Source organism: Physcomitrium patens, chromosome 23 (assembly GCF_059467195.1).
Source record: "Physcomitrium patens ecotype Gransden chromosome 23, ASM5946719v1, whole genome shotgun sequence".
NCBI classification, from domain to species: Eukaryota; Viridiplantae; Streptophyta; class Bryopsida; order Funariales; family Funariaceae; genus Physcomitrium; species Physcomitrium patens.
In genome coordinates, this window is record NC_143432.1 from 12153625 (window position 1) to 12296059 (window position 142435).

Sequence of the window (142435 nt, forward strand, 5' to 3'; positions counted from 1 at the left end):
TATACGAGGAATGCAAGATCTTCAAATTAAATTGGCAAGACTTGAAGAGAATACTTCTATGAACAATTCGAAGAATGTTTCAAAACAAGAATATGTACAAAGATGCATTTGGTGTGATGATGCTTCACACACTAGAAAAGATTGCAATGAATTTAATAATATGATACGGTAGGAAATTATTTGCTAGAAAGATGGGAAGATAGCATTGAAAGATAGGGATGGTCTTCTTCAAACCAATTTTGGCAAGGGAAGAATGAGAGCATTGGTTTAAGATTACTTAAAAGAGCATGAAACAGCAGCACGAGAAAGTGCAAGTTATGGTGCTAGAGTAGATGATGAAATTGGTGGAAGTATGGAAACTAGTGAGTTTTGGGCTTCTGCCGTTTCTACAATGCAAGAAGGGAAATTACCTCGAGAAGCGTTATTGTGAACTGCAGCTACAATATGAGGTAGAACAGATTGGGAGGATCTTGTTGAGTCTCTTTCAGTTCATGCATATATTGCTAAGAGCCAACATAAAGCTTTGATGGAAGAAAAGAGACGAAGAAATTTTGATGATACTAGAGAAGGAAATTCTTCTAAGAGGCAAACTCGAGGAGACAAGGCTCGGGAGGCAGCTTCACAAGAATTGCCTGTAAAGGATACCTCAGCATCATTTGAAGAAAAAACAAAGGAGACAAAAGATAAAGCAAATCAATTGCTTATAAGCTACTTTCTGATATTGAAGCAGCAACAAATTTGAAAGGGGTGTTGGAAGAACGTATATTAAATGCTAAGGTGGAATTTACATTAAAAGAAGTTCTGGAAATTGCAAAGAAGGAGTTTCATGATGTTATCATTGACAGCATTAAGCGAAAGAGGCAATTAATGGATGAAACTGGAATGAATCATACTATTGATGCAAGAATATATAGAGATGAAGAAGAAGTTGATATTGGTTACAAGCAACCAACAAATGAAAAGAATGGGTATAATCAACGAGTATGTTTCGAAGATTATAGTGATAAAGAAATGGAAACTTTGAGCCATTATACTCAAAAGCATTGGACAAAGGCAACTACTGAGGTATTGGTGAAAGTAGGAGATATAGAAGAACCAATTGTTGCTTTAGTCGACCATGGTTCTGAAATAAATCTCATGTCTAAAGATCTTTATAAGAAGCAAAAATGGCCAATTGATATGGAATATGGATGGACAATACGAGCAGCTAATAACACAAGGGGCGAATTATATGGAGCTTGTCCAGATGTCAAAATTCGGATTGGGGATGTTGAGACGGAGCAACATTTCTTTGTTCAAGATACAATGTCTTATCCGTTGATTTTAGGACAACCTTATATTACGGCAACACGGATGGAAACAAAAGTACTTGATGATGGTTCTGCTTATGCAAGGGTACGTAGCGAGGATGGGAGGAAAGTTGTATAATTTCCAACAGTACCTCCTAACCATGAACGGAATCGAGATAGGTTGAGGGAGAAACCATTGCCAAAGATTGTTGAAGGATTTAAGGATTTTGGAGAGGTACCACTGTAAAGCGAGATTATGGAGGTGCAAAAGAGGAAGTACTCTCGCGAGATGAAGGTGCCTTTGATGTGAGTTTTATTGATATTTTGGAGAATGGAAATATTATGTATAAGAAAGTTGATGATTTTAAAAGAACAAAAAGAAAAATATTATATAATATTGAAAGAGAATTACGCAAGTTAGGTACATTGCAAGATGATGAGAGGATTTTAGGTGTTTATGAAGAAAATGGACTGGAAGATTCATTGGAATTGATTACATCTATTGGGTTAGGGGATAATGGTAAGATTGTTGAGATTCATTCAAGAGAGATTTATACCATACTTGAATCTTTTCAAGCACCAGAAGTCACTGTAGAGACGAGATATAAAACGGCAGATAAGAAGGTAAAGCCTGTTGCCGAACCATTACCAGAGGATTCTAAAGAACAAATGGGAGAAGCATCAAAAAAAACAAGTTTAAGAGATCCAATGAGTATTGGACATCAGTTTACTAAAGAGACTTTTGAAGAATTGAAGATTGGTTCTGATGGTTTTTTATTATCGGAGGAAATTACTTGCTTCAAAAAGGTGTTGGCTAAATAAGGTAGATCGTTTGCCTTCGAATCTCATGAAATTGGGTGTGTGGATCCGAATATTATAACACCTATGGTTATCTTCACTGTACCGCATGCACCTTGGAATCTAAGACCGATTCCAGTATCGAGGACATATTTACGTAAATTGATAGAACTATTAAAAGAAAAGATAAAGATGAAAATATTGGAACCCTCATTTGCGCCGTATTCTAGTCGATGGTTTACGGTACCTAAGAAGAATGGGTCACTATGGTTTATTCAAGATATGCAACCGGTGGATGTAGTAACTGTCAGGAACGCAGGAATTGGACCTATTGTGGATGAATTTGCTGAGGGGTTTGCAGGAAGGGCGATCTATTCAATGGGTGACTTGTATTCAGGTTATGATCAATTTCAACTTGCCAAAGGAAGTAGAGATATGACAACAATGAGGACACCGCTTGGATTGGTTAGAATGTGCACTCTTCCTCAAGGCGCGACCAACTCAGTTGTGCATATGATGAATGGGATGAATAAGGTATTGAGAGATTTTATTCCGAAAAAGACTATGCCTTTTCTGGATGATGTTCCTATAAAAGGGTGCAGAGAAGGAGACAAGGATGAAACTTTAGATAAGAGGGGATGTTGCAAATATGTTGTTGATCATATATAAGATTGTGAAAAGATTTTAACTCGGCTTGGAGAAGTTCATCTTACATTATCGGGTATGAAGTCCGTATTTGGAGTACGAGAGGTTGTGATTGTTGGACATTTATGTGGATCTTACGGAAGAAAACCAAATCCGACTAAAGTTGATGCAATTGGAAGGATGAAAGAGGATTGTGATTCTTTAACAGAGGTTCGCAGGTTTTTAGGTGCATGTGTATTTTATCGAATTTGGATCCCTCATTTTGCTCACATAGCGGATCCATTATATGAACTGTTATGCAAGGGTTACCTATTTAAATGGGAAGAAAGGCATATTCAGGCAATGCAAAGATTGAAGAAATTATTGATGTCACTTCCAATATTGAGGAAGGTTGATTATAAGTGCAATAGACCAGTGATTCTTACTAAGGATGCTAGTCCAATTGCCATTGGATGGGCTGTGGGTCAAGATAATTTAAATAGGAATAGATTTGCAGTTCGATTTGGGGCTAAGGTTTTAAGTATTCGTCAGCGTGCATATTTGCAAGTCAAAAGAGAACTTTGGAGAGTCGTTTCGGCTATGAAAGCTGAAAAGAACTATTTCATTGGGGCAGTAGTAGTAATTGAAACAGATTGCTTGCCATTGCTTGGAATGATTATTAACTGTTCAACGCCAGATATTACAATGTTGAGATGGATTGCTTACATTAAGTTACTAAATCCGGAATTTAAGCATGTTATTGGGAAGGACAATTTAGTAGCAGACATGCTATCTCGAGCAAGATACGAGAGGGAGGACGAAATGGTTGAAGACATTGATGACGTCGGATTGAAATTCTATTCAATATCAAATCTCAACAGGGAAGATAAGCTATTCTTTGAAGCATCTTATGAAGGTGAATTATTGGATATTGGTCATTACTTGAATACCTTTACTAAGCAGGGGAATTGGTCTACAGAAAAATTCAAACAAATAAGAAAAAAAACATATGGATTTTTACTTTGAGATGGATTCTTATGGAAGAGACCGAAAAAAGGAATTGTGGTGCCACAACGAGTGATAGGCAAAAAAGAAGAAAAACTAAAATTATTAAAGGAGTTTGATGATAATTTATGGGCAGGGCATAGAAGAATCTGGGCTACTTTTGCTAAACTCAAGGAACAATATTGGTGGAAAAATATGTATCGAGATGTGCTATCATTTGTAGAGTCATGTGAAATCTGTCAATCGTATTCTAATATCCGACATCGAGATGGTCTTCATCCTACGTATCCTCTGGCTATTCATTTTAAATGGGTTGTTGATTTGGTTATTATGCCAGTTGGGTTATGGCAGATGAGATATTTGGTTTTAGCTCGTGAAGATTTATCAAATCAAGTAGAAGGAAGAGCATTGAGGACAAAATTTACAGAGGGGATTTATAGGTTTTTGCTTGAAGATGTCATTTGCCGCTACGGATGCGTAGGAAAAATCACTGCAGATCGTGGAGAATTAAATGTACAAGAAGCTCGTAAGTTCTTTGAAAGATGTGGAGTTAAACTATCACTGACTATTGCTTATAATCCGGAAGGGAATGCAAAAAGCGAACGTGGTCACCCACCAATTGTGAAAGCATTAGTTAAAGCTTGTAATGGAAAAGTTAAAGAGTGGCCACGGCTTTTGTCATTTGCATTATGGGCTGATCGAACAACACATAGTTCGGTGACAGGATATATGCTAGTAGAACTTATGACAGGTCGAAAATCAATTATGCCGATTGAAGAAAAGGTACTTACTTGGAGTATGCTACCATGGGAGGATGGATTGACAAGAGAAGAACTTCTGGCTATTAGGATTCGAAAATTGGAGCAAAGAACGGAAGATGTCCAGATAGCATTGGGAAGGTTAAAAAGAGCAAGGTTACAAAACAAGGCGCGATTCGATAAGCATCATCGATTGAGACCAAAAGCAATCGAGGAAGGTGACTGGGTACTTGTTTATGACAATAGTCTGAATAATCAACATAGTACTTTGCGGAAATTTTCAAAACGTTGGTTTGGACCATATGTAGTAACAACTGTTCATGATAATGCGACTTACTCGTTACGGGAGTTAGATGGTACAAAATTGAAAATACCAATTATAGGGAAGCGAGTAAAAATATTTAAACGAAGACACGCGGAGATGAATATGGAAGACCTTAATGAAGGTATAGAGATTCCGTAGCAAGAGATTGAAAGTGGTTTGGATAATGAAGGTGACGAAGACAAACTGGACAAAGACGTAGGGGATATTTTCTAAATCAAACAGTAATTGGGTAAATTGGTGCATACCGGAGGATGCACAGGTTCAGAGGGGGTGGATGTCGTATTGTAAGATGAGTATACCGTGAAAATATAAAGAAAAGAGACTTTTATTAATGTTCAGTTACCTCGAATATTGGGAGCAACGACCAACTCCAGTGCAAATACTGAGTGGCCAGGTTCAGTCACCCCGTTACAGTTAGCCGGGGCATACTGGAATGCTCCATTCGATTCCAATAACGGGAGTCAGCAGGAAGAAAAAGGGCCAATTCACACGACGAGTGAGCCTGGTTCGAAGAGCCAATTGGATCCAATTTCAAGAATCCAATCCGGGACCCTAAATCCAATATGAGACCTGAATTGGCCGAGCAACCCAATGCAATCTAATTACGGGAAAATCCAGGTCTTACTACGGGCCTCAGCCAATCTGACGTAAAGGACCAATTTGATCCAATTTTGGGAACATCCGGGTCTTACTATTGGACTCTTAGCCAATATGAGACCTGAATTGGTCGGGCGACTCAATGTAGTCTTGATTATGGGGTTTCGATTCTGTTTCAGGCTGTCCTATTCTCTGTGCCATTTCAGTGAACGTTATTTTCGATAAAAAGATCTCTTTAAGGTAAAAATGGAGGAGAAAGCTCTGACAGCGAGAGCCAATTTCGGATCCAAGCTCTGACGGTGGGAGCCAATTCTGGATCCAAGACGGAAGTTTGAAGAAATTCAGAGGATAAGATTAGAGGGGAGAATAAATTTTGGGGGGGTTTTTTATGAAGGATTGAGAGAGCTAGCTTCATGCTTCGGGCGGGGAAAGAAGACAGAGAATTGGATTTTTTTTCTTCATAGGGTTTTGGGAAGATTGAGGCAATCGTTGCTGAAGTCAATGTTGTAATGGTGAATCGGGATTTTTAATGAAGTGGGTTTGATTACTCTTGACTGTTTTGTGAAATCAAGTTACGTCTGTGATGAAGAATTAAAAGGGTGTCTATAGGATTGAGTATGCGGAGTGAATGAAATTTATTGGATTAATCTAACGAGACAGTCAGTGGATACAAGATCGTGAGTATAACGCAATGTCGAAGATTAGCAGTTTGGGTTGTTCGGGGTTCTTTGTAACGTCTAGAGACCTACCGGTCGGGACAAAAAAGACTTCGGCGAGCAGTCGAAGGGTATTTGTATAGATTTACGTTGTATTCTTACAGTCGTTTATATTTCAACAGTCAAAAATTGATAGACTGCTTGACTATTGGTGAATCTCCATACTACCTTCTACAGCCAGACGTCCCACGTGTTCTCGAGCAGAAAAGCATGTAATACGACAACGCTGCTTGTCCAGCCTTTGGTACAAGATACGATCTCCTCGATAAGGCATCAGATAGTCCTTGCTACTTTTCAGGTCGATAAGTGATAACAAAATTGAACCTAGATAGCAACATACTCCACCAAGCTTAATGTCGATTTAGAACTCGAGCCGACATGAAATATTCTAAATTCTTGTGATCTGTGTATACGGTCACTGGGTGTGCAGTTCTTTCAAGAAAGTGATGCCATTCTTGGAAAGAATCCACTATAGCAAGAAGTTTCTTATGATGGATCTCATAATTGATTTCAGTAGCAGAGAACTTTCGAGAATAGAATGCAACCAGATAGAACTTCTTGTCTTCTGTCATTTGTGAAAGTACAACTCCCAAAGCAAAATCTGAAGCATCAATTTCTAAATAAAAGGTCTTTGTAAAGTCTGGATGTACCAAGATTGGGGCCGTAGTAAATGAGGTCTTCAGGTCTTAAAACGCCTTCTCCACTAGAGGTCCCCATTCCAGCTTATCCTTGCATGTCAACCGAGTGAGAGGAGTAGCAACTTGAGAGTAATTCTTGATGAAGATCTGATAGAAGTTGGCAAAACCAAGAAAATATTGTACGTCTCTAACTGTCTTCGGAACCTCCCAAGACACGATTGCTTCCACCTTCTTGGGATCCATCTTCAAGCCTTCCGTAGTCGCAACAAATCCCAGAAACTCCATCTCTATTTAGTGAAATAAACACTTCTCTAACTTGGCATATAGTCCTCACTCGCATAGTTTCTCCAAGACCAAATGAACGTGCTTTTCATACTCTTCCTCATTTTTGGAGAATATCAAAATATCATCCAAATAGATGACAATAAAATCGTCAAGGTGCTCTCGGAAAATATCATTCATCATATGTTGAAAGACCGCTGGAGCATTGATAAGACTAAAGGGCATGACATTATACTCAAAATGGCCATACCTTGTACGGAACACTATCTTCCACTCATCTCCTTCCTTGATTCATACGAGGTTGTAAGCTTCCCTTAGATCAATTTTTGTAAAGATCCTTGTACGTCCAAGTTATTCTAAAAGACCAAAAATCAAGGATAACAGATAATAATTCTTCTTTGTTACCTTGTTGAGGCCTCGATAGTCCATGCACATCCGCAACGAGCCATCTTTCTTCTTCACAAATAAGATGGGTGCTCCAGTTGACGATTTTGAATGACGGATGAAGTTCTTGGCTAGATTCTCATCGATGTACTTTCGTAATTCCGCCAACTCCGTCTGCGATAGATTGTAGATTGGACCAAAAGGCGGTTGTGCTCCTTCTTGCAAGTCTATGGCACAATCATGTGGTCAATGTTTCGGTAGCATATCGGCATTCTTCTTTTGAAACATGTCTTTAAAATCCTTATATTGCTCAGGTATACTTGTTGTCGAGATCTTCTCTCCAATAATTGGAGTTGCATAAATGATAAACGATGTGTCTTCCTAGGACAATCTTATAAACATTCTTGCTCCAATGAATAAGAATTTCTCTATTCGAGATTTTCTACTAGGCGTGCTCTTGGGTGGTTTCGTGGGAAATGTCATCTTTCGCAACCTCCAATCTATGGATGGGTTATGCTTTTCCAACCACAAAAGACCAAGAATAATAGGATTTGATGGGATTCTAATAATATTGAAAATAATATGACTACTATGGCCTTTAAACTTCACTTCTATAGGTTTTGATTCATGGGTGACACTACCAGACAATAAAGGTCGCCCATCTATGATCTCAACGTGAACAGATTTGGATTTTTGTATTAAAGGGATCTTATGACACTTTGCAAATTCTTTGTCTAAGAAACAAGCAGATGCTCCTGAATCTAATAATGCTAAGGTTCTCAATTTCTGAGGGCCAATAAGCAAAGGGATTGTAAAGCAAAGGGTAGGTTGAGCGGAAAGAAAGGAACCTGGTTGTTGTTGCAATATTTCACTGTCCAGCTGCACGGTTCCTATTGTAGCTGGGCATCTGTCACGGACATACATATAATTACCTATATGAATAGATAAAAGTATGTAAAAGTAGATAAAAGTAGGTTAATTGTGTAATATCTTCTAGAGAAGCTTCTTAGAAGCTTCATAGACGCTGCTTTGACTTTATAGGAGTCTATAGTTGACTTTTAGGTTAGAAACTTGGTCAACAAGTTAGCCATGTGCCACACATGTTGGAAGCTTAAAGAACAAGCTAACTACGTGGTCCATCCATAGAAAACTTGCCTTGCAAGCAAAGGCATGTGGCCTAGAAAGTCAACATATATTGGAGGTCTTATAGAACATCGCCACGTGGCTTCTAGTTAGATAGTATATATAGAGGCAAGAGTGAAGCCCTCTTCACTCTTGTCAACTCCTTTCTTGCTTCTAGTCTAAGTTTCAAGGGTCTCTAGTTTTCTTGTATTTTGGCAATAGCCATTCCAGTTTCTTTCTTAATATACATATTTCTATTTTGTCCTATTTCTTTTTGAGAAAAGTCTCACTTACTCTTTAGCTTTCATCGAGTTCTTGTCCTTGACAGATTGACAAGAGTACACTTACAATATCAGAGCTTTGTCTTTTCTTGATTAAGAGTGGATTACCCCTTTTTCTTGATAAGACATAAGCGCATTAGAAGTTGCGGATTACCCTCTTTTAAACTGATATTGTTCTTAGTATTTTCTTTGTTATCAATTCCTCTCTTCTATTTGTTTTGAGCGTTATTAGACATCTTCTCTTTTCTAAGTGCTACTATGGCAGAGCTTGTTGAAATGAAGAGTGCAATGGCACAGATGCAAGAGCAATTGAGGGAGTTAATGCTTGCGATGCATCAACTCAATTTACCACCACAAGGAGCAACAAGAATGGTAGGAAGTGAAGATATAGAGATGATTGGGGCTGCTTCAACATCTACACCAAACCATGTCCCTTCTCCCAGAATGGAACACCCTTCGAGTGTTAGAGAACCGAGAGTTGCCTTGCCCGAGAAGTTTGATGGTACCAGATCCAAGTTTCGAGGATTCATCAATCAGGTCCAACTAGTAATTGAACTTCAACCCCAGAGCTATCCAACTCCAGGGTCACAAGTTAGATTCATTGGTACACTCCTTTCAGGTTCAGCATTGTCATGGTTTTCATCTTTTCTTGAACGACGAGATCCAATATTGGATAATCTGGAGGCTTTTTTGGCGGAGTTTCGATCCATGTTTGGAGAACATGATGCAATTCGTGTTGCAACCAACAAGATCCGTATTTTGCGACAAGGCAATCGATCAGTAACATTATATGCTTCGCAATTTCGACAACTTGCAACTGATATCAAGTGGGATGATGCCGCACTTGTGAGTCAATTTCTCTACGGATTACAATATGAGGTAAAGAAATTGATGCTTAATTTACCTGATCCTCAAACATTGAGTCAAGCAATTGACTTTGCTGTGAAGTGCGACAATCGACTTTTTGAATTTCGATCCGAGAGTCGTACAAGTGGGCCTCAACGTTACTACAATTCAATGGCAACACCGACGTCTCCTCAACACATACCTTCGGAAGTAGAGGATATGCAAATTGATGCGGTACGTTTCAAACCTCTTACTGAGCAAGAAAAGTCTCGTCGTCGACAAGGAGGATTGTGCTTATATTGTGGAGAACCTAAGCACACTGCTCAACATTGTCCAAAGAAGCGACGTAACTACAAAATGAGGAGTACGACTGTGAAAGAAGACAGTATGTCGGAAAACGAGTACGTCCAGCTACAATAGGGACCGTGCGGCTGGAATCTTGTACAACTTCTAATGAAGGTCCTATCCTCTCCTCAGAACCATCTCCTTGTTTTATAATAGATGTGCGTTTAGGACCTAATAATTACAAAGCCTCTGCCTTGATAGATTCAGGAGCCTCAGCTTGTTTTTTAGATGAAGAATTTGCTAGATGTCATAGAATATCATTAATACAAAAAACTAAACCTGTACACGTAGAAGTTATAGATGGTCGTCCGTTGTCTTCTGGAGATGTAACTCACGAAACACTTCCTGTAGATGTAGTAATAAATGGTCATAGTAGTTGCGTAATTTTTAATATAATTAGATCTCCCTCTAATCCAGTAATTTTAGGCTTATCATGGTTAGAAAAGTATAATCCTCGAATAGATTGGATTTCTCGTAAACTTGATTTTCCTCGGAGCATTAGTAACAGTTCTATTAATCAAGTAAAAAACCATGAGTCTAGTATAGAAAAACCCGCACTTATAGGTGCAAAAGCGTTTATACACGCAGCAAAAGAAGGATCAACTTTTGCTATTTATGCTGCACCTATTTCTGAAAGCGTAAAGACTTCAAGTGGCATTCCAAGTCAATATCAGGATTATCAAGACGTTTTTGAGAAAAAGAATGCAGATATTCTTCCTGAGCATCGCCCATACGATTGTTCAATCGATCTCAAGGAAGGAACTCAGCCACCATTTGGACCAATTTACAGTTTATCGCAAGATGAGTTGGCTGAACTCAAGACATATATTGACGAGAATTTAGCGAAGAATTTCATACGTCATTCAAAATCTCCAGCAGGAGCTCCAATTTTATTCGTAAAGAAAAAAGATGGATCTTTACGAATGTGTGTTGACTATCGAGGACTCAACAAGATCACAATCAAGAACAGGTATCCATTACCTTTGATATCAGGACTCCTTGACCAGTTAAATCAAGCTAAGATCTATACAAAAATAGATCTAAGAGGAGCATATAATCTAGTACGGATCAAAGAAGGAGATGAATGGAAGACTGCGTTTCGAACCAGGTACGGACACTTTGAATACAATGTCATGCCTTTTGGACTCACGAATGCACCAGCTGCTTTTCAACATCTCATGAATGATGTATTTCGTGAATTCTTAGACAATTTTGTCGTCTGCTATCTAGACGATATCCTGATCTATTCCAAGAACGTTGAAGAACATGAAATACATGTTCGTCAAGTATTACAAAAACTTAGAGATGCAGGATTGTACGCCAAGATGGAAAAGTGTGTATTTCACACTACTCAAGTTGACTTTTTAGGATACATCATTTCAAATGATGGTCTCATGATGGATTCTAAGAAAGTCCAAACAATCATGGATTGGAAGATTCCAAAGACTGTAAGAGATGTCCAATGTTTCTTGGGATTTGCCAATTACTATCGGATCTTCATCAAAGACTTCTCACGAGTTGCAGCTCCACTTACACGCTTGACTAGTAAAGATAAATTTCAATGGAATCAAGAAGCGGAAGCAGCATTTGAAGCCTTGAAGACATCGTTTGTCTCTGCACCAGTCTTATATCGTGTTGACTTTTCCAAGGTATTTTTTATGGAAACAGACGCATCGGATTTTGCCTTGGGTGCAGTTTTATCACAAATGGGAACAGATGACAAACTTCATCCGATAGCTTTTCATTCAAGAAAATTCTCAGCAGCCGAGATCAATTATGAGATCCACGATAAAGAACTTCTTGCGATCGTGGATTCCTTTCAAGAATGGCGTCATTATCTAGAAGGCGCTTCTAGTCCAGTCACTGTGTATACAGATCACAAGAACCTCGAGTATTTCATGTCAGCACGCGTGTTGAATCGTCGTCAAGCTCGTTGGAGTATGTCTTTGTCAAGATTCGACTTCATTATCACTTATCGGCCAGGAAAACAACAAGGTTTGTCCGATGCCCTGTCTAGACGTTCTTATTTTGCACCAAAAGAAGGAGATGCAGCTTTTGAGCAACAAAGAACGGTCCTCTTGAAACCGGAGCAATTTCATCTCCGAGCAGTGAAATCAACATTGACTGTTGATTCAACTTTTCTCAAGCAAATCCAGTCCAGTATGTCCTCAGACCCTCTTGTTCATGATATCGAGAATAATTCTTCCAAGTCTCATGATTCTTCTAAGTTCGAGTTCAAGAATAATCTATTATATTTTGAAGGACGCCTATATGTTCCAGAAGGAAAAGCACGTTTGCGTGTTCTTCAAGCACGTCATGACTTTCCAGCAGCAGGGCACTTTGGATATAATAAGACTCTGGAACTCATATCAAGAGATTTTTGGTGGCCACAAATGTGGAAGTCAGTCAAAGACTTTGTACAATCATGTGATATTTGTTCAAGATCAAAAATTCCTCGACATCGACCTTACGGACTTCTTCAGCCATTACCTATACCAGAACAACCATGGTCTTCTGTTTCTATGGATTTCATCACAGATCTTCCAAACTCAAGATCTTATGATTCTATATTTGTGATAGTAGATCGTTTCACCAAGATGGCACATTTTATGCCATGTACAAAATCTATCACAGGTGAAGAAACAGCTAAGCTTTTCATTGATAATATCTATCGCTATCATGGATTACCTAAAGATATCATATCGGATAGGGGAACTCAATTTGTGTCGAGATTCTGGAGGACTCTTTTCAAGATTTTAAAAGTGGACATAAAGCTATCTTCAGCTTTCCATCCTCAAACTGATGGACAAACAGAGCGCGTAAACCAAGTCTTGGAACAGTATTTAAGGTGTACCATCAACTACCAACAAGATGATTGGACAAACCTTCTGCCATTGGCAGAGTTTGCTTATAATAATACGGTACATTCCTCCACGCAACAAACACCTTTCTTTGCCAATTATGGCTATCATCCACGACTTGATACTTTTGATTTTTCAAAAGTTGATAATCCTGCAGCAGAAGATATGGCAAATCGGTTGTCAGAGTTACATGCAATAATGAAGGCGCAGTTGAAGAAAGCTCAAGAACGACAAAAGATAAATGCAGATGTATATCGTAAAGAGCAACCACAACTCAACGTGGGTGATAAGGTATGGCTACTTCGTCGCAATATCAAGACCACTCGACCTTGTGACAAATTGGACTATCGTAGGCTTGGCCCCTTTTCTGTTTCTGAACAGATCAACCCAGTTGCATATCGGTTACATCTACCGGAGTCAATGAAGATCCATCCTGTATTCCACGTGTCTCTTCTTGAACCATATAAGACAGTGGATATACAAGGAAGAAGACAAATGCCACCGCCTCCTATAGAAGTAGATAATAATGAAGAATTTGAGGTGGAAGAGATATTAGACTCAAGGCGGTGCCGAAATAAGCTAGAATATCTTGTTCATTGGCGCGGATATGATATTAGTGAGCGCACATGGGAGCCATCCAGGAATCTAGCAAATGCATCAGCTAAAGTCAAAGTTTTTCATCAACGACATCCATCAAAACCAAGATGAAAACCTCTCTTATAAAAGAGACAAGATTGAGGCAAGATAACATTCAAATTCCTATCCTTGTTTGTAACTTCTTTGCATTTGTGACGCTAATTAGATGGAGAGCCAACAACCAGCGGATTCAACTCAAGAACCTTCGTTTGTTGACTTACCGGATGAGACATTACGATTGTCACAACCTTCAAGACGACGCAACCGAGATGAAGATCCTCAAGAACGACATGTTCTTCCTCGAATAGATGGTGAGATACAACGCGTTTGGTATCACGACCTTGGAAGAGATTCTCGATGTTTGGTGATATTATTGGAGATAGAAACGACTCCTGATGGTGTTTCAAATGTATTATTTGAAGGAAGTTATGAAGGCCTCAACAGTGATCAAATAACAGGGTGGTCTTCTCGCCCTGGAATGGGACACTATCGATGGCTAAGAGGACCCATCAACTATCTTCGAAGAGAACAAAGATCAGAGTATGTAGCAAATACAATTCGCCGCATATTAGATTTTCTCAATATATAATCACCGCTCCTCGTGGAACTCGTCCCTAGAAGGGGGGGTAATGTCACGGACATACATATAATTACCTATATGAATAGATAAAAGTATGTAAAAGTAGATAAAAGTAGGTTAATTGTGTAATATCTTCTAGAGAAGCTTCTTAGAAGCTTCATAGACGCTGCTTTGACTTTATAGGAGTCTATAGTTGACTTTTAGGTTAGAAACTTGGTCAACAAGTTAGCCATGTGCCACACATGTTGGAAGCTTAAAGAACAAGCTAACTACGTGGTCCATCCATAGAAAACTTGCCTTGCAAGCAAAGGCATGTGGCCTAGAAAGTCAACATATATTGGAGGTCTTATAGAACATCGCCACGTGGCTTCTAGTTAGATAGTATATATAGAGGCAAGAGTGAAGCCCTCTTCACTCTTGTCAACTCCTTTCTTGCTTCTAGTCTAAGTTTCAAGGGTCTCTAGTTTTCTTGTATTTTGGCAATAGCCATTCCAGTTTCTTTCTTAATATACATATTTCTATTTTGTCCTATTTCTTTTTGAGAAAAGTCTCACTTACTCTTTAGCTTTCATCGAGTTCTTGTCCTTGACAGCATCCTCATTTTCCTGAACAAACGTGCCCCTAGTCCTGACAATACGTGGATTTTGCTTCTTGGGGCAGTTTCCAACTTTGTGGCCTTCTTTACCGCAATACAAGTATAGACCTTCTTCCATACGCCGCTTTTTTTCTTCTAGGATAAGAGATTTGACACGTACCGCATCAATTTGCATGTCTTCTACCTCTGAATGTGAATTCACATTGCTTGTCGACATAGTTGGGGCATGACGAACTGTATGTTGTCTTGAACATTGATCTTGGCGACATTAGAATAGACAATTATTGCACTTCACAGCTTGGCTAATAGCTTCGTTGAGCGTTTGTGGATCAGGAAGAGTTAACAGTAAATCCTTCACATCATCCCTTAAACTCCAATAGAATTGACTCATCAACGCTTCTTTGTCCCAATTGATGTCGCATGCTAATTGCTTGAAGTCTGATGCATAGACTGATGTAGAGCGCATCCCTTGTCGTAGTGACTAGATCTTTATTGTAGCCCATCGAACCTTGTCATGTTCACCAAATGCTTCCGCAAACGCCTCCAAAAAGGTTTCAAAGTTGTTTAGTATAGACAAACGTTTCTCAAACAAAGGAGCAAACCATGATAGAGCTTGCCCTGTAAGTAAGGTTCCAACAAGCCCAACACGTGACTCCTCCGTTGGATAGCGTTTGGGCTATAAAACTGTTATCAATCTGATTTGATTGACGAATCCTTGAAACTTGGAACGCGTACTATCGAACTTGTCCGGAAGGCTAACTCGGAGCTCCGTATGTTGTAGAATCAGCGGTGCTTATCGAACCTGAGGCAAAGTTGCTTCTCCAAGTGCAGAAGTTTAAGGCTGGTGCAACCTAGATTGTGCCATCCCAGATGCTCCATCATTATGAAGCCTTGCTACGACTCCTTCAATCTCTACAGTTCTTTGCAATAACGTAGCGAGGGCATTCATGATAGCATCCAACTTGGACTCTGAACTTTCTATTATACTAATGTCTTGGCCTCCGACTATTCTAAGAGAAGGACAAAAATGACTCTACAAGAATACAATATTGGTTTAGAGGAGGGTACTCCGCAACCTCTAAAATGCCTTAAGAGCTTCAAGAAAAGGGGTAATCCACTCTCTCCAAGAAGAATAAGACTCCAATATTATAACAAAAGAAGTATCAGTTTAAAAGAAGGTAATCCGCAACCTCTAAAATGCTAGTACACTTCCAAGCAGAGGAGTAGTCCACACTCTAACGAGGAAGAAACTAACTCTGATATCTAAAGTGAGTGAAGTCTTGACAAACTATCATGGACACAGAAATATAAGCTCGAGATCTAATAAGAAGTTCAAGAAGAACTGGCAGGAACTAGATTAATCAGATGAATACAAGAACAATACCAGAGAGGTGAGCTAGAGCTCGAAGAAATGTGTTGTCGAGACTGAAGAACTCTTCAGCCTCGATTTCAATATATACTCCTATTTAGGAAGCTTCTCAAGCAACTTCTACTAACTAGGAAGCTTCTAGAAGGTTCCAAAGACTTGCTTCTAGAAGGTTCTAGAAACTTATCTCTAGAAGGTTCTAAGGACTATGTCCTTAACATCTTCTACTAACTAAGAAACTTCTAGAAGGTTCCAGAGACTTGCTTCTAGAAGGTTCTAGAAACTTGTCTCTAGAAGGTTCTAAGGACTATGTCCCTAACACAAGAGATACATGTTAAAACTATATATAAATCAATAATGAAAAAGGTCAAGTCAGTGGCTTTGCCACTACTATCAGATTGTAAAGAAAGAATAAGTGAAGCATCTATACAACCAAATTTAAGGGATTCAAGGAAGATAGGGTATGAATTTACAAATATTATATTAGATAGATTAAATATTAGATGTGATGGATTTTTAACAAAATGTGAAGAAAAATATTTTAAAAATATGCTTTTACATCATGAAAAGGCTTTTACATTTGAAGAATATAAAATTAGGTGTGTTGATCCAAGTATTATAGTACCTATGATAATTTTAATTATTCCTCATGAACCATGGAATTTGCTACCAATTCCAATACTAAGAATATATTTATCCAAGTTAATAGATTTATTCAATAAAAAGATAAAAATAAAAAAATTTAGAACCATCTATGGCACCTTATTCTAATCAATGGTTTACAGTATCAAAGAAAAATGAAACAATGAGATTTATACAAGACATACAATGTGTGAATAAAATAACTATTAAAAATATGGATTCAAGTTCGATTGTAGATGAATTTGCAGAGGCATTTATTGGAAGAGCAATCTATTCACTTAGTGATTTTTATTCTAGATATGATCAATTTCAATTGAAAATACAAGGTAGAGATTTGACAAATATAAAGATACTATTAGGATTGATCAAAATATGTACATTACCACAAGGGACTACAAATTCTATGGCACATATGATGAATGGAATGCATAAGATATTAAGAGATTTTATTCCAAGAATAACAATGTATTTTTTAAATGATGTATCAATTAAAGGATATAAAGAAGAAAGAAAGGATGAGACTTTGGATTCAAAGGGATGTAGAAAGTTTATGGCAAATCATATTGATAATTGTAAGAAGATTTTGAAAATATTAAAAGAAGTTCATTTAACCTTATTGAGGGCAAAATCAATGTTTGAAGTAAAAGAAGTTTTGGTGGTATAACACATATGTTGGTCATATGGATGCAAGCTAAATATGAAAAAGGTTGATATTATTAATAAGATGAAAGAATGTGCAAATAAAATAGAAGTGAGAAAATTTTTAAGAGCATGTATTTTCTACCATGTATGAATATTTCATTTTGCACATATAGTAGATCTATTGTATGAGTTATTAAGAAAGAATCAAAAATTTCAATAGAAAAAAGAACAAAGATATGTTATGAAAAAATTACAAGAATTTCTTTCTTTACCTCCAACTTTGAAGAAAATCAATTATGAAGGTAGAAGGCTAGTCGTATTAACAGTTGATACAAGTCCAAATAGAATAGGATGGACAGTTGAACAAGATGATGAATAAGGAAATAAATATGTAATAAGGTTTGGAAAAAAGGTTTTGAATGTTAGACAAAGGGCATATAGCAGATCAAAAGAAAATTATTAGATGTAGTAATAGCTATGAAAAATAAAAAAGAATACTTGATTGAAACATTAGTAGTTATAGAAACAAATTGTCTATCTTTATTGGACATGATTATAAGTTTTTCAATTCTTGATATTTCTATATTAAGGTAGATATTATATATTAAATCTATAAATCCAAAATTTAAATACATTACTGAGAAAGAAAATTTAGTCGCAATTATGTTATCAAGAAGAAGGTATTATGATGAAGAAGAGATGATTGATTTGGAAAATGATGTGGATACAAAATTTTATATTAATGCATTATTAAAAGAAGAAGGTATATGTTTGAATACACCATTGAAAATATTTTTAAGAGATTTATGTGAAGATGAATGGAAAGATGTTAGAGAGTATTTAAGCACATTAAAGCAATAATAAGATTAGATGGATCAAGAATTCAAGAAAATTCATAAAAAAACCTATGGATATTTTTTACATGATGGATATTTATAGAAGCATCCTAAAAAGAGAAGAAAATATCAAAAAGGGTGATATGTGGTTTAGAAACTCAACAAAAGATTATTAAAGAATTTCATGAAAGTTTATGGACTGGGCATCAAGGTATTTGGGCAACATTTAATAAGTTGAGAAAAACATATTGGTAGAAAGGTATACACAAAGACGTAGCAAAATATGTAAAATCTTGTGAGACTTGCCAAATATATTCAAATATTCAACATTGAGATGGATTATATCTAACATATCCTTTGACTTTTTATTATAAGTGGATAGTGAATTTAGTGGCAATGTTTGTAGAACTTGGAAAAATAAAGAATTTGGTACTTGCATGACAGGATTTATCAAATATGATTGAAGGACAAGCATTAAGAATAAAGAATAGTAAAGGTGTATGCCAATTTCTATTAAAAGATGTTGTTTATTGCTATGGTTGTATTAAAAAAATTACAATAGATAGGGATGAATTGAATGCAAAGAAAGTACAAAAATTCTTTAATAGAATAGGAATTAAACTTTCTTTAATAACAATATATAATCTAGAAGGTAATAGTAAGAGTGAGTGTAGGTATTTACTTATTGTTAAGGCATTAGTAAAGGCATGCAACATCAAAGCATATAAATGGCCTAGACTACTATCATTTGTACTATGGACGAATTGTACAACTCATAGTTTAGTAACAAGTTATATGCCTTTTAAATTGATATATAGGCAAAAACTAATGATATCAATAAAAGACGTAATATCTACATAGAATATATTGCTTTAGAAGAATAATCTCAATAAAGAAGAATTTTTAGTATTACGGATGCAATAATTACAAAAAAGACTTAATGATATTGAAGTAGCAATAGAAAGATTGAAAGAAGCAAGGAAAAAGAATGTTCTACATCAACTTATTATAAAAACTTGATAGTACAGAATTGAAGATACATACAATAGGCAAATGAATTAAATTCTTCAAACAAAAAAATGAAGACATTTGTTTTGATGAAGAAAAAAATCCAATACAAAGTATTGAGATGGAAGTAGAGGAGTAAATTGAAAATCAAGAATTTAAATAAGATGAAAAATGTTCTACATCAATATATTGAAGAATCATTGGTACATGCTGAAAGATGCTCAAATTTAAGAGGAATGAATGTCATGATGTAATATGGCTAATAGGTGAAAAAGTGTAGAAATTATTATATTATAGAAGATCTTTTTTCAAAATATTATAGCAAATTATCTTAGATATATAGATAATAGTCAAAAGGGTAATAAAACTAAAAAATATTAATATTTATTTTTATAAAATAAGCTTCTATTTTCTTTGTAAGGCCATAAATAAGAAAAAATAAAACAAAAATTAAATAATTAAATAATATAGATATATATAGGAAAAAATTAAGAATAAATTTTTAAAAAAAATTACCTCAAAAAGCCAAAAATTGATATCTAGAGAAGACCAATTGTCAACCTAAGTCGAAATCAAATCTCGAGGCACAAAACTATACATCAATGGTGATTCTAGGATTCTTTTGAAGATCAGAGAGTAGAATTTGATAGCAAATTTGATAGAATTTTTATGAGCATTGATTTTGTGATATTTAGATTAGTAATGATTTAATAAAAGCCTTACAAAGTCAAAATTATTTCAAATGATTCTAGTTTTTGTGAAATAAAAGAGGGTTGATATTTTGAATAATTTCAAGAATTTTGTAGTAGATCTATAAGTAAAATTTTGTAAATCAATGGTTATAGTTGTACTTAATATGAATTGAAAATTTTAGCTTGATCTAGTAATTGAATTGAGGATTATTGATGTTTAAATATATTGAGGTCTTGAAAAGTAGAATTTTTGATCTAATGAATGGTTACTAAAAGATCAGCATTAAGGTTGGAGAAGGAGGCCGGCCAACATCTAAAGAAATTTTAGGATTTTTCTTTCATTTGGTAAGTACGATTTCTTCAAATTTGTTGTACTTATTTGTAACTAAGAGATTGAAAGGTACACAAAATTTTAAATAAGATCAATAGTATAATCATAAAATATCAAGATTCTAACTATCTTAGGATTTGATTTAGGATTTAGGATTGGTTAGAGTTTGGTTTGGGATTTAGGATTTAGTTAAGATTTGGTTTATGATTTAAGATTTGCTTATGATTTGATTTAGGATTTAGAATTAGATTAGGATTTGATTTTAGATTTAGGGTATGGTTAGAATTTGGTTAGGATTTGATTTAAGATTCAGGATTTGATTAAGATTTGGTTTAGAATTTAGGATTTGGTTAGAATTTATTTAGGATTTGATTTAGTGTTTAGGATTTAATTAGGATTTGATTTTGAGTTTAAGATTTGTTTAAGGTTTGATTGAAGTCTATTAGAATTTCAACTAAGATTAAATTAGCACTTAATTGAAATTTATTTAAGATATATTGTGATTATTTTAATTTTTTTTTAGAGATTCTTAAGGATTCTTTTGAGTTTTATTGTAGATTATCTTTCAACTTCTTTAAGATTTCTTATTATTTATTTTTTAAATTCTTTAAGATTTCTTTTTAAATTTAATTAAAGCTTATTTAGCATTGTTAAGATTTAATTAGAATTTATTTAGTATTCTATTAGAATTAGGATTTTATTATTGGAATTTTTATTCTACCTTCTACAATCAAGTTCCTCGTGCACTCTCAAGCAATATTTCATGTAATAAGATAGCGTAACTCCTAGTAAAAGTCATATTCTTTTCTTATATTTTTCATCTCATTTTACAATAAAAATTTATTTAAAATCAAAAAATCACAAAGCCTTAACTTTGTTAGATTCAAGAGCCTCAGCATGTTTTGTACATAAAGAATTTGTTAAAAAACAAGAAATATCATTGGTCAAGAAAACTAAACTTGTACACATAAAAGTCATTGATGGTTGTTTGTTGTTTTTTGGAGATATTACCTATAAAAATGTTCTTTTAGATATAGCAATTAAAGATCATAATAGCATAATAATATTTAATATAATAAGATTTCTATCTAATTTTTTTGTTTTAAAACTATCTTAATTAGAAAAATATAATCTTTACATAGATTAAATTTCTTATCATCTTCATTTTTATTGTAATTTGATTTAAAATTCCATTAGACAAGTACAAATACATAAGCTTAGTACATCCAAATTCTTATAAATATGAGCAAGAGCTTTCATACATGCCACAAAAGAAGAGTCATCTTTTATTATATATGCCACATACATTTTTGATGGTGAGAAGATATTAAGTAATATTCCTAGCTAGTATCAAGATTTTTAAGATGTTTTTGAAAAACAAAAATGCAAATATTCTTTTCAAACATTGACATTATGATTGTTCAATTGATCTGTAAGAATGAACTCAATCACCATTTAGACCAATCTACTGCTTATTATAAAATGAGTTGGTTATACTAAAAGAATTCATTGATGAAAATTTGGCTAAAAACTTCATATGTCATTCAAAATTTCTAATAGGAGCTCCTATCTTATTTGTGAAGAAAATAGATGGATTTCTATAGATGTATGTAGATTATTAAGGATTTAAAAAGATCACTATCAAGAATAAGTATCCTCTACCTTTGATTTCAAGACTTTTTAATCAACTGAATCAAACAAAGATTTATACAAAAATAGATCTATAAAGAGTTTATAATTTGATACACATGAAAAAAAAAGATAAATAGAATATTACATTTGAAATTAGGTATGGACATTTTAAATATAAAGTCATGTCTTTTGAATTACAAATGTACCTGTTGCTTTTCAACATTTAATGAATGATGCCTTTCATGAGTTTCTTTATGATTTTATTGTTTGTTATTTGAATGACATCTTAATTTAGTCTAAGAGCATAAAAAAGCATAAAATTTATGTTCATTGTATACTAAAAAAATTTAAAAATATAGAATAATATGACAAGATAAAAAAAAATATTTATTTTATACTTCTCAAGTTGACTTTCTATGATACATCATTTTTAATGAAGGGCTAATGATAGATTTGAAGAAAGTCTAAACAATCATAGATTGGAAGATTTAAAGAACAATAAGAAATATGCAATGTTTTTTAGATTATCAATTATTATTGGATTTTCATCAAGAATTTTTTTCAAATTTCAACCCCACTTATATGTTTTACTTATAGGGACAAAGTTGAGTAGAATAAAGAAGTCGAAGCATTATTTGGTACTTTAAATAATGAGTTTATTTCTATATCAATTTTATATTATATTGACTTTTCTAAGATATTTTTCATAGAAATAGATATATTAGACTTTGCCTTGGATGCAATATTATTACAAATGGGAGTAGATGACAAATTCTATTCAGTAATTTTTTATTCTAAGAAATTTTTGGCAATAAATTTTATTATTAGATCCACAATAAAGAGCTCTTTATAATCATGGATTCATTTTAAGAATGACATCATTAGCTAGAAGGCACTTCAAATCTAATCACTATATATACAAATCACAAGAACCTCAAGTGCTTTATGTTGATATGTATTTTGAATTGTCGCTAAGCTCGTTGGAACATGTCTTTATCAAGATTTGATTTTAAGATCACTTATTAACTCAAAACACAACAAAATTTGTTAGATATCTGTTCTAAATATTCTTATTTTGCATCTAAAGAAAAAAAATGCATCTTTTGATCAAAAAATATGATTTTCTTAAAGCCAAAGCATTTTCACCTTTGAGCAATAAAATCAACATTAACTATTGATTCAATCTTTGTCAAGCAAATTAAATGAAATACATCTTCTAATCTTCTTGTTCATGATATCAAAAATAATTCTTTCAAGTCTCATGATACTTCTAAGTTTGAATTCAAAAATAACTTACTCTATTTTGAGGAACAATTATACATTCTATAAAGAAATGCATGATTATGTGTTTTTTAAGCTCTTCATGATTTTTCAACAATCAGACATTTTGGATATAACAAGACTTTAGAGCTAATTTTGAGAGATTTTTGGTGGTCTCAAATATGAAAGGTAGTCAAAGACTTTGTATAATCATGTGATGTTTTTTTTAACATCAAAATTCCTTGCCATCGACCTTATGAACTTCTTCAGCCACTACTTATTCTAGAACAACTATGGTCTTTCATTTCTATGGATATTATTACAAATCTTTTAATCTTAAGTTTGTATAATTTTATATTTGTAATAGTAGACCGTTTTACTAAGATGGCACATTTTGTAATATGTACAAACTCTATCAAAAATGAAGAAATAGCAAGGCTTTTCTTTGACAACATCTATTACTATCATAGTTTGTTTAAAAATATTATATCAGATAGGAGGACTTAATTTATATTAATATTTTAAAAAAATCCTTTTTAAGATTCTAAAGGTGGATATAAAGCTTTCTTTTACTTTCCATCCTTAAATTAATAGGCAAATGGAATGGGTGAATCAAGTTCTTGAGCAATATTTGACATGTACCATCAACTATCATCAAGATGATTGGACAATTCTTTTGTCATTGATAGAGTTTGCCTAGAGTAATTTCATATATTTTTCTACTCAAAAAACACCTTTTTTTTGCCAATTATGATTATCATCTATGACCTCATGCTTTTGATTTTTTTAAGGTTAATGATCCTATAATAGAAGATTTGGCAAGTCGTTTATTAGAGCTACATGCAATAATAAGGGCATAATTAAAAGAAACTCATGAACAACAAAAAATCAATGGAGATGCTTATTGCAAAGAACAATCACAATTCAATGTGGGTGACAAGATATGCCTACTTTGTCACTATATCAAGACTATTTATTCTTCTGATAAGTTGGACTATTGTAGGCTTGGACATTTTTTTATTTGTGAACAAGCCAATCATGTTATTTATCAATTACATCTATTAGAATTCATAAAGATCTGTCTTATATTCCATATGTCTCTTTTTAAATCATATAAGATAATGAATATCTTAAGATGAAGACAAATGCTACCTCCTCCAATAGAAGTACATAATAATCAAGAGTTTGAGGTAGAAGAAGTTTTAGATTTAAGGCAATTCCAAAATAGATTAGAATATCTTATTCATTGGCACAGATATAATATTAGTGAATGCACATGGAAGCCAATAAAAAATCTTACAAATGTAGCAAAAAAGATTGAAGCTATTTATTGACAACATCCATTAAAAGCAAGATAAAGAATTCTAAGATCCATAAAAGATGATGATTGCTCCTTATGAAAGTTGTTCTTAGAAGAAGACATAATATTATGGACATACATACTTATTCTAATATTTATCTATATGATTAAATAAAAGTACGTAAAAGTAGATTTATTTCATAATATTTTCTAGAAAAGCTTCTTGAAAGCTTCATATACATTGGTTTGACTTTACATGTATTTTTAGTTTATTAGTAGATTAAAAACTTTATCAAAAAATTAACCACATGTTAATAGCATGTAGAATAAGTTAAATATGTGGCAAACATATAAAAAACTTATCTTGCAAGTTAAGAGACATGTCTGGCAAAGTCAATACATTTTGATGGTCCTATAGGATATGGCTATATAACTTATAGTTAAGAGTATATATGGAAGCAAGAATGAAGCCTTCTTCATTCTTGTTAATGCCTTCCTAATTCTTAGTTTTGTTTCAGGATTTTCTAATCTTTTTGTCTTTGACAATATCTATTTTAGTTTAATACTATATCATCTTTTGAGTGATTTTTTAGTCTTTTCAAGTGATACAAGAGTGTATTGATGTTTTGGTTCTTTGAGGTTCATATCCTTGACAAAAGATGGTTATATAGACTATTCTGTATAGCAATTTGAACTATGTAGTAATGTTTATTGTATGAATGTTATAATGATTTTAAATAGTGTTATACAATGTAAGAAAGAATCATACATCTCATGCCAAATCAACAAATAGGAATGGATAAGATATAGATTCTACAAAAAAAAAACAAAAACAAAAAAAAACAAACAAACAAAAACAAAACAAAAAAAAAACTAAATTTGAAATAGATAAAATATGCATTTATATTTATATAATTTAAATATTTTTTTTGAAATTAGAATCAAGATATGGCTTGACATGCTTTGACTTGTGATAAAAGAATGATTTGATCTATTATATGGTCTTGTGTTAGTTTATACTATATCAAAAGATCAAGATTGTAAAAGCAACGAGCCTTAAAAAGACTTTTATACCATAAACTATCAAAATGAATTTGCATACATAAAGAATTTTAATTTGATTTTTTGAGAAAGAGGAAATTAAAAGCTTAAGCTTAAAAGTTGATGCAATATAGATGATGTTGTAATGTTTTGTAGAAATAGAATAAAATGTGATAATCTTTGACAAATATTTTTTTTCTTTCATAAACATAGTTGTTATTCTACTTATAAACTTGGCATAGCTATAGTAGACATAGTCTAAGTTTAAAACTATTACCATGTGATTTAAATTGAATTTATTATGAAATTATATTCATTAATTTGTAAGCCTATAATACAACTATTGATTTTTTACTACGAAGTTCTTTGCATATTCCAATAATAACTAAAATTATATATAAAAGTATATAAATTATATATAAAAGTATATAAATTATATATAAAAGTATATAAATTATATATAAAAGTATATAAATTATATATAAAAGTATATAAATTGTATATAAATTGTATATAAAAGTATATAAATTGTATATAAATTGTATATAAAAGTATATAAATTGTATATAAAAGTATATAAATTGTATATAAATTGTATATAAAAGTATATAAATTATATATAAAAGTATATAAATTATATATAAAAGTATATAAATTATATATAAAAATATATAAATTGTATATAAATTATATATAAAAGTATATAAATTGTATATAAATTATATATAAATTATATATAAAAAACCAAATTACATATAAAATTAATCTATAAAAAAAATTATATAACTTAAAGATAATTTAGTATATATAATAAGAAAAAAATCATCTTTGGTACATGGTATCATCTTAGTGAAGTCAATGTGAGAATAATATTTAATATATTGATATTACAAAGAAATGATATCTTTGGAATGATTTAAAGAAATATAAAAATTCTTTTAGTATATATAAATTAGAGATAATTTTTAATCAAAATAAAATTTTTAATCTATGCAAGTAAAATAATAATAATATAAAAACCAATTTGAAAGAAAAGAACTAAGAATTTTATTTTTATTTTTATTTTTATTTTTATAAATGGATATATTTTATTAAAGTAGATAGATATTCTACACAATATGACAACTAATCTTAGATGTATTATTGCTTGATGTGTGGTTTTCATCAATTGTTAGACCATAATATTCGACTTCACAAATAAATATTTTTTTCTTTATCTTGCCCCCATTCTAATGCTTGTGATCAAAATTTGACAATAAACTTATAATTCATATTGCCTTAGTAATAACTTAAGCTTCAAATTTTTCTTATTATTTGTAGCAATATTAATATGCATTATATTTCTTTTCGATTTTGATAATTGAAGTCTAGAATCAATCTATCTTGAGGTTCTATGGTGGCATAGTTTTTGTTGAACTAAACAATCAAGGTCCTCAACAACATTGATAGCTACCTTATCAACCAATTGGGATGCAATAATAATCAAATTTGAATGAAAAATTATCAATTCTACTTATGAATAATATAACTTAGCTTCAATCAAATGAGGAGGTATTCTAGGTCTTAACTACGTGTTTAAATGGCAAGAATAATGGATTGTATTATGAGCAAAGAAAGAAGCAATTTTTATTTAGGTGATTTTGTACCAAGGATTTTTTTTTTATATATATATATATATTAAGAGCCAAAGATAATTTTTGTATTTAATCAAATTGTTGCATGTAGAATCATACAACTCCAAAAGTAATTACTCGCAAATTTTGGAAGTATGCACAAGCAAAACATTTATAGAAATGAACACCTTTAATAATGAAAAAAGTTATTACATATTTTATGTTATGTAGATTGTGGTGGATTTTTTCAAAAAATAAATACAAATAAGAATTTAGACGTTGTAAAAGTTGATGGCTTTTGGAAATAAGACATGGACTAACAAGATGACATACCAAAAATAAATATGGCTAGGCCATTTAAAAAGAGATCTAGAAAATATAATACTCTAGTGCCTTAATATTAAACAAATGGGATAGACTATGGATTCTAAAATTAGATTTTTAGATTTGGAGCAGTAAAACCAAAGCTCTCCTTAGCAAATTAGTAATTCATAATTCAAATGGAGATAGTGGAACCATTCAAGCTAAATGTATAACTATCACACTAGAAAAAAAAATTAAATTTCCTCCAAAAATGAAATCTTAAGATGTTAAAGACTAATGTGTTTTGGCAATATTTAACCATTGTAATAATTATATCCTATGTCAATTAAAAAAAAGAAAATAGAAAGAAAAAAAAATTGACAAAATTAATGTATAAAAGCAATGTTAGTTTGAGTTTTAATTATCCAATCACAGATGTAATTAAATGAATATTCTTATCCTTCAAAAAAACATTATAAAGAAATGTCTAAGAATAGGTCTTTTTTTCTTTTTTCTTTAAATGCATAAAATAAATAATATGTGAAAATTTAAGTTTCTTGTATGTTTTTCTTTTTCTTTTTCTTAATAGATAAATAAAATTTTGATGTATTGTAGGAAAAAACTTTGTGATGTTTAAAATAGAAAACTGATAACTTTTTGCAACTGAGAACTGTTGGCATTTAAAAAAAAAAAAAAAACAAAAAAAACAAAAAAAACAAAAAAACAAAACAAAACAGAAATTTTTACCATAAAATTTTCATTAAATTAATACGTATATATTTAAGATTAAGCAATTAGATTACCAAAGTACTTAGATTATCATTTCACTCATTCAGTTTTTCATCCTCTTCACTCTCAGTTTCTCCATATTAACGGGGGTAAACTAATTCGCGAATCACACTATTTTGAATAAATGGACAAATGATACGGTCCACCTTCTCCATGGTGTGAAAAGGGATGGAATAGATCTTTAGTCGGCGAATCCTCCGGTACCGACAGCAATGCTTCAACGACGATGTGTGGAAATTGCTATTCTCAGGCCTCCGATTGCCCCAGTGTCTTGAAGTTTCACACAGCACCAACCAGAATTCGAGGTTTTAACAAGTTTTTTCATGCACAGAGGCGTGCGGAGAGTAGCGATGAGCTGGAATTTATTGTTGCCGTGACGAAATCTCGAAAGATTTAGGGTTGGAATTGAAGATTTTCTCTGCAGAGGGATCTGTTGCGGTGGGATTGCAGTTGGATGGGACGAATTTTGATGTGGTATGATTATTTGATCGTGTTTAGCTCATGCAGAACTGCTTCCGTGCTTGATCACGGACTGTGACAATGCTTGGTTTTGGAATCTTGTACATTTTCGGAAATGAATGTAGAGATCGCCGCTCACTTTGACGATGATTTTTGTAGTATGATTCGTGCTTGTGTGATCGCAGTGAATTCTGCGTACTGGCCTTGACTCTTTTTTTTATTTGCTTGTTTGTGTAGAATTTGAAGCTTAATTCGGTCGAGTCTGAAGGGTGGGTAGTGTTGGTTATGGCACGGACATGGAGCTCCTGGGTTTTGGTCACGACGCTAGTAGTGTTTGTGGGTAGTGTGATTGCGGAAGCGGCACCTTATGTGCGCCCACCCCCTCGGAAGGCACTCTCGTTGTGGGGCGGTTGTGCGAAGGACTCGGAAAATTTACAGGTGAATTTGGGGTCATGATGTAAAGTCTTTTTTCTTTTTTCTTTTTTTCTTTTTTTCTCTAAACCCTCTGTTGCTAAAATACTCATTCTCTTTTCATCAGCTTCCACCTCAAATCTTTCATCGTGATATTGTGCACAATTACGAAGTGTCACCTTCTTGATCTTGTGTTTGTAATGATGATATAAGCTGTTTCTCCTGCTTTTCGAGTAGACAATGATGGTGATAGGCTTATTTAGGAGTGATAAAAGTTTATTAACACCACTTTGTAGATTTCTTTGCAGCTAAATGATAGGGTAATTTGAATCAGTGAATAGAGCATTAAGCAGTTAACATCTACGTGGTCACCTTGCAATATAGGATTGTAGAGAATTGTTTAGAGCAATATCATAGGGGTTTGAGCTTCAGTTGTGTCCAGCATAGGCTATTGAGATAACACTGAGAATGTTCACTAACACACACGTACACACACTTTCGTTTGTTATTTGTTTTTGAATTTCATGTAAAGAGAGAATTTTGAATTTCATGTAAAGAGAGAATTTTGAACATGACTTCATCTGCTATTGAGGTTGTGCATGAGAACCAATCGAATGCAGTTATTAACAACTATTCATTCATTCACGGGACTAAAACTTAGCATGTTGTTTTGGGTGTATGCAAGGTGCATGTGTCATTAGCGGGGGCAAAGCACATGAGAGTATCATGGATGAGTCCTGCAAATGGTAAAAACAAGACACCAGTGGTACAGTATGGGTTAACGTCAGGGAACTATACCTCTACGGCTATTGGAACGTCAGAGAGTTACTCTTTCTTTCTATACACGTCTGGGTTGATGAATCACGTTGTGATTGGTCCTCTAGAAGACAGCACAATCTATTACTATAAATGTGGAGGTGCAGGGAAAGAATACAAGTTCAAGACCCCTCCACCTGTAGGGCGGAATGTTCCCATCAAGTTTGCAGCTGTTGGTAAGTGTTTCATATTTACGCTTCATATATCTTACTCTACATCAATGCATATGATATGCGAGGAGGATAAGTAAACGATCGACAGGAACTTACTGTAGTGGAGTTTGCCTTATCCTTTTCATGCTTGTGTTATTTCGTAGTAACCGCAAGTGTAAGTAAATTGCATTTACACTCTTTTTGTGATCTGATGTTTCAAACACTTTGGAACAAATCATTAGGATATGACTTCTTTCGTTTATTTGTGAATTTATCTATGCAGGGGACTTGGGTCAAACTGAATGGACGAAATCTACACTGAGTCACATAAACAACTCTAATTATGATGTCCTGCTATTTGCTGGAGATTTATCGTACGCGGATTACTACCAGCCATATTGGGACTCATTTGGCGAGCTTGTTGAACCTTATGCTAGTGCTAGACCTTGGATGGTGACAGAAGGGAATCATGACGTTGAGTCTGTTCCGATTCTTGTTGAATCTTTCCGTGCTTACAATACCAGGTGGCAGATGCCTCACAATGAGAGCGGATCAGATTCTAATCTGTTTTACTCCTTTGAAGTTGCTGGGGTTCATGTGATCATGCTGGGCTCATACACAGACTACGATCCAAAATCTGCTCAATTCAAGTGGCTACAAGTATTGGAGTTTATACCTGTCTCTGTGGATGTTTTTTCTTTTAATTATGTTCGATCTTGTTGCGTTCTTTACGTTGCCATCGTCTCCGTGTTTTTCGCTTAGAGCACGATTTTGCAAATTTCAGGCAGATCTTAAGAAGGTGGACAGAAGCAGGACGCCATGGCTTATTGTTGTTCTACATGCTCCGTGGTACAACACAAACCATGCTCATCAGCATAATGGAGATGCCATGAAGAAGGCACTGGAACAAGTGCTTTATGAGGCTCATGTGGACATCCTTGTTGCGGGTCATGTTCATGCCTACGAGCGCACGGTAAGCATGCTTGCATTGGAATTTTTTCTTTCATGTGTCACGTCCATTGTCAATGTCGGATGGCACATGCATAGGTGTCTTTGTTGACTTTAGAGCACGCAGGTATTTTCAAAGTTGAGAAGGTGTCAATTATTCGGACTTAATTGCATGCTCAAATTAAAATATGAAGTGTTAGTGCTGGGTTCTTTTACCTCTATTTTTGTTACTGGCTACCTCTGATGAGCTTTTTTTGCCGGGCTTGGTTTGTTGCTCTATACTGACTACACTACCCGGCTGTAAATTGTGGAAACCAGACACGGGTCTACGCGAACAACGTGGATCCCTGCGGGATTATGCACATTACCGTAGGTGATGGAGGCAATCGAGAAGGTCTAGCTAGAAAGTTCGTCTCTTACCCTCAAAAGCTGAGACTTTTAGCCACTGTTTTATAGATTAGGGTGGTGATTCCTGCTTGTGACTGACCTTTTACCATTGCAACATAGCCAGGATCTGCCTGTTAGTTTGTGCTATTAGATTAATCAAACACTGCTTTTGGGATATGAACATTGAGGTCGTTGTTGTGAAAAACAATTTCTTGAGTAAGAACTTGGTATTGGTTTTGAAGCTTTCTTGCGGATTATGTACAGGTTCTATGCAAACTCACCAGACTGGTCTGTATTCCGAGAGTCAAGTTTTGGACATGCGGAGCTCGACATTGTGAATGCTACTCATGCACATTGGACTTGGCACCGCAATGACGACGATGAAGCTGTACTTGCTGACGAATTTTGGATATCAAGCCTCAGTGCTGGTCATTCAGAATGCTCCTTCCAAGAACCTAGTACCAGGAGGATTTTAAAACCTGGTTCGCCACGTTTAGGGAAAGTTATATATTAGTCTGTTTGACCAACATTAGCTTTGTATATATTTACCACTTCACGGTTATCATTCCTGATTAGATTATCTAAAGGAATGTAGCGTTTGTAGGACTGAGACCATTCCGGATTGAAATTGCAAAGATGAATCGTCAGCCAAGTGAATCATCTTAATTCTGTTATTACAAGACAAGACTAATACTCATGTTCCATTATGTGGAATATATTGTGATCATTATGGTCCTTTTTTGAAGTGCGGTCTTTGGGACTTATAACGTAATATGTTGAATAAGTAGGTGTTTTGATTCTAACCACTCCACAAAGTGGGCTGTCAAGCTTGTCAAGCTATAGAGTCTGTTTTCTTCTTGCATCTTTTGTCCTCTTTCTTCCTCTGCAGGAGTGGTGAAGCAGATTGGCATTTAAATAAAATCATGTGAACCCATTGATTAGCAATGATTTAATTTTAAGGTTTTTCTACTCTCAAGATGCTCACAGGTTTCCGAATCCTACACGGAATCTGTACGCACTAGTCGTCTACATATTATCTTATTTCTTGTATTATGGGATATTTGCACATGATGTTGAGAACACATTGCATGTAAAAACACATGTGCAAGAAATGAAAGATACTGTGTTTCTGCGATCTACGCAGATTTAGGGTTTCGAGTTTAGGATTTACATTGCCCATGAGCGGTATATATAATTGGTTCAGTTCTTGTCAAGAGGCAAGGATGTCAACCTACATGAGTTTATGGCCTAAGAATAATGTCTATTTTAGGAAATACTATTAATTAAACAAAAAATATTAGTTAAGAGGTATAAATTATGTAGGATACTATTGTATATACACACATTAATCTTTATACATTTTTAGAGAATTGTTAAAATGACCCAAGCATTTATTATCCATCCTAACCATCATCAAAAAAAAATCCACTACTAGATTTGTGTTAGTTAAAAATCAATAAAAAAATGATTGGATCCACAACCAATGATGATGGGTGGGTTGATTTAGTAAATTCATTGATCAATTTGACAATTTCTTTTTTTATATATGTGTATGAATATATATATATATATATATATATGTTATCAATATTTTTATAATATAGAAAAAACCATAATGTCTATTCTATAATCATACATAGGGTTTTCAATATAAAAATATCAAACCCCACATTTCATTGTTAAAGCTCTAAATTGAATATTTCATGAAAACAAGTTTGATGAAAGACAAGTTGCAAATAAAATGTAAGATTCAGCGCAGAGTAATAGAAACATCATCCAAATGACCGAAATCATCCATTAGGGTTTCATCAATTAGGATTTCATCCATTCTACAATTGGTAGTTAGAAAAAGAGAAGTGAATATTTGCTCGCGCTCAGGAGATCGTTTGTAAGGGTTTTGTCTTCATTGCGAGTAAAATTCTGGCACTGCGACGCGAGAAGACCCCACCGCAACGGCACACGACGACGACGTCGCCGCAACGCTGCCTTGCTTATCGAACCCTTTTTTCTGCGAGTCAGAATCCATTGCTGCAAGAGAAAGGACATGGCTTGACGATTGCTACCTCTCGCATCGCAGCCAAGCTGTGTTGAAGCTGAGCGTGCGATAGTCAAATGCAGAATCAACGGCAGCTCTTGGGGCCTGATCGAGGGACTGGCGGCCCCGCGAAGCATCAGTGACATCGCGATATCGATCTGTAACGTACACAAGCCACGTTTTCTGTCGCTGTGAGCTGGATAGCGAGATCGAGACATTCTGCAATGAGTTGCTGCAGGTCCAAACCATCGCAAACCCGTGACGAGCATCGCCGCATAGCCGGCGCTGATCAGACATCCCTCCTGATCGCCACGAGACTTCTCAGGTCCAGGTCACTGGATTTCCTTCTCCCTGCAGGTCGGGTTCACGTGCGATTGACTTCGAACAACGCGACTGGAGCATCGCTGCAGCGTCGCGTCGGACAGCACTCCGGTCCGAGTGAGTACATTTTGTATGTTCCCGTCAGGCTGGGCCGATCGGTCGTTCGATCACACGCTTACACGGTGGTGGTCATAACCACGAAGGCTTTCTCAGACGCAAGGCGCTACAGTCAGTCCGACGTCACGAAACACATGTTTCACATACACAAGGCTAGCATCGGCACCCACACAGTCATCATGCTCATGATAATAACAATAACAATGGTTATACACTTGATATACAGGCTTTTCGACCGAGTAGAAGGTCTTTGTAATGGTAGATGTGGAATGTTTATAGTTTATAAACTCGGTTGTATCGAAATGGAAAAGAAACATGCATTGAACATGAGCGATTTTAGATTCTCTGTTAAATTTTCTTACTAATTAAAGTAGGTCGCGTGCAGACCTTCAGATGAACAATGAATATTTGTTTGTGATCCAGATGTATACTGAGTTTTGAAACTCGCGCACTAATTGTTTCAATAGGTTTATGGTATAAGTAAGAATTTACTGGGTACGATTGCCAAATCACTATTATACATTTTGAGTTGTTTCTGTATTTTTGTTTTCCTTACTTCAGAATTTTCACGTAAAAATGATTTACAATTTACTTTGAAAATTAAACTTGATTCTTGAACTTTATGTTATGAAGCTTGAACAATAAATAGCGTAAGAAAATATCTACTAAGAGGTACTCGAAGTTTTGAAAGCAAACTGTTTTCATCTTTTTATCTTGCATTTTTTATAACATGATTAACAGCAAACAATATTTGCCATCAACACAAAATGAATGCAACAAAAAAAATTAGAAAAAATAAATAAATAAATAAATATATTTCAATGGTTATCACAACATTCTATGGTGATTGGACAATTTAACAATAAACTAGTTTTCGTAGAAGAACGACCTCTGAATTTTAAAATATATATATAGAAAAAATCTCACAACATTGAATGGCTTCACATGTATGAATCATATCCATGCTCTCCATATCAGCCACGGAGGTGAAGAATATGTGACAGTTCGTGTTACAAGACTCGTGTAACAGATGCATTGTCTAGCCTTGTCAAGGTCCACGTCTAGGCAATATTCCGCTTAATTCTTTCCTCCAAATCTAGAATCTCACGATGCCGCAATTTGTGAGCATCTATCATTACTCTTACGTTGGGATCAATGATAATATACTTCAGTCACGATGAATTCGGTGTCCAAAGAGTGAGTTACAGCGATCGGATCAGATCAGTGATCTGAGGCGACGATCGCTAGACAGCGGGACTCGGCTGAGATCAGAATGATCGCGGCTCTTCCTGTGCTGTTCACCGAATTGCTGCACGGCGGTGTAAAGGGATCAACGCGAAGGGACCTTCAGGCTAGGGACCATCTCTGCACTTGGACCTTTCCTGATTTTAACTTGCCACTGTGGGTTTCGGGGGAATCAAACATGAGGAATGGCGTGCGTCAACAGTGTGGTTCAATGGGGGAGTAGCTCTGAAGATTGCTCCAGGTTGGGGATTTATACCGTCAGAACTGCAGTCTGGGATCACTGCAGTTCACCAATCTGGGAGCTCAGAATCTGGAACTGAAGTGGTTCTATCCGTAACTTGCGACGTGCCATCTGAATATTTGGTGTTTCTTTTTTCTGAATGATCAGCCGCGCTTAGGGGTGCTGACGAATTGGTAATGTGTCGACTATTATATTCAGCACTGTATTTTCCTTGCTGTTGCCTACTGCGAGTAGTGAAGGATCTTGAAAAGCCTATTCTAGCTTTAAATTCAGGCGGAGAGCGCTCGTGGAAGTCCCATTCAAGACAGAGGTTCGGAAAGCCAAGTGGCTCAGGGCTGAAAATCGACGACGTTGGAGCTGTATTAGAATAGTTGTAGTTTCTTCGAGTCCTCGCAAGGGCTTTGGAGATATGTTGTTCGTGTAAATTTGAGATTATTGGACCTAGTTCACATGATTTCAGCTGAAACTGAAATCCGCAGTTAAATCCTCAGTAGGCATGTCGCTTTCCGGGAAGGATGTATAAGCGGACGGTCGATGATCTTGGATCGTCTGCGATAGTGCGGGATTCTCAGGTTACCTCGGAAGGATCAATAGACTGGAATGAATCAGGTGCCCGCTGACGCTGTGCACTTCGGCGGCAAGTCAAGGTATATAATTAGTTCAACAATATCAGGTTGCAGTAGCTATGGCAGATCCGAAGCCTTGTGGCAAGAAGTGCTTGGAATTCACAGTGTCCAAATGGGTATCAAAAGTCGCGCCGTTGACATCAGGACAACCAGCTGGGTCGATGAATAATACTCTAAGTGTAACAAATCAGAAAACGCTCTCCGCAACAGTTGTGTTCATTGTCTTCGCGTTTGCGAGCCTTTTCATAATTTTTCTCTGTGGATTTTTACTGCAACGGAACCGGCTGCGCAACCAGAGATCGGATACGACAAATGTAGTCGTGGTCCAGCCTAAAAGAGAAGAGCAAGAGCAGGAGGCACTCAACGAGGAAGGAAAATGGGGCGCCGGCTCGGTGGAACTTGTGGTGATGGCTGGCGAGAAAACCCCGACTTTTCTTGCTCACCATAGCCTTTCGCCATCGACCACTGCCATACAACATCCTCCTCGCAATCTTTCCACTCTGTAGTGTCTACGGACTCTCTTTCCTACCAATTCTGTTTTCTACCTCTCGATCACCTTTCTTGTGTGCATACACTCACCCCGTCCACCCCAAGTCACACAAGCTCGCTGGAGCACTTCGAAGTAATTTTTTGGTGTGTTAAGAGAGGGAGAGATCGAGAGAGTTTTAGCTTCTTATCAAACTCAGGCTGTATAAATCAATCCATCCCTAGAGGAACAGAATTCGAGCTCCTTTATAAGGATGCAACTTCAGCATCGAAGCCACTGATGAAGTATTGAAGACATGGAACCCCTCTTGAAGAATGACACTTATGAACAATCCAATGCACGCAGAGCTTGAAAGAAGTGGTTGTCCACACGGATCGTTCCTTGCAGTCGTTGAGGAAAGTTTTGGATCACTCGTAGGCAATTATTTCAATAGAATTCAGCACTAAAGTGGCATCGGGCAGGTCGCACATTTCGACTAGTTTTTACAACCTGATATGTCGATGAATTGATGTGGATTGATCATAGCTTATTGGGCTATAGCGGAGGAGTGACTTTATGAAATCTTATTACATAAATTAATGCACCAAAATGATATATTTATATTTTATCTATGTATATATATATATATATATATATATACATATATACACTCAGCTTGTAGTTGTTAGCATGCTGAAAACAGACAAATTACCAGTTTTTGAAGTGCACAAAAACTCTTACATGCAGTACTTGGTAGTAGCTTTTGAATTGTTTTTTTGGTAAAGACACGCATTTGGTTTGTGCCTTTGGGTACCAGTTTGGTAAGAATATTTGTCCACATTTTTGAGGTTGTTATGTGTTTAAAATGATTTTTTTCTTTTTTTTTCTTTTTGTTGTTGAAACATTGTTGAAAAAATATTGTTATGGTAAAGTGGTCATAAATTTATATAGTTATTTATTTATTTATTTATTTGAAAGAAAAATAATGATAAATAGTTATAGGTTCTAACTATGGCCACAAACATTGTTACTCAAATCACATGTTGAATTTGGCAAAATAATATATAACATTATTATAACAGTTTGTTTATCTATATTAACTTGTTTCTACATTATATTGTGCAATTTTAATTTTGTAACTCTAAATTGAAATTTATTACAAAGCCAAGTCATTTCTATCTAAATGATGGAAGAAGCACCTAAAAATAATTAGCAGTGCAAAGATTATATAATCTCCAATTAACAACATAGGTTGTTAGAATACATGTATGCCTATGGCAATTGTAGAAGAAAAAAACTTTAAAGTCATGGCCCTAATTATTAATGTCTATTAGAGAATTCTTCCTCTTGCTAGTAGACATAGCTTTAAGATTTGACAATATCCAACTTATTTGCAAGCATAGCAAATCCTCCCTTTTTTCTTTTTTATTCTTTTGTAGTAGTTCCATGTACTTAAGTACATACAAATCTCAAAAAATAGAGAATGCCACACATGTAGAGTTCTTTGCTTGTGGTCTTCCTTTCATTCTTCAAAATTAGCACTCTAGCAATACTTGAGATTTTTTCTAAGTCAAATGGTGTAAATTCTTCACTATACTTTGTTGTTGATGATTTGGGAGGTTGGCAAAGTTGTTGCATATGTCCTCTAATATAACCAGTAGTGCTACATTAAGTTTTTTGATTTGCTTAAAAAGTAATGAAACTTATTGAATTAAGTGCCATTAATCCACAAAATTAGTCATTTCTAATCTTTGTTCTTTTTGCAATGAGATGTTATTACTTGTGCTTGTATAGTAGTCTCTATATGGTTATAAAAGTATTACAATAAGGTTTTTTTTTCTAATACAAGTGTCCTTATGGCAACTTCCAAATTCTAATTAATTTAATATTTTATTTGATATTATTGGTCTAATATACATAAAGGTTTTCAAGTAAAAGCTTAAAATTACTTACATACTTAATTTTTCTATTTATTACATATTATTTTAAATGTTAATTTGATTTTTTAAAGTATATAAAATAAATAATTAATTAATTACATATTTCTTTAATTATATATTTTATTTTTTTAGTATTTTTTTAAATTATTATAATAGATTTTTGTAATAGTTGGTCATATTATTTTAGCAAGTAAGTTTTAAAGTTTCAATAATTTATATTTCCTTATATAAGCCATAAAGATACAAGTTTTTATTTCATAATTTATCATAATTATATCTATTCATAATCAATGTGACATACACTTCTAATATTTTGCATTTAATAGAATAAATTGAAACAATATTTTAAAAAAACTTCTTTAATCCCATTTCTTTTGATTGTTGTCTTTTAATTAAAACTTTAGCATGAATAATTGTAATAAGCATTTAGTATAGAAACCACATGACTCTATCATTATAAAAAAACCATTAAAAATTAAAATATTTATGCATGTTAGAAGATTGGCAATGCCATATCCACTCATGTTGTCCCCACACAACTTCATATGAAAATATTCTGATCATATAGCATGTTTAATTCTTGACATTATTTTCTAGAATATCTATAAAAAAAAAAATCTTAACTCCATTTATGTTGTTTACCACTTCTCATTAAGTTGAGTCTAAATCCCTCGCCAACTTTAGCTCTTAAATCACCATTTCTAAAATAATCCAGTTTACACTTTCTCACAACCAATGAATGTTGTAAGGTTTGTAGCAATCTAGAATCATAAGCACTAGGCATGCATATTGGTAGCTGCACCTGAAAACTACCACGAAGGAGGTACTTTCCTGGGACGGTAAGTTTCGGCAAAACGAATGCATTCGAGTAGAGAGAACAACCAAACACATGCACTCAGGCGTGCTGTAGCAATAACAATCCCACAAACAATAGCAGCTTACACCTTCAACGTTATTCAAATTGATTTCTACAATTCCAGTTGTGTGACATGAAACCTCAACTACAATACAATTACTGTCTCCGTATCTCCATTGAAGTCATCTAAATCACATGGAACTTCTAAATACGTTAATACTGCTCAACAATCCTCACTAGCACATTGAAAAAAATAGGTTTCAAAATACCTGCTGAATTATTTCATTAAAAAGACTACAGTGCACAAGAAAATTTGGAACTCTACGTGAAGAGATAAAATTGTTCGCTTTACAAAAAAAAGAAAGCTAAGCCTTACGAACTCCAGTTCTCAGCCAAGAAGATTTGAAAAGAAACTCCTGCAAGCAAGAAGAAAGAACTTCGTCAACAAACTGTCGTATGAAAACTAGAAGAAATATCATCACTTGAAAAAGATGACGCAAGGAAAATACAAGATTGACAATAGTAAAATCCAAATTCTTAAGTTTCCGATGCGAAGGAACATGTACCAGATTCCAGTAGGTGCCGATTGGGCCGTCCTGCAAGCACAACCCATACCCCGGTAGTTGCTCTTAGTGCATATTAAGACAACCTACGGTTATCAGTGCAGAATGCTGGGTTCATCCAGAATATGAAGAACCGCGATTCGCAGCAGGTATAACATCAGTATATTTAGATAATGCATAACATGTTATAATAAAATAGACCATTAAAAAAATAAAGGAAGGAAAAGAAAAAAAAAAAAAAAAAAAAAAAATACCTTACTATCCCATTGTACGCGTCACTGATCTCAGACCGAGTTGGTTCATGGTCAAATGATGCTATGAGTTTGTAAACCTCAACACCACGGTCTAAATCAAACCTCCTGTAAATCTCATATGGTCCTGGATATGCCATCCTGCCAATCCCCCTCAATCCAAGTTATTTCACACGTCCTTGTTGCTGGTACTCACACTTTCATTATTGATTTGAGTGCTTGGTTATTACAAATATTATGAACTTCATATAAAAAATTCGCCAACAATACCTAAATGCACCGACAATTGGGTACTGGGTGCCTGACGTGTACATGAGGCGAAAATTGTAGCAAGTGAAAAAAGATTCGGCAAACTCCATCCTTTCCTGTCGTCCACCCACCTGCTCACTTCGAAGCCAAGACTCCTATTAGCTACTAAATGAATCTATGTAAGCTCTACAACTAGAATTGCTTCATGTTCTAATACACGACCAACCACTCCGCAAATGCATTTGCTGCTATTCCCACAGGTTAGAACACAAAGGAGGAAATTGAGAAATGGTAAGGATTATTTCTCACTTGCATAATTCCACCAGAGGCTGGAATATCCTGATACAAAAATTTGCGAGAGGTTTTAGGAGCAAAATTACAAAAAGGAGTTTAAGCTACACTCAAAAAAATTCAAGTGTTACTGACGCCATACCTCACAACGGTATCTGCTCGCTTTATTACTCCAGAGGTGGGACTAATACCCATGGAAATGATGTTAACTTCTAGAATGAGTAGAGACTCTACATTTGCGGAAATCATGTTGGCAATTGAAAGAAGAAATCTATTCCAAATGACTGCTTGTGAGATGTGAGATAGCACACATAATACCTGATACACCAAACAGTTCAAAAATGCACATACCTTAAGTTTCGGATTGAGTATGATAACGGGTCTGTCACCTGCTGCCTCCACCATTGCTTTCAAATCCTGAATCCAAGCATAACCCACGACTCATGTAAGGTAAACGATCATGCTGAAACCAAATTTCATTAAGATTCAGACAGCATAACTTGTGCTTCTAATTTGAATGGTTGTGATAGCAATATTAGCCTCCAAAGAATCATAAAAAGAACCAAAAATATAATAATGTGGACCACCAGACTCATGATTGTGAGGATTAACTCTCAAGTTATGAAGGATACTAAACGCAAAACCAGAGACATCATGACTTACATCAATAATACAATTTCCAACAGCATTTTGTGGTGCCATCAGGATGAACATGTCGTCATCATCGTAAACCTCTTTAGCACCTGTAAAATAATCAATAATAACAGGAGATAAGAAAAAGAAGACACATAAAAATCAGAACAGAGCAGGGCATGAAAAATTACATGGAAAAGATTGAATGCTTCACATGGGGAGTGGGAAAGGGTAATTCAAACCTACAGCGCCGAATCTAATGAAGGTGTCCTTCTCGATATACTCGCCCCAGTCCATGCGCTCCAGCATTGGACGGGTACCTGAAAGTGCTAATGGCATACCTGAGAATATTCCTTCTCCCATGGGTCCTTGTACACAAACCTACATAAATAAATAAAACCCTATCAAAATGTTTCAAATGAAAATGTCGAATCCACATAAGTTGAAGTTTCTGCAGAAAGGACCAATAGCCCAGAAGAGCTCAAGTTTTAAGTGGACAGTCGGACTTCAATATGTAGAGAAATGGCCTAACAAACTGGTAAGCACTATAAGTCATAGCATCACATACTCTGACGCGTTTTCCATCATTCGCAAAAGTGAACGCAAGTTCTCGTATGAGTTCCAGCAAAGTCCCTATTCTGTACACATCCTGCACCACAGATAACGAACTTCGTCAGTAGGTTACCTTCAACGCATCGAAGAGAGCGCAAAGTTTTTCATCTGAATCAAAAGAATACTCAACAACTTGATTCATCATTCAAGTAAGCCCACTACAGAGTACGTCCAACCCCAGTGAAAACAAATCGCAGTCCATTTAATCAGTACAAAATCCAGGTGGTACTAACAACGCTTTAAATATTGCAATTCGTGAGGACTTACCATTTCAGGATTTAGCTCGGGAATGGTAAGCAGGACCTGTTGACAACCACCAGAATAACCTCATTGTCCAGGAAAGGTTACTGATTACTGATTACTCGCTGGGATACAATACCTTCTTGAGCGTTTGTTGATGCATACTATCTGCTGAAGGCGAAAAAATGGAATCCAGAACCAAGAAGATTCACAGATCTACAACAGCCCTACTTACGTCGCAATTATAGGATGTTAACCCCACATCGTAACTGGAAGTATTGAAAGGATGTACTAAAAGCGGTAAAATAATTGCAGCCTGACCAGAAAGATCCAGACCTTAAGTTTATGCTTTCCATCGTCAATAGCATTCTTAGCTGCCTGGCACGCGTCTTTGTAGAAGTACTGACGAATCTCTCTTGAATGTGGGCATGTGTTTAGTTTTGTCGGCACTCCTCTCCAACCAGAGACCTTCAAGGAAGTCATTGGGTCAAAACCGAAAACTACTGCAAGGCTTACATTAATTGACGACAAAGTAGTCCCAAAAATTCTGAAAACCTTACGCTTCTGCAATTTGATTCCAGTGAGGGTTGCGCTTAATTATTACATGATTTACGCAGAGCATGTTCCAGAACTTGAGTAAGGAATTCGCGACATGACCTTTTCTAGTTATGTTGTTGTCAGATTGTTGTCAAGCCCTAAAAGTGTAACAAATTGCATTCCACCATAGCCAGAAGGCGTGAAGAGAAATCGCACTATGACGAAGTGATTTACCTTGTCACCAGTTTCCAAATTAGGGGCACCTTCAGCCCGAATCTGCCGCACGGAGGCAATCAGTACTGGCATCAGAAACGTAGATAGACCAACCGGCAGAAGAAACTAACCAGGAATGACTAAATATTGAATTAAATCATGAATTGATTTCCCAATTGGTTCGAAATTTCTTCACACATTGGCGTCACAACAACATTTTCACGAGACTGTAAAATCAAAAAATTGGAGACAAGTTGCACTTGACCAGCAAATGATTTCACACTTGTAATCGGCGAACATCCATTTCCAAGACCAAAAGAGGATGGAGCTCAAAAGGAACTTAGTTACGTGCACAAAAGTTTGAGCAGCCAACGGGCGATGGAAGGAAGTACCCGCAAGCACGGCAGGCTTTCTCCACCTCGAGAATTGAACACACTAACAGTGTTATCGGCGATGACGCGGGCTCCACCGAAGCTCGAATTCAGCCGTCCGAGGCTAGAATTTGGAGGAAGAATGGGGAGGGACATTGTGAGACATACCGAAGACGCCATGGCCGAAGCATGCGATACCATGGTATGCTGTTGAAGCCACAGAGTACAGATATGACGCTACACCAATATTTTTTAAGTCTTGGTGAATTAGGAAAGCCATGACGTAGCCATGACAGTTCGTTAGCATTTCCACTGTGTCATCCACTTTCTGCAAAAGCGATCGAAAGATTTCTGGATTCGTAAAGTAGATCACATTCCAATGGTGAAAAGTAAAGTTCACGCTCAGATTTGAAAATTCGCACTGTAATCGCTTTCCCTCAATGACGGCAGTATTGTTTACGTGTCGCAACAGGTTCTTAATAAGCTAGAGTTTTCGATGAATCTCTACTAGAAATGTTCATCGGACAGCTTCCAAGGCCCACCGCTCGGTGTGAAAGTCTTTTTAAGTGTAGACAATCGAGTTGAGTTGACATTATCTAAAGCAGAATTCTCTGCTCTGAATTCCAGTTATCGATGTCCAAACAATAGCTACAGGAGAGTATGGATTGCATTAATGAATCGTAGTCAATGTGTTGAGAATTTGCTAATTTTACAAACAGTGCAAATCAAATTTCATGCAATTATTAAGAGTTATAATTGACTAGGAACAGAGAAAAATATAAGAATTTGGCTATAAGAAAGTGTCACGCACAAAAAGGAACCCTGCAACGCTGATCAGAAGATTATGTGAAGTAGGCTTTATGGAATTTTCCGCCTCGTCATCACAAGGCAACCCAACCATTGTTTACTTTCATATCTCTAGGTTACAAGGGTGGTGACCAATGTCGGAGATTTGCGAAGGCAAAATCAATGTAAGACAAGATGCCACCATCGAGAACCTCCTGGGCATTAAGAATTGATGATTATACCCTTAAAATGAGTGATTCAGAACTTGGCATGAACGAGATCCAACACAACCCATTGGGCAACTCTAATCAAACAAGCTGAAGCCCATGTCGTCATCACTCTCCTCCTTCGGTTCTTCCTGTAAAGTTACAATATAATGTAAGATATACGAATAAAATATAAGATATACGAAAGAAAACGAAACACTCTGCACAAGCATTCACCAATTTACAACACAAATTGCAAGCTACGCCGAGAACAAAAAAACTACCAGAAAGCTATGCCATGGGCAGAGATTGAAACCCGCATAGATGAAAAACGTTGCACAGAATGTAACGTGAGAGGATAAACCACATGACAGGTGCATTTTCCACTGTAACTCATAATTAGAACTTACCTTCTTCTCCTCTTCCTTGGGTGCCTCAACAGCAGCGGAAGCAGCAGGTGCTGCACTCACAGCGACTGCACCACCACCACCTGCAAAGCACCGCGATTCCAAGTAATTCAACGAGAGTTTCCTGGCAATTCATAACCTAAAAAAGATGCCCAGCAGATTTACGTCCCCAGAAAATCACCTACTAGTGATAAAAACGAGTTTTAACCCATCTCTACTTACCACCTCCAACATTGGTGACAAGGTCATCGACGCTCCTCTTCTCGCATAGCTTCGCGAATAGAGAAGGCCAGTATCCCTCTACGGACACGTTAGCAGCCTTCACCAAAGCTGCAATCTTGTCGGCCTAAAATTACCATGTGTTCACATTAGGCAACTCTTCTGAACAGGCCTCACATGTGGTGCACCATAAGTGAAACAGATTCATCCACACCAACCACCCGTTCCGCAATTATCATAAAATCACTTCAACCACTGAAATGAAGCGAATAGGTCAACTCCAAAAGGAGCGAAGACTGTTAACATGTTGAGTTACAGAAAAACAACCGAAGACCCACACCCTTCGAAAACCAGCTCTATGGCATTCCAGCGTAGTCGACATCAACACCTCCGAGACATCTCAAAATACTACACACTAAGATTCAATACACAACATAATACCCAAAACCCTAAAACCTCAGCAGAAGCCTCTTAAGGGTAAAAAAATTCAACAGAGTCCATCGAAGACAATTCTATGTCTCAGCAGCAGAACTAAACCCATCACTAAACCGAGAAACCCCAACGACTGCGGAAAGAATCCTACCCGATGCTCTAATTCAAAGCTTCTGGACCGAAGTCCCAGCCCAAAAACCCTAGAAATAAAAAATAAAAATAAAAACACTTGAAGGAATGCTTACAGTGATGGCAATGCCGTCATCGTGGAGGATGAGACAGGCGTAAGTGCAGGCAAGCTCGCTGATCGACATGGTGGCGATACGGGATCGAGGGAGAGCTCGGATCTGAGGGAATTGGATGAGGAAAAAGACGAAGCCAGGTGGGAGCAGGAAGAAGAAGCTTGAGGTGGGGTGAGGCTGGCACTTCGAGGCACCCTTTTGACCTAATCGAGATATACACCGTCCGATCAGGTTTGGATCGGACGACTCGATGTAACTTCTACAGAATAAGCCAATGCTATGCACAATGCCTTTAAAATCGCAACAATATGAACTGTCGTGGACCTTACTAACTAATCTTTTTAATGCTTGATCAACAATTACTAATTGCGTTACCTTACGTTGTGAAACAGATTTGAATCTTATTGATCATTAAGGCGAAGAGATTTGTAAGATTTAGCGTTGGCATTAAGTGAGCTCTAGAATAAATGCATTTTCCATGGCTAATTGTAAAATGATAATACATTTCTGTGATAATGTACACAGGAATACAAAGATTGCTGAGGGATAAGTCTAACCGTGTAGGTGTTATTATGTACAATTAAGGCATGTGTTGAGTGAATGTAGTTTGTTAAAGTAAAACCGTTTATTATATCATAAAATAAACCAAATAGCTTACTTTTAGTTTTGCTTTTAGTTTTACTTTTAGCATTATAAATGATTCTCAAGCATCGAATGTTTTATATCAATTACTCACCTGAAACTTCCACAAAATTATTTGTGATATTGCCCTATAATAGCTGTGTACATTTTCAAGGTAAATATTTCTTGATATTGATTAGTAAATCAAGTAAATTTTCAAAAAGAACAATTCGAGATAAACTTTCATCATTTTGAAATGAGACAAACTTTCATCATTTTGAAATGAGATAAACTTTCAACATTTTGAAATGCATAATAAGGTTAAATAAATCAATGTTCAGGTTCAATTTGCATTCAAATGGGACATACGTGTTTTAAAAGGTATATATTAAATTTTCCAGAAAATATAAAATCTGGACATCAAAGCTTCGTTTTTTACCAGTTATTTATATAATAATAATACATTCAAATATCCATGAAACATTTGCAATAAAAAAATAGTTGTTTGAATAGATGTTTGACCAGACAACAAAAAGTTAGAAGAACGGGTGGAGAGAGAAGAAAACCAAGTCGAAGACCCACGACGACCAAGAAGACGACAGTGGACCACGAAGAAAAGACGACGACGACGATGACGACGACGAGAGGTTGGGGGGGCTAGTTTTGGCATGAATGGAAGATATCAATGTGGGTAGAACCATTAAACGCTGCAAAACTTATGTTAAAAATTAAAAAATGGGTAACGGAGACATAATAGAAAATTGAGCGAGGGAGGGAGTGAGAGTCCTCCGCAGCCAACTTCTTAATCCTACCAAAGATCTCTCACCGACACCCAGTGCCGCTACAACTGTACCCAAGACTCACACCTCCGGGATCTGCATCTGCCTGCCTGTCCTAAAGCTCGCATCCATGTAACGACAGCTAGGGTTTGAGTGTCGGATGTGAAAATCGCTGCCTTTTGCAATAACACATCCACTTCCAAGTGATCATGCCACAGAAATGGGAGAAGACATCTGATGGGACTTTCTCATGGGGTTGAATGGGCTTCAGCGGCTTGAAGTGGTGGGAAGAAAAAAGGTGAAAAATAAAAGAAAAAAATTAGTGGGTTTGAGCGTCGGACTTGTGAGAAGGAGATGAACTCTCATCGAGTCTCTCCAGCTTAGAATCCAGCAGCCGCAAATTCTCCTCGTCCTCGCTGACCTTCTGTGATTTCTGCTGTTCCTTGGCCTTCATGGTCTGCAGTTTGGCGTAATTGTAGTAACAGACGGCGACGAAAGCGATGCCGTAGCCGAAGAGATTGATGAAAGTCACTCGGTCCAAGATGACGGACCAGGAGAAGGCGATGAGGAGCCAGTCCTTCACCACGCCCGCCACATTCATGGTGAGGGCGGATGTTTTCCCGACCAGAACAAAGACGGCGATGTTGAGCAGGAACGCGACCATAGAGTTGAGGCCGAACGTGAAGAAGTCGAAGTGGAAGGACGACATTACCAGCAGCTTCGGCCATTCGATGAGATACCAAGGGACAGAGAGGAAGACAAAACACGCGGGCGCGACGTAATAGAGTGTTGTAATGGGATTGAGGGAAATTCCCCGGGAGTTGAGAAGAATTTGGATCAAGACAAGACGGAGGGCTTCCACGCATACAGCCGCAAGCTGCAGCGTGACACCCCAGACATTGAACCGCGCCTCCCCGTAGGCCGCAATGGCGACACCAATGGAGATCATGACCATGTTAGCCATGGTCGAAGAGTTGAATACATCCTTCTTGAAAAGTACCCCAAGAGAGTAGACTGCCACCGGCATGAGCGCCTTGAGCATCTGGATGAAGGAGACGCTAAGGTAGATGTAAGCCGAATTCGAGAACCACAGAGAGAGCGAGAAGAGGAGGCCGATGGGGACGATGGACCTGAAGTAGAGGTCCTTCGTCATCGCGGCGCAGGGCTCAACCAACTTCAGCCCGCGCACGAGGAGGAAGGCGAGCCCGGAGGAGAACGCCATGTGAATCATAGTCAGAGAGACTGGGTATGGCCAGTTGTACATTCCGCGGTCAAGAATATATTTGTTAAAGATGATCACGGAGAAGCTGAGAAAGATCCATACTGCGACATACGTGTAGCTCAAGACAATTCTCTGTAACACGCCGCTGTTGGCAGTGGCGCTCGACCCGCCCTTCGCCATTGCGAGACTGTGGGTCAATCCCGACAGTCAGGGCTGGCCGGTTTATTACTCACCAGCTCCGCTACAAGGTCTCAGAAAACCTGAAGCCTGCCACAGCAATTTGGTGGCCCCTAGGTCCACGAGCTCACGAAAATAGATGGTCAGGTGTTCACTCTCTCCACTTCTCTCGCTGTTACCTAATGGAATCCAAGTTACCCACATCAGACGCAATTTGAGCTTCCCCGAACGAAAAGGATGACATACACCCTGACAATCAGTCGATGCTGCAACCAAAGCAATCACATTCCTGAGGACAAAAAGCAATTTCAACCCTTTCGCCCCGAGTAAGGCTCCATATACTCAGACTGAAGCTTAAAGAAACCTAAGAGCCCGCCTCCTAATCCTCCGAATGCACTTCGTGAACAGGAGCTACAACAACAAGCACATAGATCTGGCACAAAAGCCGGCGACAACACGGAGAACCGTAGTATAAACAAAAACAAAAACAAAAAAACGAGAAGAAAAGAACACTGGCTTACCTCGTTCTGACCCGCCTGAGCAGGGCCCGCTGCAGGTAGAACTCACAATAAACGGAACTAAAACAGACGCCCTGCACGCTCTTTATCCAACCTTCAACGGTCCGCACCTGGAATCGATGCACCCCTTCTACATCTACTTCTAATCACCTTCAGAGATCGACCCAAGGAAGGCTAACACAAGCGCGAGCATGACACCCTCATTCTCAAATAAGGCAGGCTATCACCGAAATGACCGCCCACCTGGAAGGAACTACAGTAGCAGAGTTACTAAAAATTCTTTTTCCCCCCGTGCTTTTCCTTGACGACCCCTGCCGCCAATACCGAGCTTTTGGATGCTGATGCTAACACCGTCAGAGCTCTTCCCTTATCGAGACTTTGAGCAAAAGTATGCGGATTTTCGGGGGCAGACATGCACGTTCACTTTGAAAAACAACGAGGACAAGGAACCTGCATTCACCTCCAGTCAAATTTCCTGAGTTCCGAAACTCCACAGGTGCTTTGGGGTCCTCTCAAGGCATATCCACAGCAAGCCCACGACTCCCCCTTTGCCGAAGATGTTCAGAAACTACCAAACCCTAGCTAGGTTCGCATGGACGTGAACGAGCGGAATCCCAAAGACACGTGATCATGTGGCCTCATTCGTTACCGATGGCTGATTTGCCAAAGACTGGGAAACACGTGTGCGATGTGAACAGAAAGATGGGAACGTGATTGACTTTCGTAGAAGCTCTAGTGTTCACGCTTTGGACCATCCCCCACAAATCCTAATTTTGTTGATGGGCTGGGAAGCATTTTCTTTGCAATGGAGAAAGGAAATGGGGTCATGTAGAGCTGGTAGTTGGGTTCATATTAGCCTTCAACCTCATGGGCATCAATGGTGGTACCCTTTATGACTTGCATGGGTAAGTCTTTTGGTTGGTTGGTGATGGGGGGCACATGTCCTTTATGCCACTTGGGCATCCATAGATTCTACTATGTGGCAAGGAATAGTCTCACCTTGTGTTTGTTTTTTCAGATGTTTCCAATTTTCTTTTTTTCAAATCCCATTTTGACACTTCTTAATTTAAGTCATGAAGCCATGCAAAATCCATTAAAATTACAATCTTTGATGTTGTTAACAAGTTTTGGAACCTGAAAGCTCATTGACTAAATAATAGTGCCTTGTATTTAAGACTCTGTGAGGATGAAAATATAAAAAAAAATCCAAAAAAATTGTGAATATATATATATATATATATATACACGATATTGTTTAGCTATTTCACTTGCCAACTCTTTTGTATAAAAAATTTCAACTAACATGTTAGGGTGTTAGATTTTTCACTTTAAATATATTACAATTGTATGATTACAATGGATGTGAGTGCATGAACCAATACCAAGCAATACCTTTCAATTCAAAACTTGACCATGTTGTTTGACCACACAACTGAAAAGTATAAATTATGCTTAACACACATCTCCACTTTGACCACCATGTAGTGATGCTCATCCACACAATCAAACTAGCTTCAACACCACAGTTTTCATTGCATCTTATATAGAAATCTGAGTGTGTTTTGGACAATTTCAACAAAACAAGAAAGAGTGATATCAAGCTGTTGAATGGTAGTTTCAACTCATCTGTCCAAAGCAAGAAGAACAAAACCCACCAATTCTCAAAAGCCACAGGATAAATCAAATCATGGGCTGTCCCAAGGGAAGATGATTCTGCACAAAGAACAAATAAGCCATTGGTGAAATACTGTGAAGGAAAAAGTTTGAGGGCTGTGAGACTACAAATAAAATGTAAGTGTCAATGCTGTTGATAAAAAAAAGCTACTGAATGCATGGAAGAGTTGTGGGCATTCCACCAATTCACAATTCCAATGCAATCTCCACAACAGCTTGTCACTCTTCCAACTAACAGATGGCTGTGTTGAAGTCAAACCACCGGTTAGGGTCAAAAGCACTTGGCCAGCAGACCCGCCACGTAGGCGCCAACTCAGCAACTTAGTTGGTGGGTGGGTAGCCAGTAGGCACCTGGTGGACCTGCAGCCTCTGACCCCCCCCTCCCCTGGATCCAGGGTGTGGAAAGCACCGATTCTACACCCCACCCCACGGAATCTGGGCAGTTCATCGCTCCATTCCACCGCTTGGATGATTATTTGCTCATTATGGGCGGAATTCATCCGATTCATGCCCGACATCCAACGGCTTCTGAATCTGCATCCAGGGTGCAGGCAAATTCCGGCAATCGTTTTCCTGTGGGAACGTGTGGAGAGAACATATATTCTCTACTTCTGACGAAAGGGCACAGTGAGTCTTCAATTATCATGGATTTCAACGCAAAATACTTGAATTTGACTAGCTCTATCATTGTCCAAGGTTTGATCTTGAAAATAAAATAACACAAAAGATAGCATGAGAAAATTTAAAATAAACCTTGATTAGAATGAAAATTGATGATGATTCAATAAGTTTCAATTATAAAATATAGGTGTAGAGAAAAAAATTGAAATAATTAACATACTTGAATATAAATCAAATTATATATATATATATATATATATATATTTAGGGAGTTGTTAAAGCCACACCACCCCTCCCACCTCACGATCCATTTTATACATGTCTCTTGTCCTTGACCCCATTTCCAACCTCTATTCCTATCTCCATCCCTAGCCTCACATTCAACATTATTAATTTCTCTATTACACTCTGGACTTGTTATAAAATATATTTAAGTATCCTCAAATATGAAAAAAATCTATTTTATTTTATTACTATTAAAAAAATCTAGATAAGTAATTTATCATTATTTTAAATATTTTTAGAATTTAAAAAATAAAAAATAAAAGAAAAAAATCTATAATATTGATGCTTGTAATAAATTTGCAAAATATTTAACTAGATGCTTGAATAAAACATGATTTAAAACTAGAATGTTTTTATTTTATTTAGAATTGTCTTTAATTTGTATATTTTTAATTTTTTAATGCTTATAAGTTATTAATTTATTTTGGTTCTAAACATTATTTCTTGAAGAATGATATCAAGTATAGACATCATTTGCAATTGACTAATCCAAATTCATGTTGTTTTTTTTGTAAATTTTTATAAAATTATCTATTTATTTATTTATATTTATATATGTAATAAAAAATATATATTTATATATATAATTTTCTTCTTGAACTTTTGGTTTAATTCATATTTGTTACATCACTTGAATAGGAACAACTCATATTTTTCTCTTCCAAGTATTAATTGCTACAACCTTGTGCTATATAAGCCAAATTAATATAGCTTCCTTACAAGCCCAAGGGTTAGACGAATTCTCTCTTCAATTAAATGAAAAGTCTTGATTAAGAAGATGAGACCATTTTCATGCCATAAGATTAGTAGTATAACTATTACTTTAAAGAACCACTAAAACCCATCTGATCAAGAGTTCTTTGGTGGTTTCTTATGGATGGATGATGCTAAGACTTCTTTCTTTACAAGCTTTACAAATAATATGTTATGCCACTTTAGATTGAGTTGAAGAAATAGTATTTTTCAACAAAAAGTATTAAATCATTGATTTGTTTTTTTGAACAACCTTTAATATAAGCAACCTATATGACTAAAAACAAATATAATAAAAAAAATAAAGTGTTATTTATAATGATGGTTTACTTGCTATATTAATTAAAAATAAAATATTATTTACAATGATGGTTTACTAAATCAATATGACCTTTGATAATAGTATGTTAAAATCAACCTCTAGCTAAAGTATGGTTGATCATGGCAATGTAGTAACTAATAATAATAACCAAAAGGTCTAGAAAAATTCAATACTTACTCCATTTTGACTTGATGGTTTGCTCTTAGCCATCTCTTTTATAAATTTTTTAATTTAATACCTACTAAATAACTTAAATAAATCCTTGTTCATATTCTTTGAAACCTTGAATAAAATAATATTAAGTAAGAAAGTCATGGCTTTTTAAAAAAATTATAATTCTTGATTTATATCAGTTTGAATAAAAATCATAAATTTTTTTCTTCTAAATCTTCAAGATTATCTTATGGCACACCTTGGAAATTTTTGAATTTTATAATAATAGATTCATGATGGAAATTTCTAAATGCAACATAAGATAATTTATTTGTATTATCTCTTATTTGTGTCTATTTAATCCAAGCATGTATTGACCTCCATTATTGTTGCCAATCTCTAAATGGCTTAAAGAAAATATAGACTTATTTAATACAAGCTTAAATGTCTATATCTTGAGGATTTTATTAAAGATTAAATAAGGCTTCTTATAATTAAAATTATAATTTGATGTGTTTTTTTGATTGCAAATATACTTCTTCTTTATAAAAAGACTTTTAAAAACATATAAGAATTTGCATGCAATGAATAAATAATTCTTTGCTATTATGGTGAAATCAAATCTCATTAATGTATTTAAGAATCAAATGATTGTTGAGATAATAAATATTTATTTTAAAAATAGATGATTTAGATTTAATTTTTTTTGAAATGAAAAGTGAATTTAATTGAAAGATGATTAAATAATGTGTAATTTTTTCTAATACAATAGTCTTGAATTTTTTTTTTAGAAAATAAAAACTTAAATAAACTTATCTTGGCTCACATCCTTACTTTCTATTTTTTATTGTTCACAGAATGATATAATGAACTAACTTAGTTGAAGGTATTTACTAATAGAAGACAAGAATTAAAATAAATTTAAGAGTTTTTATCTTTGGATAGTAGTCTATTACAAAAAGTTGATTGATATCTTGCTTTTTCAACCACATTCTAGTCTCTACCAAAGATGAATAGAATATTAGAATATAATTTGTTACATAAGTCTTTCCAAAGTTGGAATTTTTTAAATTTATGGTTGGGTGTATATATGTCAATAATTCCAAGGATATCAATAAATATGATCTAAAATACTCTATTATGCATAAGAGCCCCTACATTATTAACTAAGTATTTAATTTTTGGAGAGATTAGTATATATACATGTACAAATTATGCACCATGTAGATTTTTTATATAACCTAGTGGTTTCTAAAATGTCAAAACCAATATTAAGCCACAAGGAATTGCCCAATTCATGGATCCTTGATTTACATAACTTATTCTTGTGAATAAGTATAATACCGCATTTTGAATAAATGCTTTAGATGTAATTACAAAATATCAATATTTTTAGAAGGTTATTTAGATCCTTTAAATTATAAAATAATATCTTTTAATTTATAAATTATTAGAAGAAAAAAATCTTAGATGCATCTTGTTAATATGAGGTTGCTTTTTTGAAGAGATAAAATATTTTTTTTTTTTAAGATAAGAGCTTGTTTGTGTATGTAAAGTGCACATACTATTATTTTTTTTGATTTTATAGAAAAAAGGGATTTTTTTTTCTTGATTTTTGGTAATCATTAGTTCAATGATTCTATTCATATGCTTACATCATAAATTTCAAGTCTTAAAATATTTTTAGGTTGTTCAAATTCTCTAAATAAAGTTATTTGTAAGTTTATTTTTTAGCCGTGTAGAAATTATTGATTTTTTAGTGGTTTTATTATACAAATCTAGAGTTAATATAATATCATGCAAACCAAAAAGTATACCATATTAAAGAAAATTTGTTAGTATATGTGATTGTGATGGAGGAACAAAAATGTATAATTTCAAACTTAATTCACCTTAAATATTCCATAATTACTTTTTGTCTTCTAGTATTGTTTGAATTCCAAGTCCACTATCTTTATTGAAATGAATATTATAATATTATATTATAACGTAGCTATTTAATAAAAGAAAAAAAAAATATTATAAAAGAGCTTACTTTGAAAAGATAATAAAAATTAATTTAAAAACATAAATAAAATTTAAGAATATAATAAAAATTAATAAGTTTTAGTATTATCTTTTTATAAAAAATGCTTGTATTTACTTTGTAAGGCCATAAATAAGATAATATATATATATATATATATATATATATATATATATATATATATTTTGTTTATAGATGAATTAGTTTTTAATATTTGTACAAATTTTAGAACAAGTAAATGGTGAAAATAAAAGCTATTGTCACAAATTTAGAATACTGACTAGAAATCTAAACAAGAAGCTTAAGAAGAATTGGTAAAAACTAGATTAATCAGATGAGTACAAAAACAATACTAGAGAGGTGAGCTAGAGCTCCAAGAGGTGTAATGTCGAGATTGAGGATTCCCTCAGTCTCGGCTCTTATATATATTACAAGCTAGGTAGCTTCTCAAGTAGCTTCCACAAATTAGGAAGCTTCTCAAGTAGCTTCTATGAGTTAGAAAGCTTCTTAAGCAGCTTCCATGAGCTTGAAAACTTCTCAAGTAGCTTTTACAAACTACAAAGCTATTCTAGAACCTTCTAAAATCTTCTACAACTTATTAGTGTATGTCCTTACCATCACCTCCTCCCTTTAGCTTCAAGGTCTCCAAGAAGCACTCCTATTGCGAGTCAGTATCAACATAAGAAGTTGAAAATTTGTCACATAGTGTCTGCAATATACTCAAGTTGTTGTTTGCACAGCAAGTAGTTCATTGGTCCTTGTAATCAACAATAGTGTCCTACGCCTTCGATTTTCAACTAGGCATGAACTTTTGTGTCTTCATTGTGAAAATGCCTTCTAAACACTCCTTCAAGAAGATCACAACAGACAAGTTCTACTTCAAACACAATCACTAACGACCTGTTACTATGTATCCTTCATCATCTTTGTGGTACAAGCGGTTCTTCATCTCAAGGTCGTCTTCGTGAGATACTTGGTTTAGAGAACATGATTGGTATGGTATCTATCTCTTGGCTATCCATATCAGACCGAAAAAATAAGCACTAAACATGGAAGAATGGGCTCAGGTTACAGATTTATAGTCTCTAATTATGTCTTTTAGAGGTTCCTTCTCCCCCTTCTTTGTAAGGCTGAGGATTAAGAGGCTTCTAGGAGAAGAAACTTCACTATAAAACTTTCATCGAAAGAGCTTAGGTTTATGAGCATAGCGTTGATGAAACTCATGTACCTTTTGCGATGCATTGATAAGATTTTTTGCTGATTCCTATGTGCGCTCATTGATATCATAGCTGCTCCAATGCACTAGATACTCCAATTTCTCTCACTTATGCCACAAATCTACTATCTTTTCCACCTCATATTCCTCGTGATTCTCAATTTTAATACTAAGTGGCGGATATTGCACTCTTCCAAGAAAAAACAACTCTTGATAAGGCTCCAACAAAGAAACATGAAAGACTGGGTGTACGTTCATAGCAGCCGGTAATTCTAGACGGTATGCCAATGGATTGATTTGCTTCTGGATGAGAAATGGTCCCAATCTTCGGTAGTCCAACTTATCACATGGCCGCTTAGTTTTGATATTCCATCAAAGCAGCCATACTTTATTTCCAATTTTGAAAGTAGGTGCTTGATTTCGAAATTTGTCTACGGACGCCTTGTAAGCTTTCTGGGCGGTTTGCAATTGAAGCTTCAACGTAGTTTGAAACTGCGATAGTTGTTTTATAAATCTTTCAGCTGCTGGGTTGTTATTGGTTGACGGATTCAACAAATCAAGCTTCGAATGATACCCATAGTTTGAAAAGAATGGTGTTTGATGGATCGATGCATGAAGGATGTTGTTATATGTAAACTCGGCTAACGATAGATATGCAGTGTAATCATCTTACTGATAGTTGATATTGCATCATAAATATTGCTCCAAAGTTTGATTCACTCGTTTTGTTTGGCCGTCAGTTTGAAGATAGAAAGCTGAAGAAAGCTTGATATCCACCTTCAATATCTCAAAGAGAGATCTCTAGAACTTTGATACGAATTGGTTTCCTCGATCCGACATGATATCATCTTGTAAAATATGATATCAATACACACTATCAAAGAATAGCCTTGCTGTGTCTTTACTTCACGATGTTTTCTTGCAAGGGACAAAGTGTGCTATCTGTGTAAGCCGATCTACCACAACAAAGATGATGTCAAATGAATTTGATGGTGGCAAGTCCATAATGAAGTCCATGGAAACTGAAGACCATGGCCGACGTGGAATAGGTAATGGCTGAAGAAGACTATAAGGACGATGCCGAGGATTTTTGGATCTTGAACAAATGTCACAGGAGAGAAAAAAATCCTTGACATCCTTCTATATTTGATGCCACCAAAAAATCTCAGGAAATAAGTTCCAAGGTCTTATTGAATCCAAAATGTCTTGTAGTTGAAAAGTCGTGTCGAGATTGGAGAACTCGAAGTCGTGCTGGTCCCTTTGAAATATACAACCACTCCTCAAAGTATAAAAGATCTCCTTCCATCTTCAACTAGTTATTATTGACACATTGCGTGATATTGAGGGCTACAGAATCTCCAATAGTCGCAGTACATACTTAGTTGACGAAGTCAACATCAATTGGCTCTATAGTAGAGCAAAGCCTGAATTGTTTCGACTTCAATAACGTTGTACATTATTGATCAAATTTTTCTTCTCCAACCTTTGGCATTAGATACGATCTCCTTCATAATGCATCAAATAGTCCTTGTTGCTTCCAAGGCTGATAGGGAATAACAAAGTCAAACTTAAATAGCAACATATTCCATCGAGCTTGACAATAACTGAGAACCCGAGCTAACATGAAGTACTCCAAATTCTTATGAACCATGTATACAGTCATCAGATGTGCAGCTCCTTTGAGAAAAAGACGCCACTCTTGGAAAGAATCCACTATCGCAAGAAGTTCTTTAATGTGGATATCATAGTTCATCTCAGTAGTAGAAAACTTCCAAGAGTAGAATACAATCGGATGAAGCTTCTCGTCTGTGCTTATCTACGAAAGTACAACTCCCAGAGCAAAATCTGAAGCATTAATCTCCAAATAGAAGGCCTTTGCAAAGTCCGGATGTATCAAGATTGGAGCCATAGTAAATACTGTCTTAAGATCTTGAAATGTTTTTTTTTGTTAGAGGTCCCCATTTAAGCTTGTCATTACATATCAACCGAGGGAGCGGAGCAGCAACTTGAGAATAATTCTTGATGAAGATTCGACAGAAGTTAGCAAAGCCAAGAAAGCATTGTACATCTTTAATTGTCTTTGGAACTTCTCGTGATACGATTGCTTCCACCTTCTTAGGGTCCATCTTTAAATCTTTTGTAGTTACAATGAATCCCAAAAATTTGATCTCAGTTTGGTTAAACAAGCACTTCTCCAACTTGGCATAAAATCCTTGCTTGTAAAATTTTTTAAGGACCAGACGAACATGTTTTTCATGCTCTTCTACGTTCTTGGAAAATATCAAAATATCATCTAGATAGATAACAACAAAATCATCAAGGTTTTCTCGAAAGATGTCATTCATCATGTGTTGAAAGACTGTCGGAGCATTGATAAGATTGAAAGGCATGACATTATATTCAAAATGGCCATACCTTGTACGGAAAGCTGTCTTCTATTCGTCTCCTTCCTTGATATGCATGAGATTGTAAGCTCTCCTTAGATCAATCTTTGTAAAGATCCTTGCATGTCCTAGTTGCTCTAGAAGACTTGATATCAAGCGTAATGGATAACACTTCTTCTTTGTCACCTTGTTGAGACCTCGATAATCAACGCACATCCGCAGCGAGCCATCTTTCTTCTTCACAAATAAGATTGGTACCCTACATGGTGACTTCGAATGAGGACTGAAATTCTTGGCTAGATTTTTGTCAATATACTTTCGCAATTCCGCTAACTCTGTTTGCGACAAATTGTAGATTGAGCCAAAAAGTGGTTATGCTCCTTCTTGCAACTCTATGGCACAATCCTATGGTCGATGCTCCGGTAGCATGTTGGCACTTTTCTTTTGAAACACTTCTTGAAAATCCTTATATTACTCCAATATATTTGCTGTGGAAATCTTCTCTCCGCTAGTTGAAGTTACATAAATGACAAATGATGTACCTTCCTTGGATGATGTTATAAATGCTCTTGCTCCAATAAATAAGGATTTTTTGATTCATGATCTTCTAACAGACTTACTCTCAAAATGTTCTATAAGAAATGTCATCCTTCGTAACCTCCAATCTATCGATGGGTTATGCATTTCTAATTAAGAAAGACTAAGAAAAATAGGATTTGATGGGATTTTAATAATATTAAAAATGATATAACTACTATGGTCTTTAAACATCACCTCTATAGGTTTTGATACATGAGTGATACTACCAGACAATAAAGGTCGTCTATCTATTACTACTAGGTGAATGGGTTTAGATTTTCATACTAAAAGAAACTTGTGACACTTAAGAAATTCTTCATCTAAAAAGCAAGCAGATGCTCTTGAATCTAATAATACTAAGATTTTTAGTTTCTGAGGGCCGAACGATAGAGAAATGGTAGAGCAATAGGCAAGCTGAGCGAAAAGTGAGGAACTTGATTGTTGTTGTAGTATTGAATTGACTTGTCACACGGTCCCTATTGTAGTTGGGCATCTTTGTTTTCCTGAACAAACGTGCCACTGGTCCTGACAATGTGTCGATTTTGCTTCTTGAGGCAGTTTCCAGCTTTGTGGCCTTCTTCACCACAATACAAGCATAGTCCTTCCTCCATATGCCGCTTTTTTTCTTCTAGAGTTAGGAATTTGATATATACCACGTCAATTTGCATGTCTTCCACCTCTAAATGTGAATTCAGACTACTTTCTGACATAGTTGGAGCGTAGTGAGTCGTATGTGGTCTTGAGCATTAGTCTTGATGACGTTGGAATAGGTGGTTATCGCACTTCACAGCTTAGCTAATGGCTTTGTTGAGCTTTCACAGATCGAAAAGAGATAATAAAAAAATCTTTCATATCGTCCCTCAAGCCCCAATAAAATTGACTTATCAATGCTTCCTCGTCCCAGTTGATGTTGCACGCCAATTTTCTGAAATTTGATGCATAGACTGATGCAGAGCATGCCTCTTATCGTAGCGATTGGATATTTCTTGTAGTCCATCATGCCTTGTCATGTTTGCCAAATACTTCCACAAACGCATCCAATAAAGTTTCAAAGTTGTTCAAAATTGACGATCTTTTCTCAAATAAAGGAGCAAACCATCATAGAGCTTGCCTTGTGAGCAAAGTTCCAACCAGTCCAACACGTGACTTCTCCGTCGAATAGCATTCGGGCTGTAAAGCTGTTATCAATCTAATTTAATTGACAAAGCCTTGAAACTTGGAATGCGTACCATCGAACTTATTTGGAAGGCTAATTTGGGGCTCCTTTCATTGTAAGACCAATGGTCTTTGTTGAACTAGAGGCAAAGTTGCTTCTCTTGGTGCTGAAGCTTGAGGCTGGTGAATCCTCGATTGTGCCATCCTAGATACTCCATCATTATGAAGTCTTGAAATGATTTTTTCAATCTCTACAGTTCTTTGTGATAATATAGCAAGAGCATTTATAATGGTGTCCAACTTGGACTCCAAACTTTTAGTCATACTAATATCTTGACCTCCGGCCATTCTAAGACAAGGAAAGAAATGACTCTACAAGAAGGCAGTATTGGTTTAGAGGAGGGTACTCCGCAACCTCTAAAATGCCTTAAAACCTTCAAGAAGAGGGGTAATTCACTCTCTCTAAGAAAGTTAAGACTCCAATATTGTAATAGAAGAAATATCAGTTTAGAGGAGAGTAATCCGCAACCTCTACAATGCGAGCACCTTCAAGTAGAAGGATAATCCACACTCTAACAAGAAAGAACTAGCTCTAATATGAAAGATGAGTGCAATCTCGATAAACAGTCATGAATTTAGAATACTGATTTGAAATTTAAACAAGAAGCTTAAGAAGAATCAGCAAGAACTAGATTAATCAGATGAGTATAAGAACAACACTAGAGAAGTGAGCTAAAGCTCCAAGAGGTGTGTTGTCAAGAGTGAAGATCCCCTCAGTCTCGGCTCCTATATATACTACAAGCTAAGAGGCTTCTCAAGTAGCTTCCACAAACTAAGAAACTTCTCAAGAAGCTTCTACGAGTTAGAAAGCTTCTCAAGTAACTTCAACAAACTAAGAAGCTTCCCAAATAGCTTCTACGAGCTTGAAAACTTCTCAAGTAGCTTCTACAAACTACGAAGCTTCTTTAGAACCTTCTAGAATCTTCTACAACTTCCTAGTATATATCCTTGATAGCTATTGACTTCAAAAGTTTAACATCATTGTTGAAGAAGAAAAGTAATCAATGCTTAAGTAGATCAAGAGCATGCTATCGATTTATAAGTTTGATTCTTTTAAAATTTTCTAAGCTTATTGTTAACAAAAATATTGAAAAGTGAATTTAAAAAAAATTAAGATCAATAGATGAATGAATAATTATTGAAATTTAAAATAAATTAGAAATTATACTTTAGATTTGATTAGATTTTTTAGAATTTTTTAAAGATTTTGTTAGGATTTGATTGGAACTTTATAAAATGTACTTAAAATTTGATTAGATTTAAATTAAGGTTTATTTAGGATTTCTTTGGAATTGGTAAAAATTTATTCTTGATTTATTTATTTTTTTTAAATTTTTATTTTATTTTTATATTTTTATGATTTCTTTATAATATATTTAGAATTAATTAGAGTTTTTTAAGATTTAATTAGGAATATCAAAGTTTAATTAAGCTTTATTTAAAGCTGATTAGAGTGTTATAGATTTTTTTTAGGATTTTTTGAAAGTTGATAAGAGTTACTTAGTATAATTAGAAGCTTATTTAGGTTATTCAAAATTATGAAAAATATATTATTAAATATCTTATACATTATTTTTGGATTATAAATCCATCTTCAAGATAAGATCAAATTCTTTTACAATAATATGCCTAATGCATTTCTAATTGATTTTTACATGGTATGACAAGACTTACTTCCTAAAAAAATTGTGAATTTTTTTGCAAACTTCTTAGTTGTATAAATCACATCTTCAATTTGTATATCTTAAATATCAATCTATGGAGAGAATTGAACGACTTCTTTGACTTTATTTTTTAGAAGATTTGGAATAACTTAAAAAATCAAGTCTATTTTTATTTTAATAATTGCTCAAATAGTCCCATGTTGTGCCTCGTTTTTCTTGATTCAGATCAGAATAAATCTATATGTATCAAATTCTAGCTTCACTCATTATGTATTAGAGAAGTTCACATATATGTCACTTTTGGTAATTGTGTCCTTTGAAACTCATAGAAGGTGCTTCTATTGTCTCAACTTGACTTCTTTGAAGTTGCATAGATTAACATCTATTCTTTGTATTTGATAAAGCTACACAATATTTTACTTTGTGATTGGTTGCTAAGCAAAATTGACATCTCATTGGAAGGTTTAAATAGTTGATATAAATATATTTTTTGATATTCAAAATTATATTATCCACTTGAATTTCTAAATCCCATCTAAAATCTAAAGTTATGTTTTTGTTGTCAGGGCCATGTTTGAGTACATGACCTAATCTCAATGTGATTTAAAGAGCAATAGTGAAAATTCTTCTAGAGCTTCTTTCAATTCAATCTAAGTAAAGGTCTTAAATGTATCAAAGTTCCAAATTGCTATTGGTTAAAATAGTGGATCCCAAATTGAAAGGTACAAAAACCAAACTTGGATCTGCAAGGCAATAAAAGAAGAATCCCACGTTTAATTTCTTATAAAAGATGTTTGGAAATATAAGTAACCCCGTCCAAGGTTTTTTCCAATATCTTTATTCCAGATTTTGAGGCTAGAGTCCTTCAGTTTCCTTCCTACAAAACATACAATGATGGTATTCCGGCATAATTGTAGTAGGATGAGCAGACTGCGAACTATCAGGCCAAGCATCAAGCATTGGTAAGCATTTGTGTAGTTTGGCCAAAACGGTGATGTCCTATCCCCACAATAAGAAGAAGATGCCAACAGCCTGTGTAGTTTTTGGAATCAAAGGATTTATGTACTGGTTTCGTTGTTTAGAGGCATCTTATGATATCGTGTTTTATGTGCCATTTCTTGTGTTGAATGACTTGAACCGATCTATTTTTCGAACTGATAGAAGCAATCATTAGTATGGCTAATTGATAAACTAAATGTGATAGTTTAAGCCACTGAAATATACTACGTGAACTTGCTGTGCACGAGTAGAGCTCAAGGCTGCCGAACAGGAAGAGTTTTCAAAGAAGAAAGTTGTTGCTCTCGAAAAGGAAACTGCGAAGGTACTTTGCGAAGCACCTGCAAGTGAAGGAGAAGATTGGGATCAGGAACATCCTGTGGGGATGATATCTGGGTAAGGCTGGCGAATCGAACAAGCTTGGCCCGTCCATTTCAGTAGTTACCGCCTCCTGCTCGTAATGTGTAACGAGAACAGATGCGGATTCGTTCACAAGTAAATATAATTTATGGTTACACTGGATTATTAGAGTGTATTACAGCTGTGTTCTCTCCGACTGCACGGCAATATTGAACTTGTTCATGCTCCCAAATATGATGGTCTTTTTACGAACAATCCTGAACACAATCTGACATCACCATTGTTCCCATCGTTCAGTGTGAAAGAAATGCTTTTACTTTAAGAAAAGCGACCTTTGTTCCAAGGTCTAGAGATGTCATTTCTTTCCTTAACCAATTTCTAGCATGCAGAGTGAACGTTGCTTTGAAGTGTGCTAACTACCCACGGTTTGCCGCACACAGTAATCACATGGATGGTGCAGCTAGTAATTCATAATGAATGCCGCTCTCCAGAAAACATAAACAATAACTACACCAAAAGCATGCCAACTTAGTCAAATCAATGATGGTCCCTCATCACAAAGAAGAAATGGTTTTATTTCATAAGCTGTGTCGGTTGTAGGTAGGACCTTACTGCGGCACGCTGAAGTTGGCAGGGTGACCAGGAACAATCAGAACAGCAACTAAGAGAGACGATTCATAGAAGGCTTAGGAAATGAAAATGTGGTTTATGGGAAGTTACACGGACACGCAGACCTTCAGCACAATGCAGACAACGCGGATTACTTTGAGTGAAAGAACCAAGTACCAACTGGGTTCGTGTACAATGTGATAACCTGTACAATACTCTGTACAAACTGCACAAAGAAGGTGGTATTCACAACCTCCCCCCAACTCATGCACTAGTGTTCCTAGGCACCTATTGATTTCAATCAAGTCCAAAATCAGATTGTAGCGCATCATTTATACAGTTTAAAACAATTCATTTCACAAATTTGAAAGTTATCGCTGAGCTTCAGGATCCACATATTCAGAGTTTCAGGCGCAGCAGTTTGCAATCCCCTCCGAGGTATATGTACATTAGATAACTTTTGGATGTTGGTGTATCTTTGTGGCGTAAACTTGTTCGCAGCACCATAGCACCAACTAACATATTTACAAGATGACTATTTTAGCAGATTACAGGCAGGTTAGCTACTCCGGCGAGGCCAACTTACTGGCGATAGCAGAATGATACCATTTGTCATGAAAGGTTTGCGTTTCCCAGTTTCCTTTCCGCAGGAGCCGAGCTTTCTCTGCAGTGAAAACCACCTGCCGGCCCGATCGGCGACGCTCTCCCGAGGCTGGGAGATGAGGGCCGACTGCAGAATCCCCATCGCCATGCACGTCGTCTTTCCCAGAAAACGCGGCCATCAATTCATCGCGGGGAAGATTGAGCAGAGGATTTCTAGAGGACTGCAAAATGCTGACAGCCTCCCGGCTACCATCACTCTCACCACTACTTGATTGCCCTTCGCCACCCTCTTTTCGCAAGCACAACACGCGCACCGCCTCCCGGCTCTGTAACCCTCGCACACTAGAAACCGACGCAGACTTGTCGAAGACTTTCGATCCTGCAAACGGCGTCAAAAGCTGTAGAGTCGCCATGTGGTCGATGCAGAGCTCCAAACGATCGGTAATGGTTGCGTAGCGGAAGCAACAGAAGAAGCCAGCGACAAATCGAAGCTCTTCAATATACTGGAGCACAATTGTATCAGAAACAGGCCGCAGATCGGATCAATAATCCCACCACTTGATATCAAAACCTGGCAATCGAGTCAAAGCGTGATGAGAAGGGGATAATACGTCACTTAAGTATGGGCAGTTGCAGGTCGAGGACAATAAGCCAACAGACAGTGGATAAGGACGGATAAACTTAGCAATAAACCCTCACAGGCCGAACCTATCGGACACACGTAGGTCTTGCATGTATTACGGACAACGTCTTTACTGAAATCGACTGCGAGTAACAACCTACAATCACGCTAAACGTTAACATAATTCCATCTTCCACAGTCACGCACTTGCACTGAGGTCTCACACTCCATCTGCATAAAGACCATAATTCACGCATCGACTTGCAGCAGAGCTATTACCCAATAGCGAAGTCCTCGAGCAAAACCGCTCTCTACATAAATTGAAACACGGTTGACACACTGTGTCCAGCTTAGTCGAATAGTGTAACGAAAGAACATGTGCAAATTCTGAAGGCAGCAGAGCACGGCACTTGTGTGTGTTCTGAGTATCGTCGGATGGGGCAGTTTGACGTATTCCTGCACATGGGGAAAATCTTGCAAAAGTACTATACGTAGCTCAAGATGGAAGGTGGAAAAGAAATCACAAAGCCGTATAAACCGAAGCAGCAGGGCATATTCTGAAGACCCAAATGCGGTATCTGAGGATCTTTAGATCGCTGGACGGCGATGAAAATGAGAACGAGGGATACAACAGAGATGAAGTCAACAGTAGTAAAACTGGATTGGAATTAGACAACTGACCTAAGGTTGAGAAACCCATCACCCAGAATCTGGAAGCAAACAAATTATCAGGACTACTCCACATAGTTTTAAAACCTGGGTTCATAATAGCTTAGACCACGTTATACGTCGCTAAAAAGGAATCGGCCGCGAAAATAGATGGCGCATCACCAACCTTCACACACGCCACTAACACAACGGGAGATCGTCTTTGTATCCAATGCTTGTCGCAAGGAGAAAAATCGTGCATGAAAGAAGCTTGATGCGGTGTGCAATAGGCCCTCACGAAATAGGGATGTGTCAGACACACTCAGTTTCCGACCATAATTTGTATCTTCCTCATTTGCGACTGCTGCAACCGTACGCTTGACCGTATCCGCAAACATAGCTTCACCAGATCTGCATCATCACTGCTTTCCGATAGATACACATGATTCGACAGTAACACACCGCCCAAGTGAAAAATTCAAAGTACGCTCGGAACGCCAACACACACTGACGTGATATTCTGACGCTACGAGAACATGACAGACAAGATTACAAACGTGATACAGAAAAAGGTTGCTTCGACTTCGGGCAATATGAGTTAAATGCGTCTGAAGACACAGTTTCATAATATGCGTGGAGACGTTGATCTGTACAATTGCTAGTTCTTTTGTTCCCCACGAAGTCATTGATCATGTACAATTGCTATTTCTTTTGTTCCCCATAGTCGGGATTTAAGTTTCTAATGTATTCTACTTCCAGGGCGACAGGTTTAGGCCTGCGCAAAGAATATTCCTTCAGATTAATACCATACGGAGCGACATATTAATGTCTACTCAAAGAATGTTGAGGGGTGACTGCCGACGGCAACAGTGACATTGGCGTTCTTCTGATCGAAGTATTAGACGTTCTTCTATTAGCTTTGAAACTAAAGCCTGTACCATTTTTACTCGGGAATTGCCAGCCTGCTGGCTATTGCGGAATGATACCATTGGTCGTGGAATGTTTGGGTAGCACGATTTTCCTTCCTCAATCGTTTTGCTTTCTCTGGGGTAAATACGACGTTCCTCTGCGATCGATGAATCTCCACTTGACCCATCTCCCCCGTTGCGTACTCAGAGGATGGAGCAGTCTTCTGAAACCTTGGAGCTGCATCGGTTCGGTGGGCTTCGTCGTGAACCTCACGGAACGTCGCGATCCAGGCTGCGGGGGAGATTTTCAGAAGAGGACTTTTTAAAGCTTGAAAGATGTCATTACCGCCGGAAACGTCACTGCCATCTTCTCTATAACCTCCGACACTTGACGGAACAGAGCCTAGTAGGCATGATACTCTCAGACGCTTCTGTTGCCGTACTTCGCCAGGCAAGGTGCATTTCCTCAGGGAACTGGAGTGCACAAATGGAGTGCTGACCAATAAGGTCGCCATGTCCAAATTTACAAACCAATCCTGCAAAGCTGAAAGGGGTCGCTCCACAAAGTATAATCCTTGAAGTAGTAAAAAATTTGTACTTCAAAACGATGTGCACCGAGGAGCCAAAACCTGTAATCACAAAACCTCACGTAGAATCAGCGTATGCTGAAAAAATATTGCAAGGACAATGCGCAGGTAGAAGGTCGAAACAGCGAAGATCAACCCATGTACACATCACGATGCAACATGAGAATCCGATTAAAGTCGCAAAAACTGGCCAACACAAACAACGGACATCTACACGAGGTGGACAATCTCTGCGCATACTGATCAACAACATAAGGAACACTGCTGCAAACCTCTGCAGTCTCGAACTCAGCTTCAACTGCCCAGTTCCAACACTAGCGCCGCGCTTCTCAAAGAGCAATGCGCGGAATCAGATCGATTATTCAAATCTCACAGGCCAGTTTAGCAGAGCGCATACATATTCCTGTTTCAGATGGACTAGAGGATGGTTATATACTATTTTTCCTGCTCGAAGCAGCACTTTCCGGCAAACCTACTAGATAGATGCAAAAGCAACCCGACGCCGCAAGTATGGGGGGAGCAACCACGACTACGTCCGCATATTCCACCAAGATTGATCGTTTCTCTGTCAGACTGCACAGCGCCTGGCTCATCGAAGTAAGCGCAAGTGGGCGTGGGCGGTAGATCAATCCATCCCTGTCCGATCCATGAAACACGGCGCGTGATCTCTGCCACAACGGCAGCTACGATCAACCGTCGCAGACGCAGGTGTGTCATGGCCACCCTTGTCCTCGTCCTTGTGCTCATCCAGAAGCCGTTGCTCGGCTGGGCCGGGGTAGCTCCACCCGGTGTTCTCTGCTAAAGACTGGGAGAACATCATCTTTATCAACGACTTAGTAAACAATGAATGATGATGAAATACAGAACTCATGAATGTATGAATCCATACCCTGGGTATTGTCCCCCTTGCCTCTTCGACGGGTAAGTAGGGTTCTGATACCCTTACACACCTGCCCTCTGAAAGCCCAACAAATGAATGATTTCCTTATGTGAACAATTGACGAACAAATCCAACTTCTTTCGTGGGTTTAAGGCTGAAAAAACCCACAAGCCCTAATTATGTCGAAAGCCCTTTGAAGGAGGACGACTGAACGATCAAGCATTGGAAGAGGTGGTACTAGATTTGTTGCTGTTTCGATTACTGGGTAATTTGCTAATTGGAAGGTATTGCTTATCAGCAGAGCGAACGTTGTCAGGGGAGAGATTTTTTGTGTCTGGGAATGAACTTTTTTATTTGACAGTGAAGAACAGGGAAGAGTACCTGGAGTGGAAGAATTCGCGCGAAGTTGTAGTTTGAGGATGTCTTTCGGGTGTTCCTTCGAACGATACTTTTCTGTTAGTGCTGTGGCAATCCTAGTCGTGGAGAAAATTGAATGAAGCTGTCTCTTGACCTTCTTTTGTTTCTTGCTGAAGAAGCGGCCAATTAATTATGTTCCATGATTTGAGTCTGGGTGAGGTTGAAATTGGCGGCAACACTCGCCGGGAACTGGTCACGACAGTTCTACAATATGGCTACACATCAGTCGCCACGGATTACGTGCATAGTGGTCCGCTGGCGGAGACTGATCGGTCAAGTATTAAACCCTTAGATGTCTCGGGCCTGCTTTCAGCATCGTCGGGGATTGCTGAGTCGGTGAAATTTCATCAAAAGCTGCTTGGTGTTCCCGCCGACCAGCCCTTCCGGCAGTACAGCCGGATTACGGTGGTTGTAGATGACTCAGCACAAGCTGCTGCATTGAATTCGGGAAACTCGGTCCTGCGGACTTACGACATTGTTGCGGTTCGTCCCACTAACCAGAAAGTGTTCGAACAAGCCTGCAGAAACTCAGAGGTACTACTTGTTGACATGTTTCAGATTTTTTATTCTGTCAAAGTGCATTGAATCTCTAGTTTTACATCGAGAATCAGTTTCCAGGGTTTGTTTTCACTCGATTAATTGTGTCCAAATTCTTTTACAGAATCAGAAACATATTTTGTACAATAGTTTTTCGTTTTCTGTTGGTTAACGCCAAATTTGTGATGGAATGTTGAGTGAAAGGCCGATAATGCTAATGTTCTTGAGTTGCGAACTGTTATGGAAGTTGATGTTTGTTCAGTTACATTTAGAAATAGCTACAAAAGTGGTCAACTCTTAAGATCCCTAGTGATGATGTGTATTAACGAAATTCAGGTATCAGTAGAGGTGAAGAAAGCTGGCCTTTGCAGTGGACTCAGTTTGAGGTGCTGGATGCAGGTGGATCTTATCTCGGTAGATTTGTTTCAGCGAGTCCCCTTCCGTATGAAAGTTCCCATGGTCAAAGCGGCCCTCCAGGTAAGCGGCCATTAAATTCTTCGGCAACAGCCTTGACTGTTGCACGGGTCTCTCTACTCTTATGCATTTTTGTATGAAAAGTTTCTCAATTGAACAGAAGTAGCCGTTTCTTTATATTTATCTTACGCACAGGTTCTTGCAGAGGGGTGTATTTTTTGAGATTTCGTATGGACGTGCTCTGTTTGACGCCAGGGCTCGCAAAGATCTTTTCTCAAACGCTCAGGTAAATCAATTATCGATGGGTTTATCTCCACCTTTTGTGTTTCTTTTAAGGTTGATGACAAAGAAGTTTTTGAATCCATTACCGAAAAGGTAAATGTTTCAGTCATAGTTATTTTTCATCTTCAAAATTATCCTTGGGCCTTCTAATGTGTCCCACTATAAGTTAACTATTCCGGATGAGTTATGGAAATACATACCATATAGTTGGGCTTGGGACGAGAGGTTTGAGTGATTTCTTTTCTCGAAATGATGAGGTGTTTTGTTGATGAGCAGGTGTTGCAAGCAGCTACAAAAGGCAAAGGAATAGTCATAAGCAGCGGAGCCTCTCAAGCCATGGAGCTTCGAGGACCGAATGATGTTGTAAACATGGCTACACTCTTCGGGCTGTCAACGGAGTTTGCTAAAGCTGCCATCTCAAAAAACTGCGAGTAAGATCACTCGCTTTCTTCTGCTTTTTCTCAATCCAATATGTCACCTCACAAATTGCTTGTTTGGTCAATGTCACACTATGCCACGAAGTAAAGTTTTTATATGTTTTGTCATTTTTCTTGACCAACTTTTTCGCCACACGCGTGACAGTGGACTTGAAGAGAGGATCATGTGTTTTTAAGCAAAGTGAATTTGTGGATGATATTTATTTCTAATGGGTGTTCGGTAGTTAACCACTGTACATTGTGTCCATCTTTCAGATCAGTCATTTTGCATGGCGTAGCACGCAAGCAGGCACATAAAGCAGCTATTATTTTGGAGCGTGTCCCTGCGGTGTCGAAGGAATTTCTTTTTGCTGTGCCTAATGTTTGGGACCCTCTCTCTGTTGGCACCGCCAAAGGGTCCTGTTTGAATTTGAGCCCTTTTGTAGATGCTGCTTGCAAAAGGGACAGCGTAGCTGAATCTGCCACCAAACCTGAAAACAATGAAATGAAGCAGAAGCCAGGGTCCTGCACGAAACCTGATGAAGGAAACCAGGTGGAAAACTTGAACCAAAAGGGTTCGATTCTGTCGTCGACCTCTAAAGATACAGAAGCGGCATTCATTCCAATGGTCAAGTTAACCAGTGAATGGACGGAGGTTGGTAAGAAGAAAGGTAAAAAAGCTAAAGATAAGCGTCCGAAGGGATCCCCTCAAGTCAATAAAGATACTAAGAAGCGAAAATTCAACTGATCTCTCTGGTTTAGCTCAGGATAGGAACTTTCATTGAAACGATGTGTATTGTTTCAGGATTGCTTTCTAGTTAGACCGGCTACTACTTTTTCTGTGTTGTGTATACGAGATTGTGCTTCACCTCTGATTCAAATCACGTCCAATTGAGAGATTTCAATTCTAGACCTATTCGTTTTGGGCACGTTTTTGTTTTTTGTTTTTTGTTGTTTTGTTTTTTGACACAAGTGGGGTACACCCAAAGCTTTGGTTAATGTGGAAATGAGCACAAGGCAACCGTAACTCTTACACCCTGATACCAGGGCAGGTAAGGTGCTCCAAGAAACATTTTACATCTGTTTCTAATTTATTTCTACATTTGTAAACCCTTAACACTAAATAAAGGAAAATTATGGGATGAATTGCAACATTAAAGAAGAGATGAGGATGAAGAAGTTGAGCTTCTGGGAATGAACTGAAAACCCTGTTCAAAAGTGGACTCATCAAAATACAAGCTGTACACTCAAACTGATTGCCTTGGGGTAATCTCAATCATAAACAACTTATTCTGCTCAAACTACGTCTATAGAGAGTCGCGAAAACTCTTACCTTCTTGTGGCGTTTCTTCAGTGAAATTTATTCGGATCCATCGTATCATAGGTGGCGACTGAACAATACCGAGCGAGACACAACTTGCTTGCAACACATTTCAGAACTCATGAATCCAAGAGAAGCCGGTGATTCTCGCAGCTACAAAGTATTCAACCTCTATGCTTGCGATAGATCGTGCAGCGGGAAGTGTCAATTGGAGTTGACATCCATATCAGTCAAACACTGGCAGCGTATTTTGGAGACAGATGTCAATTTTCTCAGATGTTTTCAAAAACTGAGGCCAAGTACCTTCACTCTACTGCACCGGAGAAAAAATAAGGTCACGATGGTCAAGTTGAAACTTCTTATGTCAAAACATGTAACAGCTATCGCCTGCCAATGTATCAGGTTGTGAGCCAATCTACTGAAGAATCAGATCCTATACATGGTGAATCTGGACACAACTCAAGGAACAGCTCTAAACTATCCTCTCTTCTGGAGGAGTGTAATGACAGCAAGTCATATAGTGAAGCTCATCATTATTGAAGCCAAAAATCGCCACCTGAAAGTACTAATTGGAATACTTGATCCACATAACCACAATTGCTTAGAATCTTGTCAGAAACAGTCAAGGGAAGAATTAGGAAGACGTTACAAATTAGACATTTCCAAGTAATCAAGTTCATGTTTCATGAGTAACTCGACTTTCAAGGTCCCACTGCGGAGTATTATTTCAAAAGTACAATGGAATCAATGAATAGTTTCAGTTCCTCAACTGGATGGAACGTTCAGTGGAGCCCAGCATCTGCATGGAATAAACATGTAGCAATCATGTTGAAATTGTAGAACAATTATTAAGGCCTAGGCAGTCTTATTGTAACCTTCATCGATTAATTTATGCGAGAGGTATACCCCAGTTGTGTCAAAAAAATAAAGAAATAAAACTAAAATTGAATATAAAAGACGGATGGTATCATACCTGTACCCCAGCTCAATTAGCCGATTATTCCGCAGAACAATATATCATGAGAATTACGATGATGGTTGTCAAAACTTATTAGATGAACTATGAGCAAGTAAGAGACAACTATTGGGAGCACAGCACAGATGCTATTCGTCAATATGCTCTGCATCTAAACCCAGCATTCAAGCTCCAATATCAATGTTCTCATTCTTGTACTCTTTGAGATAGGCAGTGCATGAAAAGCATGACATGTTTCACAAGACAATTCCCACAAATACAAAAGTGGTACAGATGAATCAGTAATTTGACACATTGGTACTAACCTGTTGATCTCGAGAGACCATAAACTTGACAAGCGGCATGCCGAAGGTACCTGATCCATAAGCCATCGCGAGTCGACGTCAGCACAAGTCTACCAAGTTGCTACACTTCGCTTAAGTATTTTAACATAGAAGGTTAGTGATAAATTTAAATGATTGTTAAAGGTCAATGCTTACTCTGACTTCTAGTCTCCAAATTTCCACCAGTAAGGCTCATACCACTACATTTCTGTATCATGGTGACAAAAACAATATCTTTCCTATCCACAAGAAGAGCAAAGGACCAATGAAACAAGATATTATACGAGTGCTACTTGAATACTAGGTCCAGGTATAGAAGTCTGAAGAAGAATGAGGAATAATAAACTTGTGACACCAGTGAGCCATGCATGATGCATAACAGCAACTTTCTCTCGTCATGAGGTTTCAGAACAGCAAGATTATCCTAATTAGAATGAAAGGAGTTAATCACATGAAATCGTTGTAGACTGAAGATCAGTAAGCAAAAATAAAATGAAATGAACAAGCGTAACTCATTGACACAATGAAATTTCAAATAGAAAGTCTTACGAAACTTTCGGATTGTTTACTACTGTCCCACATTTCATGCAACCCACATTTACTCTTGGTTTGTCTCGGTGGCTGGATAGCATGCTTCCCGTAATATCTGTTCGATGACCACATGTACACAGCTTCATAATTATATATTACCATTTAAGTATGGCAATTAGACACTTGGACAACGTTGCATGCAACTATTGCCTCTAAGAAAAATGCCCATCATCATCATCTCCAAAAAGTGCTCCAAGAGTAGATCTAACATTGTTTGCACTCAGACACATGAACATAGCGTCATGACCCAGCACTAATACAATGACCCAACTTTAGTTTAAACTTCTCACGACAGTCTGTTGAATCCACAAAAGGGACGATCATAGAAAAATTATCAAGTATGGTTGGAGAAAGAACCTAGTGCCAGTCATTAGCAGGGTCTCGAAAAGCTTCAATGATGTGAAAAGCTCCAGATCCATTTTCGCTACCAATAGAAATGCATTGAGTGCCAAAAAGGTCGTAATTAAAAGATCTATTATCTCACCTATATTCAGAGCAACATACCATCAATCTTCACATAGAAATCTGCGTTCCAAGAAGCGATCGCTTTACTGAGTAAAAGCCCGTTTTTCTGCATGAAGTTATCATCAATCTCGGCATGATTCTCCTGCAGAGTTACACATCACCATCGATAATGGTCTTGAAAGCAAACTAGCAGATAACATTAGTCCTAAGAAAAAGGATGACTGATCTGAACAGAAAGAGTTAGGAGAACCAGTTCGGTGAGTAGTTACCGCCATTCATTGCGAATTTTATGAGAATTCGATGGCAAGGGTACCGTGTGATGGGGACAACACATGCGAACTGAAGTCCAAGTGAAACGATTAGAGATAAAGTATCAGGATAAGGAAGTCGTTGGTTTTTATGTTTTCTGGATCTCTCTGTCGGTCCAACAAATCTCCTCGACTTGAACTACATTCAGTCCAAGCTCCAATGTTCACAAAAACGAAATCGACATATCAATGAGATATTCAGAGTTGTTGCAAAAAACAACTAATACCCATCAAGGTCGTCATACAACAGAAGTGATAAAACAAAACCCGCGTCCAGGGACGTAGCAAATGATGATACCTTCGTCACTATCAAGTCCCTTTAGTGCTATACCTGCTATCACAAAGTAAAGCTAAGAAGCAATCGAAAAGGGAATAGACATATTGGTTGTAGAATGTCATATTCATACTACATGAGATCATTAGTTTGTCATAAACAGAAAGCGATGAAATTATTACCCAAATAATGGAACACCCTCTTCATTATGAGAATGTATGCATTAAAGCTGATTCATCTCTATGATATCGCAGAAGAATTTGAAATTGAAATTCCTCAAGAAAAAAGTGATCAGACTTACCAGTACCAGTGGGTATCCAACTTTACCGGGAGGACGCGCGACGGGATTGTCCGCTAAAACTAGTGAAGGTGCCAATAGCTAAAGATATGTGGTCTTCAAAGAGTTTTGGAAACGGGCTTATAGCCTTCCCTCTTTGCTGCAGCTAGCTCCAGTTCTGTATTTTCTAGCTTCTTTCGCTGTTCTCTGCAATACAGTTTAATTCGACTACTCTGCTACAACAAAGTCAAGATCTTCAATACCTGCGTGCATGTGCTCAATTCAATTTTGAAACAAAAATCAACATATCATAACTGATAAATTAGATCATGTTTCCGGTTGAGGTTTCGGTTACTGGATTCTAAACATGTGGGGAATGAAGCAGCTTGATATGATTTGGTTTAGGGTAACAATCCTTACTTGCAGTCTATTACTTGCACTCTGAGAGTTTCATCCACTGAGATAGGATTTTTTGTCTGCAATGAAAAAATCTAAATCAGAGAATCAATTACTGCGCAGAAATAATTCCAACACAATTCCTGGAAGAAATCTTGATCGCTGATCTTGATGCCTTCGCAACTGGAATCTAAAATTCAAAGAAAAAGCACTTGAACTGAGAAATTGAAAACCATAACCTAACGATTAATTCACGAATCAATCGCAATCAGATGGGATCTTGTTTGGGCATGCTGTCACTACTTAAAAACTTAATATTGCACACATGCCAAATGATAGTATTTGAGGTTAGAAGCACTCGAGATTGTCCCTGAGTTTGAAACGAATAAGAACGCAAGGTTGATCCTCATAGCCGCAGAGAACATGCAATTTTTTGTGGAGAAGAAAGACCCAATGCCATTTCCATCATCCATATCCTACTCCGTCCTCAATCGATTCGTTAGATGGTTTTCAAATCTAACTAATAGCATGCGGATTGTTCTCAAATTTTATCAACTCTGTGAACGAGCTGGGCACACAACAACCAAAGAGAGTGCACGAAGGGGCAAGAAGAGCCTGAGGAAATTCGGGTATAGATGCCATGAAAACTAGAGTCTGCTATCCCCATCGCCATCGCGTATTTCAATACTCTCGAAATTAATTCTCAAAATACTGTGGCCACCGAAGAGAATCCGAGACCTACTTCCTTTCAAGTCATCAGACGAGAAACCCCTTTCATTTCATCTTCTCAATAGCTACAATATCAGATGAAGTATGAAGTTGCAGTTCCGGCTACGAGCCCTCAAGCGGATCGTCTGTTGTCCGTGAAGAATTGTGCATGTGCTGCCGAATGGAAAATGACACCAGTTCTAATTTTTGTTGTTTTATACTTCCTTCATTGAATGCCTGTTGCTAAACTTTCATTTCCACTTCAAACGAAATTATATGTGCACATCAACATTGCCAACGAATCGTCTTTCAAGTCGAAGGAGCACACAAATTTTGGTAACGAAATGATTTCCAGACACGAGAAGACAGGTAGAAGAGTCCGGCAGTTTTCAATTCAACGGGTGGTTGACACAGATGTCAAAACTCAGCTAAAACCTCCACTGCGGTTCAATTCGGAAGATAATTCGCTGCCTCAAATGAAAGTAGATGCGAAGATACAAAGAAGATGGGGTAGTCAAAAGTTGTAAGCCTGTAAAGGCGCTGCGTATTTACGGACGTAAGACATAAACACTAACTCGAGAATTGTAAATAGCTTTCATGTGAAGAATCCATCTGAGTTTGCTTTCCAGTGATGTGGAAGAGTGAACCTGTAAAAGGGACGTGCTGCTATTCAAGTCGCCTGCATGCCCAGGCATAAATCAAAGTCAGCGTCCATTGTTAGGACTTGAATCAGAACAATCTCAACTGAAGGTTTAGACCATTCTAGCTGTGAAGGACCATCATGACCGTCATCAAATGGTTTACCAGCTATGTGCACAAGATGAAGTTCATGCAGCTCAATATGTCAGCTTGCACTCGGTTAAATGGTTGTAATACTGAGTCACAGCCAATTTGGGTGATCCACTGGGATGCGAACAAGATCTGTATCGAAGAGCTCGATGAACTGCAACCATTCCACAAGAATTAGTTAACTTTTTAATTAGTCGTGCAAAATTCTTCTGGTAAATTCAATAAACAAGAGTGGCGATGACGTGCAGCGAAACACAAGCTCTGCAAATGGAGTAAGATCTTCACTTGTCTGCTGGCAGAATTCCAAGGCAATTATGCCTGAGCTGGTGCATCTGTACTATAATTGCTTCACACGATGCAGATGGATAAGATACGTGGGCCAAACGAGACCTCCAAAGAGGTAGATGAGACTTGTTAGTGCATTCACCTGTTCATTCAGGAAGCGGACCTTGCTGCCAGCGTACCGCCGGTATTCCTCGAAGATGGCCGTCAAATTCCACCCTTGCAGCTTCCTCAAGCACCCTATCACAGTGCCTGCAAGACATTGGCCATACAGAAATTACTTGGAAGGTCTTGAAATAAAAATAAGTACAAACGGCCTGTTCTTATCCACTAAATAGTAATTTGCATCCTACTTCAAAAATTGAATAATATATATTTTCCATGTGCATGCAGTTTGAAGTATACCTGTTCGATGGTGACCAAAATTGCACATTACATGAAGAGGATAGTATTGCGACGACAAAATCACCTGAGCACGCAACAATCATGATAATATTCGTGTTATTGATCCCACTCCCAACGCAGTCGGAAAGTTTTATAACTGCATTGCAGAGTAAATGCTACTAAAGAAAACAATAGAGAACTATGAGCATAAGAACTAACACAACATGGATACAACTGGTAGCAGAGATGCTGACCTGCAATGCAGACAGCACTTCCGCCTCAGACATCGAGGAGTTAGCTTGACTCTGGAGCTCCGCAAGCTCTTGACAGGGCCGGATTAAATCAATCCCTTGGTCCTCCAAAAAACTTAAGCTACACCCAGGTCCAGGTATCAGGCTCATAAAGAATTACACATGCTTACAATATCCCTCTCAAATCAAATCCAAATAGAACAAAAATTAAGAATTTCAAGACTAAATAGTTGAGACTTTGCATCATCGTTAGATGTTGCATCATCGTTAGACGACAACCACCACATGAGTGAACTCCCTCAAAACTGAGATAGTGCTTGTGAAATTGGTTGCAAAATTCTGAGTTTAAGAAAGAAAGGCACTTAAACGTAAGCAAGAGCCATTTAAACCGACAGCTGGATTTCATGAAGTTACAATGGTTGAGATGGTTCGTCGAAGGACAGGTAGATGACTGTCTTGAGATTGTGCCGTTCAAGGAACGGGAAGTTGAGCTGGTGACACTGGCCCGATCGGCTCAAATCGTATTCCACCATTCCATAATTGCACGGCGGCACAAAGTACGACATAATTATCCTGCGTACCTGCATTGTTTAATGTTTTGGAATCAGTCAAAGGGCTTCAATGATTTATGTGCCACATGTGGATCAGCTGCGGCACTTATTTTCATTCTTTATAAACTTCACGTACTGTGGCCACGACACGCTTTGGTTGCCTTAGCTTGATGTCCCACACCATGGCAACGAGAGTGGAGGTTTACACGTGACTGACCCACGTTAACAAATCAGAATTCACTACACGAGAATAAATTAAACAATAAGGTCAGAAAAGATAACCCCGTAGCGCAAGAAAGGCAAAGAATAAAAGGGCTGCCAATTCCGCGAGGTTCGTTGAACACCCAGAGTGTCAAATTCGTCGTACAAAGGCTCCAGGACAAATTTCAAAATACAGAGAATAGTATGAAAAAGCAGAAGCAGATATAACTCTGAGGAAAATTCCCCAAGAGCAATTTCCATCTATGTTCAAAAATTGCGCAGGAGCACACGCGCTTGGATACAAGCAGCGAGAGAAGCTACCCTAAAGACTGCTTACCGAACAATCCGCCAGGAGGACCAAATTCGGCAACAGTGTGAGAATAAGCAGAGACTGCGGCAGATTGACTTCACTAAGTAACTAAACAAGAACTTTAACGAAATCCTGAAATTCAAGAGCTACGCACCACCCAACACAGACAACCCAAGTAAACGAACTAGTTTCATCAAGAAGAAGCTGGTTGTGCCTGTAGGTGATATCAACAAACCACAAATGTGCACAAATCCTCCAAAATCACATCCCTCAGCAACAGATACCACCTGGGTGCAAGGCGAAAAGCCTCCAGCAAGCAGGTCTATGGCAGAAAACCCTCAAAGACTGAACATTCCAACTGATGCATCCCGAAACACCACCACCGAGGAACAATCGGCTACCCGAAAGCTCTAGGACTACAAGAAACTCTTCAAAACAACCAATTCTCCACAAACAGACCCAAAAACTGCCTCAACTCAATGAACATGACCATATCCAAGGGGGCGGGGCGGCAAGTGACCCTCCCAAGAAGAAAACTTTTCCAAACGAAAGCTGCCACCAAAATGGGAGAGGAGACTCGACAAAAAGACAAGATTCATACCGAAGATTCAGATTCAAGTAATTGCTGATTCAGATTCAGAGGTCCCGGGGATTTCGACCGCGGCTATGGAAGCAACCATGAAGAGGAAACCACGTGGAGACGCATACAACCTGGTCGCCATACTTTCACAAGGTGGGCTGCAATTGCGAGCAACTACGAGCTTTGGATGAACAGAGCGATGCAAACACTGGCCGTGTAGACGAGCCCTCACACTTATGCAGTGTTCGCGTTGATTAACCATCCAAGTGGATGTGGGCGGAAGCCAAGTCATTGAAGACACAGTAACCTTGCCACACGCAACAAAAAGTAGGTGTAAGAAAACGATAGAAAAATACTCACAAATAAGTTTTGCATTAGAAAAGCTCTTTGCAACAAACAAGTAGAGTAATTTCAAGTATATTTGAATTTGGGGCTAAAAGGAGAAAATTTAATCTTTGCAAAAGAAGAAGACTTTTTCTTTGAAAGTTAAAATTTCAAATATGTGATTCCTAATCTAAGCTTATTTAGATCAAATGCCTTAGCTTTTGTTTTGACCTCACCCAAAGAATATCAAACCTATGAATCAGTTTATGTTAATACACACCATTGGTTTTTCTACCCATATAAATACTTACAACATTTTTAAAGATTGATTGCAAGGTAAATAAGAAGTTACATCCACTAAAAAAATAAATTTTTATAGACTTTATAAAGATGCATGCATATTAAGTTGGCAATCACCAATTAAAATGTAGCAACAATAAGATCTAGGTATATTAGTAAATGCAACAAGGATTCTAAGACCAATTGCAATGTTTGAGCAATTAGTATTTTGTGCACTCATTTCAATTGTTTCATTTACGTATTAGAATTCAAAGACCTCTCAACCTCGAGCTTACATTATCAAGATAAACTCTTTGCTTTATCATCTTATGTGTTTCTTAATCTTGAGTTCTTCAACTAGCAACATGACCTAGGAAACTAAATCCTTCAAACTTTGGCACGAGTTGGTAGATTATGATGCTGTTACGGCCATAATCATGTAAGCTAATAATTACATATAGAAATACGTAGAAGTAAGTAAAAGTAGATAAAAGTAAGTTAATTCTATAATATTTAATATAGAAGCTTCTTAGAAACTTCCTAGATACTACTTTGACTTCATAGGTGTCTTTAATTGACTTTTTGGATTAGAAACGTGGTCAACAAGTTGGCCATGTGCCACACATGTTGTTAGCTTGAAGATCAAGCTAACTATGTGGCCCACACATAGAAAAACTTGCCTTGTAAGTCAAGGCATGTGCCCTACAAAGTCAACACCTATTGGAGGTCCTATAGAACGTCGCCACGTAGCTCTTAGTTAGATAGTATATATAGAGACAAGAGTGAAGGCTTCTTCACTCTTGTTAACTCCTTTCTTGCTTCTAGTCCAGGTTCAAGAGTCTTTAGTTTCTTGTCTTGTGGCAATAGCCATTCCAGTTTCCTTTTAATATACCTACTTGTTTATATTTTGACTTATTATATCAAGATAGCCTTTTTGTGTATATTTTCCCTCATCGAGTCTTTGTCCTTCACAGATTGACAAGAGTACACTTACAATATCAGAGCTTTGTTTTTCTTGAGTAAGAGTGGATTACCCCTTTCTCTTGATAAGACATAAGCATATTAGAAGTTTGCGGATTACCCACTTCTAAACTGATATTGTTCTTAGTATCTTCTTTGTTATCAAGTCTTTCTTTTCTTTTGTCTTGAGTAGTATCAAACAAATTTTTCTTCTTAGTGTCATTATGGCAGAGCTTATTGAAATGAAGAGTGCAATGGCACAAATGCAAGAGCAAATGAGGGAGTTAATGCTTGTGATGTATCAACTCAATTCACCAACACATGAAAAACAAGAATAGCAGAAAGTGGGGATATAGAGATGATTGCAGCTGCTTCAATATCTACAACAAACCACGTTCCTTCTCCAATTGTACAACACCCTGTAAGCACTAGAGAACCAAGAATTGTCTTACCTGAGAAATTTGATGGTACGAGATCAAAGTTTCGAGGGTTCATTAATCAAGTACAATTGGCAATTGAACTTCAATCGCAAAGCTATCCAACTCCAGGATCACAAGTCAAGTTTATTGGCATTCTACTTTCTGGTTCTGCATTATCGTGGTTTTCGTCTTTTCTTGAACAATGAAATCTAATATTGGACAATTTGGAAGCTTTTTTGGCGGAGTTTCGATCTATGTATGGTGAACACGATGCAACTCGTATTGCAACAAATAAGATCCGAATTCTGCGATAAGAAAATCGCTCAGTAATAGTGTATGCTTCACAATTTCGACAACTTGCAATTGACATCAAGTGGGATGATGCTGCACTCATCAGTCAATTTCTTTATGGATTGTAATACGAAGTAAAGAAATTGATGCTCAACTTACTTGATCCTCAAACTTTGAGTCAAGCAATCGATTTTGCGGTAAAATGTGATAATCAACTTTTCGAATTTCGATCCGAGAATCATTCACGGGAACCTCAACGTTATTACTCAATGGCAACATCAACATCTTTGCCAAACATACATTCGGAAGTAGAAGACATGCAAATTGACGCGGTACATTTTAAACCCCTAACTGAACAAGAAAAGATTCATCGTCGTCAAGAAGGATTATGTTTATATTGCGGAGAACCTAAGCACACTGCTCAACATTGTCCAAAGAAACGACGCAACTATAAAATGAGGGGTACGACGGTCAAAGAAAACAACATGTCAGAAAACGGATTCGTCCAGCTACAATAGGGACCATGCAGCTGGAACCTTGTACAATTTCTAATGAAGGTCCTATCCTCTCCTCAGAACCCTCTCCTTGTTTTATAATAGACTTATATTTAGGACCTAAGAATTACAAAGCCTCTACTTTATTAGATTCGGGAGCCTCAGCATGTTTTTTAGATGAACAATTTGTTAAAAGTCGTAAAATACCTTTTATACAGAAACCTAAACCAATACATGTAGAAGTCATAGATGGTCGTCCCTTGTCTTCTGGAGATGTCACTCATGAAACTCATCCTATAAAAGTAACAATAGACGGTCATGATAGCTACATAGCTTTTAACATAATTAAATCCCCGTCCAATCCAGTTATTTTAGGTTTATCCTGGCTAGAAAAATATAACCCTCGAATAGATTGGAATTTGCGTAAACTTGACGTTTTCCAGAGCGTTATTAATAGTTCTACCAACCAAGTAAAAAATTATAAGTCTAATATAATAAAACCCGTACTGATAGGTGCAAAAGTATTTATATACGCAGCAAAAGAAGGATCAACTTTTGCTATTTATGCTGCACCTATTTCTGAAAACGTAAAGACTTCAAGTGGCATTCCAAGTCAATATTAGGAGTATCAAGACATTTTTGAGAAAAAGAATGCAGATATTCTTCCTGAGCATCGCCCATATGATTGTTCAATCGACCTCAAGGAAGGAACTCAGCCACCATTTGGACCAATTTACAATTTATTGCAAGATGAGATGGCTGAACTCAAGACATATATTGATGAGAATTTAGCGAAGAATTTCATACGCCATTCAAAATCTCCAGCAGGAGCTCCAATTCTATTCGTAAAGAAAAAAGATGGATCTTTACGAATGTGTGTTGATTATCGAGGACTCAACAAGATCACAATCAAGAACAGGTATCCATTATCTTTGATATCAGGACTCCTTGACTAGTTGAATCAAGCTAAGATCTATACAAAAATAGATCTAAGAGGAGCATATAATCTAGTACGGATCAAAGAAGGAGATGAATGGAAGACTGCGTTTCGAACCAGGTATGGACATTTCGAATATAATGTCATGCCCTTTGGACTCGCGAATGCACCAGCTGCTTTTCAACATCTCATGAATGATGTATTTCATGAATTCTTAGACAATTTTATCCTCTGCTATCTAGACAATATCCTGATCTATTCTAAGAACGTCGAAGAACATGAAATACATGTTCGTCAAGTATTACAAAAACTTAGAGATGCAGGGTTGTACGCCAAGATGGAAAAGTGTGTATTTCATACTACTCAAGTTGAATTTTTAGGATACATCATTTCAAATGATGGTCTCATGATGGATTCTAAGAAAGTCCAAACAATCATGGATTGGAAGATTCCAAGGACAGTAAGAGATGTCCAATGTTTCTTGGGATTTGCCAATTACTATCAGATCTTCATCAAAGATTTCTCACGAGTTGCAGCTCCACTTACACGCTTGACTAGTAAAGATAAATTCTAATGGAATCAAGAAGCGGAAGCAGCATTTGAAGCCTTAAAGACATCGTTTTTCTCTGCACCAGTCTTATATCGTGTTGACTTTTCCAAGGCATTTTTTATGGAAACAGATGCATCAGATTTTGCCTTGGGTGCAGTTTTATTACAAATGGGATCAGATGACAAACTTCATCTGATAGCTTTTCATTCAAGAAAATTCTCAGCAGCCGAGATCAATTATGAGATCCACAATAAAGAACTTCTTGTGATCATGGATTCCTTTCAAGAATGGCGTCATTATCTAGAAGGCGCTTCTAGTCCAGTCACTGTGTATACAGATCACAAGAACCTCGAGTATTTCATGTCAGCACGCGTATTGAATCGTCGTCAAGCTTATTGGAGTATGTCTTTGTCAAGATTCGAGTTCATTATCACTTATCAGCCATAAAAACAACAAGGTTTGTCCGATGCCATATCTAGACGTTCTTATTTTGCACCAAAAGAAGGAGATGCAGCTTTTGAGCAACAAAGAACGGTCCTCTTGAAATCGGAGCAATTTCATCTCCGAACAATGAAATCAACATTGACTGTTGATTCAACTTTTCTCAAGCAAATCCACTCCAGTATGTCCTCAGACACTCTTGTTCATGATATCGAGAATAATTCTTCCAAGTCTCATGATCCTTCTAAGTTCGAGTTCAAGAATAATCTATTATATTTTGAAGGACGCCTAAATGTTCTGGAAGGAGAAGCACGTTTACGTGTTCTTCAAGCACGTCATGACTTTTCAGCAGCAGGGCACTTTGGATATAATAAGACTTTGAAACTCATATCAAGAGATTTTTGGTGGCCACAAATGTGGAAGTCAGTCAAAGACTTTGTACAATCATGTGATATTTGTTCAAGATCAAAAATTCCTCGTCATCGACCTTACGGACTTCTTCAGCCATTACCTATACCAGAACAACCATGGTCTTTTGTTTCTATGGATTTCATCACAGATCTTTGAAGCTCAAGATCTTATGATTCTATATTTGTGATAGTAGATCGTTTCACCAAGATGGCACATTTTGTGCCATGTACAAAATCTATCACAGGTGAAGAAACAGCTAAGCTTTTCATTGATAATATCTATCGCTATCATGGATTACCTAAAGATATCATATCGGATAGGAGAACTCAATTTGTATTAAGATTTTGGAGGACCCTTTTCAAGATTTTAAAAGTGGACATAAAGCTATCTTCGGCTTTCCATCCTCAAACTGATGGACAAACAGAGCGCGTAAACCAAGTCTTGGAGCAATATTTAAGGTGTACTATCAACTACCAACAAGATGATTGGACAACCCTTTAGCCATTGGCAGAGTTTGCTTATAATAATACGGTACATTCTTCCACGCAACAAACACCTTTCTTTGCCAATTATGGCTATCATCCACGACTTGATACTTTTGATTTTTCAAAAGTTGATAATCCTGCAGTAGAAGATATGGCAAATCGATTGTCAGAGTTACATGCAATAATGAAGATGCAATTGAAGGAAGCTCAAGAACGACAAAAGATAAACGTAGATCTATATCGTAAGGAGCAACCACAACTCAACGTGGGTGATAAGGTATGGCTACTTCATCGCAATATGAAGACTACTCGACCTTGTGACAAGTTGGACTATCGTAGGCTTGGCCTCTTTTCTGTTTCTGAACAGATCAACCCAGTTGCATATCGGTTACATCTACCGGAGTCAATGAAGATCCATCCTGTATTCCACGTGTCTCTTCTTGAACCATATAAGATAGTGGATATACAAGGAAGAAGACAAATGCCACCGCCTCCTATAGAAGTAGATAATAATGAAGAATTTGAGGTGGAAGAGATATTAGACTCAAGGCGACGCCGAAATAAGCTGGAATATCTTGTTCATTGGCGCGGATATGATATTAGTGAATGCACATGGGAGCCATCCAGGAATCTAGCAAATGCATCAGCTAAAGTCAAAATTTTTCATCAACGACATCCATCAAAACCAAGATGAAAAAAATATACTAATAGAAATGGTCATAAGAATATTTAAGCAAAGCCAAATTTAGCCAATTTTACAAAAATAATATATCAAAAAAGATACTTTGTCTTATTTTTTATATATATTATTGGATTGTTTGTTTGAGTCTTTACGAATTTAAGAGATGCCTCCTCCAAGTAGGCTCAAACACTCCTTTTCCGCTTGTTCTTTCACCTCTAACATCTTTCTTATTTATATCAATGATTCTCTTTCTTTTTTTGGCCATTAGTAGAAAAATTTAGCATCTCAATTGCACAATATATTATAAATATACATATTTATTCTAATAATTATCTAAATAATATGAATAGATAGAAGTAGGTAAAAATAGATTAATTTTATAATATCTTTTGGAGAAGCTTCATAAACATAATTTCACCTTTATATATGACTAAAGATGATTGATAAGAAACTTAGCCAAAAAATTAGCCACATTGTTGTATTACGTGTCGTCCTATTTGGAAATACACTGGGCATTTGGCTATGGAAGGTGGAATTGTATTTTACAAGTATCTAAGAATCTTAATATGTTTCACCCTTGTAAGAAGAATCCAATTTGAACTTTAATTCAAAAGTGCTTAGATCCAATACAAAGTGCTCAAAAACACTCTTCTTAGTAATTTCAATTATACATAAACTCCAATTACCTTGTTACTTTTATAATTAGGCAATTTTTTTTTTCTTTGCAAATCTTAATCTTAATTGGCAAGCTTTAGTGAGTTGTAGCTTCTAATCTAACCATCTACTCGCAGCAAAATTTTGCATATAAATGCCACTATAAGTCTTCTATATGCTTAAAAGTATTCATTCCAATTCAATTTACAGATTGTGAGAAAATGCCCAAAAACCACACTCATGTTACTTGGCTGCCAACTTGAAAGTTGATGCAAATGTTCTAGTAATGATTTCTCCTTCTTTAACCATTAACTTCAATTCAAAATTGATATGTAGCTTGATCTTCAAGTTTTTTAACACCTTGCTAATTTTTACTTTGATCCAACCAGTAGATCTTTAGATATCATAGAAATCCTATCTAAACCCAAAACTGCTAACTTTTAATATCTTCTTCTACCAAAACCCAAATATCTTTCAATTACACCATTAGATTTTTACAAATTTTTGCATACACTTAGGACACCCAATTAACCAAGTATTAACAAATTTTGAACTATAGATGTAACACCAATTTCACGAACTAGCCGAGAATACTAGCCCTAATTGTATTTCATAAATTCCAAATTTTCAATACATTCCCTGACTTTGAATAGTAATTACTAAGTCCAAATAAATCCTACAAAAACAAGCCTTATGTTTCTAGAATAAGCTCCAAGCTAGCTCTTAAATCCTAATTGCTGAGCTTCAAATGAAATCCTATTTTGCCCTAGATCATTGTTTTAGTGGTTGGAGGTCTGATATTGACCAAGTCTCACAAACAATCAATCCCTAGGTATCAATCTAAACTATCCTAGGGATTTTTTAGGCCAACCCTACCTTCAACTTAATCCTAGTATCAATTATGCTAATTATTTATTTCTTTTAACCTGATTTTATTAATTTATTATCTTTCTAGGGTAATAAAAGAATCTCTACATGCTAGAAGATAAAATTACTAACCAACCTTTAACCTACTAACTATTAAGACAAGAAAATAAACTAAGAGGCTTTTATAAAAGCCATGTTTAAATATCTTGAATTATTATTGAACCAAGATAATTAGATATTAATTAAAATTTTATTTTTTATTGTATTTTTATCATATAGTCATATTACATCACAATAACGTGTTATACATATTAGTAGCTTGTAGTACAAGCTAACAATGTGTCATATATATATAAGAAACTTACCTTGTAAATTAAGACATAAGCTTGCAAATTGAATATATATTGGAGGTCCTATAGAACGTCACTATGTAGCTTTTATATAAATAATATATATAGAAGCAAGAATGAAGTTTTTTTTATTCTTGTCAATTTTTTCTTACTTTTAGTCTAATTTCAAGGATCTCTAATTTTCTTATCTTTTGGCAATGACCATTCTAGTTTCTTTTTAACATACATACTTCCTTATTTTTTCATCTTTCTCATAGGAAAAGTTTCACATATTTATTTTTCTTCATCAAATTCTTGTCATTTTTATACAACTTTTATGACAAACTTTTTTTTATTGCAAGCTAAAATTACAGCTTTGTTTCTTTTTTTTTAGACATCCCATCTCTATTTGTACATAATTAATAACTTTGATTTAATACTCTTCTAAAAAATGAGTTTATATTAGAGAGATAAATCTTTTGCTATAAGGGAGAAAAAAAAAAAAAAAAAAAAAAAAAAATGTTGTTACGCCAACCTTTTAAAAATTAGCTTGTTAACTTAGTAATTAGGTTATCACCACAAGTTTTGGATCTCCCAATTGGTGGAGTTTAGTGCAGCAAGTCCCTATAGTCTCCTATGTTTGTAATTTTTAAAAAGATAGTGAAATTAGATGATTAGTCATCTTTTAAAGTACATTTAGATTAATAGTTGGTTTCATAATAAAGCGACTATATCATTGGAAATATTTCACATTAGAAATTGGTAGGAATTAGAAGCAACAATCAATAGACATAATGACCATGAATAATCTTCTCTATCTAATTATATCATAACGCTCTTCAAATCATGTTTTAATTTGTGACTATCTTGTTGTTTCTTCTAACAATTTTACATGCATGAAGGTAAGAAATTAGACTTGTATAATGCCAATTGAATGATGTAATAACAAATTACAAAAGATTTATAGATACTTTTCAATGCCAAACTTGATTTGTTTATTGTTAGATTTGTAGTGCAACAATTCTTTAAGGCATGGAATAGATGTTGTTTTAACATATATATTATTAGTAATTTAAACAATAGCCGATTGAAATATTGACAATGATTTATTCAGAAATATTGAAAAAGGTCTAATATATTTATTATTTTAGTCTTAATTATTAAAATACAAAAGTAACACATTCTAGTTATTAATAAGAATATATCATGAGACAATGCATAGACTTTGTATTTTGATGGTTTACCAAAAGAAATTTCTTTGTATTTTAAACATGAAAATAGTATATTTATTATCCAAAAGCAAACATGGCATCTACTTGATTATTGCATTGATCTTTGAAATGGCATTCTTTTGCATTTTTTTTGTGCTAATTTCTTTTATTTTGGTTTTTATTTTTGGATTATTTGTAAACTTGGTACTTTGAGGTATTAGTCTTTGTTAGTACTACAACAATCATGATGTTATTGTTGTACAAGTGGATGCCATAAAGACATAAGGGATGCAAAATATAGGAAAACTTTGTTCGAACTATTACTTGTAAAACTGATTTATTGTCCAAATGTTCATTAGTATCTTTACTACCTCAAGAATCAAATCATAGGATTGGATGTTTTGCCTCTCCTAAACTTCATTTTAGATTTTGTATTACCTTAAGTTTAAATATACAAGAAGAAGGATGTTCCACTCTCAAATTAGTCAAATTCTTCAGTTGTCAAAATTTCTTGACAAGCATTAATACAAAAAGATTTTAGAATTTTTGGCTTTACATTCCAATGTCTAAGATTAAAACAAATAGTTCTTTAAGTTTAGAAGTGTGATAAAGATGACAAGATGAATCTTCTCTTATAAAAGAGTTGAAATATTGTATTGGATGTGAAAGAGGACATTGAATGCATTTTGTAATAGAGCAACTTGCTTATGAGCCTATGCCAAGCCATTACTTTTGTTGCTATTTGACTAGCCTAGTTTTTGTCGATTGTAATCATCCAAGCAGCAAGTTCAAGTGCATGGATATACTACAATGTTTTCTCCCAATTAATGGACTATCAGCTTTAAAAAGATAGAGAATCACATATTATATCCGCTCTCTTTCTAAAACTTTCCTTTACTACAAATGCCTTGTACTATGTATACTAATCAAGGTAAAAAATCATTTGATAAGTATTTTATTAGTTTATTTGTCCAAAAAATTGCTACTATTTTTTTTATTAAGTTTGGATTTTATAGATTTCATCCACGACTACAACAGTTTTTTTTTGAATTCTAAATTATATTTTTATCTAATTCAATAATAAAATATTTTAAATTATAAGATTTTTTGATATGGACCATTTTTTTACAATTGAAATATTACATATGAAGATCTGCTTGCTATAAATAAACCATTCTTATAATCCATGTCTATAGTGATAAATATCTTAATTCCATTCTCTATATATGTATAATTTTTGTATCCAAGACTTTACATCATGTATTAATATCATTTAGAACCTTTTAAAAGTACCTTAGATATGTTGATTCTATAATAATTTGAAATAAAAGCAATGTGTGAAATATACCACATGTGTGCACTTCAAAAGCCATTTTGAGTGGGATGTTATTTCATTGAAATTTATAGAAGAATTCATATCTATTTGATATTATATTAATAATTCAATGCTTCAATGTCAATAAAAATATATGAGCTATTATTATAGTCTCTCTTCTTATTTATCTATTAATTTTTAAAAATATCTTATTTTATAAGAAATTATAGCAAATCAAAACAAAACTAAATAAAAATAAACAAAGTAGAATAATGAAAGATAAAATAGAACAAAAGATAATAAAATAAAATAAAATCCAAAAAAATATAAACCAAATTTAATTAAAAAAAAGGAAATAAAGATATACTTGATTAAATATCCAAATGGCCTTAATTAATCTTATTTATACTTTTTCCAACCATCTTGGAACTTTTTAGAATGTCTCTAATGATAAGTTCTATCTAGATAATCATCTTTAGTCCTTTTAGAATATTCTATGGTAGGTCCCATATAGAGTACTAATCTAGCTCTAATTTTAAAAACTTCTAGAAACTTTTCAAAATTGACTCCAACTAGCTATCTTTATGCATCAATAATACAAATGCCTCGTTTCAATTAATCTTCCTCTACTAATGCAATTTTTTTTTATTTTGCTCTTAATAGTATCTCCAAATTATCTGTTGATAATGAGTGAGATTTTGTACAAGTTCTCACATTGCATCATGGACATGATAAACTTTTCACAAGACTTTGTATTAAAGTTGTAGACGTTCATTGCTATGACAAAAGTAGCGCTGCTTCAAAATGCTATCTACTTCATACTCTTATTGGTCATCAATTACAACTAATGGTGGTGGTAGTTGATGTCGATCCAAGAAGTGCCTTGGCTTAGTATCAAACTTTTTGAGTTGCAAAACATGGAAGATTGGATGGATTGAAATATGTGGCAAAAGTTGAAGGTAGTATGCAACATCAGAATTCATTATAGAAATGTAGAAAGATTTAAGCTACTTACAGACTTTAATTGGTGTAGAAAGTAGAAAATTGGCATTAGAGAATAATACTTGGTAACCTTCCCAAAATATCTTGAGTTACCATTGATTATCCATATATTGCTTCTATCAATTTTATGCAATTGGAAGGCAATGATGTCTCTTTTATAAATTGTTGTAAGTTGTTCTTTAAATGACATTGAACTAAAATGGCTATTACTAAAGACAAGAAGACTAAAAAGTCTCAAAATAAGACTTAAGACTAGAAAGGTATTAACAAGAGTGAAGAAGGCTTCATTCTTGCCTCCATATATACTCTTAATTAGGAGGTATATGGTGATATCCTATAAGACCTCCAAAATGTATTGACTTAATAAGTCATGAATATTAACTTGTAAAGTAAGTTTTTTTTATATATATTGCATAATTAATTTTTTTTGTAAGCTACTAATACATGATTAACTTGTTGACCAAGTTTCTATTATACCAATCAACTACAAACAAATATAAAGTCAAAACAATGTCTATGAAGCTTCTCGGAAGCTCTTTTAGAAAATATCATGAAATAAATCTATTTTTATTTATTTCTACTTAATCATATAGGAAAATATTAGAATAGATATGTATCTTTGTGACATTATCTCCCTTTCTAGGAACAAGTTCTATAAGGAGTAGTCATCATATGTTGAAAAAATTTAAGATGTGGCAAATTATGTTTATCACATACTCTGATCTTTGTTCTCTTTGAAGATGGTTGATATGTCCTTTTAGCCATTGATAATATTCTATAATAGGATGAGAAGACTACCCTATTATTCGATCATTGTTGAGGCCTTTGTAACTTCCTTCAAACAAATTATTTAGAATATTTTTAGGAATTGTTTCTACTTCTAATAAAATCACTAAAATTTGTGAGTCTCTTTTAAGATTGTGATATTGAATACATTGTATCTTGCCATCTATTCAAAGAATGATATGTCATTTTTGAGGATCTCTATCTTGATTATGTTGTCTTGAAGATTGTGACAATCGCAATGTCTCATTTAATAAGTCAACAAATAAAAGCTCTTGAATTAAATCTGCTTGTTGTTAGTTCTTTATCTTTTTAGGATCACAAATACACAAAAACTACAAATAAGGATAGAAGGTAGAATGCTATCTTCTTTGGATCTTGTTTCTTTTAAAGTGTAGCTTTGTTATTCTTCATCTTGATTTTGATGGATTTTGTCAATGAAAAGCAACTATTTTCTTTGCTGTATTTGCTAGCTTCTATATGCATATCATATTAATATCATATTTTTACCAATGAATAAGATATTTCAACCTATTTTGGTACCTCCTTGAATCTAAGACTTCTTCTACTTTAAATTCTTAATTATTATCTATTTCTATAAGAGGAGGTGGCATTTCTCGTCTTCTTGAGATATTCACTATTTTATATGGTTCAAAAAGAGACTTGTGGAATATAGGATAGATCTTCATAAACTTTGATAGATATAATTAATAAGTAATAGGATTGACTTATTCACTAATAAAAAAAGATCCAAGCCTACAATAAAAAATCTTATCGCAAAGACAAGTAGACTTGATATTACAACAAAGTAATCATAGCTTATCATCTATGTTGAATTGTAATTGTTCCTTATGATAGATATCTGCATTGAATTTTTGTTGTTCTTGAGCTCTTTTTAATTGTGCTTTTATTATTGCATGTAGCTTTGACAAATAATTTATCAAATCTTGTACAAAATAATTATTAATTTTAAAAAAGTCAAAAGTATCAAGTCATAGATGATAACTATAATTGGCAAAGAAAGGTGTTTATTGAATAAAAGAATGTACTAAATTATTGTATGCAATCTCTACTAATGGAAAAAAAGTTGTTCAATCATCTTTGTAATAATTGATGGTATACTTGAAATACTGTTTTAGAACTTGATTAATGTGTTCTATTTGCCCATCAGTTTGAAGATGAAAGACCAAAGACAACTTTATATCCAGCTTTAAAATCTTAAACAGGGCTGTCCAAAATCTTGATATAAATTATGTCTCCTTATTTGATATAATATCCTTGGGCAATATATGATAGCAATAGATGTTGTGAAGAAAAAGCTTAGCCATTTCTTTACTTCTATTAGATTTTATAGATAGTACAGAATGTGTTATTTTAGTAAAATGATCTAATATAACAAATATAGAATCATACAAACTTGAGATTAGAAGATCTGTAATAAGATCTATAGAAACAAAAGATCGTGATTGTTTTAGAATAGATAATGGCTAAAAAAATCTACAATGTTGATGACAAAGAATTTGGATCTTAATTAAATATCACATGATTGTAGAAAGTCTTTAATTGCCTTTTATATTTGAGGCCACTAAAAATCTCTAGATATTAGCTCAAAAGTCTTATTGTATCCAAAATATCCAACTACTAAAAAATCATGATAAGTTTGAAGATAAGATAATCATACTTTTTTTTTAGAATATATAATTATTTCTTAAAATAGAATAGATTATTTTTAAACTCAAACTTGGAAGTATTATAAGACTTAAAAGAATTATTCTTAATATCATGAATAAGAGGATCAGAAGACATACTTGATTGAATTTTTTTAACAAAATTTGAATCAACTATCAATGTTGATTTTATTGCTTGAAGATGAAAATGCTCCAACTTCAAGAGAATCATTTTTTGTTAATTAAAAGCTACATCTTCTTCTTTTGGTGTAAGATAATAATATTTAAAAAAGCCATTTCATAAACCTTGTTGTTTTCTAAATCTATAAGTTATTTTGAAATCAAATCTTCATAAAGATATATTGTAATGGACTTCGCAATGATTCAAAATACATGCCAATATAAAGTACTCAAGGTTCTTGTGATCCCTATATACAATAAATAAATTAAAAGTACCTTCCAGATAATGATGCCATTCTTAAAATGAATCTATAATTGTAAGAAGTTCTTTGTTTTAGATTTTATAATTAATCTTGGCTCTTGAAAATTTCCTAGAATGAAAAACTATTCAATAGAGCTTATTATTTACTCCCATTTGTAATAAGATAACATCTATAGCAAAATCCAATGTATTTGTTTCCATGAAGAATGCCTTAAAAAAATCAATGTAATACAAAATTGGTAGAAAAATAAATGTTGTCTTCAAGGCTTCAAAAAATGTTTGAATTTCTTTGCTACACTCAAGTTTTTCTTCATATTTCAAACGTGTAAGAAAAGCCACAACTTGAGAAAATTTCTTAATAAAGATTTAATAATAATTAGCAAATTTCAAAAAACATTACACATCTCTGATTGTTTTTAGAACCTTCTAATGTATGATAGTCTAGACCTTCCTAAGTTCTATTATTAATCTTTTATAAAAAATGATATATCCTAAGAAATCAACTTGAGTAGTGTGAAATACATACTTTTTCAACTTTGCATATAATGCTGCATCTCTAAGTTTTTACAATACATGTCATATATGAAGTTCATATTCATCTACATTCTTATAATAGATTAGAATATCATCTAAATAATAGATAATAAAATAATCAAGAAACTCACAAAAGACATCATTCATGAAATATTAAAAAATAATTAATACATTCATAAGTCTAAAAAGCATGATATTTTATTCGAAATATCCATATCTAATTTAAAAAATAGTCTTTTAGTCATCTTCTTCTTTGATATGGATCAGGTTGTATGATCGTCATAGATTTATTTTTATATAGATCTTTCCTTGATTGAATTGGTCAAGAAGTCTTAAAATCAAAGGTAGGAAATATCTATTCTTGATAGTGATCTTATCAAGTCCTTGATAGTCTATATGTATCTGTAAAGATCCATCTTTTTTCTTCACAAATAAGATATGAGTTCCTACTGGAGATTTTAAATGGCATATGAAGTTTTTAGCAAAGTTTTTATCAATGTATTTTTTTAGTATTGCCAACTCATTTTGTAATAAGCTATAGATTGGTCCAAATGTTGATTGAATTCTTTCTTCTAAATCAATTGTACAATCATAGGATCAATGCTGTAAAAGAATAATTATATTTTTCTTTTCAAAAACATCCTAGAAATCTTGACATTAATTAAAAATATCACTTGACATCTTTTCACCATCAAAAATAGATGTGGCATATATAGCAAAAGATTACCTTTTTTTTTGCCACATGTACGTAAGCTCTTGTACTTATTAGTAAGAATTTGGATGCACTAAGCTTATCTATTTTTACTTCATTATTGAAATTTTAGATTAAATTATAAGAAAAATTAAGGTTATGAGAAATTCAATCTATTTGATGGTTATATTTTTTGATGATAATAATCTTTAAATAATTAGATTTAAAAAAGATCTTTTGATATTAAATTTTACTACACTATTATGATCTTTAATTATTATATCTAAAAAAACAATCTCATGAGTAATATCTCTAAAAAATAACAAATGACTATCCATGACTTCTATATGTATAGGTTTAGTTTTCTTGACTAAAGATATTTCTTATTTCTTAACAAAGTTTTTGTCTATAAAATACACTGAGGCTTTTAAATCTAATAATGCAAAGACTTTGTCATTTTTAGGTCTTGAATATACATCTATTATAAAATAAGGTGAAAAATTTGAAGAGAGAATAGGACCTTTACTAGGTATTGTACATGATTTCAGCTGCATGATCTTTATTATACTTGAAAAAACTTAATTTTTGATACATTATCTTTTTTGGCAATCGTGCTCTTTATTTTGTGATTGTGTTTTTTTTTTAATAATGTTGAGTAGTTTACTTAGTTTCTCCACAATATAAGTACAAATCCTCTTGACAATGTCAAATCTATTTTTACTCAATGAAGAATTTAAAATGTACCATATCAATTTGCATTGATTTCCATGTTGATAAATAACTTTTAAAAAACTTGGGAGTTGATGTTATTACTTAGTTGGTTCTTCTCTAGCCAAGACTTTGTGCTTGATGCCTTTCAAATAATTGATTGTCACATGAAATGGCTTGAGTAATAAATTATTCCAAAGATCTTACTTTTGGCTTTGTCAATAAAAAAAACTTTGATGTTATCCTTCAATCCATATTAAAATTAATTGATAAGGACCTTGTCATTCTATTTTATATTACAAGTAAATTTTTGGAATTCAACAATATATATAGTAGGTGATTGTGATCTTTGTCATAAAGATAAGAACTTTGTCTCTGCTATTCTTTCTCAATAATTATCTTCAAATATAGCCATAAATAATTTTAAGAATGAATTCAAATTATAAAGAAATCATGAATTTTTTTTCCATCAAAAATACAAATCAAGAAAGAGAATTTCTAAATAGAAGTGCACCTATGAACCTAACTTAAGTAAATCCATGAAGGTATTGGAAGGAATGCAACCTTCCATAGAAATAAAAATCCTCAAAATTTTGATTTTGTTCCATCAAACTTATTGGGCATACTAATCCATGTCTCCCTCATATTTATAGAAGCAAAACTTCTTAGATTTGGTTGTGACGTCAATCTATTTGCTTCTTTCAATTGCACAACTTCTTGTTGTAGATTCTACATTTCTTCCATATGTATAGGATTAGTATTCGTATGATTGACATTGGTGATGTATGAAATTTCTACTCTAAGAGTGTTGAAAAGTTTGTAAAGATCTACAATAGTTGTAAATCTATTCTCACTTCCACCAAGTGTAGCATCCATGATTTTTCTTTCTATTTTAAATAACTTAATAAATCAACAAGTCAAATTAAATGAAGGTAATCTGAAACTTCTAATATCAAATGAAAATTTCTACAAAAAGAGATAATCTATTTTCTTCAAAGAAAAAAATTAGTATTAAAAAATTAAATAATTTTTTTAAAGATAGGTAATGTGCAACCTTCAAAATACAACAATTAAAGAAGAATAATCGACTCACTTCTAAAACAAGATAAAAACAATAAGTTAGTACTCTTATCAAATTGTCAAGGATATGAACCTTAAAGAATTAAAATAATAATAGGTCATTGCGTCACTTAAAAAGACTAAAATATTACTCAAAAATGATAATATATTGATCTAAAATGGTTATTGTTAAAGACAAGAAGACTAAAAAGTTTTGAAATAAGAGTAAAGACTAGAAAGGCGTTGACAAGAGTGAAGGCTTCACTCTTGCCTCTATATATATTCTTAACTAGGAAGTACATGGCAATATCCTATAAGATCTTTAAAATATATTGACTTAATAAGACATGTATTTTGATTTGTAAGGCAAGTTTTTTTTTATGTACACCACATAATTAATTTTTTTTGTAAGCTATTAATACATGGTTAACTTTTTGATCAAGTTTCTATCCTATCAATCAACTAAAAATACATATAAAGTCAAAATAGCCTCTATAAAGCTTCTAAAAAGCTTTTGTAGAAAATATTATAAGATAAATATACTTTTACCTACTTCTAATTAATCATATATATAAATATTAAAATAAATATATATATATATCTATGACACATTATCAAGTATATAAATTTACTTCTTGAAATAGAGTAAGCTATCATTGAGAGAGTGATTTTAATGTTATGCATTACCTACCTTCAATCCATTGATAATAATCTTAAAATAAGCATCCCAATAAATAATATCTTTCTATTCTACTTCTTTAGTTTGGTTTGAAATGACATTATTAATAGTAGTGATTTTTGCCTTGTCTTCCAATTCATGCTTTAAGTTTGGTCTCTACAATAAGTTGTTTGGCATAATATATTGTCGCCCTTGCTTATATTCAACTTGAATGTCAAAGAGTTATAATTATTATTTTTAACGACAATATTGTGATTTCATATTTTCTAAAAGCAAATCATATAGGATGGCTGATAGTCAGCTTGAACAATCACTGGCTTTTCTAATAGATAGTGTCGCCATACTTTTATAAGATGTGTAATAGTCAGTTGCTTTTGATCACATACAAAGTAATTGTATTATCATATTACGTGTGTACTTATTTGAAAATGTATCAAGTGGCTAATCGTAGAAGATAAGTAGAAATATAAGAACAATCCTACCAAGTCTAATAGAATCTTAAATAATCTTAAATAAACCTTAATAACTATGTTCAAACTTTAATCAATCCAAAATAAATTTAAAAAAAGTTACAAAAGAAACATAAAGAATTCTAAAGAAATACTAAAAATAAAATTTTTAATATATATTTAATTAAAACTTCAATTAAATCTTAACTAAATCTTAAGTCAAATCTTAATTCAAATCCTAATTAAAATCTTAATTGAATCTTAACCAAATCCTAAATGAAATCCTAATAAAATCTTAATTGATTTTTAATCAAATCTTAGATCAAATACTAATGAAATCCTAATAAAATCCTAAATCCTAAATAAAACTTAAACAAGTTCTAAACCAAATCCTAAGCAAATTCTAGACCAAATCCAAAATCAAATCCTAATCAAATCCTAGATCTTTAAAAAAATTCTTAATAAATTCTATAGCAAATAGAACTTCAACAATTAATAATTGAATTATTGATATAAATTCAAAATTTGTATACTTTTTAACATCTTAATTAAGAATAAGCATAAGAAAGATGAAATCAATCAAACTTATCAGTTGAGAGAAATGCAAGATAATCCAATCGGGTGTTAGATGGCCTCCTACTCCAATCTAAATGTTGAATTTTTAGTGCCAATATTTCCTTCTTCAACTATTTATTTATATCCAAATTTCATCTAAAATATTAAAAATTGAATCTAATATCCATACCAAAAAAAATTATCATTTTAATCCAATTGATAAATCATTGAAGATCTTAAAAATATTTACCAACCCTCAAACTCCAATTTTTGAGACTTCAATCCACAAAAACCTTCATACATCTTGATTTAACCATTTGATTGACTTTAAAATTTCTTCACATATTAACAACTACCACATCAACACATTATCCGAAATTCACTTATATACACACCAAAAACTCGAGAAACCCTCAACTTCATAAACACATTTTATTTCTCAAAATCTAAACCAACTAAGAACATTATTAATTTTGAAAATCTCTCAAAAACTAAATATTGAGTCAATTCATATAAAATTAATGCCTAAAAATTTCTTTTTAAGTTTTCTCTCAAAATTTGCTCTCTAATCTATCAAAAAAACCTTAAAGTCACCATAAAAGCATGGTTTTGTGCCTTGGAATCTAATTTTAACCCGCGTTAACAAGAGATCCTTTCTAAGTATCAATTCTTGGCTTCTTGAGGTAAATTTTACTAAAATCTACTCTCAATTCTTTCCTACATATGCCTATATTATTTAATTTTTTAATATACTTTCTTTTGCCTTATTTATGGTCCTACATAGTAAATAGAAGCCTATTTTTCAAAAAGGCAGTATTAACACTCTTTAGTTTTACTATCTTTATGACTATTATCTATATTTTTAAGATAATTTTTTCTAATATTTAAAAATAAGATCTTCCATAATATAATATTTTCTTTCTTTTTTTTATTCAGTAGCAATATTATATCACAACAACAATCTATCTTTGTAAGCTTGAGTGATTCATACACCAATAATTGAAGGCTCCTACCAAAATTTTATTAAAAAACCACCCCAATAGCAAAGTCAAAAGTATCAATGTCAAGTATACAAGGAAGGTTGGATTTATACGATTGCTATATTAAAGCAATTATGAGTGTCTCTTTCAACTTATTGAAGGCACTTTGCTGCTCTAATTTCCATTCAAATGAGCCACTCTTCTCTAATTACCTTGTTAGTGAGGTATCAATGTGTGCAAATTGCCAAAAGAAATGGCAATAATATCTAAGAAGGTTTAAAAATGAGCAGACTTCAAAAGATCTTAGGAGGTTGGCCAATTTTCTAGCACTTTTGCTTTATCTTGTTCCATATGCATGCCTTTAGAGGATACTATTTGCTCCAAAAAAATGACTTCCAACTTCCAAAGTTCACACTTTAATGTCTTGCAGTAGAAGCAACTATCTTGTAGTTAGAACAACACTTCCCATAAATATTATTCATGCTATGCAAGGATTTTATTATAGACTAAAATATTATCAATAAAGATAATTATATATTTATCTAAAATGTCTCAAAATAATTTGTTTATATGACTCATAAAAGAGGCCAGAGTATTGGTGAGGCCAAAAGGTAAAACAAGCCATTTAAAATGTCTATAGCATGTACAAAATGCCATCTTTTTTATATCATCTTTTGAAATAGGTGTTTTCTAATAGCTATTCTAAAGGTCCAATTTTCTAAAGATGATTGCACTTCAAAATTGATCAAGAAGATCATCTATGCATATAAGTAAATATACATTATTGACATTCTATTTATTGAGGCATCAATAGTCAATACAAAGCCAAAGTCCACCATCATTTTTAGGTACAAAGAGTATAGGTGCTTCCTATGGCAATGTATTTTTTTGAATGAGGTCCTTTTCCAAGAGTTCGTTTGATGTCTTTTACAACTCTTTAAGTTCATTTGGTATTAGATAATAAATTGGCCGACTTATCAATTTAGCTCTGAGTAATAGTTCTATTTGAAAGAGGGTACCTTGATCAAGTGGCACGCGATTAGTTAAGTTAGTTCAAAAGATATCTTAATATTCACGTATAAGTTGCTTTATATGTTTTTCTCCTTTTAATTGTCTTTCCTACCACTAAGAAAAGATTTGGAACCACCTTACATATCGATTGCTTATGCTATATTTGCTTCTTCATTAAAGTTATCCCTACAAGTAAGTATTTAACTGTAGGTCATTTTTCTACCTTATTCAATATAGAGGCACAAAGAGTCACCTTGCATCTATCATCATTGAAGAAGAACATCCTTACTAGCCAATCAACTTGTTTATTTTTCACCTCTAGCCATGGCATATCAAAGATAACATCATATCTAAGCTTTATTATCTTAAATTTTTCTCTCAAAGCATATGTGTCATTCAACCTCAAAATTTCTTCTTCATATGTCTCATTGAATGTGTTCTTTCAATCATCTATTAGGTATATACTTCTTCTTTTAATCATCTTGATTTTAATCTCAAATCGGTCAATAATCCCAATTAAGATGTAATTTTTTATAGAGCTGCAATCCACAAGCACTCAACATGGTTGTCTTCTTAGTTGACATATTAGACACACCAATCGATCTTTTTGATAGTTGTCAAAGGCCATGCCATTTTTCTTTGAAAAATAATAGCTATCCCCAATATTCGTCTTTGGTACTATAATTGGGAAGCCTCGTTTCTTTACTCCGCTTCTTTATTAACTTGGTGAACCTCAAGATTGTGAATTGGCCTTGATTTATATATATTCTAGAATATAAATCAAGCTTGTTTAATTTCAGTCTCGCAAATGTCAATTCCCTTGCCTTAGAGGCTTCTATTAGCCCTTGTAAAATAGCTATTTAATCTAAGAAGTGTTGTATCTAAGCCTCTATTTGAGATAGTTGCGCTATATCTTCTATGGTACAATTTCCATACAAGATTCTACTACCATAATGTCCTCTCTTTTTTCAGCTGACTTCTTTAAAGTAGCTTGTCATACTATCAAAATAGTACTCAATGTAACTATAATAATTAACATTCAATTAAATAGTAGCTATCAATATACTACCAAAGAATAAACTAATACTCACTCTAATATCAATAAAACAAGACAAAACTCTCTCTAAGATCTAAAATTCTTTTAAACTACATCAACATAAATCCCATCACAATGTAAGATAGAGCAAACCAAAACAAAATCAAACATAATTAAACAAAATGGAACAATAAAAGACAAAACATAACAAAAGAAAATAAACAAAAAAAAAACAAAAAAAAAAAAAAAAACAAAACAAAACAAAACAAAACAAAACAAAACAAAACAAAACAAAAAACAAAAAAAAAAAAAAAAAAAAAAAAAAAAAAAAAATACAAACCAAACTTAACTAAGAGAAATGAATCAAAGCCATACTTGATTGAATAACCAAATGGCCTTGGCTAGTCCTATTTATACTTTATCCAACCATCTTAGAACTTTCTAGAATGTTTCTAATGGTAGATTCTACCTAGATAATTGTCCTAAGTTCTTTTAGAATGTTCCATGGTAGATCCTATATAGACCACCAACCTAGCTTCAATTCTAAAAATTACCCAAAAATGACTCCAACTATCCATCTCTATGCATTAACAATACAAATATCCTATTACATTCATTAATGTATGGGAGCAAGAGGAATTGTATGAGCAAAGATAATCATTGTAATTCAACTTTTAGGATGGTGACAATATTGATATAATAGTAATATTTATTATGATTGAATAAGATGGATATTATTTTGTATACTCAATCATTGATTTGAAACAAAACATTCCAACTCACCTCTATTTTCAGTTATGGTATTTGATTATGTCATTTTTTTTGACAAGCATTTTTATTTTATGTTGTATTTTTTTACATAATATTATTTTTAGATATTAATATTAAAATACTTAATTTTAATGCTTTGAGATATTAATATTCTATCAATTTGACATATTTTTACAACTTCTTTACACAACCTTAGTTGCTTAATATGTTAACAAGTTTATGTCTTGTTAATATATCAATCAAATTGACACTATTTTATATTAAAATACAATGAAGTGTACAATTTTGTTGCATTTTGTAAAAAATTGGTACTTAAACAATCTACTCAATTTGAATAATAAAAGCTAAGTATGGCACTTGAGAATTGACTCAAGTTTTAATTTATAATATATTGATAAATTAGAATATAAATATATAGTTGAACCTTTAGAAACAAATCTCCTAAAATCAATATTCTTTAATAATTGATACTTTGTCAAAAAATAGATGTGGTAGTATGGAAAATAATTAATATTTAATAACTAATATAGATATTAAAAATTAATATGATAAGATCATTTTTTTGTCACATCAAGCATTTGGATTATACTTTGCAATCAATTAAGTTTTTCTTCCTTGGACATGGATACTTTTTGTAGTTTATTATTATCAATGATCATATTGTTGTCAATTCTTTTTTCGTATGTATAAGGACAACAAAATTTTCATTTAAAATCTTCTCATGTCCAATTTGTGCTTCTTTTACAAAATAGAATAGCAATTGATATATTGTGGTGCAATAGGAGGTGGTTGATTGCTTCTTTAAGTTCAATTCTTGTACTATTAGCAAAGTCAGTCTCACCATGCAAATTTATTCTTTTAAATTTGTGATGATCATAGAACTTAGATTGTAAATTATTAGAAAATTCAAGGGCCTTATCAAGGCCTAATTAGTCAGTATAATTTTGTATTTTTATTTTTATTTTTATCGAATCATGTAACAATGAAACTCAATAAGCTCAACATTGAAGCACCTAGATTGCAAGAACAATGTCTAATTTGGAAAAAAAAAATAACTATATGGGTTATTTTTCTATTAGCCTAGAATATTCTATATTCTTATATTCACTTTTTTTCTTCAAAATATTGTTGAAAGTGCCTTGAAATCAAATTTAGGTCATACTAACTTGGTACTTTGTTTATTTAACCAAGTCTTTCCAAAAAAATTTAGAATGGGATTGTACCCACATAGTTGTAGTTGCTCTTTGTTGGTTAAATTTCTTAGAAATGTGACATTGCTAAAAACTTGACGTGAGATGTGTTGGAAGAGAAGAGAGAGGGAGAAGTGAAAGAAGATAGAGCTAACAAAGTGAAGAAGTATAAACAAATTGAAGGGTGTCTAGACTTTGAAAGTCCAAGGATAAGTCTTTATATCAAAAGTGATTATTTCTGACACATCACATGTACAATCCGGGAGAAGTCACATGTCACAATGCCAAATCCTACCCATACTCTGACAACTAATATCCTCTACTAATTAATCCCTCCCACTGGAATAGATTGTACTAATTAGCAAAAGTTCAACCGTGTGTGTGTATATATATATATATTAATTAGCATGGAAATTTGTGCAGTACGCCTCCCTTGCCAACTTTAATCAAGGCTGGTTCTGTTTGCCTACCAGAGACAAACAAACCAGTGTTCAGATCACAGTTCTACATGCAAAAACTGTTGTAAACTAGCTCATGAATGATTGGTTGAAGAGATTTAAATCAACCCAACAAATAAGGAATCACAAAAATAAAATAAATGACTACAAACTATAAAAAAAAGGAACCAATCTTTATCACAGTCGTTGCATTGGGTGCCGACACCACCCTAGAATCTAGCAGATGCACAAATTCGGTGCACATTCGAATCCCATACAGGCAGAAAGGTATCAAATGGCTGATGGAATTGCTACAAATGTACGTGAATATTACAAACTTATGTTACTATGCATTCAGACTCCACAAAGACGGAGCTGAATGTCCAGCTGTGATTGCAGCAAACGTGGAGCGAAGTAGCACTGGAATCAATACAGAAATGACACAGGCCAGGTTCAGAGATGAATGAGGAGATCACTCATCAGATTCAGGACCAGTTGAATTGAGAAGGCACATATCGCAAATGAAGCTGCCATCTTCGAATTTGCGTGACAAGGAGACATGATAGCTGCATCCAGCACGGTTGCATTCTGAGCACTTGGGGGATTGGAGCCAACAAGACTGGCACAGGGACTCCAGGCAAAAAGTTTCGCCATTCTCCTCTTCAGTTGTGTCAATGCACATCCCACACTCCTCGCACCGTGCAATGCACAGGTAGCATCCGCGGCACTGATAGAGGGGGTTGTTTCTGCGCTCCTGGCATGTGGGTCGCGTGCAGTCAAACACTAGCCTTGCTCCTCCGCACTTGGGGCAAATCTCGATGTCAATTGCGCGGTCCTCGTCGAAGGGTGGAGACGTTTCTCCTCTATTGAAGTATTGAGGAGTTGAAGCGCTGGAGAGGTTCTCTGAAGGTTGCATCATTGCTAGAAGACTGTTGTAGATCTCAGTTGTAATACCATACAAACCTTGGATGCGGAGCTGAACCAAGCCAGGGAAGTCGGGAGAACGACGATCTGTTTGCAACTTCACCATTCTTAGTATTGCCTCCGCACTCACCCCGGTGCATCCAGCAAGACCAAGCTGGAATAACATCAGCACAGGTGTGAAGACATTAGATTAGAAAACGAATTCGTTGTAGAAAATATTCCAGGTTACAAATTACAGAGGTTGCCCAGGCTGTGAATACCTTGTGAACCAAAGGATTTGCTACTAGGACTGCCTCCACAACTTCTTCAGATATTTTCAAACACTTGACTAAGCTGAGAGACTGGAGACGACCTTGCGCTCGACTTGTCAGCTTCACGAGTTCGACATTTGTGAAATTTTTGTTCGAAGGGGCGTCGACGAGTAATTGTTGCCATGATAATGGATCCCCTCTAATTAAATCCCGTAGCCGCCTGCTTAATGTCTCAAGCGTTAGAAGCTCTCGGAGACCTAAATAAGGAAGTACATAGAACAGCGCCTCATGGGTAGTGTCAGTTTGTGAGCTTCCATCTCCTACCTCTTTTGAATCTACTGTTAAATCTTCCATTGCTGATGATATATCACCACTGCTTGTAGCAGGAACCTCCATGTCAACTACTCCTATCATACTCAATTGAGGAGATGGAATTATTCCAATGCCACCAACATGAATCTGCATGGAATATCATCCACTTTCAAATCAAGAGCGAAAGCCAGAGGTCTCAATTTACCTAACCAACAAACACTAATTGGCACAAGTCCACGTGAAGGCAGCCAGAAAAGGCAAACTAGATTCTCGATGGACTGTTAAGGTCTATTGGAAATACAGCATAGGTACAAAAATCCTACACTGCCATGTGATTGAAGATGGTTGAATTCTGTAGGTATAATTTGAAGGGACATGTAGACCAACTGTCTGTTACACAGATAAAAAGATTGATCGATTTGAGCGAACAAATATAGATAACGATTCTAATCAATTCACTATACACGGCTGAAGACTGTGAACTACAAACCGCTGGTTCGAGTGGAGCACTGTGAGTTTCAGCCAAGGTGCACGAATCTGAACAAGCACACAGAAAAAGATAGCCACACCATGTAAAAAAGAAGACTTTCAGCTCTGCTGACCACTTCCCCTCACCCTAGCAAAATCCAAAGCCTTCCCTCTAGACCTCAATCTCACTATCACTCATCAATTGCCCCAAAAGAAGACGAACGCGCAAACCACCGACCTAACTCAATCACCACAATTGCATCAGAAACAACTCGACTCATTAACTTACGGACTACAGCTTAGATCGAAAACCATACACGGCACTCTAGCAATGTCGAAACAACGGACAAAACAGACTCATCAAGGACTAGCTCAGCTGACACACTGCAACCCTAATAAAAAAACTCCCGGAAAAGCCGCTACATCTCGCCCTACCTCAAACAGTCGCTGCTCTTCTTCGACGATCAAGAGTTCCTTGATGGTGTCGCTGAAATGAACCCACCACCTTCAAACCGAATTGAGCTCAGACCAGCACCCACAGTCGACACAGTATCGAAATTTGGACCACAAGTGAGATGAGCCTCGTTTGTCGAGCCGTCTCATCCACCAGACTCACCAAAAGTGGATGCATGATATGTATTTCTACGTCCACTTCCATTCGACTCTGTGCATCCTCAAAGCCCTGAGCCCTAATTCGGTTTCCATGCTCTGTGCTGGAGTTTTGCTTCTCTAGGCGTAGCAATTGCAAGCCACAGATTGACTCCGTGAATTTGATAGGTTGCTGCCGAGTGAGAGATCGGCAGCAGCAACATGGTGGATCTGCTGGCGCGAGCTGGCCGGGAGTCATTTCGGGTGGGTGCTGCAACGATGAAGAGCAGGGCTATAGTAATTGGGGAAGTTTGGGGAGCCCGAGTACCGAGGACTAGTGTGTGGCTCAATGGCGGCCATGCGTGGGAGGACAAGAGGGACAATGTGGCTTTGCTTTCATTTCCTCGTTTGTGTCCCGCTGCGGATTCTCCGTCCCTGCTCCCTGGACTAGAGGAGGTACGCAATGCGCTCGCTGAATTGCACGCCTAATTGATCCCTTAAGAACTTCCGCGTTGCTTTGTGTTGTGTCGGTAGGGATAGATTGTATCTCCTGCGTTCTAGAGTTCATGAAGGCTATTGACGAACTTCTCTTCTGTACAGAACAGTCTAGAGACTCGAAGACTGCAAGTGGTTTACTGAAGGATGATAGGGCTTCTTCGAGTGTTGCTGCAGAAAGGAGCAGCTACGCTATAGAGTTTAACCGAGGTATTCTGCTGATCTGAACAGATAGATTCTCATTTCTAACTTCAGTTGGTCCTGGTTGGTTACGAGGTAGGGAGCAATGCAAGTCAGGTCATGTCTCGGCTTGCGATAGTTTTTTGCGCATGTCTTGGTTAAGATTTTGATGTTGGGCTCGGCCCAGGAATGCACAGGAGAGCATCTGGGGAGTCGGGTGTTTCCAAGCCGTATGTATATACCCTCCATCCTTCCTCTCGGACAAGCATCCATCCGACGTCCCTCAAGAGACTTCCACATATCAGAATTGCAGGTGCGCCGAAGTACTTGTTTTATTTCAGGAAAGGCGTCTACCATCTCTTGCTTGTCGGGCCAAATTCTTTGTTGCTGCCAAGATCATCAATCAGAATGAAATTTCCATGCAAACTCGAAATAGAGGAAGCTCCCGACGTAGTTGTGGATTCACAGAATAAAATATCAGACAAAACCATGGAGAAGGATCGTGTGGGCTTGCATTACATGCGTCATGGTTCAGAGTTCCTGTTGGGAGTGAGAGGTTCAAGGGAGGACGTGGAAATCATCAAATCCCGAATAGCTAATTTTTTGAGGACAGAGCTTCACTTAGAAGTTGGCCTTGCATCTCATGTGCACATTCAAAGTGGTTCCGTGGTGTTCCTGGGGACGCGGATAGCTGGGCTTTTAGATAACAAAACACGAAGGCGTTTTTCCAAAGAAATTGAGAAACGCAGGCGAAGCAAGATCCGCTTTCAAAGAATGGCCGAAGTGCGCACTGATACCTGGCACAATGAATTGAAGGATCTAGCTCTACAGTCGTGGGCATTTGGCTTGAAAAAAACGAAGCAGAAGCTGCAGTCGTGGGAAATCGCTAAGCAGGCTATGCACAAGAAATCACAAGAATTGGCTAGTAATTTTGTTATTGATCAGATTGACAGGGGACAGACGCGAGATGCAATTCAGCGTATACTGGACAAAGAAGAGGAGGTATTTTTTGATGCCCCGAGCACTGGTTTACCTGAACCAATACTCCGTGCTCACAAGCGTCTCACGAGACTTATGGAGAAATATCTTGAAGATGAAACAGCATATGAAAAGAGGACAAAAGCTATAGAGAGGGCGCAACCTAGAGCTCCAAGGGAGCAAGATGAAGGCGTGATACCTCTGCAACTACTCGCACCTATGGAAATCGTCACCGAGAAGCTGCGCATTAAGGGAATTTTGCAGCCTAGTAAAGCGCTTCCGACTGTGCTCACTTCCATGTTAAGCTCTTCTGATGAGGCTATTGTTTCTTACTTTGCCGCTTTGGGGACCTGTCTTCTGAGCTACTATCGATGTTGTGATAATTTCCAGAAGGTGCGTAGGCTAGTAGACCACCAAGTGCGGTGGTCTGCACTGTTCACTCTTGGAAGCAAACATGGCTGTTCCGCTAGAAAAATTATCAGGCAGTTTTCTCGAGGGCCCAGGATCTTGAATCGGAAGGGGGAAGTCGTTGTAGAATATCCAAGCTCCCTTGACATCTTACGCATGGGCAAGAAGTTCTTGCTTCATGTGCAACACAACTCATTGGATGATATACTGCGCTCCAAGCGTTTGCAGCTCCTTCCCAGCGAGGATAAGAAGGGCCCGCGAAGGGTTCGTTTACGAGATATCTAAATCTTACCAGGTAGAAGCAAGTTCCTCTTGATTTCATTCAATGACAGTCTAGTAGTTTAGGTAGGGCTTCCTAATTGTCGCTGGAAGAAGATTTGTTTTTGTGTTATGTTGGACCATCTCTGTTCTTTGAAGTGATACTTCATAGATAACAGATATTGTAAAAAGCAAGGTGAACTTGGTCTGTAGGAAACTTCTATGACAAATATCTTTGTTTGTACTTGCTGGTATTGGACAGCCTCGGGTCTAGGCATTCTTGGAGTTAATCTCTCTACCAAATCTCGCATTCTTGCTATCTTTTGGCTTTACTACCTCATTATCACTAGGACTTCACAGCCTTCACAGAAGTGGCGTGGCACACTACTACATGCATGAGCTTTCATGGTATAATGCAGTTTGTTTCTCATCTGATGAGACATCAAATCAATCAGATGACTGTTCCAGTGGTATTGTTTTCCATCTCTGAGGATTAGCCTCAGAATATCACTTAGCCATGCTTGCCACAGTCTTATCTTTTTGTGTATTGTCACCGTACGAATTATACAGATAATGTTATGTTTTTTGCTTCTACAACCTCGGTTAACTGGAGGTCAAATATTCTTTAAAGAAAGCAATGATTTTGGTACTTTGATCAGCTGTTGGAAATGATAGGAAGACCTGGAACAGTGGGTGAATCCTTGAAAAACATCATGGAACAATTGAGTGCTGGAGTATAACTCTATTAAGGTACTTTATACTGCAGCCAATGATGAGACAGAACTGTAAATCTTCCCCAGGCTGCCAGTCAACTGTATGCATGAGGTTTCCCATGAATATGTCGATTCTCTCTCTCAATCTGAAAGCGTGAGACCCCAGAATACTGAAAAATAATTCTGGGGCCAATTATACTGCAACTAGTTTCTGGGAAAAAAAACTTAGATAGCTAACTTTGGTAATTTTTACGAGAGAAGGTGATGGGTTGTGACTTTTAAAGCTCGTGATTGGTTGAGATTCAGAAGTATTTCTTGGTTGGCTTTGTATTTGGAAAAATCAACAAAAGGGTCATGAAAGGAAATAATGAGGTGGAATGTATTTTTTTCTTGTATGGTGTGAATAGTATTGTTCCTTAGGATTTATGTTGGGTTTTTTTTTTAAATAGTTTTGTTGAAATTAGAGAGATTATATCAAAAATTACTTTAAATGTTTACAAAAAAGTAGATAAATAACATCAAATATTTTACACTTACCAATGTTTATAGAATTAAGATATGAGCTGCAAGATTTGATATCATAGAAGAAAAATAATTTTGTCCATTTTATGTCCTCTTATCACTTTTATACTAAGTCCAAAGAGAAGTGCTTCAAAAGAACAACTCTTCTTAACCAAACAAGGCACTTTATGTATCTTTTAGATCACAATATTTAGAAATGGATTTCTAGGTGTATATATATATATTTATGTATATATGTATGTATGTAAATATATATGTATATATATTTAATGAGATCTCTGCAAAAGCATAGTTTTTAAGCATTATAAAAATCAACATCCTTAAGAACCAAAATTATTTTCTAGTGTACCATTAAAAAAATATATTATAATAGTACCATCATACAACATAATTTTATGATAATAACCTCATTTATTAATACATACAAAATAAATGTAGGACAAATAGAAACTACATAAAGCTTTAAGAATAATAAAATATTTATTACAACTAAAATAATATTTAATTATAAATATTTTGTAACACTCTCTAACATATGTATTTCCTATCAACTATATAAAATTACTTTGAAAATAAAATAAAATATTAAAAAATAAAAATTTGATTCAATTTTTATTATTTTTAAAAAAGAATATTAATATGTTTTCTTGATGCATTAACAAACCAATATTAATTCATATTATAATTATAAAAAATAATATAATATTCAGCTCAATAATACGTCGTAATGACTATAACTTTGCTTTTAGAACAAGCCAACCTTTTCAATTTCCACCTCAGGACTAAAATCTCAAACAAAAAATCAATATAAAGCAAAACCTTGACTTGTCAAAACATAACAGTAAATATGGTTAAAGCTGTTGTTAACTAGCAATTGGTCCACTTGAAGATTGAAAAATAATGTTATCAATATACTATAGTTAAAATTAAGGACAAATATTCAACTTACGCTTATTTTACAACTATAAATATGATGGTATTAATTAATTAATAGTGAATGATTGATTGACAAAGCCATGAGTAGTAAAGTAGAAGGTACCATGCATGTAATAAATTCGTTCAAATTCGGTTTCAGGTGGCATACATGTAGAGATCTCAAACTTTTTCAGAATCCGAATCAGCTTTTTCGTGACCAAAGATAATCGCAACCTTTTTCCCTTCTCCGTAGCACCAAGTCCTCGAAATTCCTCTCAAACTATTTTGATTCCCTGTGTGGAGGTGCAGAGCGGGTGGACGCCAATCACGGGCTGCACCCCTCCTCCCAACCCGCGATTTTGTAGGTGGGTACGTGGCATCTCTGGTTCTGTTTGGCTCCCAAAACCTGGCAAATTGACCCCATTCACACTGCGCACTATTGTTCAAGGCTTCTGATATAAAGGTAAAGGTAAACGTAAAAGTAGTTTTGGAGACCCCATTCCGCCTCATGCCTACTGTTACATGTGACCACGTTTAGCGGCCACTCATTGCTCGCACGCTACAGAGGAACACGCTCCAGATCTGCGTTCCCCTTTAGGTTCCCCTTCTCGTTCCCCTTCTTTGAGAACCCTTCCCGAGATTCCCACGAGCCTGCAGGTCGTAATCTGCCAGATCTCCTTTCCGAGGGTTACTATACCATCACCGATTTACTCCCTGCTGAGGTGGCGGGCCAGAACGCCAGGGGAGAGAGCCTAAGTGGCCAACGTGGCACGTTTGTAGGATGGTGGGAACGCGGGAACGCTCTCCCCTCGACCCGGTTCTCGACCATCATGGGGCTTCAACAACGATGGGCACGTCTCTTTCACGATTTGAACTAACGAGACTTCTCACTAGAACTCTGAGGTCGACAGTTCTAGCTCGGAACCTGACTGTCGGACAAACAACGGCGTGGGAGAGGGGATCCTATATCCGCGTTTGGGACCCAGCCTTGTCACGAATGCTCCAGGGAACCAATGGAGAAGGCACCCCATGACCCCATTGCGATTCCCGAGGCACAAAGGTCCCACGAGTGGCCCCCTAAAACCACGTGGGCCCGAAACCCAAAGCAGTGCAATCCCAGATTTACAACCGCCGATGCGGGTCGCCTTTAAAGGTTAGATCGCCTTTAAAAGTAACCCGCCTTACAAGGTCTCCTCGGCCCATACCTTTCTTCCCCGACTCCAGCTCTTGTTGCTTCTATGTTTCCTTCCTCCCCCTCCTCGCCTCGGAAGGGTCTCCTGGTCGCTCGGCTGTTTGTCGCTCTGTTGCAGCCATCCCGGACTAACGCATTGTTGCTTTCTCACCGTCGTTGCCTCGTTCTTACTCTGCGAAGCTATATCTCTTCAGATATATCTCTACACCGCTGGTGTTAGTCTTGAATAGCCGGGCAAGATGGTGAAGATTTGCTGCATTGGTGCTGGCTATGTCGGTGGGCCAACCATGGCCATGATTGCCTTGAAGTGTCCGGATATTGAGGTCGTGGTGGTGGACATTAGTAAGCCCAGGATTGCGGCCTGGAACAGCGATGAACTGCCGATTTACGAGCCAGGGTTAGACGAGGTGGTGAAGAAGTGCAGAGGAAAGAACCTGTTCTTCTCGACCGAGGTGGAGAAGCACGTTGCGGAGGCCGACATTGTGTTCGTGTCTGTGAACACACCCACGAAGACCAGGGGATTGGGAGCCGGCAAGGCCGCGGATCTTACCTACTGGGAAAGCGCTGCGCGTATGATTGCTGACGTTTCCAAGAGTGACAAGATCGTGGTTGAGAAGTCGACCGTGCCGGTGAAAACTGCCGAGGCTATTGAGAAGATTCTAACACACAACAACAAGGGGATTAATTTCCAGATCTTGTCGAACCCTGAGTTTTTGGCTGAAGGTACCGCAATCGAAGATTTGGAGAAGCCCGACCGTGTTCTGATCGGAGGGCGCACGACCCCCGAGGGGCAGAAGGCTGTGGCGGCCTTAAAGGCAGTGTATGCTCACTGGGTGCCTGAGGACCGCATTATCACCACTAACCTGTGGTCCGCTGAACTCTCCAAACTCGCCGCCAACGCCTTCTTGGCCCAGAGGATTTCTTCTATTAATGCCATGTCCGCCTTGTGCGAGTCCACAGGCGCTGACGTGAGTGAGGTTGCCTACGCTGTCGGCAAGGACTCTCGTATTGGCCCCAAGTTCTTGAACGCAAGCGTTGGATTTGGTGGGTCTTGCTTCCAGAAGGATATCCTCAACCTCGTGTACATCTGCGAGTGCAATGGCCTCCCAGAAGTCGCCCACTACTGGAAGCAGGTAGTGTCGATCAACGACTATCAGAAGACGAGATTCGTCAAGCGTGTTGTCTCCTCCATGTTCAACACGGTCTCGGGTAAGAAGATTGCCATCCTCGGGTTTGCTTTCAAGAAGGACACTGGTGACACCCGCGAAACTCCCGCCATTGATGTCTGTCATGGCCTTCTTGGTGACAAGGCTCAGCTCAGCATCTATGACCCCCAGGTCACTGAGGATCAAATCAAGCGCGACTTGGCCATGAACAAATTCGACTGGGACCATCCCCAGCACTTGCAGCCCCAGAGCCCCACCGCATTCAAGCAAGTCTCCGTAGTGTGGGATGCATATGAAGCATGCAAGGATGCCCACGGCATTTGTATCATCACTGAATGGGATGAGTTCAAGAAGCTCGACTACCAAAAACTATACGACAACATGCAGAAGCCCGCGTTCCTTTTCGACGGCCGCAATGTTCTTAACGTTGAGGAGATGCGCAAGATTGGGTTCGTGGTCTACTCCATAGGCAAGCCCCTTGACCCATGGGTCAAGGATTTACAGGTATCCATCTAGATTTAGAACTGTAGCGCATCACTGATTCCCATTCACTTACTTACTCGATTGATTCTTTATTTCTGATTGATTGTAACCGGTCAGAAAACATCCTAGTCTCCTTCTGTAACCTCGACATCCTTGGAATCGACTCTCCTGGCTGCGATGCAGGTAGGGGATACATGTGGACACTAGTATAGAAAACAATACTGCACTGAGTGCCTTGATGCGTGGCTGCACATATTGAATGAAGCTGAGCTGATTTTGATATTTAGACCTGGCGCTAGATTTGAGGTTCTAGGCCTGGTGCACACGTTCCTAGGTCAGATGGGGTCCTCTGTAGTTCGGAGGCGGTGGGTTTTGCTTCAGATGTTCATGTCAAGGAGAGCGTGTGACTCCAGAGCTGCAATATGCGCATTATAAATGAATCATCACGTTGTGGTGTTACCGTCCTAGTGAATTTGTCCTCCTCTCGATTCCTTACCTCCCTTTCGTCTCGAAGAGAAGTATCTGATGATGCCGACTTGTTATAAATTGTTGTGAACATGCACCTGAACTTGTGCTGTCAAGTTAAGCTTGATGATCTAATTGATACTTGAATGCAATTTAGACCTGTATTTGCTTTGCTTTGTTGTGCCTGATGTTGACTCCATTGAGAAATGCAAACTAGTCAATCCTGTCTCAGGGACAGACAGCTTATTTGGAAATGACATCGTAGACAGTTAAAGATTACTGAATATACCGACCGAATGTTGAGAACACGGAACGATTAACCTGATTTTCAGTCCTGTCTTACACTCCCGGAACTGAAATCTGCAGACGGTAGCTTCCAAACGTTGTTAATAGCTCCCTACATCTCTCTGTCGTTCGCTACAATCTCACTGTGAATCTGCAAAGACTACTGACGTCCGAGTGAAACGACCAGAATCATTGTTCTGAGATTTTCTCATTTATCGATACACACCTACATTATTCTTCACACCAATATACTGCTGAACTAACATCTCGGCTTGAGCCAGAGCTGATGTAAGGTATGACAAACGATTTCAGGTAGAATTTGTCACACATGGAAGCTTATTCGTTCGTCCCCGAATTTTCTCCCTTGAGTGTTTTCTGTATATGAATTCTCTAAGGCGGAACTTAATAATTTCAAGTTTCAGATAAACGAAGACAGATCACCTCCCTTAGCTTAGCTAGCGTTATACGAGGTTATAAACCACTTATTGATTCAAGTGCAAAGCCTTCCTTCCAAAGTGGGAAAAATTCGAATGTTCTCCTCAATTCTGGTTATAAGGAAAAAGCAACAGAAACCACCTTATCACTGACAAGGTTTCTAACCGTGTCATATAATTAATATTGAATATGTTGACACTTGTCTATTACGGGAAAAGGTTATGGCTTCTGGGCAACGTGAGGGTGCTTGGATCACCTTCAGCAGGGTTATAGGCCTATTCTCACGCTGTTCCATTAGAATAGCGGTGGAGTGATCATCTTCCGCATGCGCTCTGGGATTCTTTGTTGCAAATCATCGAACTCTCATTCTCAGAACGCATCCCTCGGAAAAACTACCACACGTTCCATGTTGTCTTGTGGACCTCTGAATGGTGAAGTCAGAATCAGACCATCTAGAAACCTACATAAAAAGAACTTCAGAAGGAAATCCACGTAATCAGAGTAGCACAAGAGAACCCATATTCTGAGTTCATTCGTACATTCACTAATGCCTAGCGGGAATGTAGCCGCCCTTCGCCAGAACGCAGTTGAGTTATGAGGCGGCATCATGGACATTACCACCCGCCTCCGCAGTAACAGAAGCATGGCATTGCTGGTGTGGGACGAGATGAATGAGGTGTAGGGCGAGGCGAGTAGCCGCCATTTCATGCGACTGCTGTGGATCTTTTCTCTGGGCTCTGCTAGGATCGAGTGTGCAATTTGGTGCAAACCGAAACTCACTCTCAAAGTTCGCTTCACGGAACTTCCGACCAAGACACTTTCAGATGAAGCGCCTTCTGTGTTCCTCAATTCTGCATCCTGAGATGAGATCTCTCTTGGAGAAATGAAATGGTTGGTAATGCCTCGAAATCCAAACGAATCCGTGAATTATAAGGTTGCTGATAGCGACTATTCAAATAGGAGGTGTTGGAATTTGAGGGTTTCGAAGCTCTAGATTACCAGAATCTGAATGAAAGGCTGGTAAATATTCCTAAAAATTGAAAGAAGAGTAACATACTTACATGGTATATAACTGAGAGGATATTCTAGAATACACCTGTGTGGTGAGAATAACATACAAAACCTTTTAATTTAGCCACCATAGCGAGAAGAGTCTTGCATACGTTGTAGAGGAATTCGTCGTAATTAATTATAGATTAACTTTATGACAAGCAAACCGAGTCAAATACAAGGAACAAAATCCCAGGTCCATTGCAACTTCTTTGATTATGGAAATGGAACAAATGAGTAACTTTGCTCATGAGCGTGATGATGCTGCTAAAAATAGACCAAGGTGCACCATGTAGAACGTCCTAAACTAATAACGATGCACACAGAACAATAACATTGTGGCCACCTTCCAGCTCCATTGAATACTACTGCAACTATTATTTTGCTAGCAACTCGAGTACCAGAACAAGGGCTTGTCATTTTCACCGACTGAATATACACTTCGTGTGCCATGCTCCACCCCTTGTCTTCAGGTTGCTAGTTACAGTCGCACCACAAGAGAAATTGATTTTAAGCTTAACTGTAAGTCTACAATCCTTAAGACTCACGTTCTCACTCCTCTTCAGCGCCGCATGGCAGAGTCAGAATGCTGCCTAACGAAACTAATTACTTCTTGGGCCATTCTCATTATGCACATGTGGAAGTAAGAAGAATCCGTCTCAACAGGAACTTACGCCAGTGTAAGACCTTCACCACATGGCTATGCATCCTAAATGATGAAGTTAAGGAGAGACCGAAATGCTCAGTAACAAAGATTAGCTCTACCAGATCTGCTAAAGAAACTTTCAAAGATCTCCAAGGTTCTACTCTTCTAAGAATGGATCAACTTCACCAAAATCAGCAACCAATGCGGAGAGGTCGTCATCTTCATCTGGCGCATACGTGGGAAAAGGAACAACTGAAAAGTCTGGCTTCTTATAGAAAGCGTCTCTGATGTAAACAAAGTTTCCCTTGTGCCCAGGCACCTATTGACATCAAACAAAAGACTTTAGGTCAGAATGATGCAAGACGCAAATTTCACCTATTCTATGTTGAGATTCAAACATTTCAGCAAATGCATTAGAAAGGACATGCACTTTTCAGGAAAAAACATCTAGAATACCTGGCCCCGAACCCAGATAAGATCTCTTTCGGGTTCAATCTTGTAAATCCATACATTCTTCACTGTTCTCCTCACCGCACCCATATGCCCTGCCATCTTCTTGCCCTTAAAGACCTGTACTGAAAACCATCCATTAAATCTAGCATCAATACGCTCCACTTCCATTTAATTGATACACTTTCACTCACACTAGATTCTAGTTGATGGAAATGAACAATGCATCCAGAGTTACAACTTGAAAGCACACAATTGACTCAAGGAAAGATGACCAGAACGGTGACTTACCTTGCCAGGATCCTGACGTCCACCAGTGGACCCTAAACTTCGATGTGAGAGTGAAGCACCATGAGATGCGGGCATACCAGCAAAACCCCACCGTTTCATTCCTCCCTGTTACAAAACACAAGCACCTATAAAATCACTACAACTATTTTCCTCTGGAAACTAGTCATCCACCACCTTCGAATTTGTACACATGAATTGCAAGAGCAATAGAGTTCGTCCCAACCTGAAACCCTTTGCCAGTGGTGATCCCGGCGATGTCAACGTACTGGCCAGGCCTAAAGTGACGCACTGAAAGCTCGGTGCCCAATGGCAAAAGTGCATCCTCAGTCACAGGAAACTCAGCCAGATGTTGCTTCAACGGGACTCCTGCTGCCCTGAAGTGCCCTAACTCAGGCTTTGTTAGTTGCTTTGGCTTTCTCTGCCCTGCACCGATCTGGAGATGCACAAAAATCGCGCTCATAATTCAGAAACACGGAGTGTCCACTTCCACATACCAAAAAAAAAAAAAAAAAAAAAAAAAAACACGTCACTATACGTTCTCCCATTCTCTTGAAAACTTGAAGGGTGAAGCATGAGAGACGCACCTGCAGAGCGAAATGACCGTCTGTCTCCTCCGTCTTGACCTGCACCACATGATTGTCGTTCACCCACAACACCGTCATGGGCACCCGAGCGCCCCACTTGTCCCATATCGCCGTCATTCCGCATTTCACCGCTATGACGCCCGTCCGGAACGACTCCTTGCCGGCTCTCGCTACTGCTTCTGCCATCGCCATGCTTGCTACTGCCGATCCCACCACCAATTGGCGGCACCGAGGACACTCTTGCTTGCTAAACCCCACACTCCCCTCAGTGCATGGCGCACAGGAAACTGCGAAGAGGAACAAAGCCTCGGGGCTAGCATTAGGGTTTAGTGGATGCAGCAGCCGAGCGTATTCTCGAACAGAATACATCCATTAGTTCGAGGTGATGAATCGAAGTCTCAACTCATAAGGTGGTTGTGAGGATTTCTCGTTGCGTGCGGTGGGAAAGGGGACTTCCTTCGAATTTTTGACAATGGTTACGGGGCTCGGAAGATTAAATTAGGAAAGATGTGAATACTTAAGCTCTCATCACAGTAGTATCAAAGAGTTAAAATAATGTCTCTCTATTTCTGAAGTTTTAAGTCTCACTACATCGAGTGCTAACTACAGACTATTTGGTACAAAAAAAAAAAATGACAATAATAACAAAAATAGATAAAATAAATAAAATTACTCAATGCAATTGAACATGAGTTTTGGCGAATAAGTCTTGATCCACATTTATTGAAGCTAATGTTAACTTTTGTTTCTGTTATCTATACAACTATATAATAAGTTATTTCTTTCTTTTTCTACATTTTAAATTTATTTATCAGGTTTGAACGATAATAATAACAGAAAAAGAGGGTCGCAAGGTGCTTTGGATGAAGCAGACAAAGCAAATTTTCAGGAGAAAAATAAGGCTAATTTTGTGTGTAGTTTAACAGCATGTTTTACTTAGTAAATCATGTAATAAAACCATTAATGCGATTATAATCGTTTTGGTGGTTAAAGGAAGGACCCATGCGGTTTTATTACTAATTTAAAGTAATATCTACATTTTTTTATTTGTTTAACATGGTACAAACAATTGGCACTTGGAGATTGTGCGGTATGTGTTGGATAGAATTAGTTTCAAGGGTACGTCATATGATAAACCTACCTCACTAAAACCTCCACACCTAGATGTATTAAATGATATTCTTGTTTCAACTCATGCCCAAGGTGGAAACATCATTTCAAGGTGCTTTCCATTAAAAGCCATAATTTCACTCAGAACATTTCTGACAACATTACAGAAATACACCTGAGGTCAAAATCTTAGCATACATGCTAATGTTTGTTTTAAAACTAAATATTCTACAGCATCTGGATTGTCATGCTTTTCATTAGCTAATTATAAGCTTTGATTTGGTTGACATATCTCTTTATATTTTATTTATCCCCTTCAGAAGATCAATTTGTAAGCTACGCCAATGTGTAAGTTAAGATATAAGCATATGCAAGCCTTTAGATAGGTGATCATATACATCTTAATGAAAACATGAAGAGGATTTTAATCTCAAATATAGTTTACTTACGAATGCTGGAGCAAAAATTAGATATATGTATCAGACCACTTTTTACCCTGCAATACCTCTCACTTTCAGTAACCAAGGCCTCGGAACTTGCTCAAACAAACGCATCATCGAAGTGCATTAACATGACCATATTTACAGTGGGGCCTCTTCAACTGGTCAGCTAGAGACATGAATTACTGAACAGTAGAGCAATGAGCTGAACTTAAATGGTAAAGGACCTTCAGACATGAACCTCCATCCAAACTGCTGCTCAATCCCCAAACATTTGCTTCAGATGGAGCTAAAAATTGTATCTTCTGGACAGATTTCCGAAATTAAAATATAAATGATGGAGGTCAAGTGACAATAAGGTTATGATAACTCTTACCCTAAAGCCTGGTAAAAGGTAACTACTCTGCAAAGCTTCTGAAATAAGTGTCCACCTAACAAACATAAATTCCAATATACGCATCTTCAACCAAACGGTATGTAGCACCTGTAAGGGGGATGCGATACACTCGCAGACGTCAAGACTCTCAGCAAATCCTTCACCTTGGTTTCAGAGATCCCAAATGAGCTGCACGTCAACAATCTCCTTCAGTCCCTCTCAGACTGTTCTCGAATGTTCAAAGCTGTCGTAAGATACTCAACTATCGTCAATTATCCACAGCCCTCCTGACAGAAGCAAGAACACCACTTTCACTTCTCAACTACAAACCCCATTTATATTTTAAAGTATTTTTATAGATAAAAATTAAAAAGACAAACGAAGAAAAAAATCAGGGAAGAAAGAAAAACATAGAAGTGAAACCTAAGATGAACCCTACTAAAATTACTTAAAGCTCACAGTAATGAAACCTCATAAAATGATTTTAGAGCAGAGATTGGAGAGATAAAACGATAGAATCAAAAAATTCAAAGCAGTGATTTGTAACAAGTAACAGCAGAAATGCGCCTTGTAGTCCCTAAGCTTGCTGACCAGAACGAACAAAGTGGCATCACTACTCTACTATGGTTTCAGTAACTACGTGATATCTCTAAAACCAATTTTGGCCCACCCGTCAGGAACTAATAAAAAAGAAAACGCGCAGAGGTAAGCTCCACAAACAACAACCTGAATGTCAAGTAGTCGTCATGCCCCTCAATTATCGTCAATAAGCCACACTCCTCCTGACAGAAGCAAGAACAATAGCTTCATTTCTCTAGAAATACCTTCAAATAAAGCTGTAGCCCTCCACAACACTACCATACAACATGATAAATCCTACGCCTCAATACTAGTACAGAAGAGTATGGAGGAGTTCATAGCAAGTTAAAATGTGAGAAATGATAAGCATGGGCAATACAAGCATCAAAAATGAATTAGAGGAAATTTTGAGAAGACATATGGCAAATAACATGGAAAGACCCTATATCGAGAGGTTCTGCATTGTTTACAATTAACATCTCTTAACAATTACACCCAAGCATTCCCAGTTGCATGTGGAACGCGTTGAGGAGGGAACCTAGTAAACCGGCAAACCGAGCAAGAACTCCCATGAACAGAAAAAAATCACTAAAGTTCATACAAGTTCGGTCATTTTTTAATTAATGGGCCCAAGAACTCACGGGAAATAAATGAAAAGATGCAAACAACTCTCACAGACGTGTAAGAAGTCTGCATCAATGTGCGGATTTAATTGTTTCTCTCGTGTCATCCCAATCATTTACGAAAAAGTGAAGCACAGAGCGGACTAAAGGGAGCTAAAAGCAGATGATGATCTAAAAGAGGTCGACATGTTTGGAGGTCCCTTGAGTATACTTTCAAAAGATTGGCAAAAATTAAGCACTGGGATCGCCCAACAGAGAACCAATTGCAATAAAATGAATCAACAAATAAATAAATAACTAATATGGCACACTAAGAGCCAAAACCCGGAGTACAGTGCTCTTCGGTTCCTCGCACTAAGGTTTGACCATTGTAATATGAATGTTACGATAACTAAATTCGACTACTACAAGAGGAGTGAGACACGTTAGAGCTAGAAAGATCGATCCACAATCGTAGGAATAAATCCATAAAGAGACACAAATCGGTGACTAATCAACAGAAGAAGAAGACGAAGAAGACGAAGAAGAAGAAGGGGGAGTTGTGAATAGGAAGTAAAAATAAAGAAAGGGGAAAGGGAAGAAGAGAAAAGACAAAAAACGCAAAAAAGCAACTACAAACCAGAGCGTAGGGAAAGGTGAATCACTGATACACACAACAGTGAAGTTAAGGTAGCAAAAACACACATAAACTGAAAAACGTTTCACTGGAACGACAAAGTGTTCACATACTTTCCAAGCGACAGTGTGTTGGCATGACCTGTCACTTGACTCCAACTAACCATCCGAAACTAATCTCTTCAAGAAACCTCATTTCAGGTTGATGCCGGGGCACATTCGCACGAAACTCACTTTCCAAAATTAACACAACTACCAACTCATATAAAAGTGCGTGGCGCCAAAAAATCACCAAAAACATGCAAGCACTCTCCACACTTAAAAATAGGAAATTGCATTACTGCAATTGAGTGTGATTATACTTAAATTCACGCTCCAAATCTGCAGAGTAATTTTCTCTCTGCCTGCGGCTGAGTAGGTGGAGAGAGTTGAAACAAGGAAACACTATGGAGCAGGAGACATACCCTGAAAGAGAGCACCAGCCGTGGAGCTCAGTTGCGCAACCAAGCGAGATGACGCAGTGGCGCTGTGAAATGGAAGCAACGATTGAATGGCTGCCACCTCCCCTGGCAACCTACGCACACAACCGATACAATTCGGTGAATCAAAGCGGTGACTGTGAGCTTTCAAAACGAAACTTCAGTGATGAGGAGCAGTTCCACAGCAATGGCAGAATCCAGGCGCACCGGGTAAAGTAGGACACCGGGCGCCGCATCGGAGGTAGGGAGCTCGAGGACGGCGACGGTACGTACGAGGGAGCGCAGGGGCTTTTGCCCTTCACAGTGCCTCCAACCGCTTCGCTGCCACTCGCCTTGCAAGCTCGCAGTGCAGACCTAGTGGTGGACAGAAAGGACCTGCCCAAGGCCCTGCCTACGCTCGCCATCTCGTTCTCCAAAATTATTCCGGGAATTCACGCAACAAGCACCGCAATCGACCTCCCACACAGCACCGCACACCAGCATTCGCAAACAATCCCGCCATCAACCTCCTGGGTTCAGTGTCCGCTGCCTCGGGAACTTTAGGGTTTAAGCGGCTTTAGGTTCAGTCGAAGAACCGAAAAGCGCTGAAGGTCTATGATCATGTATCTATTCATCCATCCATTTGTCCAGTGGGGCCACTTCGGCGAAGTTCGCTTCATGTGCACTGTTTGGGAGTAAAGCCTGTTTATTTTTGTTCCAAAATGTTTTCTCTAATTGCAAACCACTGTTCAGGTTGAGGATTAGCTTGAAACAACAGTAAACTCTTTCAGTTTTACCGTATGAATCTCGTTAGTGAATTGTGCTATTTATATTTGTTTTCTTTGTTCATGTATGAAAATGAATAAAGCACATGTATAAGCATGTGCATTCACCATTGATGACGCCATACCAGACGTGTAAAACGTGAATACCAAATGAAACTCGCGTTTAAAAGGATATTAATTATAGAAAAATAAATAGTAAGTTTTCAAGCTTAAACGAAAATTGTCTTTTTATACCTCATTCAGAAAGTGGAAATTGTTGCTGGTACGGATACTGACCCATGTTTGAAAGATAATAACAAACGCATATTGATGGTTTCAACGCAGCATGATGAAGGTAAACAGCAACATCACAAACAATAAGCATCGATCGGAGTATGCAAGAGCGTTGAGCCACTGCTGTCACAGTTGTTCTATGCAGATATAATCACAGCAGAGGATTTTGCATCTTAAGAAGCGCTTAGTTTACCTCGTTTCAAAGCAAGAGGATCTTACCAAGCTGTTAAAACGCCATAAATATTGCAGCTAACGAAATCAATATCATAACAATAAATCTTGACAATACAGAACATTGAGAACAGAACTAGGACGATCCATAAGATATCCACCAATTTTGCGGATATTAACACTGGAGCTATGACTCCTGCAGCTATAGCATTTCCGACGAAACCAGCAGTAACTGAGCAATAGATGAATCTCTGAAGAGCTCAATAAGCTGAATTGCTTTGTCACCTAAAACACATGGTCACTGTCACCGCAAACTCGGATAACCTGCGCGAAAATAAGCACCTGCCATGGGAAAAACGAACGGAAAAAGAAAAGAAAAAAAAAAGAAAAAAAAAAGAAAAAGCTATTCCACTGTATTACTGAGGTATCAACGTCTCACTAAAAATTCTCCTCATTAGGTCCAATCTTTCCTATTAAAACTCCAGATCAAGCCTGGAGAGGTGTAAGGGACGAGACCACAAGCACCCCTAGAAGAATTTCTTCCTAAAAAAGAGAGAAACGTAGACGAGAGCAATGAGTGCAGGCACTTCAATGAGAGGACCAATAGTAGCTGCCAACGCTTCCGCAGAGTCGATGCCGAAGCTGCCCACCGCCACAGCAATGGCGAGCTCGAAGTTGTTACTGGCAGCAGTAAAAGATTGGGTCACAACTTCCTCATAAGTCATCTTGATGCCCCGGCAGATGAACACGCAGGAGAAAAAGACAATCATGAAGTAGAGGAGGAGAGGCACAGCCACGCGGAAGACATTTCCGATGTTGTCAATGATGGAGTGCGCTTGACTGACGAACATGACGAAAATGGTGAAGAGGAGGCCAATGAGCGCTAGAGGGCTGATGACGGGTACGAACCGCTTCTCGAACCACGTCTTGCCTGCAATTAGGAATATGGCGTAGCGCACGACGATGCCAGCTACAAGAGGAACACCGAGAAACAGGAGCACGCTCTTGGCCACGTCCCAAACGCTTACGTTGACGCTCGAACCACCCAAAACCTTGATGTAGAAAAGGGCGAGCGGGAGGTAGAGCAGAATTTGAAGAGTGGAGTTAACGGCAACGAGAACAGCACAGAGCTCGGAGTGACCCCTTGCGAGGTCGTTCCAGATCAGGACCATGGCAATACATCGGGCAATACCAATAAGGATGACTCCTGTTCGGTAGTCTGGGAGGTCGGGGAGCGTGGCCCAAGCAAGTGCGGTCATCAAGGCGGGTCCTATAAGCCAGTTGAAGATCAGGCTGACGACGAGGGTGCGAGTGAGTTGCCCCTTTCGAAGCATGCCGGGCAGAATTTCGTACTTGACTTTGCAGAGGACGGGAAACATCATAATCCAGAGGCCAATGGCGATAGGAAGTGAAACAGACGCGATTTCAGCGACTTGGAGCTTCCTTGCCACCTCTCGCCTCTTGTAACCCACCACGAGGGCGATTGCCATAACGGCGAGGATCCACACGAACAAGTACCGGTCTACGAAAGACAACCTCTTGTACACACTCCCTACATCTGCAGATCGACAAAATTGACACGGTGCACTTATCAAGTTGTGCTGGTGGATGTTGTTGAATAGAGATAGCCTAGAGGCGTATCAATGTCATACTTCCATGGCAATAGTCCGAAATGGCAAAGAGGCTTACTTGGGACGTCAGCTCCAGGCTTGGAAGGTAGAACAGAATCACAAATGAGTTCCTCTCCGGTGGGTAGAACCACAGACACTTTGGTTGCATTCTTCATAGCCTGCAAATATGCACCAGAAACGCATAAGTTAAATTCCCATGCCAAGAATGTTAAATGCAGTCGATGCGAGCTGTAGGGCATACCAAATTTGATCCAGAACCAACGTTTTCACATCCTACACAAATTGACCTCAGCCATTGCTTGAGAAAGTTCCAGGTATTGAGTAGATTCTTGTACATAAAATAAATAAACAAATAAATAACTAAAACCAAGCCACAACCCGGGGATATGGGTTTTGTGTCAGTATCACAACAAGAGTGCAGTCACGAAGACGAAGCCGGACAAACCTCAGAGGAGCAGTGGCAATTGACACCCTTGTTCTGGGGTTGAGCTGGGAAGTCCGCCACACTGGCGTTCCACGCAAACCGACAGCGCAGTCCTTCGCGCCCGCTCTCCAGCGTGACATTGCCCAAGTGCTCCTCATCTTGTACTTTGCAAGTAACTTCGACATTCCCCGTTGCAGGCCTCTTTGAGTCTTCCCCATCTAGCGCTGTCCAAGGAAGTCCGTCTTCCCCCATTTTAGGCCTCTTTTCCGCATCCCACTCTGGATTCGACAACCGACTGCTCGTTGTCTCGTGACGCGTTGCCATTTTTCCGCCTGTGCCTGGAAAACCAAGAAAACCCTAAGACTGCGCGCAACTTTCTCACCAACCAACAAAAACTTACCACCTACCTAAGCAAATTCCGAAACCCAAATTGAGGGTCTCTGCCCCTCAATCTCCCTATTCATACCGAGAACTCACTCCGACTACAAAAAATTCGGGTCGTTTACAATTTGAATAAAAAATAAACTATCTGTCTTCAAGACGCAGAATCAATCAAGATCTTCTTCGTTCATGTCCACCATTCCGCTGCAGTTGCAAAGTAGCTCGCCAACGCCCAATCCCAGTCACTCCCACTTCGGCAGAGAGAGGGCGTGGCGAGCATCGAGAATATACGCTCTGACAACAACACACTCGCAAGGACGCATTCCATTTCCTCACATCACAGCCACAGGCAGAAAATTCATAGCGACCAACAACAGGAGGAGACTGCGAACCTCAAATTGCAACGAGAAGGCCTCCACGAGACGTGAGAGAGGGTGGTGGCGCGAGGAAAGCCCTTCTGAGGGAGAATCGCGGGCGCAGTTAAATCTTCACAGAGCTGAGTAAGAAGCGGTACGAGATTCATGCATCATTTCAGGTGCATTCGGGCCTTGCAGCTACCGCGCAATCTCGGGGTGCCCTCTAACAGCAGAGATTCTGCCTTAAATTAGTGTCAGCGATGTTGAAATGGAATATTTGGGTGGGATCGGAGCATGTTCGGTGAGCAAGGGGGCGGGGTCGCACAGCCTGGACCCCACTGGATGACTAGTGGATTCGGAACGATATTCGTCACTTTTGATGACCTCGGGCAGTACGCTGGGATGCGGGCACACCCGCCGGGTCTAGGGAGCCTCGTAGAATTGTGTCGCAGAAACCTTACTATTCAATCGACTGGCTCCGCAATTGGGAACCAGGGGCGGGCAGGCAGGTTGGAGGCCGGGCAGTTTGGAGGTTTGGAGATTGATCCACATCGACATGGGTGGTAAATTTTGTTCAGAGACTGCCTATCAATCCCACTTTTCAACTATCACTCTTGCTTCAAACTTGGGGATACCCTTGTAATCCTAATTCTTAAACCCTAGTTCCAAGATAAGTGCATTAATTATTAATGTGATAATGGAATTAATATTAGTCTTTTTAAGAATTTTAGTTTTTACAATTTACAATGTTAATATAATTTATTTTTTCAAATGATTAATTTATTAAATATTGACATAAAATAGAATTTTAAACATTGATTTATTTTTAGAACTCTAATTATGCTAGAAGCACCTTTATAAATTTACAAGAATATTGTCTTACAAGAATAAATGTACAAAAATTTCTAATTCAAAATTATATTTTATAAAAAATTATTTGCAAATAAATATAAGTAAATATATAAATTTTAAAAAATTTCTTTGGAAATGATAAATATGTTTTGTATACTTTTTGTATACAAAGTTTTTAAACATTTATGAATAAAATAAATTGTATACTATTCTTTATTATAATATTACAATAAATTGTTATAGGACCCCAATAGCTTGGGGGTGGGTGGTCTTTCACAAAAAAAATCGTATTATGCAAGAAATAGTGGTTTGCAACAGGAAGGCCTATCAAACCCCACAAAGAGTATTATGAAGGAATGCAATATTAACTAAGATGTAGAACTGTTCTTCAAATTTTAGATTTTTACGAAGAATGTGGATGCAAAACTTGGTGCTTTATATAAGGATTTAATTTGATTTGATGATGTTTCAATTGTGGTATTATATAATAAAAATACCCATTTTAGTAGTGGTTTTGATGCCTACATTTATTTTCATTATGAAACTATTTAAATACATAATGCTTGTAGAAAATGTTTTATGATTTATAAAATAGATTAAAACAAAATATACTTATATAATATCTTATATCAAAATAATATTTGACATAAATTTTAATTGATTATTTTTTAATCTAATCTAATCTAATATTATATTCGATATTTAATATTAGATTAATAGTTTTAAATCCAATATTAATCTAATATTAATTTATTTTTTTAATATTAGAAAATCTAATAATAAAATTAGTACCTAATATATATATATATATATATATATATATTAAAAAACTCTAAGTCAAATGTCATGTCATACTTTGAATGCTATAAAATAGTATCATATTATACTAAAAATATTGTATTGTATACATGGAAAAATCAAATTTGAAATATAAATATCTATTATATTGATATTATATATATTTATATATATGAATAAATAGAGAGTTGCTAAAGCAACACCCTTATTCTATTAAAGCCATATCCCACATGAATAAACTCTGACTTTTCTCTCAACTTTTGCTCTCTTAGTGCTCTCCTTTGCCACTCTTCTCTCGCTCATCTCTCTTGTTGCTCTCCACTTATATCTACTCTAGCTCTCTCTTCCTACTCTCTACTTGTATCTAATCTAACTATCTCTTGTCGCTTTTGAATTATGTCTACTTCAGCTTGCCTTTGCTGCTTTTTATATCTGCATGTATACTAAATCCTCACTCCTAATGCTTCTTCTACCTAAATGCAAATACACAACATTGGATGATCTTCTCCAAAATATCCTAAAAGAAATTGCAAAGTGCAATTTTAAAATAAATTGTGATGCATGCAACCATAATACCTTTTGAAGTGTAGCTTTAATAATATGAAGATATTGCATTAGTATTTCCCAACATATATATATATATATATATATATACATATTCCTCTTAGATGCATATTATACTTTATAAAATAATATTATTGCTTTAAAAATATAATATTGATTTTTTAATGTATATATATATATATATATATATATATATATAATATGTTATTTTCTAACCTTAACTTTGATTTGAATATAGTACATTTTATTAGATTATATTTTCTTATTTATTTATCTTTTATACTTTATATATTATATGTATACATGTATGTTTTTTTTTTGTAAAAACTTAAAATAAATTAAACCAACTATAAGTCCTGAAAAGCTTCACAAACCTTAATAATCTAATGAAGATATTATTATTAATATTAATATTACTTTTTGTTATTTGTGATGCAATTTAAATACAAAATACCATCTAATGAGAACTAAACTATAATTTTTTAATTACTTATAATATGTTTTTATCTTATTAATTTAAAAAATTTAAGTTTTATTTTTATGTATTTTATTTGCTTAATTTCATTATCTTCTTTTCTTGTTTATTATACTAAATTTAGTATAAAAATTATACTAATTTTAGTATTATATGACTAAATATCATATTTTAGTCATATAAGAGTGTATGGTATATTTTATAAAGTAATTATGTATCTTATATACATATATATAATATTAGATATTAGAAAATATAAATAATATAAAATAAAAAGATCTTGTAATAATTATATTAAAAATATGTAATATCTTAGATATTTAAATATGATATTAAAAAATAAAAATAAAAATAATTTTATTTTATGAAGTCTATTTTGTGAAATTTTATCTATAAATAAGTTTTATATCTAGATAATTAAAATATTTTTGTTGTTTGTTCTTTTTAATCCAAATTCTATATTTTTAAATCGTAAAAAATTCTAAGTTCCAAGCCATCATAAATCTTAACAAAATCTCAAACATAATTAAATTTTAAGTTTCAAATCAACTTTCTTTTTATTCAAATTTGAGATTAAATTTAAAATTTAAAATCCTTTAATTTGAAACAAAATTAAAATATTAAATTTTAAATTATTTAAATCCTTAAGCTTAAATTTATTTATCCTTATATTAAACAAATTCTATATCTAAAATATTTTGATCTAAAAGAATTTCTTCTTAGAACTTAATGCTCCAACTTTGAATACTAATCACGACAACAAAAGATTGAATTACAAAAATCAAACAATTTTATGCTAATTTTAATTTAAAATCTTAAAAAAAATTAGAGTTCAATTCTATTAGTCACAACCAATTTCAATCCTTAAACTCCATGAAAACACACAAGTTGTCAAAAAAAAAAAAAAGAAAAAAAAAAAAGAACAGCTTTCCCTCACAGTAGCTTCTAAACTCTACTTTGTACCTACAAAATTTGAATGTGCCTTTCTTCACCACTCTAGAAGGGAAGTCGCCCTCCACATCTCCTGTATGCTATGACTTCAAATCTCAGATCCGGTTGCTCGGGTATGTAATTGCGAAGCCAGGCTTTGCGGAGCATTACCACAATTTTCGATTCTTCAATTGAACTTTGGAATTGCACCTTCTCATCGCTCATAGACACACGAAGAGAATCTAACTCTTCAAGCTTAGGCTCAGTCGTTGCTTTTCCTTGTTAAGCTCCATGTTTTTAAAAGTGCTCTCCGCTTGTGCGCCAGACACCTCCAGTCTCTTTAGGACCTCATTTTATTTTTTTATTTTTAAAAATCTAAATTCTGTTGCGTTCGAGCATGTGCGAGAGAAGCTTGTTCAGTCAATGTGATTTGATGAGCCGAATCGGCTTCTGCTCCAGCAACTTTCTTGTCATGTCTTTCATAATGCTGTCCTTTATGGACACATCGACTGGATTGTCTGTTACAATTCTTTTGTACTTACTGAGGTAAGCCTGGGCGGCTTCCAAGTTCTGTTTACAACTCTGGAGCTTAATTTGGAGAGTCTGGAGTTATTGTACAATTTCATGAAACTCAAGTTTCTCTTTTCGAATGCTCCCTGCACAGCTTTGTTTCAGCTGTGGCGGTCTCTGCTGGAGATCCTACAACTAGGAGCTACTCTGGGCTGCGGGTTCATACGCACTGTAATGATAGTAGCACAATCGGTCCACCTCAGATTGTCGGTCGAAGCTTCCCAATTCCTTATCAGACAATGATTTGTAATGATTTGTCAATTTGTTGATGGCATGCTCCATAATTTTGCGCTCTTCCAGGCCAAGTTGCACCTCGTATGGGCCATTCATCAACTTGGACTCGTCTCCTAGCTCACGGATCTTATTTAGCAAGCAATGCGCGACTCGAGACAACCTTTCGATCTCCTTTGTTGATTTATCCAACTCTATCTTCAACTCATACTCACGATGCCATAGACTGCGTTAAAGCTCTAATTTCGTCTTCAATTGTCCTACTAAGGATTTGGAATGTAAAGTTCTCGTTTACTGCTTCTTTCTGCTTTGCACAAACATCATCCAGATCCAGAACACGGTGACTGAGTTCCTCAAGGGTGACATCCTTGGCTGCCTTGATGACCTGAGTTCTTGCTTGACCATCTCTCGCAATTAGACCTGCTCTTCCGCTCTATTCTCAAGAGCATGGACTTGATGTTGAAGGGAAGAAACTCTGCTCTTCAATTGTTCCTCTTTCGCCATCATCTCTTCAGTCCTGCTCTTGTACGCCTCTGGGATTGGATAGAGGTGGACGAGGCCTTCGAAGGGTATTGATGATACACGGGAGCGGTGGACGTGGTCTGTGAGCGCCATCGATGATACAGCAGGGGTGTCGACCTCCACAGCATGAGGGAGCTCATTCGACGGTAGGCTTTTTCGTGTGGAGGAGGAGAGGTTGCAGATCCAGCAAGAAGAAGAGAGAGGAGGGCGCCACTGTGAAATCTTGTTTTAGTTTTTCTCCTTCTGTCTGCGCAAGATTAGAGTAGACGAGTAGATCAGGAGATTGAGCAGGTGGTAGGCGAGGACCGAGCAAAGGCTCGGGAATTTTTTGCCAGTTAGGTAGGAGCTGTAGCAGTGGGACTTGAGTCGTTCGGAAGCTCAGACACACATGATCCTAGTGGTACTACAGATGTACTCGTTAGATCAGCATTGAACCTAGACATTGCACAAGTTGAATATTGTAATTTGAATATCGAGAATTGCTGCGCGAGCTTACTGCCTTTGCTGATGTGAACGCCGCTTGCTCTTCTTCTGAGCCTGAACAGGATATTGTACAGATAGAATTTGCCATCGATCGTGATTCGGTTCATTGTTGGAGTGCGTTGGATTTTCTTCGATAGCTCTGTTGGATTAGTGAATTTCGGGTTGGAATTTCTGAAAGTAGGAGCTGCTTGATGTTAGTTTCCCGGAAAGCTTAGAATCATCACAATAGGAACTTTGAGGAATCATCAGTGGCAAAGAATCAAATGACGAGTGTCGCAGTGCCCGGGGAGTTTGGATGACGTAACTTCGGAGGAGCAGTTGTGAGAGCTTAACCGTTGGTTTGCCGCGAATGATTGTGTTGCTGAAGTCTCGTAGACAGTGGTTCCAAGTGTTTCCAACAAGCCAGAGGTTGTCGAGATTAGAGTATTGAGGTGGCTGGAGCGGCTACTGGAGTGAAGGGAGGCCTTCTAGCAAACAGGCTGTGGTATGTAGATTGTCAAGGTAGAGTGTTAGGTAAGATGCTGAAATCAAGAAATTTAGAAAAAAAAAAAAAAAAAAAAAAAAAAATTGAAAATTTAATTTTGTGTATGTAAGATGGTAAGGTTCTCCACTTTGTAAGTGTGTGTGTGTGTGTGTTTTTCATATATATGATTATTATAGTTCTTGGTTTATTAGAGTTTTTTTTAGGAATAGAATTTGTTTAGTATTTGTAGGATTTGTCAATGTTTTTAAAGGTTAAGATGTGGATTGAGGGTGGTCACCTTAAGGTTTGTTAGGGTTTTTTAGAAATAAGGTTTGTTATTTTGAGATTTTTATATCATTTAAGTATAGTTTAGTAGTTGCAAGGAATTATTTTTGGTTTGTTGGGGTATAGGATTTACTACCTTAGGATTGTAAAGATTAGATGATATAAAGAGAATATAGTGTTGAATAGAAAAACGATAATTAAAAGATTACATTAGAATGTGGAATTTGGTAGACATATTGATTCTTAATTGCATATAATATTAGGATTGCATAGCATTTATTTATTATATTGACCATGTTGTGCCATATAGATTTGTTTCTTTTTTTATATAATAAAAGTTGAAAAATAATATTTTAAGATAATAGTGATATAAAATATAGGATAGGATATATATTTAACTTGAATTAAAATTGTGAGTATAATTATATTATTAGTAAAATTTATATTCTTATTATGGATTGGAATAAGCTTTTAAAAATGTATGTAGTGATTGAATATTAATTTTAAGACTATATAGGGCTAAAGAAATGTTCAAAAAAATATGTATATAGTATGTGGGATATAAAATGGTATGCTTGGTATAGCGATATTGATAGAAGAGTATGAAATAAGTATTTTAATGAAGAAAGTAAATCTAATTTATAATTATGAATGTATGGAAATACAATGAATTTTTAAATATTTGTCAATAAATCACTCTAGCTAATCTTTTGGAGTTGATCAAGAAATATATTTTAATGCAAAGACCTTTGCTACATATGTAGAAGCAAAGAAATGTACTCAATATAGAAAGAATTAATGTTAATTTAGAAGATATTAGCATAATATCAAATATGGAATTTAATGGTAAAGATACTTAGATAAAATATCAAATCTACATTTTATCATTGAAGGTTTTATTAAAAAAAAGAAAGTAATTGAATAAAAACCAATTTATAAATTTATGTAAGAATATTGAACATGCTATAAAATATCTAACTACTTAATAACTTGTTGGAATGATAGATTTGAATATGGACTTTTGCTAGAAGACTTATTTTTTATATTAGATAAATATTAATTAGTTCTAAAATTATAAAAAATAAAATTAGTATAAAATAACATTAATTCAATTAATGAATATAGAAACTTTAAGAAATTTACTTTTGAACTTATAGTATTGTCATAATGTAATAATTGATATGTTTTTAAAGCATATTTTCTACAAATTTTAAGATAAGTTATATGATACTTTTGATATTATAACTTATGATGAAATAAAAGGTAATGGAAAATATTTACAAGAGAGATTGACTCTTATTAATAAAAAAAGATTCAATAAAAAGATTAGATTAATAATTTATATATTATAAAAGCTTAAAGACATTCATTATTGAAAATATTACAAATTATATTATTTTAAATTATTTTCCAAAGATAAGAACTTAAAAAATATAAATAAACAAATGAGATATTTTTTTTTTAAAGAAAGATGATAAAAAAGAAGTAAATAAATATGTATATCCAAGAAGAAATTGGAATGACTATTGCTAAAGACTAAAAAATTAGAAATTCTTGAAATTAAACTAAAAGAAAGAAAAAAGTTGACAAGACTAAGAAAAATCTCATTCTTGCTTTTATATATACTATCTAATTAGGAGCTATGTGACAATATTCTATAGGACCTCCAACACATATCCAATTTATAAGACATGTATCTAATTTGTAAGATAAGCTTCTTATATGTACACTATAGGTCTAATTTGTACCTCAAGTGGCCAACATAGGTGACATGCAGCCAAATTTTTAACTTATCAATCACCTTTAGATATATTTAAAGACAAAGTTGGATCTATGAAGCTTTTAAAAAACTTTTTTTTAAGATATTATAAAATATACTTACTTTTATTTACTTCTAATTATTCATATTATCTAAGTAATTATTAGAATAAATATATAAGTCTATGATATATCTCTTTTTTTAAGAATCAATTCCAAAAAGAATGATAATCACATATTAAAGAAGTTTAAGATGTGACAAATTGTATTTGTTTCATACTTTGATCTTTATTTTCTTTGGAAGTAGTTGATAGATTATCTAAACCATCAATAATAATCCATATTAAGGGAGAAAGATTATCTTGATATTTGAACAATGTTGACTCTTTTATAACTTATTTTAAATAAAATATATGAAAACCATCAGGAGTCATTTCTACTTCCAATAATATTACCAATTATTAGCAGTCTCTATTGAGGTTGTGACATCAAATGAATTGTATCTTATCATCTATTCAAATAAGAACATATTTTTTTTGAAAGTCTTCATCTCTATTTTGCTGTCTCAAAGGTTGTGACAATTACAATGTCTCATCTAATAATTTACTATATAATAACTTTTGAATTGAAAATATTGGTTGTAATTTCTTTTTTTTTAGCACTTATAATATAAAGAAACAACAATCATGGATGATAGTGGAATGCAAGCTTTATTGAACCTTGTTTCTTTTATAGCAAGAAATTGCTTAATTCTAAGTCTTGATTTTAATGGATATTGTTGATGAAAAACTTTGATCTTTTCTATTGCATTTGGAAGATTCCTAGATGGCTCCAATGTATATTTATTAGTATCATATTTGTACCAATATACAAAATATTCCAACCTATTTTGATACTACCTTGAGTTTAAGACTTTTTTAATTTTTAATATTTGATTATTGTACATTTCTATAAGAAAAAGTGGTATTTTTTTTCTTTCTAAGATATATACAATCTTATATGGCTTAAAAATAGACATATAAAATATATGATAAATTTTTATAGATTCTAATAGGTATAATTATTATGCAACTAGATTGATATATACACTAATATGAAATAGTTTAAATTTATAATAATCCAACTTGTTAGAAAGACAAGTAGTTTTGATATTTTGATAAAATAATTATATCTTCTTAATCATGTAAAATTAAGATTTTGCTTTCAACAAGCATTTGCATTAATCTTTTATCATTCTTAAGCTTCTTTTAATTGTGCCTTCATTATTGTATGTAACTTTGTTAAATAATTTACTAAGTCTATTGTCAAAAAATTATCAACTTTTAAAAAGTCAAAAGTATCAAGTCATGGATGATAACCATAATTAGCATTGAAAGATATTTTTTGAATAGAAGAATGTATCATGTTATTATAATTTTTTTTTTCAAATAGTAATAAAATTGTTCAATTGTCTTGATAATAATTAATGATATTTTTTAAATATTACTCCAAATTTTAATTCACCTATTTTATTTATCTATTAATTTGAGGATAAAAAATTAAAAATAGTTTTATATAACTTTTAATGTTTTAAGAAGATATCTTTAAAATCTTGATATAAATTAGATCTATCTATTAAATATAATATTCTTTGATAATCCATGATAAAAAATAGGTATTATCAAGAAAAAATATAGATGACTCTTTGCATATGATAGATTGTGTACATAATACAAAATATGCCATTTTAGTGAAATAATCTATTGTCACAAATATAGAATCATACGAACTTGAGATTGGAAGATTTATAATAAAATCCATATAAACAAAATACTATGATTGTATTAATATAGATAATAGTTGTAGAAGTTTATAAAATTGATGTTGAAAAATTTTAGATCTTCAATAAGTACCTCATTATTATATAAAGTCTTTAACCACCTTCCACATTTGAGGCCACTAAAAATCTCTTAAAATTAATTCTAATATCTTATTATATCTAAAATACCTTACAATTAAAAAATTTTAACAAATTTGAAGAGCTCATAATTGTCCTTCATCTTCTAAAATATATAAGTATTTCTTAAAATATAATAAATTATTTTTAAACTCAAATTTAGAAGTGCCATGAGATTTAAAAAAATTATTCTTAATATCTCAAACAAAAGTGTCTGAAGACTTACTTAATTGGACTTAGTGAAGAAAAGTTGAGTCAACAATCCATATTGATTTTATTGCTCAAAGATGAAAATACTATAGTTTTAAAAGAATAATTGGATATTAATCAAAAGTTGTATTTTTTTCTTTTGATGTAAGATAAAAATATGTAAAAATAAATTTTAATAAATTTTATGGTTTTTTAGCCAAAAAATAATTTTGAATACTAATTTTGATAAAGACCTGCTCCAACAAGCTTGTCAAAAATTCAAATAAGGTACTTGAAGTCCTTGTAATTTAAATAAATTATCAATAGATTATAAGTTCCTTCCAGATAATGATGCCACCTTTAAAATGAATTTATAATTTTAATAAGTTTTTTTGTCATGAAACTTGTAATTAATCTTAGTTGATAAAAATTTTCTTAAATAAAAAGTTGTTAAGTGAAGTTTGTCATTTATTCCCACTTATGACATAAAAAATACTTTAAAAAAGTCAACACAATATATAATTGATGCAAGAATTAAAGATGTCTTTGAAGCTTCAAATTTTATTTCAAATTATTTATTGTATTTAATTTTTTTTATATATTAAATATATAAGTGAAATTATAGCTTCAAAAAAAATTTGAATAAAAATTTGAATATAATTTATAAATTTTAAAAAATATTATATATTTCTTAATATTTTTAGAATCTTTAAATTTTTTATAGTTTAAACTTTCTTAAGATTCATTATAAGATCCTCATTTGAAATGATGTAGCTAAAAAAACCAACTTGAATAGTATAAAATATACACTTTTTTTCTCTTAACATATAATTCTATATTTAAAATTTTTTATAATATATGAAAAATAAAAATTTTATGCTCTTTTTTATTTTTAGAGTAGATTAAAATAAAATTTTGATAATAAAATATAAAATAAAATCTTGAAAATTCTAAAAATTCTTTAAAAATATTATTCATAAGTTATTGAAAAATAGTCACCTTGATTGAATTCAATTGCTACAAGTTATATTAAAAAATGTAAGAATGATGGTTTGTTAAAATTTAATTTTAAGTTATTAAATTTATATTTAATTATCATATAAATTATATTTTTAATAATATTTTTCAAAATAAATATATTTATAAGTAAAAAATAAAAAATTATAAGTGCCTAGCTTAACTAGATATCATAGACATATATATTTATTCTAATAAATTACCTATATGATTAGATAGAAATAAATAAAAGTGGATTAATTTTGTAATATCTTCTAATAAAGCTTCTTAGAAGCTTCATAGATGCAACTTTGAATTTACATGTTTATTGGTTAGAAACTTGGTTAACAAGTTAGCTATGTATTACATGTGTTGATGGCTTGTGGAATAAACTAACTATATGATACACATATAGAAAACTTGCCTTACAAGTTAAAACATGTGTTTCATAATTTGGACATATGTTGATAGTTATACAAAACATTGATACATAGCTTTTAGTTAGATAATATAAATGGAGGCAAGGATATAGCCTTCTTTATTCTTGCTAATTCTTTTTTTGTTCTTAGACTAATTTCAAGAGTCTATACACTTCTTGTCTTTGATAATAATCATTCTAATCTTAATACTATATTTTTTTAGAGTGAATATTTATTCTTTTTGAATTATATAAGAATATTTTAAGATTAGTTTTATTTTTCTTCATGCCCTTAATATTTTTGATAAGAGTACTAATTCACTATTCTTTTTTTTTTTCTTTTTTTTTTTTTTTTTTTCTAAAAGTGAATAAATTATTCTACTTCCATTGTTGTATTTTTGAAGCTTGCAGATCATCCATTTTAAATTAATTTATAGTTTTTCATACTAATTTTTTTTAAAGAGAGAAGATTATTTTTCTTTATAGAAACTTTCATTTGATATTAGAAATTGTAGATTACCTTCTTCTAATCTATTTTTTTGAAATTTTTTTGAGTTGTCTATATAAAAAAATTTATAGATACTACTCTCAATGGAAATATAAATAAATTTACAAGTATTGCAAATTTGTACAAGCTTGTTAATACTTTTAGGATAGAAATCTCATGTATTTTCAATATAAATCATAAATATATTATTTCCATGCCTATAAAAGAAGTCAACAATGAAATTTAAAGTCTATGCTAAAAAATTGTGTAATTTAAAGAAGCAAGTAGATGAAGCTCATATCTAAATTTGAAAAGTCTTACTGCTATGAGTATAAAAGAGGCAAGGATAAGTATGCTCAAGAAATTTGATGGAACAAGATCAAAATTTGGAAGGTTTCTATAACAAATAAAGCTCTATCTAAAGATGGATTCTTTTCAATACTTTGATGGATATATTCAAGTTAGATGTAATGATAGCTACACTTGGAAAAAGTGAACAAAAAATAGTAGAAAATACTAATCTTATATTTCTATGACATAGTCACATTCAGCTATTATGTATACTGCTGAATTTCAAAACCTTGCTTATAATATAGATTGGAATGACAAAGTTTTTATCAATCACATTCAATATGAGTTAAAAGATAATGTCAAAGATTTATTATTGACAATACCAAGTGTAGAGTCATTTCAGCAGTTTATTGCTCAAGCCATTATATGCAACAATTCACTCTTTCAAAGACATCAAGAACAAAAATTTACTTTAAGGGGTACAACTTTAATCATAGCCATACTTTCTAAGTTTTTGGAAGTTCTTTTTATCTATGTTAGCATCTATATAAATTGATATAATCTGTTTTAAATTTCTTATTAAGCAAGAAAAGACTCATTGTAAGTTATCAAATCGACTCACTAGTTGTTTTAGGATAAAAAGATGCATTTAGAGTGCTTAAAACCACAATATATGCTGAATAATATAGAAACCTTTACATAAATAAAAAATTAGAATGTTGGTTGTAGAATTAGAGTCTTAATAAGTCTTAGAGGTAATTATCTTAGTTAATTTAGTATTTTTTACTTATTATTAAGTATTAAAGATTATTTATTAAGGTCAATATTTACATTATCCTTCTATTTATATATATTACTTATAAAAAACTATAAATTTTAGTTCGAAGCTAGAAGAAGCATGAGAAAGAATCTAAGATCTTTTTAGTTATTTATATAGAAAGTAGGATTTATAGTAGATTTAAATTAATTTTATTACTATAAAAATCATAAAGATAAGAAATTATAGCCTTAAATTGATATTAGAATTATAAAACTATTATCAGAATTTTAAATTTTTATTTAGAATTTATTAGGAATTTTTAGAGCAATTTCTAAGACTTTGGTAAAAATAAATTTTATCACTTTGGAAGCCATTATAAAGAAATGGAGCAAGATTTGAAGGCCACACAAGGTTTCTAAGCTAATTAGATGTTTTTAAATATCATGATGAAGTAAAAAAATATAAAAATATTGGTTTTACTAATAAAAAATAGAAGGACCAATAGCTAGTATAGTCCTTGTAAGAAATGAGGTGCATAAATCCCATATGAGTTGTAGCACCTTGAAGGTAGTTAGGAGGATAAGACTAAGGCCTTATGGCCTCTCTAAGACATCCATATACACTACATGTAAGCCTTGGTGAGGTTCAAATCTTTGATCTATAAGCAAATTATCCTTGAGATAAAATATTTTTACTTAGTTTTTTATTTATTTACTTGTTATTTTTAAACCTCCATAACTTACTCACAGTAATTTGGATTTATATATTTCTTATACCATTATAAAAATAAAATATTAAATTTCTAAAAATATTTTTAAAATTTTAAAATTTTATTTTTTATTTGATAAAAACTTAGTAAATAGACTGAACTAAGTTTTGGATTATATAATTGATTGATTTAATTTATTTCAATTGTTTTGTATTGTGATTCTTTTGTTCTTGTTTTTTCTACTTCCACTTCACAGTACCAAATACAAGTAACTCTTAATTAAAGCCATCTTGTAATTTGGATTGAGGAGTGAATTTTACACTCACATTTTGGTACATTTGCTAGGAGGGTGGTGCTTCCAATGATGTGTATGAATGTGAAGTTGCTTGTTGTGATTGATCTTGCTTGGTTTTATTGAGTAAGCAATTCAAATAGGTCTTCATCATTGGTAAGTGTTTTATACCTCTTCCTTATTTGTGTAAACAAAGCATTTCAAATTTTCACTTTATAAGATAATCAAAGATTCGAATATTAAATTGAATGTGGATTGATCTCGGGTTTTTATCAATCAATTTTTATGTGTTACATTTTTTGAATTGGAAATTTTTGAAGTTGTGTATCTTGATGTTAGCTTTCTAAAAAGCTATCACATATTCAAATTGGAATTGATTTGAATGTTTAGTGAATTTTAGACTAGGAAGAGGTTCATATACCTCTTGTTTGGAAAAATATTTCTTAGTACCTGGTGATTATTTTACAGCAGAAAATTTGGAATACAAGCACCATAAAGTTAAGTTTGTAGTGGTAAAAAATTCAATATTATTGAATCAAAATTAAATTTGTGGCGATTTTTGGAGTGGAAAGAGGTTGCTACCATGAGCGAAATACAATTGAGATTAGTGTTTTCTATCTCTTCTATCATTTATATTTTGGATTTTATGTTATATTTAAAAAAAATTATTTAAAACATTCTTCTCAATTATATCAAATTATAATAAAAAATTAAAAAATTAAAAAATATATATACATAAATAAAGAAAAAAAAAAGAAAAAAGAATCAATATTAAATTAATAATAATAATAATTTAAAATTATAATAGAAATAAAATTATTATTTTAAATTTAAAATATTTATTTAATTAATTAATGAAAAATAAAATTAATTAATAGTTATAATTTACTTTTAAATTTTATTTTTACTTTTATGTTAACTTTTTATTTTTATTTTTAATTTTTTTATTTATCTTTTTTTAATTTTTTTATTTAAATTTTACTCTTATTTTTATTTACAAATATTATTTCTTCTTTTAAGTATATAATAAGTTTTATGTATTGAAATAAATTTAATATATTATTTATTTATTAATTGATTTTTTATGCAATATTATTATTTTGAACCTTTAATAATATTTTATTAGTTTATTTTTAGTATTAGCATTATTTGGTGGGTTTCTTAAATTGATTGTCAATTCCAAAAGCAAAAGAGGTGGAGCTCGTCTTTTAGGTTTCATCACTCTTCTTCCTTTTAATTTTTCTAGTTGAAGATCCTTCTCTAGTGGTGGGGAGATTTAATCACTCCTTCTATCCCTTGTATCATTTTTTTATTTTTATTTTTATAAATTTCTAGTTGAGGACTTTTCTTTAATGGTAGGGAAATTTAATCACTCCTTCTATTCCTTGTATTCCTTCTATAGAACAAAAAGTTTAAGAGGGAATAAGTAGAAGAGTTATATAGAAGAAATTTAGAAAAAAAGAAGAAAAAAAAGAAGAAAAAAAGAAGAAAAAAAGAAGAATGAAGGCCAACAAGTTCAAATTATAATCCAAGGTGAGTATCTTTTCAAAAAAAATTATTTAGTTTTAAATTTATTTTGCTAATACAATTCTTAAGTCAAATCCTAATTGAAATTTTAATTGAATCTTAACCAACTTCTAGGTTAGATCCTAATAAAATCTTAATGAAATCCTAAATTCTAAATAAATCTTAAATAAATATTAATAAATCTTTAATCAAGTTTTAAACCAAATCCTAGCAAAGTTTTAATCCTAACCAAATTCTAAACCAAATCCTAAGCCCTAATTAAACCATAGACAAATCTTAAATCAAATCTCATAGTAAAATAGAATCTTGACAACTAATAATAAAAATTAAATATCAATTCAATATTTGTACACTTCTTAATATCTTTGTTAAAAAAAAGTGTAAGAAAGATGAAATTGATTGCACTTACCAATTAAGAGTAATGGAAGATAATCCAATCGAGTATTAGGAGGCCTCCTACTCCAACCTGAATGCAAAATTTCTAGCACTATTACCTCTTTCTTGAACTAGTGAATTAGTTTTAAATTTCATCTAAATATTAAAAATCAAGTATAATATCCATATACAAAAGATTTACTTTAATCTAATTGATAGATTACTGAAGATCTTAGAAATATTGACTCATCTTCAAACTCTAATTTTTTAGACCTCAATCCATAAAAACCTTCACACACTTTGATCTAACTATTTAATTAACTTCAAATTTTTTACACATATTAATGACTAGCATACCAACAAACTATCCAATATTTACTTATACTATTACTATAGAATTCAAAATGCCCTCAAATTTATAAACATATTTGTATTTCTCAAAATTTAAACCAAATGAGAATATTATTAATTTTAGAAATTCCTCAAAAATTTAATATTACCTCACTTGATATAAAACTAATGTCCAAAAATTTCTCTTCTAGTTTGCTCTCAAATTCTACTCTTTGTTCTATCAAAAAACCTTAAAATCATCATATGAACATGGTTTTATGCCTCATGCTTTGTTTTTAATGCAAGTTGACAACTGGTCTTCTTGAGATATCAATTTTTAATAATTTGAAATAAAATTTACTTTATTCTATTATTAATTCTTTTTT

The 142435-nt window shown here is 35.3% G+C and overlaps 14 protein-coding genes and 1 long non-coding RNA gene across 38 annotated transcripts; 5 read left to right on the top strand and 10 right to left on the bottom strand.

Annotated features, from left to right (window-relative positions):
* The first annotated feature begins 28337 nt into the window (after window positions 1-28337).
* On the top strand, window positions 28338-32055 carry LOC112275503 (purple acid phosphatase 18). Of its 2 annotated transcripts, XM_024505901.3 has the most exons (7): window positions 28338-28611; window positions 28834-29034; window positions 29693-29999; window positions 30259-30635; window positions 30760-30948; window positions 31242-31330; window positions 31575-32055. In XM_024505901.3, exons 2-7 carry the CDS (start codon window positions 28882-28884, stop codon window positions 31822-31824), a joined length of 1365 nt encoding a protein of 454 aa, XP_024361669.1. In that variant the 5' UTR covers window positions 28338-28611; window positions 28834-28881; the 3' UTR covers window positions 31825-32055. The 2 variants fall into 2 exon arrangements, with proteins under 2 accessions (XP_024361669.1, XP_073386777.1); XM_073530676.2 differs by lacking the exon at window positions 28834-29034 and having other exon boundaries at window positions 28403-28611.
* A 7184-nt stretch (window positions 32056-39239) lies between these two features.
* On the bottom strand, window positions 39240-43338 carry LOC112275792 (putative adenylate kinase 5, chloroplastic). The gene is made up of 13 exons (XM_024506433.3): window positions 43139-43338; window positions 42768-42809; window positions 42333-42464; window positions 42024-42059; window positions 41713-41793; window positions 41387-41525; window positions 41175-41254; window positions 40863-40928; window positions 40530-40559; window positions 40242-40351; window positions 39975-40112; window positions 39724-39753; window positions 39240-39573 (listed from the first exon to the last, which is right to left on the bottom strand). Exons 1-13 carry the CDS (start codon window positions 43316-43318, stop codon window positions 39546-39548), a joined length of 1092 nt encoding a protein of 363 aa, XP_024362201.1. The 5' UTR covers window positions 43319-43338; the 3' UTR covers window positions 39240-39545.
* A 621-nt stretch (window positions 43339-43959) lies between these two features.
* Window positions 43960-45527, bottom strand: LOC112275794 (large ribosomal subunit protein P1). Its single transcript, XM_024506438.3, has 4 exons — window positions 45413-45527; window positions 44739-44862; window positions 44520-44599; window positions 43960-44261 (listed from the first exon to the last, which is right to left on the bottom strand). The coding sequence occupies exons 1-4, from the start codon at window positions 45479-45481 to the stop codon at window positions 44208-44210; spliced, it is 327 nt and encodes a 108-aa protein (XP_024362206.1). The 5' UTR covers window positions 45482-45527; the 3' UTR covers window positions 43960-44207.
* Window positions 45528-46730: 1203 nt separating this feature from the next.
* On the bottom strand, window positions 46731-49216 carry LOC112275793 (putative sugar phosphate/phosphate translocator At5g25400). 3 transcript variants are annotated; one of them, XM_024506436.3, is made up of 2 exons: window positions 48730-49216; window positions 46731-48474 (listed from the first exon to the last, which is right to left on the bottom strand). In XM_024506436.3, the coding sequence occupies exon 2, from the start codon at window positions 48209-48211 to the stop codon at window positions 47129-47131; it is 1083 nt and encodes a 360-aa protein (XP_024362204.1). In that variant the 5' UTR covers window positions 48212-48474; window positions 48730-49216; the 3' UTR covers window positions 46731-47128. The 3 variants fall into 3 exon arrangements, with proteins under 3 accessions (XP_024362204.1, XP_024362205.1, XP_024362203.1); XM_024506437.3 differs by having other exon boundaries at window positions 46731-48380; window positions 48730-49209; XM_024506435.3 differs by having other exon boundaries at window positions 46731-48387; window positions 48730-49207.
* Window positions 49217-63709: 14493 nt separating this feature from the next.
* Window positions 63710-66005, bottom strand: LOC112276160 (uncharacterized). Of its 5 annotated transcripts, none has more exons than XM_090246738.1 (3): window positions 65644-66005; window positions 65088-65264; window positions 64595-64757 (listed from the first exon to the last, which is right to left on the bottom strand). In XM_090246738.1, the coding sequence occupies exons 1-3, from the start codon at window positions 65852-65854 to the stop codon at window positions 64729-64731; spliced, it is 417 nt and encodes a 138-aa protein (XP_090102864.1). In that variant the 5' UTR covers window positions 65855-66005; the 3' UTR covers window positions 64595-64728. The 5 variants fall into 5 exon arrangements, with proteins under 5 accessions (XP_090102862.1, XP_024363000.2, XP_090102861.1 ...); XM_090246737.1 differs by having other exon boundaries at window positions 65016-65264; window positions 65644-65872; XM_090246736.1 differs by lacking the exon at window positions 65088-65264 and having other exon boundaries at window positions 63710-64757; window positions 65644-65872.
* A 12-nt stretch (window positions 66006-66017) lies between these two features.
* On the bottom strand, window positions 66018-67752 carry LOC112276158 (uncharacterized). The gene is made up of 2 exons (XM_024507230.3): window positions 67224-67752; window positions 66018-66993 (listed from the first exon to the last, which is right to left on the bottom strand). The coding sequence occupies exon 2, from the start codon at window positions 66877-66879 to the stop codon at window positions 66400-66402; it is 480 nt and encodes a 159-aa protein (XP_024362998.1). The 5' UTR covers window positions 66880-66993; window positions 67224-67752; the 3' UTR covers window positions 66018-66399.
* Window positions 67753-67824: 72 nt separating this feature from the next.
* On the top strand, window positions 67825-70811 carry LOC112276155 (protein GAMETOPHYTE DEFECTIVE 1). Of its 2 annotated transcripts, none has more exons than XM_024507223.3 (5): window positions 67825-68782; window positions 69185-69262; window positions 69405-69485; window positions 69758-69912; window positions 70174-70811. In XM_024507223.3, the coding sequence occupies exons 1-5, from the start codon at window positions 68381-68383 to the stop codon at window positions 70643-70645; spliced, it is 1188 nt and encodes a 395-aa protein (XP_024362991.1). In that variant the 5' UTR covers window positions 67825-68380; the 3' UTR covers window positions 70646-70811. The 2 variants fall into 2 exon arrangements, with proteins under 2 accessions (XP_024362991.1, XP_024362990.1); XM_024507222.3 differs by having other exon boundaries at window positions 67957-68782; window positions 69122-69262.
* A 5095-nt stretch (window positions 70812-75906) lies between these two features.
* On the bottom strand, window positions 75907-79077 carry LOC112276156 (uncharacterized). Of its 5 annotated transcripts, none has more exons than XM_024507227.3 (7): window positions 78906-79077; window positions 77657-77823; window positions 77246-77363; window positions 77013-77076; window positions 76753-76859; window positions 76341-76479; window positions 75907-76215 (listed from the first exon to the last, which is right to left on the bottom strand). In XM_024507227.3, the coding sequence occupies exons 2-6, from the start codon at window positions 77806-77808 to the stop codon at window positions 76417-76419; spliced, it is 504 nt and encodes a 167-aa protein (XP_024362995.1). In that variant the 5' UTR covers window positions 77809-77823; window positions 78906-79077; the 3' UTR covers window positions 75907-76215; window positions 76341-76416. The 5 variants fall into 5 exon arrangements, with proteins under 5 accessions (XP_024362995.1, XP_024362994.1, XP_024362993.1 ...); XM_024507226.3 differs by lacking the exon at window positions 78906-79077 and adding an exon at window positions 78592-78899; XM_024507225.3 differs by lacking the exon at window positions 78906-79077 and adding an exon at window positions 78332-78899.
* Window positions 79078-103702: 24625 nt separating this feature from the next.
* LOC112275951 (F-box protein SKIP28) lies at window positions 103703-106058 on the bottom strand. Of its 5 annotated transcripts, none has more exons than XM_024506772.2 (4): window positions 105918-106058; window positions 105505-105551; window positions 104712-105161; window positions 103703-104605 (listed from the first exon to the last, which is right to left on the bottom strand). In XM_024506772.2, the coding sequence occupies exons 3-4, from the start codon at window positions 105114-105116 to the stop codon at window positions 104000-104002; spliced, it is 1011 nt and encodes a 336-aa protein (XP_024362540.1). In that variant the 5' UTR covers window positions 105117-105161; window positions 105505-105551; window positions 105918-106058; the 3' UTR covers window positions 103703-103999. The 5 variants fall into 5 exon arrangements, with proteins under 5 accessions (XP_024362540.1, XP_090102609.1, XP_024362539.1 ...); XM_090246483.1 differs by having other exon boundaries at window positions 105338-105551; XM_024506771.2 differs by lacking the exon at window positions 105505-105551 and having other exon boundaries at window positions 105918-106054.
* Window positions 106059-106169: 111 nt separating this feature from the next.
* LOC112275950 (uncharacterized) lies at window positions 106170-108708 on the top strand. Of its 2 annotated transcripts, none has more exons than XM_024506765.3 (3): window positions 106170-106526; window positions 106676-106775; window positions 106933-108708. In XM_024506765.3, exons 1-3 carry the CDS (start codon window positions 106293-106295, stop codon window positions 108414-108416), a joined length of 1818 nt encoding a protein of 605 aa, XP_024362533.1. In that variant the 5' UTR covers window positions 106170-106292; the 3' UTR covers window positions 108417-108708. The 2 variants fall into 2 exon arrangements, with proteins under 2 accessions (XP_024362533.1, XP_024362534.1); XM_024506766.3 differs by having other exon boundaries at window positions 106211-106526; window positions 106671-106775.
* A 3021-nt stretch (window positions 108709-111729) lies between these two features.
* On the top strand, window positions 111730-113847 carry LOC112275958 (UDP-glucose 6-dehydrogenase 4). The gene has a single exon (XM_024506790.3). It carries the CDS (start codon window positions 111971-111973, stop codon window positions 113411-113413), a length of 1443 nt encoding a protein of 480 aa, XP_024362558.1. The 5' UTR covers window positions 111730-111970; the 3' UTR covers window positions 113414-113847.
* Window positions 113848-115812: 1965 nt separating this feature from the next.
* LOC112275519 (large ribosomal subunit protein uL3m) lies at window positions 115813-117970 on the bottom strand. The gene is made up of 5 exons (XM_024505938.3): window positions 117587-117970; window positions 117226-117435; window positions 117003-117107; window positions 116718-116831; window positions 115813-116580 (listed from the first exon to the last, which is right to left on the bottom strand). The coding sequence occupies exons 1-5, from the start codon at window positions 117953-117955 to the stop codon at window positions 116419-116421; spliced, it is 960 nt and encodes a 319-aa protein (XP_024361706.3). The 5' UTR covers window positions 117956-117970; the 3' UTR covers window positions 115813-116418.
* A 1452-nt stretch (window positions 117971-119422) lies between these two features.
* LOC112275865 (uncharacterized) lies at window positions 119423-122314 on the bottom strand. 7 transcript variants are annotated; one of them, XM_024506564.3, is made up of 4 exons: window positions 122082-122314; window positions 121794-121903; window positions 120239-120294; window positions 119423-119799 (listed from the first exon to the last, which is right to left on the bottom strand). In XM_024506564.3, the coding sequence occupies exons 1-3, from the start codon at window positions 122210-122212 to the stop codon at window positions 120266-120268; spliced, it is 270 nt and encodes an 89-aa protein (XP_024362332.1). In that variant the 5' UTR covers window positions 122213-122314; the 3' UTR covers window positions 119423-119799; window positions 120239-120265. The 7 variants fall into 7 exon arrangements, with proteins under 7 accessions (XP_024362332.1, XP_024362330.1, XP_024362328.1 ...); XM_024506562.3 differs by having other exon boundaries at window positions 119423-119701; window positions 122016-122314; XM_024506560.3 differs by having other exon boundaries at window positions 122016-122314.
* On the top strand, window positions 121500-123418 carry LOC141044828 (uncharacterized). The gene is made up of 2 exons (XR_012216551.1): window positions 121500-121630; window positions 121748-123418. It is a non-coding gene; the product is annotated as an uncharacterized LOC141044828 (long non-coding RNA).
* LOC112275864 (uncharacterized) lies at window positions 123089-125896 on the bottom strand. The gene is made up of 4 exons (XM_024506559.3): window positions 125845-125896; window positions 125093-125409; window positions 124706-124805; window positions 123089-124574 (listed from the first exon to the last, which is right to left on the bottom strand). Exons 2-4 carry the CDS (start codon window positions 125393-125395, stop codon window positions 123544-123546), a joined length of 1434 nt encoding a protein of 477 aa, XP_024362327.1. The 5' UTR covers window positions 125396-125409; window positions 125845-125896; the 3' UTR covers window positions 123089-123543.
* Window positions 125897-142435: the final 16539 nt, after the last annotated feature.

Bases quoted from the DNA above. Each gene is read 5' to 3' on its own strand.
- LOC112275503 (XM_024505901.3), top strand. From the start codon at position 28,882: ATGGCACGGACATGGAGCTCCTGGGTTTTGGTCACGACGCTAGTAGTG. The intron at 29,035-29,692 runs GTGAATTTGGGG...GGTGTATGCAAG, and splicing joins AGGACTCGGAAAATTTACAG to GTGCATGTGTCATTAGCGGG. The intron at 30,636-30,759 runs GTATTGGAGTTT...TGCAAATTTCAG, and splicing joins CTCAATTCAAGTGGCTACAA to GCAGATCTTAAGAAGGTGGA.
- LOC112275519 (XM_024505938.3), bottom strand. From the start codon at position 117,955: ATGTATTCTGTTCGAGAATACGCTCGGCTGCTGCATCCACTAAACCCT. The intron at 116,832-117,002 runs GTAAGTCACCGT...TTTTCAGTACAG, and splicing joins GACGTCAGGATCCTGGCAAG to GTCTTTAAGGGCAAGAAGAT. The intron at 116,581-116,717 runs GTATTCTAGATG...TGATGTCAATAG, and splicing joins TTATCTGGGTTCGGGGCCAG to GTGCCTGGGCACAAGGGAAA.
- LOC112275864 (XM_024506559.3), bottom strand. From the start codon at position 125,395: ATGGCAACGCGTCACGAGACAACGAGCAGTCGGTTGTCGAATCCAGAG. The intron at 124,806-125,092 runs GTTTGTCCGGCT...GCATATTTGCAG, and splicing joins ATTGCCACTGCTCCTCTGAG to GCTATGAAGAATGCAACCAA. The intron at 124,575-124,705 runs GTAAGCCTCTTT...GTCGATCTGCAG, and splicing joins GCCTGGAGCTGACGTCCCAA to ATGTAGGGAGTGTGTACAAG.
- LOC112275792 (XM_024506433.3), bottom strand. From the start codon at position 43,318: ATGGTATCGCATGCTTCGGCCATGGCGTCTTCGGTATGTCTCACAATG. The intron at 42,465-42,767 runs GTAAATCACTTC...ACTTCCTTGAAG, and splicing joins ATTTGGAAACTGGTGACAAG to GTCTCTGGTTGGAGAGGAGT. The intron at 40,113-40,241 runs GTATTGTTGGCG...GGGGATTGGCAG, and splicing joins CCAATTGTCGGTGCATTTAG to GATGGCATATCCAGGACCAT.
- LOC112276155 (XM_024507222.3), top strand. From the start codon at position 68,381: ATGTTCCATGATTTGAGTCTGGGTGAGGTTGAAATTGGCGGCAACACT. The intron at 68,783-69,121 runs GTACTACTTGTT...AACGAAATTCAG, and splicing joins AAGCCTGCAGAAACTCAGAG to GTATCAGTAGAGGTGAAGAA. The intron at 69,263-69,404 runs GTAAGCGGCCAT...AGGTTCTTGCAG, and splicing joins TGGTCAAAGCGGCCCTCCAG to AGGGGTGTATTTTTTGAGAT.
- LOC112276160 (XM_090246736.1), bottom strand. From the start codon at position 64,599: ATGGCGACTCTACAGCTTTTGACGCCGTTTGCAGGATCGAAAGTCTTC.
- LOC112275865 (XM_024506563.3), bottom strand. From the start codon at position 122,212: ATGGCGAGCGTAGGCAGGGCCTTGGGCAGGTCCTTTCTGTCCACCACT. The intron at 121,904-122,015 runs GTGCGCCTGGAT...TTGTGTGCGTAG, and splicing joins CCGGTGTCCTACTTTACCCG to GTTGCCAGGGGAGGTGGCAG. The intron at 119,702-121,793 runs GTATGTCTCCTG...GTTGACGTGCAG, and splicing joins GGCTGGTGCTCTCTTTCAGG to CTCATTTGGGATCTCTGAAA.
- LOC112275793 (XM_024506436.3), bottom strand. From the start codon at position 48,211: ATGGCGAAGGGCGGGTCGAGCGCCACTGCCAACAGCGGCGTGTTACAG.
- LOC112275950 (XM_024506765.3), top strand. From the start codon at position 106,293: ATGGTGGATCTGCTGGCGCGAGCTGGCCGGGAGTCATTTCGGGTGGGT. The intron at 106,527-106,675 runs GTACGCAATGCG...TGTACAGAACAG, and splicing joins TGCTCCCTGGACTAGAGGAG to TCTAGAGACTCGAAGACTGC. The intron at 106,776-106,932 runs GTATTCTGCTGA...GGCTCGGCCCAG, and splicing joins CGCTATAGAGTTTAACCGAG to GAATGCACAGGAGAGCATCT.
- LOC112275794 (XM_024506438.3), bottom strand. From the start codon at position 45,481: ATGTCGATCAGCGAGCTTGCCTGCACTTACGCCTGTCTCATCCTCCAC. The intron at 44,600-44,738 runs GTAAGTAGAGAT...GGTGCTTTGCAG, and splicing joins TGTCACCAATGTTGGAGGTG to GTGGTGGTGGTGCAGTCGCT. The intron at 44,262-44,519 runs GTAAGTTCTAAT...GTAACTTTACAG, and splicing joins CCAAGGAAGAGGAGAAGAAG to GAAGAACCGAAGGAGGAGAG.
- LOC112276158 (XM_024507230.3), bottom strand. From the start codon at position 66,879: ATGGCGACCTTATTGGTCAGCACTCCATTTGTGCACTCCAGTTCCCTG.
- LOC112275951 (XM_090246483.1), bottom strand. From the start codon at position 105,391: ATGTCCCTTCAAATTATACCTACAGAATTCAACCATCTTCAATCACAT. The intron at 105,162-105,337 runs GTAGGATTTTTG...TATTCCATGCAG, and splicing joins ATCTTCAATCACATGGCAGT to ATTCATGTTGGTGGCATTGG. The intron at 104,606-104,711 runs GTATTCACAGCC...ATGTTATTCCAG, and splicing joins CAAATCCTTTGGTTCACAAG to CTTGGTCTTGCTGGATGCAC.
- LOC112275958 (XM_024506790.3), top strand. From the start codon at position 111,971: ATGGTGAAGATTTGCTGCATTGGTGCTGGCTATGTCGGTGGGCCAACC.
- LOC112276156 (XM_024507224.3), bottom strand. From the start codon at position 78,255: ATGGAAATTGCTCTTGGGGAATTTTCCTCAGAGTTATATCTGCTTCTG. The intron at 77,077-77,245 runs GTCAGCATCTCT...TTGCGTGCTCAG, and splicing joins AAGTGCTGTCTGCATTGCAG to GTGATTTTGTCGTCGCAATA. The intron at 76,860-77,012 runs GTATACTTCAAA...AATGTCTTGCAG, and splicing joins TTTTGGTCACCATCGAACAG to GCACTGTGATAGGGTGCTTG.